Source organism: Choloepus didactylus, chromosome 13 (genome assembly GCF_015220235.1).
Source record: "Choloepus didactylus isolate mChoDid1 chromosome 13, mChoDid1.pri, whole genome shotgun sequence".
In the NCBI taxonomy this organism is placed as follows: Eukaryota; Metazoa; Chordata; class Mammalia; order Pilosa; family Megalonychidae; genus Choloepus; species Choloepus didactylus.
Window position 1 is genome coordinate 63328641 of NC_051319.1, and position 121896 is coordinate 63450536.

The 121896-nt window shown below is 38.4% G+C and overlaps 2 protein-coding genes and 1 pseudogene across 5 annotated transcripts; 2 read left to right on the top strand and 1 right to left on the bottom strand.

Annotated features, from left to right (window-relative positions):
• The first annotated feature begins 3394 nt into the window (after window positions 1-3394).
• On the top strand, window positions 3395-121561 carry LOC119508006 (zinc finger protein 474-like). 4 transcript variants are annotated; one of them, XM_037801419.1, is made up of 4 exons: window positions 3395-3530; window positions 22786-24027; window positions 117752-117818; window positions 121408-121561. In XM_037801419.1, the coding sequence occupies exons 2-4, from the start codon at window positions 22999-23001 to the stop codon at window positions 121524-121526; spliced, it is 1215 nt and encodes a 404-aa protein (XP_037657347.1). In that variant the 5' UTR covers window positions 3395-3530; window positions 22786-22998; the 3' UTR covers window positions 121527-121561. The 4 variants fall into 4 exon arrangements, with proteins under 4 accessions (XP_037657347.1, XP_037657345.1, XP_037657346.1 ...); XM_037801417.1 differs by lacking the exons at window positions 117752-117818; window positions 121408-121561 and adding exons at window positions 53861-54041; window positions 56727-58808; XM_037801418.1 differs by lacking the exons at window positions 117752-117818; window positions 121408-121561 and adding exons at window positions 53861-54041; window positions 56727-58808 and having other exon boundaries at window positions 3439-3546.
• Window positions 37231-38628, top strand: LOC119508007 (Y-box-binding protein 1-like). The gene has a single exon (XM_037801421.1). It carries the CDS (start codon window positions 37254-37256, stop codon window positions 38067-38069), a length of 816 nt encoding a protein of 271 aa, XP_037657349.1. The 5' UTR covers window positions 37231-37253; the 3' UTR covers window positions 38070-38628.
• On the bottom strand, window positions 42859-43443 carry LOC119508008 (annotated as a pseudogene).
• Window positions 121562-121896: the final 335 nt, after the last annotated feature.

Sequence of the window (121896 nt, forward strand, 5' to 3'; positions counted from 1 at the left end):
GGAGAAGGAGTCTTGAGGATTTAAGATCTGCTGGGCAGAGTTCTGATGTATCACGTTCAACATATATTTCCTTTCTTAAGTTTTGAAAGTTTGTATATGAATATTTCCTGTCTCCCGGACTTTCCTTTCTAATCTACCACAGGGCAATTTTTACAATGTTTTAAATCCAGATATTTTCAAATTCAGTGCAATGTATAAAAGTCAATTTATGGAAAGGACATTCTTGTAACAAACAGCATATCTTGAAAAATGCCTCTCTCTTTGGGGTCAGATTGTTATATATGACAAGTCTTGGAGAAAGCAGTGGAAGGAGAGTGTTTGGGCATCGAAAAGGCGTACATTTTTAACCCCAGATTTGTTTTAATTAGCATTGCAATAAGGGATTAGTAGCTTCATGCCCCTGTGTCCCAGGTTCCTCACCTATCAAACAAGGATCCTAATACTTAACCTTCTAGGGTTATTCAAGGACTCTAGATAACAAATGCCAATTGGCTGCACTGCCAGTTTTCTTAGGTGTAATGATGAAGTAAACAATAACTGGGCAGAAAAGAGGAGCTAACCTCCTTTGTCAAATGTCACAATCATCCTTTTTGGGCTTCTGCTGCTGTCATTAAAAAAAAAAAAAGAAATCCTTTCAAACAGAATGTTGCCAGCAGCCAAGCTTAAAAATCTCAAAAGTACTATTATCAGTAGCCTGCAGAGTAACACTCGGGCTTTGCATCAACGAGGCCACTTCAGGGCCATCAGCGATAACGGCGAGAAGCAGCATTTCTCCAGCTCCATAAAATCACTGTGATTTATTCCTTTTGTGAAAAACTCAGGCGCTTGTGCAGGCACAACAGATGTGGTTTTATGAAGGGAAAATAAGTGCGGAATTCCTCATGGTGGGCCTGCTACCACAAGGGAACATATCTGGATTATTGATGGAGGCTGGTATCATCACCTGTTGACACAAACGTGATGGAACATCAAATAGTTTGAAATAACTTGAACTTGTTTTAGGTGAGAAAGGTTGAAGCAACAGCAAACCAGACCAAGACTGTTTAAGCGTTTCAGTGTCCTTGATCTGACATTGAGTTGAATGTCTGGAGTGGAAACAGAAAAAGGAATGCAGTTACCATGAAGCTGGGGTAGTTGATGGTTGCCCACTCCGAACAGATGTGAACAGTTTAGCTGTCACAATGAATCAAGGCCTCCCCCCCACCAATATTGTAAATAGGGATGGGTAAATGTTTTGGATTCATCAGCCTCCAAGTATTCTTCAGATGTTTGGGGTTGAACCAAACACAAAATACACTGTGCTGAGCATATCCTCCCTTGATTTTTTAGGACCATGTGGGATTTATGGGAAACAGAATCCATATGTTTCTGCTTCATTTACACTTAAGTCATCAAAAGTTTGGATGTAAGAGACATTTAATGTCCAAGATGTCTTTTGAATATCATGTCTTTTTTTTTTAATTAAATATAAGTCTTTTAAAAGTTTTGGTCTCTTTAAAAGACCAAACAAACAAACAAACAAACAAACAAAACCCAACAACAACAAAAACTCCAAAACCCTAGGAAGGACTGTGCCAAAATGAAATAAATTTGAACATTGGGAAGTTCAATTTAGGCTGAAACTACAAACCCATGATTTTCAAATGATCCAGAATTTGAGAGAAAACAAAGGCTCCTCCCAAGCCAGTTCCAGAAACAGTGCCAATGAATGCAGAGAGCTATTCCTTGGCAAGGCACCAGGGAGGAGGGAGCTGTGGACACACCATTAGTCACCAGCCAATGTGTGTGCCCACTGCTAGCGGATCTGTTGTTCTCAGGCCTCCGGAGAGTATCACTCCGGTCAGGGTAAAGAACTCTTTGCCTGATTTTAACATGGGAGTGTCTGCTTTCGTGATGCTTTCCTGGGGTTGTCCTCCTGTCCTAGGCCAGCGTTTCCTGTCTATTCTTCTGCCATCTGGCCCAAGTAGCTGGCCACTGGAATGAATATTGTGTGTGCATTTGGGATGGTATCTATTTATTGGGCAATTTTATTATAGAAATAGCTCATTCAGTTCACAATAGGGTCGATAAGGTGTGTAGTTTGTGTAACATGAGAAATAAAAACATCCACGTGTTAACTAGGAACCCACCAGTTAGCAAAGAGCCAAATGAAAAACTAAGTTTGCTGGCACCCCTTTCAGTATTTTAGTCACTGGCATCATAGCAGCTTTTAAGCCATTTTAGATACACATTATCATTTTTATATGGCATCTTACAAAAGGTTTCAGAAGAGAAGCATCCAAATCAGAAATATTTTACATGAATAGTATACTTAAGATATCTTTAAGTCTCTATAAAGACTATATCTATTCATCTTCAGCACATTATAGAATGTTAGGGTGTGGAACTTCATTGTCCAGTGGTCTTCAGACTGTGTGGCCAAAATGTCAACAGAATGAACAGCCCTGGGAATTACCTACACATCCCGTTGCAGTCATCTCGGGGTAAGGAATCTTACTGGCTAGGGTCCCTCCTCCACCTGGAAATAAAAACATTACATAAGATGTTTCTTAATCCCACAACCCACTAACATTTTTATGTATGCCCTTTGAGTAAACCACACATACAAACACACACACTCAAAGTTTAATGAGATCATGCTGTTTATTCTGTTTTGTAACTTTTCTTTTTCATTTAGCAATATATTGTGGACTTTTTCCCATGTCAGTAAATTTTATTTTACATCATGAGTTTTAATGCACAGTATTGTATTTTGGGGCTGTACCACAATTAGCTTAATGTCAGAGTATTTTTGAGTATGGGGTTTAAAAAATTATTTTGTATGCCTTTTTAAATGATGAACTTGGGTTTTAAAAATATACATGTTTTCTATATCTTAGAATGTGGTAGAAATAGAAACTAACCATAGCTTCAACATCTTGCATTTCATTACATTTTGAACCAAAGCATGGACCACCCTTTGAGAGCCAAGGAGAGCATCCATCTCCCTGTTTTAGAGGAGGCCAATTACTCCTATATGATGATAGTTTCTAAAGGCTATAGCATGTCAATAAGACAATCAATAAATGGAGTTTCTTTTTCTTCCTTAAAAATAAAAGTTGCTTCCGCCTCCTTCACACACCAAGAAGAGTCTCGTGACTTAAATTTATCTGCCCGTTTGTTTCATGCTTAGTCCATCAGTAAAGTTCTTGGCGTCAACTTGAAAGAAAGCTGAAGTCCATATCTGTTTTGCTGTATGTGTCTGAGTTCCTTCACCTTTTGTTTTAGATTTTTCCAATCAGTTACTAGAGAACTCAGTCCTGTCCCTTTTGTTGACATGTTGCCAGGATACATCCAGGCGACAAAGGCTGAGGTTCCTGTAACCCAGGCAGCCTCCCATACTCATCCGACTCCTGCCAGAAGGGCTGTGAATCTTGGAGCTCCCAGCTATTCTGCTCCTGCTTTCACCAGCCCCCTTCCTGGATACTCAGAGGGGCTAGCATGCTGTGATAAAAGCTGAAATGAAAAGCTAAAGGACCAAGTGCTACAAGGTGAGGCTCTCAGAAGGTGTGTTGTTTCTCTGTTGTCTGGTAGCTCCTCAACCCCAAACCTTACTTTTCAACTAATAAGGACAGCTTATTTTAAATAATCTTAATCACTTTCACTTCCTTCTCACTGGTAAGTGGTAAATATTCCTTTCTATAGAAAAAGAATCCTAAGAAAAATAGTGAGTCCATATGTTTTTAAAAACCCTCAATTATTTCTAAACAAAATAATTTATATTTTACTTAATTTGATTATGCTGGCAATGAGGTGAACTATGGATGAAATGTTCTGATGAATAAAAGAGAATCAAACTCAATTTGAAGGGAGGAATACTTAAGTCATCTTCTTCAAAGAAAAAACTATTTTTAACATTAATCTAGGATTATACCTTTATGACCCAGATTATCCATGAAAGAAAAAGGATGATAAAGGCTATAGTTCCTCAGATGGCTTGGGATTATTTTTTTATTAACTGATAAAATGAGATAAAATCTACATAGAATGGAATGTAACAAAATAAATGCTACGTTGGGCTGGCACACTAGCATGAATTAATTGGTAAACGAAGACTAGGATAATATTGTTGGTACATTCCCATGACCAAGCAAGAATAAGGAGAGGGATGTGTAGAGGCGGGTGCGTATGTATATGTGTATTTATGTGTGACAGTAGCTGAAAACAGAGTAGTCAGTGAAGTGATTAATAAATATAGGTAGCAAAACTCTAGCTTCTGGCTATGCATATATATATTTTTATTGAAAGAATGGAAATTATCTTTATTTTATGAAAGACTTTATATTGTGGCTCATTTTAGGATCAGCAATGTGTACTAAAAAGTTAATATTTACATAACTTGAGTTAGTTCATGGCAATTACTCTCAAAAATACCAAATGATTATGCAACATTAGAATAAGATAAATCTTGGATTGCTTTATCTGTTCAGTTCCAAGTGAACCATCTTATATATGAAACATATGATATTTTAATCAACAAAAATTAAAACCACATTTTCCTCTTCAGTTAGCCTATTTGTGCTATAAAATGCTGTGTCAAGTGGAATTTAATTATTTTAACTATCAGGGGCAATTATAGGTGATAAGTTTCCAAATAAAGTTTTCAACAGAGACTCCCAGGAGAAGCATATTGGTAAGTAGCACAGGAATGTCGTTCAGCTAAAATGACTTAAATTGGCATTGCCCATTGCTTGCCTAAATAAAATCAGTGTAATGCACTTCCCTAAAATTTAATAATATTTTATGCAACAATTATTTCATTGGTAATTTGTATCTGGAATTTTACAATTAACCAAAAAGGAGCAAGATGTGAAGCCTAAAATTGAGACATTAATTCTCAATAGATTTAAAGAACAAATCCTAAATGTATGCATTTAAAATATTGATTCCATGATGTCTTGAGATGTTTCAGCTTATTCTATATACTTTTTCCAAATGATCATGGTATTTAATAAGGCCCTAGTATTTAAAGAATTAGAAAACTAGGAACATGATGGTGTAAAAAAATAAATGAAAACCAGCTTACAACATTTAAAAGGAAGTTAAAAGAAGACAACAAGGAATAACAGTGACTGAACAAAAGTAAAACATTGAGAAATTGTCAAATCCCAGTGAAAGTAAATGAGGACCAGACTAAGAACAAATCACCTGCACTTTCCCACCCTGTGTTCTGGGGTTAACTAATTATTTTTCAAGATAGAGAAGAAAAAACTTTTTAGACATCTTACAAGTTATTTGCCAACTTTGTCATTTAGTGGAGAGTAGTCTTTGTAGTTAGGACTTCTGGGCATGAATGAACAAGGAAGGATAAAGAAAAGGAGTAAAAGGAAGAAGATATTTATGATGTCTCTTATTGGTGTCCATGAACCTAGGCTGCTGGAATTCTCTAAAGACGCCACCTGGAAGCTTCACCACACACGTGAAGAGCTCCAGTAGATAGGGGACAGGCCCGCTTATTCAGTATGAAGGCAGTAGAATGTACTAATTTAAATAAGGTTTATTATTTAATAATAATTAAGAGTAATTTAAATAATACAGTGTTGCATCCATGATGGAAGGCCAAGACCTCATTGAAGCATTGGTATCACTGAAACATAGCCCACTCTATTTTACCCACAGTAACTTCCTCCTCTGTTCTGTCTTCTGTTTATGCATGATTTGTTTGCCATGATGTTTCATACACTACTCAGCTTCCATACACCATTCCTCTTTGTTTCAGCAACCATTGCTAACTATTATCTTTCCTAAGAGAGGAATCTGATTGCACCAGTTAATCTTTTCATGCCAGACCATGTCATAGATTACTGGTGAGCCTATGGACTGGCTATCTTTTGCCCAGTGCCCAGCTCTCATCCAATCAGCTTGGATTGGGATGGGAGTTGAAAAACATGCCACAAAACATATCCAACTAGGGCCACCTCCCTGGAAGGTGGAAAGGTTTCCTTAGCAGGGGCTATGAATATGGCAAGCAGCATAATTAACATGTTTCATATTGATTTGAATTTTAATTGTGGAAAATGTTTGTTCTGGTTTGCTAATGCTACCGTTATGCAAAATACCAGAAATGGATTCGCTTTTATAAAGGGGGTTTATTTGCTTACAAATTTACAGTCTGAAGGCCATGAAAATGTCCAGATTAAGGCATTACCACAAGTATACCGTCACTGAAGGAAGGCCAACAGCATCGGAAAAACCTCTGTTAGCTGGGAAGGCATGTGGCTGGCATCTGCTGATCCTGGGTTGTGTTCCAGCTCTTCTTTCAGATTCTGTGTGTTCTTGGTTCTTTCTCCCAGGATGTTTCTCTCTAAGTACCTGGAGGTCCTGTCTTAGCATATCCCGGTGCAAACTCTGAGCTTCATCTCTCTTAGCTTCTTTGGAGCAAACTCTGGGCTAGCAAAAGTCTGCTTTTAACAGCTGTCTCCAAAATGTCTCTCTCAGCTGATCTCTGGTCCTTCTGTTTGTGAGCTCTTTTATAGGACTCCAGTGATTAAATCAAGATCCACCCAGAATGGATGGGCTCCATATCTTCATGGAAATAATTCAGTCAAATGTTCTACCCACAGGTGATTGAGACACATCTCCATGGAAACACTCAATCAAAGGATTCCAGCTCAATCAACACTAATACTTCTGCCCCCACAAGATTGCACTAAAGAATATGGCTTTTGACAGGACGTAATATATCCAAACTAACACAATGTTCTCATATTTCTCATGACTTTTAAATAGTTCTTTCTTTTTTGGACATCAGCTTAAAATGTTTTTTAATAAAATGTCAATAGTAAGTACTCATTTGAGTTAGCTAGAGAATGAAAACATTGGAATTCCTCAGAATATTTTAGTAAAAAGGAGAATTTCAAAAATCTAGTTAGTCTCCTAAATACATTTTACAGCCTGTTGGATTATTTATGAAATTACATGGAAGACAGATATTAAAAAATATCATAATTATATCATACTTACCACATACCAGCCAGTGTGCCAAACATTTTGTCTTACTTTTAATCCTTGCATAATTTTGCAAGGTGAGTGTTATTCCACTAAAAATATGCTGAAACTGAGGCACAAAGCTGTCATAGATCTCACTCAAGATTCCCCAATTGATGTGCATTTTAGAGGTGGGGCTTGCAACTGTGTCTGATTTTATAGGGGAAGTATGTAAAAAGTACTTTGAAACGGAGACTGGCAAAGTACATGTTTTGTTCTTTGCTCTTAGCTATATTTTCTGCTATTATTTAGCAAATTAGACTTTGCCAGCATATTTCACAAGTTGCTTGAACTTGTGTTTTTTTCCCTACTTAGTAGTACAATCAGAATTAAGATCTGAGTGACCTGATCCCATGACACCCAGAGAGGGAAATGAGAAACTGTTTTGGCATCTAAAGGGAAGATGTTACGGAAAATAAATTCATTCTTTAGGCTCTGTCTACACACAGCAAAATTCTGCAACAGAAGGTCACTTTCTAGGTGTGTTTACTGAGATTTTTAAGAAAAATAATTGGACATATGTCAGCTAATAGTAACATAAGATGGGACGTAGAGGCAACTGTTTGGAATGAACATTAAACAGAATTTTGTAATTGGAAGGGAACATATAAGTTCGGCTTTGTGTAGTACATATAGTCTCAAGAAAGTTAGTACAAATTACATTTTTGTAAATCAGAGCAATCTATTTACCTACCAAAAGTTTGCTTTTAGAGGAAACTGCAGGGGATCTTTTTAGGAAACTGAGTAACTCCCTTTGCCTAATCCTTAATGTTGAATTGATGTTTTCCAGATCTCATCAGCATGATCATTTTAAATTATGTGATAGATGTTAAAAGAAATCTATAAAGGTTCCCCATTTCCTATAGGTTGAAATAGAAATTTCTGAGTAGCTAATCAAGCCTTTCGTGATTCTTTCCAATTTGCCATCCCAGTTTCTTATATCAATCAATCACCACTCTTTTTCCCTGCCTTGTTTCACCCACATCTCATGACCCATACACACACATACAAACACACACAGACACATACACACACCCACACCCAACCACTCACGTTCATCTACATACATCCACTCACATCCAGATATGCATCTTAATCACTCACATCCATCTATACACATGTTCCCTCACACCCATACTCTTACCCACATCCAACCACTCACACCCATCTACACACTCACCTCACCTAATACACCCACAACCATCCACTTACATCTACCCACACACCCATTTAACACACACATACCTTCACTCACACCCATCGACATACTGACATACGCACATACACTCTCACCCGTCTGTACACATACCCATAACACCACTCATCTACTCACACTCATGCTCTTTCAGGTCCCCTCTGTCCCCCATCTTTGTATATGCTACTCCATGTGATGGAAATATCTTTCCTTCTTCTCTGCTTATCGAACTCCTACTAACCTTTCAAAAACCAGCTCAAATGACTTTTTCCTTTTGCACACAAATGTTCATAGCAGCTTTATTTGTCATAGCCAAACTAGAATCAGCCCAGTTATCCTTCAACAGGTTAAACAAGTTATGTTACATCCATACCCTGAGATAACACCCAGCAATTAAAAGCAAACTATTGATACATGCAACAACTTGGATGGGTCTCCAGGGAATTGTGCTGAGTGAAAAAAAGCCAATCCCAAAAGCTTAAATTGTGTCAAATTCTGTTCATTTAACAATTTAGAAATAACAAAATTTTAATAATGGAAGACAGATTAGTGGTTTCCAGGAGCAAGGGACTGGGAGGTGGGTGTGGTTATAGAAAGGCAACACCAGGATTCCTTGCGATACTGGAACTGTTCAGCATCTTGACTATGATGCTGGACACTTACAAAGGTGGTAAAATTGTAGAAAACTTAATGCACACACACTCACAAATGAGTACAACTAAAACTGGGAAAATATGACTAAAATTGGTAGATCATATCAATATCAATATTATGGCTGAGATATTATGCTACAGTTTTGCCATTAGGGGAAACTAGGAAATGTGTGAAAGGGATGTCTGTATTATTTGTTTCAAATGCATGCAAATCTACAACTATCTTTAAATGTTGTAATTAAAAAGTACAATCATAATTTCATTATCACGCCTAAACAATAACATTCATGGCAGGATACATCCTAAAAGATTGATGGGATAAAACCAAATAGGCTGAAATACACCTAGGGAGGTATAAATTCTACCATGAGGTCCAAACGTTCAATTGCGTTAGAGCAGACAGGGGGAGACATGGCTCACAGCAGATCACACAGTCATATCTGAGGTCTGGGACATGATGATAAGTGCAGTCCAACCACTCATCAAGGCTTTGAGTTGCACACCCTGAGGCTACATTACCTGGTTAGTATTTCTTCATGAGGAGGGAGAACACAGGCAGGAGAACAGCAAGGGATGTCTGATCTTTTGAGCGCTTCATCACATTAATGCAACAATTTGCAGACTTGTGACCTTTTTCTCCTACCTGTGGATGAGCTACAAATTTAACTCAGTTAGGGGCAAAATAGTTTCAACCATGTATTTAAAGTGAAGTCTTTCTGAGCATTACAGTCAGCATTGCCAATGGTCTTAGGCTATTTGTACAGTATATTCCAAATTTCCTATCTGCTTTGCTCATGTTTATATAGCACATACACATTGGGTGTGAGACAGATAAACAATAATATCCAGGAACTACATGCCAGGGAATATTTAATAGGGTTAAACAGAAAGTGTCGAGGCACTGCATGATGGGGATCCATTTTATGCTAACACTCCAAATAAGAAATAACTCTATAGATGAGAAATATGTTTTCAACTGTGACTCTAAATTGGAAGCATCTCTTCCCCCAGAAAGAGCTTAAACCCCACACCACCCCCATCCCCCATGGTTAGAGAAGGCTGATTGTGGTCCTGAGAACTCAGCTAAAGGGAGAGAAAGAAAACTTTGTTATGAACATAGCATTCTCAATAACAGGGGTTAGTCTTGTTGAATGAGGCAGTTAGAAATAGTGTTTAAGTCCCTGAAGAATCCAGTTAATAAAGGCTCTACCTTTCGTAAATGTCCAAATGCAAAACAAATGCAAAAACAAATACAGTCAAAGGGGAAAGGAGAGAGAAGCTCAAAGTGTGGACAGGAAAGACACACTTAGGAGAATGCAAAATATGAAAGGAGCATTCCCTCAGGTGCACTGGTTGAGGATTCTCAACTGAGCTAAAGAGAGATACTGGAACCCCGTGTATAAGCTTATTGTGCTTTGTGAACATTTATGTATTTGTTACTGTATAATAATGTGTATTATCATTCTCACTGTAGAAAGTTTACTTTGTCATCTCAACAAAGCCTATGGGATGGAGCCTCCCTGGTGGTGTTTCCAACAGAGACTTTAAATGGGTGACCGTGACCTGGCCATTAAGTTTCTGGTTCACAATGTGGACAAAACTAGCTAAACAGCATCCTTGTAGAAGGCAGTGCTCATAGCACTGTCTCTTTCCCTTGGGGGTGAATTAATTTTCTCTTACCACTGTAAAAAATCATCACAAAGTTATTGGCTTTTTAAGACATCCCAAATTCATTATCTTACAGTTCTGTAGGTTAGAAGTCTGACATGGGTCTCACTGGGCTAAAATCCGTCTGTCAGCAGGCCTGCACTCCTTTCGGGAGGCCCTAGGGGAGAATCCATTTCCTTGCCATTCTCAGCTTCTAGAGTTTCTGTCCTAATGGTCCCCTTCCTCCACCTTTAAAGCCAGCATTGACAAGTCAAATCCCTTTCACACTTCGTTTTCAACTCCTTCTTCTTCAGTTGTCCCATTTCTTTCTCACAAAATGCAGGAAAGATTCTCCACTTTTGAGGACTCATATGATACGTTTGTATCCATCTGGATAATTCAAAATAATCTCTGCATCTCAGGGTCCTTAACCTGTACGACATCTGCAGTTCCTTTGGCCATGGAGGGTAACATATTCACAGGTTCTAGAGATGAGGGCATGGGCATCTTTGGTGACCCATGATTCTGCCTACCACTATCTGTCCTCTGGTCCCCCAAAATTCACATCCACGCTACATGCAAAATACATTCACCCCATCCCAGGTTCACCAAAAGTCTTAATCCATTGCAGTATCAACTCAAAGTCCAAAATCTCATCTGAATGTCATAGCTCAAAAGCCCTAAATCTCATCATCCAAATCATCTAAATTGGGTATACGTGGCGCTCTGAGGCACAGCTCTTCTCTGTCTGTATGTTACCTGCTTCCAAAGTAAGATAGTGGGACAGGCACACAGTAACAGTTATAGACATTCTGGTTAACCTCATTTCATTTCAAGGGCCACTTTGCTGTTCCAGCTTCTGGGTTCGAGGCTCCACCCTCTGACTCACCCTTATTTTCTCAAGAAAGATAGCACATGCTTGCAGCTGAGAAGCTGTTTCCTGCCTGTAGAATTTTAGGGGTCTGACAGCCTTCTTTCATTTCATACTCTTCATACCTTTTAGTCCAAGCTGGCAATGTTTTTCTTGATATGAACTTCTCAAGATTCTTACGAATGTCCCATGTATTTCATAGGAATTCACTCCCTTAGACCAGAGATTCATCCAATGATCCATTTTAGATTATCTCTGTTTTTGCTTTTGCTGAGATGGTTAAGGGAAAACACACTTTCCACTTCCTAGATGCTTCCTTGTTTGAATGAGGGGGATCTGTGAGTCACACCTTTAATCTTTTCAAAGAGCCTTTTGTGTGACTGAAGGCTCTGCTCTGATCTTTTGAGCTTTCTATGGTATTAGAAAAAGATTAAACAGACCGTCAGCCCTTTCTCTAGAGCATGCTTTCCTGACTGTGAATCTCTTAATTTTAGGTCTTTTGCTGTCTGCGTAAGCTAAGAATTTCCAAAATCAAGAAGTCCTGTTTCTTTTTGGTTTAACAATTATTCCTTCAATTTCCGTATTCCTTCAATGTCTGTTTCTCCTCTCACATTTTACTATAAGTAGCAAGAAGAAACCAGGATGCATCTTCAATTCTTTGCTCTGAAATTTCCTCAGTTAAATACCCAAGTTCATCAAATACAAATCCTGCTTTCCACAAAACTGCAGGACACAATTCAGGTAAGTTTTCTGAAACTATGTAACAAGGATCCCCTTTCTTCTAGTTTCCAATAATATGTTCCATTTGTTTTTGAGCACTCAGTGCCTTTAATGTCTGTATTTCTACTAAGGATCTGTTCAAGGCAATCTAGGCCTTTTCTACTATGCCCCTCAAAATTTAGTACTCACTCCTAGTACCAAAATCTGTATTATCTTTTACTGCTGTAAAAAATTTCTACGAATGTAGCAGCTTAAAACAATACACATTCATTGTCTTACGTTTCTTTAGGTCAGAACTCTAATATGGGTCCCACTAGGCAAACATCAAGGTGTTAGCCAACTGGGTTCCCTTCTGGAGGCTCTTGAGAAGAATCTGTTTCCTGCCATTTTCAGCTTCTAGAAGCCTCCCCTTCTCTATCTTCAAAACCAGCAATAGCTAATCAAGTCCCTTTCACACTTCAATTTTTCCCTGCTTCTTTTTCTTCTGTAGTCCTGTTTCTCTTTCACTCAAATGACAATTTGAGAATTAATCATTCTTTCTCTGTTCTAACTTTAAAGAGCACTTCGAAGTACTTCATTATGTCCATGATTACAATGCATTATTATTATTATTATGTGACTGTCTTACCTCCCAGGGAAAAGAAACATTATAGGGGTTCAATGAATCTTTAGTCTAGGAACAAATGAATGTTTCTAGAATGAAAATAGTTCCTAAACCAAGCAAGAGTAAGAGGTAAACTGAGAAGGAACCAACCTATAAGGGAACGCTTAAAACATCTGTTGAATAAGTTGAAATATGAGGTCCCTAAAATAAAATGAGAATCCTTACATAATTGATGATATGTTTTACTATCCTTACATCCACTCCCTCTGTCACTGCCTCATGACTTTTCCCCCTTACCTCCAATCCTGCTTTCTTCAGAATGTAATGGAGTTAAAATTTAAGCAAGCCGCACTTTGCTAGTGGAGAGATAGTTGGCATCACCTTTATCCCTCCAGCCAAATGGAAAATCCACAGCAAATTACCAGGGAAGTCAACCATGGGATGCCACATTCTTCACTCCTTTCCTAATGGTCCATTGTCCTGATTGTGTTGAATTGTCCTTTTCACCTTAAAGTGTAGACAGACAATGAAAACAATGAAACAAGGTGAACTAGAACACAGAAAATGGGCACAGAGCCTGTTGAAGATACAAAAAGATAGGAAAATTCATGGCTCTGCTCAGCATCCACAGAGCTGATTTTAAATTGAATTCTTCCAATCAAGGATCCCAGGTGTGACTTAAAATTTACACACATTGATCTTCTTTCTGTTTACTAAAGGAAGACAGAACAAGGCAATTGATACTCTCCCTGACTTTCTCGCTGTTAGTTATTGGGCATGGTGTAGAAGCTTTCAGTAAATTTTAAATGACAGAAAAATTTAAGTTACAGGCTAAGGAAGTTTGCAAACAAAGAACTGTCACCACATTTCATATTGTGTTTGGGCTCTGGGGACAAGGAGAATGAGCAAGTTCCTCTTAGACACTAGGAGACTCATTTCAGTGATTGATTTTTTCCAGCAGGAGATATCCTCTGGAAGATTTCCTAGGAAATGTAAGTCTGTAGTATAGATGATTCTGAACCATCAGTGATCTCAAACCATCTGGCTTGTGAAAGAGTGTCTTGTTCACAAGATGCAGAGATGTTAAGTGCAGTGACAATAGTTTTTTGATGACTTATGTGGGAGGGTGAGAGATTTGGGAAGAACAGCAACAAAAAGCCCTATGTTCAGAATGAGCTTTCAGTTGGGGGGTGTATACAAACGATCAGGTCTCCAGAGTGGCCGCCATTGAAGTTATGGGGAGCATATCAGAAAACAGAGGTGCATTCATACACAGAGCCGAGAAAGCATCCTGCCTTCTGGGCTCTGCTCGTTTTTGACTTCTTTCCTGGAGACTTTCCTCAGAAACAGCTTTGGGTGGGGAGAGAGCATTATTAACAAAGGGTGTTGACGTCTTTAATGCATGGTAATGACAATCTATTTAAGAGTTAGCCAGGCTCCAGGAGGCACTGACCTCCTGGAGGGGGATAGAGCTAAGGCACAACTTTGAAACTGTTGTATTGTGAGTGGAAATGGGGCTGTAAAGGTTGCTCCAGGATACAGTGGGGCCCACTGCTCTCATGCCAAGCACTATCCTGGCCAAACACCACCCTTCAAGGGTAGCTGAGTTAGCCATTGTGCTTATTTCCACCTGGACACACTAGTCCAAGGACTACACTTTGATACTGCCACTCTATGGTTTAAAAGCCTGTGCTGAAGGTGTGGCACTGAGTTAGCACACTGAGCTAATAAAGCAGGAATGTGAGGACAGTGGGAACTCTGGGCATGTGTAACACATGATGGGGACTATAAACACATGTATCAATTTGAAATTCTCTTTAAAGTTCAATACTAAAACATAAAGTATTGGTGAGTTTTTCCCAACTTTTAAATCCTAGTACAATTAGTTTTAGACACTTGATGGATCTAGGATATCCCATTCTAGGCTGAGAAAGGATTGCTATACTGATCTTATACATTTTCAGTACAAGCTTATTTATAGTTACTTCTCAGCAAAATGGTCAGCTTGGCAGGAAGAAAAAGCACACTAAATTCTGTAATCCCCACAAGGAAGCATAATTCTCTTATGAAGTATGTGCAGTCCAAATCTTGGAACTCCAACAATATGTTATATTGTTAATAGCTTGTTTATATTTTTTTATTGATTGATTCAGTCTTTAGATTAATAATGTAAGTCATCCAACATTCTTCATCTGGGGAATCATTTCAGGGTGAATCAAGGGCCACTGGGTTAAACTGAAGAGTAGTTCTTATGATGTCAATTGATAACTAAATAATCATGGGATGGCCTCCAAAGGATTCATATGGCCTCTTCGTGTTTTTCTTTTTTCATTTTTTTCCCTACCCTCTCTCCAATGGCTGCTCTATCCACCGCCTGCTTGATTTTTCTCTCTGTAGTTAGAGGCATCATCTCCTGTGACCTTCTGATAATGCATGAAGATATTTTTCAGGTCACTGATTCTTTTCTCCTTGGGTTTTTCCCTCCCTCCTAGAACCAAACAATTCAGCCTCATGTTATTTTCATTAGGAAGCTTGCTTTCTGAATTTTTACTAATAAATATGTCTTGTTTTTAGTAAATATCACCCTTAGAAAAGATTTTGGTTGGATTCCCAGTTTCCTGGGGGAAAATGCTAATTGAAGTGATTTTCAAATATTTAATTGAGGAGAAAAATGGGGGAAAAGGCCACTTTAAAGCAAAGGTCACAAACTCAAATGTTTCTGGAGATCAGGTAAGAACTATAAATTGATGAAGCAGGCTCCTGAGAAATTTTGGTAGAGTGAAAACCAGCAGCTCGATCTATAGGCACAGCCCTGACTTAGCATCAGCTTATATTGGCTATTGCCACATGGGAAAGTGGGCTCTGTGTGGCCAGATCTTCCACTTTTTCAAGAGAATCCCCAAATCCTGATTTTATGTGACATCTGCCAATTTAAAAACAATGACAGCTAATGCAAACATTTTTAGCTCTATGTAGGCCAAAAAGAACTGGTATATTTGGGCCAGATTTGGTCTATGAACCACTGCTATAAAGACTTGAGAGACAGCTACTGAAACAGAGTTACTGTATTGGAATAGAGCTTTCCTAAATATCAGAAGCCATGGTATGTGCAATTCCTTTGTAAGCCTGCCTCCCCCACTTTTCTTTGCCTACCCTTTGAATTTATATACATTACAGGCCTCTAATGTGATTATACTGATGGTTTTCATCACCAGTTTTCCAACACTCCCCATGTCAACGTTACAATTACATAGTCATACCTGTGTGGCATTCATGACTCTTGGGTACTCTGTGATTTGGATGCCCAATATAGAGTGAAAATTACAGGCTTGATCTAACAATAGTCTTCACAGGGTCATATTATGAGCCTCAACAACCTAACATGTCCTTACAGAAGGCTCTACTTTGAAGCACAGAGAGTACTTTTCTCCCGTTTTCTGTTTCCATAACTTTGATAATACCACAGACTATTTTGTCTACATCTAACATTTAGAATGAATAAAAGTAAAAGCACATTGCTTGGTTGAAAGTTCTTCACACCATAAAGAAAAAGTTAGGAAGGGGAAATTTTTCCTTAGATATTCAAAATCAGCCTGAAAATGCCATTTGTCCATATATTTCTTAGAAGTCATGCCTTAAGCTAAATGACTTTTGAGAAAGATCCTCCATTTTTCATGTTTTCAAATACCTTTTCATACCACCACCAGTTCCCATTTGGTCTCATATGGCCTTTTGTCCCCTCACATCAGAATTACTAAGGACTGCAGGTGCCACTGGCCCAGCCGCTACCCAGAGGGGAATGTAGAGAACCAGCCAGAGTGAGCAGCATGGGCTCCCCTCAGCAGATCCTGGTCAGCCTTCATCTATGAGTGTGATCCCTTTACTTTGATCCCTCTGTGATAAGTGATCTTATGGGTAGATACTCAACAAGGGAAGAGTGTCATATAAAATTAAGGAAAACATAAATACGGTTAAAATGGCAGGCTTAGTGCAGTTAGTGGCAAATGGAAGAGCAACACTTTATAGCTCTTAAAGCTTAGCAATCATGTCAAACTTACAAACTAGGTTTTTGACAGTCTGAATGAGTGGAGGATTGAATGTTAAGATTAGCACTTTATTATTTTCTAAGATGGTATAAAAGAATACATTTGAGTTTGTATTTATTGCAATAGTAGCTTGAATATCACAGATTTTTATTATTTACATTCTGAGGTTGATTGTCTCAGCCAGGAGACAAAACCCATACTGGTTATTTAAACAAAATGTTGTATAAATTATTGTTAATTACAAATGTTGTTAATTTGTTAATTTATACAAGAGGTTATAAAGAGAACACAACTGTGTAGTGGAGGTGGCAGCTACAACTCCTAGGGCTGAAGGATCAAAGGAGAAAAGTTTGATTTATTAAAACTTAAAAGCTTAAAATAGGTGTCCTTTGGGGCTGAAAATCTGATTTCTGAGGAGGAGGCAAAGACAGGCTGGTCAGGTTACATCTGGGAGGAGGGGGCTCTGCAAATGTCAGAAAAACTAAAAACAGGATTCAGCTGCTGCTACAGGTAAGAATTGCAGCTGCTGGGATGAGGCATTACTGGGGTGATGCTCACAGGAACCATAAGCAAACAGGAAAGCTTTAGAAATGAGTGAATCCCCTCTTCCTCCTCCAGCCCTGTATTGTCCCTGCAGTCCCACTACTGGCAGACAGCATAACCCAGAGCCAGCTCACAAAGCGGAAATGGGGTGTGCAGAGTCCATGTGCCAGCATCACAAAGCTGACTATAGAATAGAGGGTTGGAAGTAATGAGACAATAGGCTGATAACTGGCACAACAATGATACCACTTAGATCTTTAACAAGTTCATGGAAAATAGTCTTTTCCTGATGCAAAATATGCCATACCAAGCTTCCTGAAAAAAAAAAAAATCTCTGGGAAATGAAGTGCTGTGAATTAACTTCTGAAGAACCATTGGGTCCATATTTATAGTTTTATGTTCCATATTTCTGATTTGCAGACAATGTATATTTAATAAGTCAATTTTGCCCCAAATCTATCCTCTCTAGAAAAAAAAATTATCTCATCATAAAAAAGAAAACCCTGGAATTTGATATATCACTAATAGAATTTATTTTGAGCTAAGTCAATGACCACTATTAAAATACAGATGCACATCAATTAGTACTAGATTTTCATGTGCACAAGAGACCATGGCAAAGGGGCTCAAGTATGAATAGATATTTATTTCTCTTATGTAAATAAAGTCAAAAGAAAGGCACTCCAGAGTTTTTATGATGGCTTTAATGTTATTAAGAACCCAGATCCCTGCTCAGTCATGTCAATTGCCTCTACTCTATTATGACAGGGTTTATATGGATGTAATTTAGTCCAAAATGGCTGCTGGAGCTCCAGCCATCATACCCATGTTTTAAGCATCAGTATAGTAGAAGGAAAGGAAGGGAAGAAAAAGAGGGTTATTCCCCTACTTTTCAAGAAGAGTTCTTACAAGTCTCACACAACACTTCCACTTAGCTCCAGAAGAGTTGGTAGACTTTTAGCTGGGAAACCATGTGCTTAGCTTATAACTAGGGCTCCATTCATTAGAAGGAATTGGGCATAATGGTTACTAATAGGTAACTAGCCATCTCTGCCAAACTTTAGGAGGGATGTTGTCTCATCCAGCATTAAGATTTGGTATGAATGAATACATCGGCTCTTTTTTGAAAGAGAAATTTTGTAGGTAAGGAATAGCAAAGACTGTAGGAAGGTATTAGGCTGGGAGAGTGGAGGTTGCCAAACAGCATAGGTGGAGAGCATTGAATACAAACTTCCTCTATTTTACAATTTCACTGAGAGCCAGAACTCCATCTTTCATATTTATATTTCTGCCCAATTAAAGAATTTGAATTCTGTACCAACAGGAAAGGGGTTATATGCCATTAATATTTATTTTATTTCAAAGGGCTAAATTTTTGAAAAGATTTAATCACTCTTTCAGTTGTATTCTTTCTCCTCACTTTTAGAGAAACACTTAATGCCATCATGGGTTCTGAATTTCCATGTTCATTGCATTTGTGTTTATAAGTTTGTCTCTCCCTTCCAGTGAACCTCAAAGGGCATGGAAAAATGACATCACATTGATAAAATATGGTGCCTTACAAAATATTATTTAAATGTCCTACATGCTAATATGGTCAAACTGAATAATTCAGGCCAGTTGGAGTGAATATTTCCCCAGAGATGCTACGGGTGAAACTGGTTGGCTTATAAACTAGCCACATTGCTTTATGATGTGTCTGGTTGACAGGCCAATTTCTTAAGTGTTTTAAGTATATGCATTTAGTATTTTCCATCACTTTTACTTTTAGAACTAACTTACAGGCTAGGGAAGCTGACTATACTGCACATTGGCACATTGCCTTGGCAGAATCATTGGCAGAAACATCACCATTTACTCCAGTAGACATCTCAATTCCCCAACATTGCACTCCCAGCTACCTCATCTTTCATACATTGCTACGTTTAATCAAAATAAGACAGAAATTTTAGGAGGACATTGGAGGGGGAAAGGGAAAGTACACACCCCACCTACCGAAATAGATTAAGATGTAGTTGGGAATTCTGTGATGCTTCATCTTGTCCAGTGTAGAGAAAATATTTATTGGTAATGCATGAATGCTTGATGTGCAAAGATCCATCCCTATTCAAAATGGTGAAAATGTTGCAGACTGAACACCATCCGGCCTCTCTGGGCAGCCCTTGCTTTCACTCTGTGCCCATTACAAGGGACAGACTCAACACGTCAGTTTTGAACCATGAAACCACCCTGATTCTTCCCCGACTCTTGGCTGGTAATGTAGATTTTTTTTAAGACTGTTGGTGAGAACAGAAAAATGATTCATATTGCATTCCATGCAGGAAAAAAAACTTCATGTATAATACCATAAACAGCAAAATAAAATGATCCCTTTTGCTTAAGGGAAAACATTGTCTTCAGTAGCTGCAAGCTCATACTTCTGCTTTTTCCATCTTAGAGCTTCCTCTTCCTCTGTGCCCTATTTCCCTGCTCCCTTTTGCCCCTTCCTTCTCCTAAAGGGGAACAAAGTCTAGTGAGAGCTTGAATGCTACCTTCCTATGGGGCATATGAATAGTACATTAAAGCAGGGATTAAAAACGAAAAAGAAGAAGCTCTGCTGTTAGGATTTCGGGCAGAATGAATAATGGAAAGAACTTAATTGGAGCCAAAGAGAGCTGGAAATGATTCCCAGTTCTGTCATTTAGAAACTGACTGGTCTTGGGCAAGTTACTTGGCTTTTCTGAGTCACAGATTCTTTGTTTATAAAAGTGGAGTAATAATATCTGTCTTATAATCATTGGAGGATTAATTGAAATGATATATTTTAAAGCATTATGTCAGTATCTGGTGCATAGTAGGCATTCAAAAATATTTGTTCCCAGAAGAAAGAGATATAAGGTGTTGGGGTAAAATTTGCAGGACTTTCTTAGTTCTCTAGTCTTCCAGAAACAAAGCTGACTGTGGTGTGTGTGTGTGTGTGTGTGTGTGTGTGTGTGTGTGTGTGTGTATGAGGGAGAGAGAGATTGAGAAGAGACAGTGTTTAGGTTAAGGTATTTGATTGCATTGATTTTTCCAATCCATCTGCTTAACTACTTTTAGTGTCTGCAAATTTCTGGTATCAAGGAACCTAAGAAACTAAATCAGAAGGTCCTTGATGAACATGAAACCAGAACCAATAAATCAGAGTTCTTTTTTTTGGGGGGAGGGGGGTGGGGGGTGGCAAGCAGTGCAGGGAAGAGAGGAGTACTTTGTCCATATGCTGATAAAAATCTAATGAAGTATTCTTACTCTATTCCTTGCATTACCTAAATCCACTTTCTCTTTTGGGTGTTGCTGATCAAGTGATAAATCTAGCTCCTCTAAACTTTATATTCTGTGCTGGTCACTGTTTGGTGCCAACACATTCTTTTGACACATGTGTTAATATCACCAACTTAGGCTCTGTTGAAATGAAGAATGACTTCCTTCTCTGTGCCAGATCTGGTTTGATACTCTTAATTGCAGAGTCAAGCCTTTCTTGGAATCAAAATACAGGACCTGGACAGAAGTTATTACTTATCCTTTTGTCCTTTATCAGACACAATACCTGCAGCATTTAGATATGACCATCACTGCAGCCCTCACTCTGCCTGAATTAAGTACCAGCCATGGTCTCCAAGATCCAGCCCCAGAACAGGTGCTGCTCCCCCTGTGACTGGGAGTGGATGCTGCCATGTCTCGAGCCCTGACTGGGTCATCCTGCAGCAGATGAAGAAGGTCCTGAGACTTCTCAAATCAGTCTTTCTTTGGGCAAGATTGTAGGCCTATGGTAAAATTTACTCATGATTCTCTCCAAGCTCAAGATTCTTTAGTCCTCTGCCCATAGCAATATCTTACCAAATCTTTTATCCGGTTTGTTTGGAAAATAAGTGGCCATGGTTTTATAGAAAGTATTTGGAAGACATATATATATATATATCAAACAAGAAAGTGAGCACAATGCTTAAAAAAAGAATCCTAAGCCCAGACTTTGCGTATTTCTTAGGGAAGATATGCAGATGTCCCACAAGGAAGGGCAGAGGCTTGTGTTGCATTCTTTACTTGAGAGTAATGGCCAAAATTTATTAATGCCCTGTTCCTGTAAGAAGGAAAGTGGATACACATGGGTTATAAGAGATTTATTTCCCTCTGATAACCCTCCTGATACTCACTATTGGAATGCTTCTGCAGGAGTTCTTAATCTTAGGTCCATGAACAGTGAATAAGTCTGTGATAGTATTATATCACAATTAAAATACCTATCACATGAATCTGGACCCAGCATTGTAGGATTGAGAACATCTTCTTGAACAAAACGGGGATGTGAAATGAAACAAAATAAAACTTCAGTGGCTGAGAGATTTCAAATGGAGTCTAGAGGTCACTCCGTTGGACATTCTTACGCACTATATAGATAACACTTTTTAAGTTTTAATGTATTGGAATAGCTAGAAGTAAATACCTGAAACTACCAAACTCCAACCCAGTAGCCTTGACTCTTGAAGACGATTGTATAACAATGTAGATTACAAGGGGTGACAGTGTGATTGTGAAAACTTTGTGGATCATACTGCCTTTATCCCGTGTGTGGATGGATGAGTAAAAAATGGGGACAAAACCCAAATGAAAAATAGGGTGGGATGGAAGGGGGTGATTTGGGTGTTCTTTTTTTATTTTTATTTTTTATTGCTGTTCTGATTCTTTCTGGTGTAAGGAAAATGTTCAAAAATAGATTGGGGGTGATGAATGCACAACTATATGATGGTACTGTGAACAGTTGATTGTACACCATGGATGATTGTATGGTATGTGTATATATCTCAGTAAAACTGAATTAAAAAAAAATAAATGTTAAAACACAGCCAAAAAAAAAATACGTATCTCAACTAAAAATATTTGAGCAAGTAGTTTAAAAAATTGGTTTCACTTGTAGTAGCAAGATTTTACTTTTTAATTTTAAATTATTATTCTGAGAAGAGGTTCATAACCTTTACAGAACTGCCATAGGACTCCATGGCGCTAAAAAGGCAAGAATCTCTCATGTGGTAGAAGTTTCTGTGGGGTCCAGGAGGTCATTTAGCAAGATGTGCTGGTTTCATTAATTTAATTTTCAGTTCTTGGTTGTCCCTTCTATGGTCTCACCACCATAATCTTGGCCTCTGTTGGTTCATGCTGTATGTTTCTATCATGTGCTATAATTTTCAGTCTTCCTTTGGGCAGATCACTACTAATAATACAGTAACAGTGCAAATCATAGTAGAGAATTTATTTCTTCATATTTATTTCAAACTTTATTGGACAAATCCTGTGTACTAGCGACTATACTAGCCAGAAAGGATACCAGGTCAAATTAAAAACAAACAATAACTGTCTTTCATTGTCTTACAGTCTAAGATCTATGGGTGTGTGTATTATAATTCATATATTCACATGGGTGTGCAATTGATTCATGTTCTTTCCCCCCTCCACCTCTTCCCCTCCAGATCTTGGAAGCGTCTGAGGTTTAATGTGGACTTTCCAACATTCCAGACTGCTGCCCTGCAATGAAGCTCTGAGTCATGGGCTATGGGTCTGAGGCACTGGCAACAATGTGGAACCCCTGGACAGCTAACCTCACTAACCTCCACTCCGTGCAGAAGCCCAAAACGAGCCTGGCCAGAAATCAGAACAAGCACTAGAGAAAGACGTCTTTGTTAATGGAAAGAGGAAAGGAGAAAAGGGTTTCCAACAAATTGCAACAAACTTTTCACCATTCCAAAGAACCCACCTTCCTTATCAAGCAAGTCATCCTATCTAATGACTACCATTCTAGAGTTTTGCCAGAAGTAGAGAGTGTCAATCCCGCTGAAAAAATAAAGGCAAACGCTCAGAGAAATAGACCTGGAACCGTGACACTATCGAAACGGTTAAGTAGGAGAGGCATGTCGGAAAACCAGCTTAGCCCCCCGGTGATCCCACCCCGCAGGCCTGGATTCAGGGTGTGCTATATCTGTGGCCGAGAGTTTGGGTCCCAGTCACTTGCCATTCATGAGCCCCAGTGCTTGGAGAAGTGGCGCGTTGAAAACAACAAGCTGCCCAAGCACATGAGGAGACCAGAGCCCTCCAAACCACAACCTCTCAGCAGCAGTGGGTCCTACAGCCTTCAGGCAGCTAATGAGGCTGCGTTCCAGAGTGCCCAGGCCCAGCTGCTGCCCTGTGAGTGCTGCGGCCGCACGTTCTTACCAGATCGTCTTCTAGTTCACCAGAGAAGTTGCAAGCCAAAGGGTGAGGGTCCCAAAGCACCAAATCCCAAGAGCCCTGACAATCTTATTGGCCTCAAGAAAACCCCTAATGAGATCCCAGCCCGACCAAGGACTCTTTTCTGCTACATTTGTGGTAGGGAATTTGGCACCCTGTCCCTTCCTATTCATGAGCCCAAATGCCTGGAAAAGTGGAAATTAGAAAATGACCAGCTCCCCAGGGAGCTCCGCCGGCCACTCCCACAAAAGCCCCTTCCAACAGGACAGTCCAATCAAGAGGGACCAAGTCAGGCTCGACTCGTGCCCTGCCCAAATTGTAGCCCGACCTTTGCCCCAGACCACCTTCCAGTGCACCAGAGAAGTTGTAAAGCTCAACCTAGTGAGCCAAAAGTTCAGAATTTAACTCTGGGGAGTAAAGGCGGCCTAACTGAGTCCTCTAGTTCCAAGCAACAAAGGAACATGGCAGCATCCTCTGTGTCTGAGAAGGTAATTCATGCCACATAATCGCAGTAGGTAGACCTGGGGATGGGGGGCACATTTTACTTCCAGGAAATTAAAAAAAAATTGTCCCCAGGATCAGCGACCTCCGCCCCCAGGATAGCTTCTTCTAATCCCTTATTTCTGCTTCAATACAGTCTGTCCATGTTGACTTTCTGTTGGGCTCGAGGGGCTATATCTCTCTTAGTTAAGGAGATATATGAACATCTTGCCCAATTGGTTCATATCCCTCTTCAATTCTGCTGCATAAAAGAAAGAGAGATGGATTTCTTTCTTCCCTGATCCCTCATACCAGTAATCCCTGGGAGAGACTGTTATTTGTAAATAAGTCATTAATGCTGTTTCTACATTACAGAGATATAATTCCCATTCCAACAGCCAATATTTATTGCCGGTTTATTTTAGTCATCTACCTTAGGAATTCATTTTTGGCAAAACTGAGTTAGGCTGAGTTTATCTTACTAAAATAGAATCTGTGTCAAAAACCCCAGTTGACTTTAGCAGTAATTAAACACTGGCACATTTTCAGAAATACACATGCTCTGCAAATAGAGCCGGTTTTCTTTTAACACTTACATGATTGCCATAAATGAGGGATTAGCCTCAACAAAGCCATGGAACCAATAAGGGCTATGTTCCTGGTTCTGGGATGCTTGATTCCCCCTTCCACTCTGTACCCTGTGTTTGGGCTAAATATCAGGTCCTGACCTCCTTCTTGGGCTACTCTAGACAAGCATGACTCCAGGTGTCCCCAGCCTATGGCAGGAAGAGTGATTGAGCCTTTACCTGAAGTTTTGCCATCAACTCAAGATTGGGGAAGGATGATTATGAGGGTGGTAACCTGCAAGACAGAACATAGTCCGTGCCCTTTCTCTTGCAATTAAGCTGCCCTGTGTCACATCTTACAGAATATCAAGTCCTGAGAAATAGGAGGTAGTCAAAGTCTTTTCTCCATGGCTTACAACTTGAAATGTCCAGTCTCTGCAGACACCTTTAATGGACTGTTTAAGACAAACAAAAGTTTCACAATCTATTGTAGAAGATAAAACCAGAGGGAAAGAGAGATTTGAGAGGTGGGGCATCTTTTTTATTAAATCCTATTTTTCTTACTTTTTAATTTTATTACTTGGTGGAGACTGTTTAGTCCTTTTTTCTTTTTCCTTCCTAATTTCCATGTTCAAAATGAAATGACTGTGGACTTATTGGTTTACAAGATTCCAAGACAATGATTCTGAAGCTGAATGTTGGGCAAGTTTTCCGATGAACACTGAAGAAAGAACAGTTAATTTCTTTGCCTAACGAAAACCCAAACTCTTAAGTGTGGCATGGACTTCAAGCCGGTCTCATAAACACGATCTGTTTTTCCCATCTTCTGGCTGTTGCTTTTCTTCCAAAATGTGTGGGGTCTGGATTCAGAGAGTAAAAGAATCCATGTCTCAGGGCTACGAATCAGGAACTCCTTTAGCATTGACTTAGCCCTGTTTCTTGACTGTATGCATTTACTTCAAATGTTCTCATTAGAGATCCTCAGATGGGGAAGAGTGTGGTCCGGATTCTTATACTTGTTGTTCTAACACATACTTTGTGCTTCTGAGAGCAAAGCCAACCGGCTGAGCACAGCGTGTTCTCAGTCACGACTGCTAAAAGAGGCTGGGCGGGGCAATGGCTGCACAAGAAGACACCTTCCTGACTCGCCCCATTGCCTGGAGGGGAGAATGTCAGAACGGGAGGTCAGCCATGGCCCCTCCTTGGTCCATGAATTTAGATCAGAGTAGGGAAAATCTGTTGGAACAAGGGCATCTAGCAGACATGACTATGTTAGCACACGCAGCCCTGCTCGGAGACCCGAGAACGGTGTGTCAGTGGGAAACTGGCTCCCACTGCCGTCAGATGTGCGCTGGCTGGTTTGGGGACCACACAGGCTTCAGTAGAGGACATAGAAAGGTCATCCTACATAGAGTCTCTTTTCCTGCCTGATTTAAAACAAACTGGGGTTAATTAAAATGCAGAAAACTCCTAAGCATTTGAGATGCATAAGATTTTTTGAAGCAGGGGACTTTATGTCCTCCCTGAAGACATCTGCCTTTCTACAGTGCTTTCAGCAGAAAAACTTTTCTGGGTAGTGTAGTTTTTATAGTTACAATTTGATCTTGTCTAATGATGTTTTCTTTCTTTGCATCATTTAAAATTTAGATAGTACATTGAATCATGCATTTTTCAGAAAGAGCACTGCCCTATACATTATTAGATTTCATGATTTCATCTGCCTGTGACAGCTGACTTTTGGCTGACTGTGATGCTGGTGCATTCCTTTTTCTCATTCAGATGCCTGCTTCATTTCTTCTCTTCTCAATTAGAACAATTTCTCTCTAGAATCCTTGATCTGACTTCAAATTAGAATCAACTATCTTGCCCTGTGTTCTCAAGGGGTTCGATCTTCTAGTGAATTCAGGTGAGGAAAACATTTTCAGAAATATGATCATAGTACTTGGAAAACAATTCACTCTGGTTTCCCTGGCAGTGCGAATTATCCTCTCCTTGGAATGGTTCTCCAACACAGATTGACTCAGTTCTCTTATGCACAGATGCATCTTTTACCCTCCGATCAAATCTAAACAAAATATAAACATTGCTAAGGTGAGTTCTCCTCCAATACTTGGTGGACATTTTGCTTTGCTTTGCCCTCCAGCCACTGTAGGTGCTTGTATTGTCACAATCCTTCTTATCTGAAACATAAGGCTGGATTCATTCTTTCTGATCTCACGGGAAAGTAGTGAGACACTCAGCAGTATGTAAGGTAATAAAGTCCTCAGTTGAAATTTTTCTTTAAAAGGTATGATTGTCCTGGGATTGTTCTCCCATTATATGACATAGTGAGCAATGTCACATTCTCTTTCTTTACTTTTGCCTTAATGAACAATATGTAATTTAGAAATGTTACAACTGGTGTTCAGACCAGTTGAAATTTGGATTCATAATATGAAAAATCATAGATTATCATTGAAAATTTTAATATTGCATCTATTTAATGAGAACCTTTGCAGTCTATTTTAGTAAGCTGTTTCCCAAGCAATACAGAGGAACACAATGACAGAAATAATTTTTGTTCTTTATTTTATTACAAATAAGTAAATTTTAATATTTCCATTTAATATTTGTCAAAAATATTACTCTTTTCTAGAAGTCAATAGTATTTGATCCTTTGGCTTTAGGCCCTTTCAGGCTAATTGGAATACAGATTAACCGAGTTAATTAAATACAACTATAAACCAAAATGAAGACTTCGCCTGATCAACTTTTATTAGTTGTATAATACTTGGGGACATTTTCTTAAGATTTTGCTTATCACATGGTAAAAAATGTTCCTAAGAATCCAATCCTATATTACAAAATAGGCATTGTTTTTCTTAAGGAGAACTGTCTGTTTAATACAAATGATTGTCAGTCTCTAAATGTAGTTTTAAGCTACCTTTTGACATCCTAGATGCCCAGTTTTGAGCCAAAAGCCCATCAGATTCATCTCTTAACATCTGGTGCTGCCATCTGGTGTTTTCTTTTAAAGTAATTTCTTCTACGTGATCAAAAATACTGCCTTTTTCTTTGTGTTAACTCCTAATACATTCTAGAAGATGTCCTTCTAATACAAACTCCAATTATTTAGGGCCACATTTAAGTATTTGGTTTAGAGCTAATGAATGCTGTTCATGGCTAAGTATATCATTATTTAAAGGCAATGCTTTCTGTGGGAAGGTCAAAGTTAGAAAGGCTGAGAAGGACAGGATGGATGTTTCTCATATTTTCAGATTTTATCCATGAGTCCATATATATCTGTTGAGTAAGAATAATTTGGAGTTTACTGGGAGGCATGGGAGAAAGGAAGCAAACTTTCAAACTTTCATTGAGTACTTTTATGGTTGAGACTCTATGTACATGATTTCATTTTAATCTTCATATTATTACTATGAGATATTATTGTCCCCATTTTCTGGTGAGGAGATTGAGGCTATCAAAGCTTAAGCAAGTTGCCCAAAGTCACACAATGGGTGCAGCAGTTGGCATCACAGCCAGTCTGTTTAAATTCAAAGACACCTTTCTTTTCATGTCACTATGAGAGAGGCATAAGTGTGATACCAAAAATATATATATATATACTTATGGCTACCCTGCCAAGCTGTATGTGCTGGGCAAAGAAGATAGAAGTTGTTCATTCAACAGGTATTTATTGTTAGGCATTAGACTAAGTGCTAAATATACAGTCATGAAAAAAATATGGACATAGTTCTTGATCTCATGGAGTTTATAGTCCTATGCAAGAATCAATCAATATGGTAGAGATAAAAATAAGCATACCATTCTGAACTGTAATATGGCAGTGCATAATGGTGGGAGGTAGACATTTGGGATCTTGGTTGTAGAAAACCTGTGGGAAGAAGTGACCTTTCAGCTGAGACATGAAAGATGTGAAGGCATTGGTTAGAAGAGATGGGGGCTGTGTGCATTCTGACCAAGGATGTCATGTGTGAAGGCCCTGAGGCAACAAAGACCCTTATAATGGAACTAAAAGAAGACCAAGTGTGACCAGAGTCTAATGAGGTTGGGGACAGGCACACAAGATGAGGCAGTAGAGGCAGCATAGTTCCAGCCAGCTGCTCTGTGGGCATAAGGACAGTGGTCGTTTGGCTATAGCAGGAATCCAGGTGAGGGCTGATGATGGCTTGTCCTAGGGTGGTGGCTGCAGAGATGGAGAGATGGTAGAAAGGGCAGACCTTGGTGATAGTGGGGATGTGAAGGAGTGATGTGGGGGTCAAGGATGCCTCCCAGATTTCTATCTTGAGAAACAACATGAATTGTGTCATTTTCTAAGATGGGGAAACTTGAGGAAATGCAGGCATTGAGGGGTAAGATCAATAGTTCAATTTTGGACATAAATTCAAAATGCTTGTGAGACAACTAAGTGGATAAGTTGAGCTGGATATATATATCTGGAACACAGAAGAGAGGACTGGGCTGGCGTTTACACTTGTGCATTATTAAGATATATTCAAAGTCATGGGAAAGGGCATAGCGTCAGAATAAGAGAAAAGCCTGGGCTGAGATCGGAGGCATTAAATTTAGAGGCTACATAGAAGAGAAAGAGCCCGAGAACGAGTGGCTGGAAACATGGCAGAAACACCCAGAGAGTTCAGTGCCAAGGAAACTGAGATCAGAAAAAATGTCAAGAACAAAGGTGTGGGAAACTGTGTGGAAGGCTGAGAGGCTGAGAAGGATGAGGATTAAAAAATATTTATTTGGTTTGGGCAATATGAATTTTCATTTAACAGTCTTGGAAAGAGCACATTTCATGGAGTGGTGGGGGTGGCTGAGTGGATGGGCAGTAAAGACGGATGTGTTTTGAGAGGCTGGGCTTTGAGGACTCAGAGAAAAATAACAGATTGGCTAGAAATAGAGATGTGGGGTTAAAAGAGGTTCCTTCCAGAGGATAAGAGCTTTCTTCTAGGCTATATTGGAATGCTTAAGATATTGATCAGGGGAGAGAGGGAGGTTGAAGAAGAAAGATTGGTGATGAGGGAAAGTGCAAAACCTGGAGGAAAAGAGGCACCAAAGGGTGGGCTCTCCAGTGCTTGTGGAGGGAGGGGCCTTGGATAGGAAGGGATTCTTCTTCCTTTGTTTCAGGAGGGATATTGAATGCAGATGAAAGCAAGTTTGTAGGCTAGTAGTGGGAAGATGGAGCCACAATCTGTTAGTTTATATCATATTTTCTCAATTAAATACCAGGCAAGCTTATCAAGCCTATCAGATGAGTAAGAGTGCAGTATTAAAAGAGAGAAAAAGGATAATTTGAAAAGCCTTCTTCATCTTTTGTCTCTTCATGTCTTCTGTTAAACTTAGCTACTGAAATCAATAGTAAGTCTCCTAAAACTATTAGCCCTATGATCTCCACACACAAATATGATTTGGAACTCTTTCGAAATTGTAGATAAACATTCAGTTGAGTCCTCTTGGGGTTCTTACCCTTATAATCATCTTCGGTGGCCCTCATTCACCTGCTCAGCTGTGCTGATGTCATGAAAACCAGCCACAGCTGCATAAACTGTCCCTTGATGATGCTGAGAGCTGAGCTACTAATGTCTGACTCCATGTGCCATTGCTTCATCTTCCCTTGGTGCCAACCATGTCTGCATAATCAGGGCTGCATTCCAGCATCCTGTGGCTCTCAGGTGCACAGAGTGTAACTTGAAGGTAACGAGACCAGTCCCCTTCTGTGATGTCGGCTCCAGAGGCCAACCCAAAAGAGTCCACGTGTGTACATCGTGTGTGTGTGTGTGTGTTTGTGTGTGTGTGTAATGTATGTGAGTTTGGAGAGAAGGTAATGTTGCAAATTTTTTTTTTATTTTACGCATTTTTTATTGAGAACTTTAACATATATGCAGAACAGTGATAACTTTCAAAGTACGATTTAACAGGTAGTTAGAGGACAAATTTCAAAGAATGTTATGAGTCACAGTTCCACAATTTCAGTTACTTCCTTATTGTAAGAAAGGAATAAGTTTCGTTTTCACATAGAGACAGCATGGAATAAGGGAAATGGAGGCAAAACCAGTTTAAACAAGCCCCAGACAAAGAGAAGAGAGAATCTGCCTGATGTAAAGAGACATGAGGTAATATCAGAGGCGGGAACTCACAGCAAAAAAAATAAAATAAAATAAAATAAAAATTTGGGGGGGGATTGGCTAATCAGTTCAAAATCTCAATAATGAGCTAGTTGGCTCTCTGGGATTGGCTGTACAAATTAAAATCTCAAAAGATGAATTAGTTAGTGTTCTCGGATAGGCTGTAACCTCTGTAGTACCCAGTCAATGGGGAAACAGGGGAGGGACTTGCGAATTAGGAGTAGGAGATTTAAAGATCGCCATTCTCTTCCTCTGGCGCGCCAGCCTTCCGCGTGTTTGGCTGGACGCCCCATCTTGCAAGATCGTAAATAAATTCTTTTCTCCTCCAGAACCGAGAGAGCGTTTATTCCCTTACAGGTACCGCTTTATTTCCAACACTTATTATGAAATATAACATATATACATAAAGGTGTTAACGTTCAAAGTACAGCTCAACAAGCAGTTATATAGGTAATTTCAAAAAATGTTATGGGTTATAGTTCCGTAGTTTCAGTTCTTTTCTTATTTTGAAATATAAGATATATACAGAAGGGCGATAACTTTCGAAGCCCAATTCAATGAATAGCTGTAGAGAAGATTTCAAAGAATGTTATAGGTTGCAGTTCCACCATTTCAGTTATTTCCTTCTAGCTATTTTAATACCCTAGTGAAGGAGGGGCACTTCCCAAATATGGGTCCGTTGCTCAGCACGGCTAACAGAAGTCACACCGAACCCGGCTGAAGAGGAAAAGATGTTTTATTATGCCGGTGGAAAGCAGGGGAAACATTCCCAAATCTGCTTCCCTGAAGTGTTTTTCCAATTCAGTTTTATGCCCAGATTCAGAGACAAAGAGAGATAATTATTTAGCTAACATGCAACAAGAGTGATAGATAAAAGGCTATCTATATCTAGGAGAATTGGGGCAATCTCCCAATGATTCTTTAATTGGCTAAACCCATTAGAGACAAAGGGAATCAATTTCATTATTCCCCATTTCCCTGTTTTCTTCAGGAGCCAGATGGCAATTGCTAAAGGTGCAAACTTTACATTTACATATCATGTAACAGGTTTGGAGTAATTTAGTTATTTCCTGTTGTTTTCCTGTTTTCTTCAGGAGCTTGGACACAAGGTGCAAACTTTACATCTACGTATGTTTGCAGACTTATTTACAAATTGCTCCTTTGTGAGAACAAAAGCCTCTGCTATAGCCCACCTCCAGCTTTGAAGATTACATTTTACAATTTCCTGCCTGTTATAGTTTTTGTTTATATTTTAAAAGTTATTGTTACACTGGCATTTAAATATATATATATATATATTTATATAAAGTTTCAGTATTCATAATCCTTTGTTAAATCCTATTTTGTCTTCCTCATGTTTAATAACTTTCTTGATCTTCAGGGATGTCTAGGCAGTAACCACCCTATCTTGTTCATATTGAAAAGGGGTGTCGACATTATGGAGAAGGGGCTGCATCTAATTATTGTTCTTTAAGAGGCTGTTACCTCTGCATTTTAGGACTTGTCTGGCACAGGGACACTCTGGTGGATATAAGCTTCTGAGAGAGAAGACTTAGTGAGTGAATCTTTTATAGAATCTCAGATAGGAACTGTTGTGGTTTGCTGCCAGAATGCAAAACACCAGAGATGGATTGGCTTTTATAAAAGGGGGTTTATTTGGTTACACAGTTACAGTCTTAAGGCCATAAAGTGTCCAAGGTAACACATCAGCAATCAAGTACCTTCACTGGAGGATGGCCAATGGTGTCCAGAAAACCTCTGTTAGCTGGGAAGGCACGTGGCTGGCGTCTGCTCCAAAGTTCTGGTTTCAAAATGGCTTTCTCCCAGGACATTCCTCTTTAGGCTGCAGTTCCTCAAAAATGTCACTCTTAGTTGCTCTTGGGGTGTTTGTCCTCTCTCAGCTTCTCTGGAGCAAGAGTCTGCTTCCAACAGTTGTCTTCAAACTGTCTCTCATCTGCAGCTCCTCTTCTCAGCTTCTGTGCATTCTTCAAAGTGTCCCTCTTGGCTGTAGCAAGCTCACTCCTTCTGTCTGAGCTTATATAGTGCTCCAGTGAACTAATCAAGGCTCACGATGAATGGGCAGGGCCACACCTCCACGGAAACTATCCAGTCAGAGTCATCACCCACAGTTGGGTGGGTCACATCTCCATGAAAACTCTCAAAGAATTACAACCTAATCAACACTGATATGTCTGCCCATGCAAGATTACATCAAAGATAATGGTGTTTTGGGGGACATAATACATTCAAACTGGCACAGGAACCTAGGTATTTTGGGACTACTGTTGGTAAGGGCATGGCATAGTGTGGCCAGCAAATATGTTTTAGAGCAATGACATCACCTGTGAAACTGATGTATAGCTTCCTAATAAGGGATTTTGAAGAACAAAATTCCCTTGTACAAGATTATAATCTAACATAATTGTTAAAAAATTAATCAGTCTCAAGTTATAATTATATATATCACATGTCGGTGGGAAGAGAGACAATGACAGATAACAGCTACATCTCCCAAAGCCCAAAGGCTGAAGCAAAAGGTAATCTTTGCACTAGAACTCCAATATGTGACCTCCTACTTCTCTTGAAAAAAAAAAATTACTGATTATAACCTCTGTTAGAGGAGAGGATCACACACTGCAAATTCAACAAATATTATTCAGACCTAAAATGACAAAAAGTGCAACATGGTTGTATTCACAGAGTTAATCTAGCTTAAATGATTTCATATGTCTTTATAAGCCTGCCTTCCTTGACCACCTCTGTCTCCCTGCTTCTAGCCCCAAACACACACACAACTACGTTTGTCAGTGCTAGATGCTTAGTAAATCTTTGTAGAATGGCTGATTACATGATTCTTAAACATCCAAATTTCAAGGTCAACAGTTAAAATGTTCCCCGAAGTTCTTAGAATCCACCAAAGCTAGTGCAGCACAATCTCAAAGGAGTCTTTATGGAAATGGAGGTGAACGGAATCTGCCTGCCAAACATGAGAAACAAGTTCAGCTTTATGGATAGCTGGAGTATCTACCTAGGACTGCAGCTCTTGCTTACCTTTTATATGGTGTAATTTTGGTCCTTATTTTCATTGTCTCTGTCAGATATTTTTCTCTAAAATGTTGTCTTACTATGTAAAGAAATGTCCTACAAATTGAAGAAGGGCCTAATTAAGGAAGCCTGTAAGTTTCCTATATTTAGATTCCAGGCACCAACTTTATTGCAGCGTGTGAGAAACAAGCACTATACCTAAAAAGGAATAAACACTTACCCGATTGTGGAGAAGGAAAGAATTTATTCACGGTCTTGCAAGAACGGGCACACAACCACAATGTGGTGGTTGGCCGGCAGAACAATAGAACACAGCACTATTTATTCCTTAAGCCCAACATGCAAGTCCCTTCCCTGTTTCTCCATTGGCTGGATACTCCAGAGGTTACAGCCTATTCAACAGGCCTAACTAACCCGTGCAAATTTAAAACAAGCAACCTGCACAAACAAGAAACATTTGAAACAAGTCTCCACCCCTGACTGTAACTGTTAGCCCATATAAAGCACTGACACCACTCCTATGCTTATGTGGCCTCTTTCCTTTGCTCCTTACCTGCAGAGCCAGTTGGTAACAAATTATGAGGCTATTTTAGGAGCTGTCACCCCCGACTCTCCACCTTGCAAGGACAGTGGGCAGATAAACAGAAGGACCGGCAGCTGACTATGGCTTCACTTCTTGACTCTCTGCCATCCCCCCGAGCTTCCCCCACCCTGTGTGAAAGCTAAACTTAATCTGATTTATTGTCACACAATGGTCCCTGAAAGTCTCCAAGCAGCTGTCACATAACAGGCCACCTTTGTCTAAGCTGAGAAGATAACACAAAAAATACCACTGGTACCAACATAAAGCTGGAAATCAGAGCCAGGGGCTGGGGGAGAGATGTGCAGGGCAGGTTTGGGGAGCAGGGATAGGGTGGGGTGATAATCTGATAAGAAAAGGGAAAAAAAAAATCCCTTAAGGTTAGACTTCTTTCTGGTTTATGCAAGATGAGAGTCTTCTTTTCCTTAATTGGAAAACATCTTTCCTTGGCCTTCCCGTTGAGCTGAGAGTTTTTTACCATGTAATCAATAGACAAATCAGGTACTGTAATTAACCAAATTTCCAGGTTCCAGGTCAGATTGTTTTTATAGAAGCTGGGCAAACTTAACTGATGGTGTGTGCTGTTCCTCTCCCTGAGGACTACAGCTCTGGGGAATGCCTGTCTCAGTTTCTGGGTTTTTCCTCTCTTGCCCATTGCACCTGTGTGACCTGGATGCCGTCTGACTATAAGGCTCAGGGCTGGTGCCAACCTGATGGGCACAGGAACCAAAGACCAGGGACATCCCGCACCCATTTTCTTCAAGGAAAATAATTTCCTGCCATAACAACTTTGGCTAGAGACTCAACCCATGCCTCAAACACCTCACTTTCAATCACTGTCTTCCTTAAGGATCAGCAAAAGTAAACAACTTTATCTCAAATGTGAAAAGGATAAAGGAAACCTCAACTAAGGAATTATAATCCAACAGGAACATAGTTGCTAATTTAGACTCTAATAGTTCTTTGGCCTATATTTTTCAGCCCTGTATCTCAGTCTGAGCAATTAAATAACTTGAATGTCAAGCATATATTCACAATATCGATAGTTCCTTTAAAAAAGAAAAAATCAGGTACATGAAGATAATAATAACAGCATTTCCGAATGAATGGCCCAGTCTTTCTTATTGTTGAAGAGAGCAAAACAAAACTCCAAATCATAAGTAGCAGACTAGTAGCTGGCCAATAGACAGGCCGGATTGGAAAATTCTTTTACGTGGCATCTAGTGATTTCCAAAACCAATTTAATTTCAAACAATGATTCTTCCAGATGTGACATTTCGGTAGAATTGTTTGAAAACACCAGAAGGAAATGTAAAATACCAGTGGTTTCTAGACAATCGAACTCTGCAATTGCTGAGGTTTAAGATTTAACTATGAAGTTGCTCCTATATATTAAAATGCCATTTGTACTTTGTCTGCATGTGTAGGACATGCCTGGGGAAATGGAAACTTAATTGTACACGTTCATTCTCAGTCAAGTTTGTTGAAATCATACTTTAAATGACCATTGGCAAAGTTCTGACTCTGGGAAATTGGTTTTTGGTGACCTGGCCTCATATTGTGATCTCTTTTCATTATCATCACCTTTTGCACACTTTCTACCCCTATCAACCCCTACTCCTTGATATTGTTGGAAGGGGGATGGGAGAACCTGAGAAACTCTTTCAGAGAATAATGTCCCTCATAGGACTATTTGCATTTCAAAAGAGGATCTGGGAGGAGAGCAATGTTTAACTGAGGGAATGAACTTCTGAATAGTGGGAGAGCAAAAGTAGAGCCATTGCTAGTTTCTCTCAAATCCCACCCAATGCCTGACTCTGTGGACACATAAGGCAAAGCTTCATGCCCCACTGACCAATGATTACTTATCCCCCATGTTTCTGGAAGCAGACGGAATTAGACAGACATACATTCAGATCTTGGATGCACAACAAAAGATGTATCTTTGAGCAAGTCACTTAACCCCCTAAGCTTCAGTTCTCCCACTGTGAGAGGGTTGAAATGAGAGAATGCCTGCAAAGAACCCCAAATGGTACCCATCAAATCATCACTTGTTGGCTCTTTCCCATCCCCCTCTCAGTAGCTGTGTGGTGGTGAGAAGCAGATTCTGAAAACCCACTAACACTCTGTGCCTCATTTTCCAGTTATGTAAAATGGGGGTATTGATAGTGTCTTGTCCAGGGAGTTATTATGAGAAAAAAAAACAAGATAATGCATATAAAGTGTTTGTTTAGTTCAAAGCCTCGCACCTAATAGGTGCTTGGTAACTGTTAGCTGCCATTATGCGACATGGTCAGACAGTTGCAATATTGGCTGAGACACAAGGATTTATAAAGAGTTTTTGCTTTTATGGAAAAAATAAATCTTTCCTCTTATTTCTCCCATCCAAACTTTGTGCATTCTATGAGCTGCCTTGTGCACTTACCACAGACATCTCAATCATTTGGCTAATGGAAGGAATCGGGAGTGTGGAAAATTTAAAACAGCAGTGAAAGTTCAAATTCTTTAAGTTAATTTTGTCATGTGGAAAGAGAAACACTCGTCGATGGAATGACGCCCATTTGAATAGCTGCACAATTGCACAGCAATTCCTTTAGACCCTGGTGAAATGCACCCTGTTTTTGACAGTCTGGGGTCCAGCTGGGTGTGGAAAAAGCAAAAATCGTCCAGCAAATACATGACTTGAGGATTACCCATGGTTACTGTGTGCATGAGGTCTTGGAAATCAGTCCCATCCCTTAAGGTAGGAGCTGCTTACGCCTACGGGAAGACTTACGTCTCCTGCCAAGTTGTATAGTAATTGCTTTAATGCTTAAATTCAAATAGAGAGCCCCACCGCCGCCGCCGGCCTAGTTACCATCACACACCGGGAGGAGCCGCAGCTGCCACAGCCGGCCCCAGTCACCATCACCGCAGCCATGAGCAGCGAGGCCGAGACCCAGCAGCCGCCCGCCGCCCCGCCCGCTGCCCCCGCCCTCAGCGCTGCCGACACCAAGCCCGGCACCACGGGCAGCGGCGCAGGGAGCGGCGTCCCGGGCGGCCTCACATCGGCGGCGCCTGCCGGCGGGGACAGCAAGGTCATCGCAACGAAGGTTTTGGGAACAGTAAAATGGTTCAGTGTAAGAAACGGACATGGTTTCATCAACAGGAATGACACCAAGGAAGATGTGTTTGTACACCAGACTGCCATAAAGAAGAATAACCCCAGGAAGTACCTTCGCAGTGTAGGAGATGGAGAGACTGTGGAGTTTGATGTTGTTGAAGGAGAAAAGGGGGCAGAGGCAGCAAACGTCACAGGCCCTGGTGGAGTTCCAGTGCAAGGCAGTAAATATGCAGCAGACCGTAACCATTATAGACGTTATCCGCGTCGTAGGGGTCCTCCACGCAATTACCAGCAAAATTACCAAAATAGTGAGAGTGGGGGAAAAAACGGGGGATCAGAGTGTGCTCCTGAAGGCCAGGCCCAACAACGCCGGCCCTACCGCAGGCGACGATTCCCACCTTACTACATGCGGAGACCCTATGGGCGTCGACCACACTATTCCAACCCTCCTGTGCAAGGAGAAGTGATGGAGGGTGCTGACAACCAGGGTGCAGGAGAACAAGGTAGACCAGTGAGGCAGAATATGTATCGGGGTTATAGACCACGATTCCGCAGGGGCCCTCCTCGCCAAAGACAGCCTAGAGAGGATGGCAATGAAGATGATAAGGAAAATCAAGGAGATGAGACCTAAGGTCAGCAGCCACCTCAACGTCGGTACCGCCGTAACTTCAATTACCGACGCAGACGCCCAGAAAACCCTAAACCACAAGATGGCAAAGAGACAAAAGCAGCCGATCCACCAGCTGAGAATTCGTCCGCTCCCGAGGCTGAGCAGGGCGGGGCTGAGTAAATGCCGGCTTACCATTTCTACCATCATCCGGTTTAGTCATCCAACAAGAAGTGAATATGAAATTCCAGCAATAAGAAATAAACAAAAGATTGGAGCTGAAGACCTTAAGTGCTTGCTTTTTGCCCGTTGACCAGATAACTAGAACTATCTGCATTATCTATGCAGCATGGGGTTTTTATTATTTTTACCTAAAGACGTCTCTTTTTGATAATGATAAACGTGTTTTTTAAAAAGCCTGGTTTTTCTCAATACACCTTTAAAGGTTTTTAAATTGTTTCATATCTGGTCAAGTTGAGATTTTTAAGAACCTCATTTTTAATTTGTAATAAAAGTTTACAACTTGATTTTTTCAAAAAAGTCAACAAACTGCAAGCATCTGTTAATAAAGGTCTTAAATAATTGTAAAAAAAAAAAAAAATTCAAATAGAGCAGGAATTTTCAGTGTGGTATAATCTCTAACATGTCGCTGAGATTTTTTTCTCTAAAATACCTCCCTCCTACCTGGCAAGATTTTTAAAAATTTCGCAGTCAGAAGTTCAGTTCTTTGAATTAAAGCATTAATTGTTAGGAGAAACCAGCCAAAATACAAAGATTCCCTAGATAGGTAACAAACTCTTTTTATCCATTGGCACATTTATGTGAATTAACTGTAAGTTAAACCCATTTCTTAGCTTTGGGACACAGGTAAAATACATTTTATTGGTGAGATGAGTGAAGAGCGATTGGGAAAATTGACTGCTCAGTGTTGCAAGTTCAAATGCTTTCAGGCAGTGGGCAGGCAGGGAGTGGCAGAGCCTGGGGAATCCTAGAGAGTAGGTCCCACTTAAAGATATTCACATTTAAAACTTTAAGAACATTGTTCTGGCCAAATAAAATATGTCTGTTGGCTGAAATGGCCAACATTTGGTCCATTAGTTTGTAATTGGAGCTCCAAAGAGTGAAGGATAGGGAGCGGCAGTTCTAGGGGTAGCCTGGCTCAGATGCTAAAAGAGGGTAGCCTGGTCCATGAGGAGAGAGCTGTGAGATCCGACTGGGTAGCTGTGTACAGGAACCAGGGGCAAGCATACTTCATGTCTTTGAGTACAGGATGACACACCCAGGCTGTCAACCACACTTGATCACCTATGCAAGTTTCCAGAACAATGAGGACCTTCTTACGGGTCAGCTACCCAGGAGCAAACCCTTCTAAGAATTTCAGAGGGTGACAAAAAGATCTGAATCCTGGAGAGGTTCCAAGTAAGAGAGTAACTTTCAGAACAATTCAATCTTAGCCTGAAGTTATCAGCTCTCTTTCTTCCCAGCATAATTGACCTTAAAGGCATTCATTGTAGGCTGGAGTGAGAACACTGACAGCTAAGGAAAATGTCAAGGCAGAGAAGTTAAGGAAAGGTTTCCTCCACTCAGCAGGTCTCCTTCTCACCCTACCCTCATTTCTTCGCCTATTTCCTTTTTTTCCTTCTTCCCTGGTCAGATGGATGGTCTCTGTGCATGCCAAATAGGGATCTGTCAACCTGACTTACTACCTCAGAGAAAGAACCTTGGAAAAAGTGAAAATACTTTCCAAATAAAGGTGGTAAATTGTGTATGGCCATTCCTACTCTTAGGGCCAATTCCTGTTCTGTCCCTGCTTTGTACTTGGCACCTGGCCTGCAATCAGGAAAGACTTCCTGAACACCAGCATCTGGGCTACGGTTGAAGTTCTCTGTGAGAGACAGCCCTTTTCTCCAGATGCATTGCCTTTTGGTGCAGGTCTCACATCCTGAGTCATCCTCAGCTGTGTTTTTAGCTTATGTCTCTTGTTTATTTCTGCTCACAATGCAACTCAATATCAATGCTTGTAATCCCTTTGTTTACTGGTTTTATAAATTTTTTTTAAATATTTGATTACACCCAGATATTTACAGACTGACCATCCCGTACTCATGACCAATTACGCTTTATCTGGAGACAAGGTACACACTGGCATAGGACCAGTTCTGGGCAAAGTCCTGAGACAGGGTGAGGATTGTCACGTGTCACCATTAAAAAAAAATTTTGTGTGACGTGACTTGAATTACTACAGAGTAATGATTACAGTCAGGTGGTGGAAAATGTCTTAAGGTAGGGGTGCTTTTTCCTAATTTATTCAAAGTTATGGTTCAGACTTGCAGGAGCTGTTTCCCATTCAGGATGATCTCTCACTTCTAGGTACCCCGATTTCTCTTTGACTCTTGGGTTGAGGCATATCCCCAAATGAACACAAAGCGTATGGCTGTTTTGTTATGGTACAGCCTTGAAAAAAAAAACAACCATTAAACTTTCTGCATTTTAAAAAATATTTCCAAGTAATGTGCCAAGTATGTAAAGGAAGGAGCCAGGCACTTCATTTGCACACACAGTTTGCAATAAAAAGATATCTTTTACATTTTTATACGGCTGCTTTGGCACAGTCCCATTAAAATGGCCTCATCAAAAAGACCGGGGCAACCGCTTCAATGATAACAAGTCTAGCAAATTACTGTCTTCAATATGCAAATGAGGGTGGCTTCCTCCGCTCCCTGGTAGATGAGGGTAATTGTACCTGTGACCTTCTAGAATCAAAGTTATCAGCTCTCTCTTTCTTCCCGGCATAATTGACCCTAATGTTCCTTGTAGGCTGGAGTGAGAACGCGGGCAAAGCTAAGGAAAATGTAAAGGAACAAATAAGTCAAAGCAGAGGATCCTTTCAGTATTCCTGAAATCAACTGAAGAAAGTGACAGAGTGACTTTCTATGTCTTTTGTAAACACATACACACTCAAATACAAAATGAAATTGAGGCTCCTCAAATGAGGAGATGAAGAACTGGTATCAGGTTTCAAACAGACAAAATACATGCACATGAACACAGAGAGCCCATCTCTGGCTACAGGGCTCAGGTCCTGACACTTTTCTTGATAAAACTGTGTGCAGAATTCAGTTGATTGTTAGTGCACTTTCTCTGGCAAAAAAAAAAAAAGTTAATATTGTCCTGGAAAAAAAAAAAACTCTGTACAATGTTTCCTAATTTTCTCTAGTTTTTTTTCTTTTTTCAATATTCTTTTGTCTGTGTGTGTGTTTGTTTTTTTTTTTTGAACTGGAAAACTTCTTAGGAAACAAACCAAAGGGTTTAGAATCTAGATAATTTAAAAATATTCCCTAGCTCCCATCAAACAGCACTCTAAAATATGTGATTTTTGAATCTCATAAGACAATGTCTGCTGCTGACTTTGAACTGACTGCATTGCATGGGCATGGCAATGCAAAATACTCCGCTAAACTCCGTCTGCATTAGAATTTTTAAACTGGCTTTATTGAGGAATAATTTACACGTAACAAACTGCATCCATCTAACGTGCAATTCAATGAGTTTTTGACAGCTTTATATACCTGTGATACCATCACTGCAACCAAGGTACATTACATATTCAATATCCCCCCAAATTACTTACACCCCTTTGAAGTTTGTCCTTTCTAGCCCCAGCTCTAGGCAACCACTGATTTGATTTGCATCACCACAGATTAGTTTGGATTTTATACAAATGGAATCATACAGCATGCATTCTTTTGTGTCTGATTTCTTTTAGCATAATGATTTTGAGTTTCATTCATGCTGATGTGTATATCAGTAGCCCTTTCTTTAAAAACTAATAAACTTTCTTTTTAGAGCAGTTTTAGGCTCACCCTCCTTCCCCCATAGTTTCCCCTATTATTAACTACTTGCATTAGTATGGCACATTTGTTACAATTGATGAAGCACTATTGATACACTTTTCATAGCTAAAGTCCACAGTTCACATTAGGGTTCACTCTGCATGTGTAGTTCTATGGATTTTGACAGATATATAATGTCATGTATCCAACAATACTATATCATCCAGAATAGTTTCACTGCCCCCAAAATGTCCTATACTCCCCCTATTCATCCCTCCCCACAACCACCTGTCTTTTCCACAATGTCATATAGTTGGAATCATACAGTATATAGCCTTTTCCAACTGGCTTCTTTCACAAGTTCTTTTTTTTTTTTTTTTTTTTAATAGCTGAGTAATATTCATTGAATGGCTATATTACATTGTGTTTATTTTGTCACCTGTTGATGGATATTTGGAATACTTCCAGTTACATTAGTGTTTTTATTATTACTTGAGATTGCTATCTACTTCGCTGTGAGCAAAACCAGTTTGCATTTCACCAATCCATCCAATGATGTTTTATTACATAAAAAATAAATGGCCTCATCTGGACTGTCTTAAAAGTATGAAGTACTCAACCCTGCATTCAGGTACCAATACAACCCCAACACACTTTCCATTGCTTTCTTTCATTGCCCCTTCTGTCTGATTCCCACAACGCCATACAGGAAGCTTCCCTTCCTTAACTTGGTTGATGGAGCTCTGTTGGCATAGAAAGCCCTTCCTCTGGCACTGTCTTCCAAATGCATACCCCACGGCTGAAGCACAGTCAGCTTCTAATGACAAGAGCATGGAGTCTGGAGGGAGATCAAGGCAGGGGGACATGCAAAGAAAACATGCTAACCTTTGACTACCTTCTCAAGGTCTGACTGCACTTGTTTCAATCCTGTTTTTTTTTTTTTTTTAATATTTAACAAATTTAATAAACCAACCAACATCCTGCTTTAATCTGCATTTAATTTATGATGCATTTATTCCCAAACCATAAGTTTTTGTTTCTTCAGTTTCTTCTGGGATATCTTTTTCTTCCGTGCAACCTCCTCTTCTGGTTTAGGAACAATCTGTTCTTTCCCAGTAAGGATCATCTCAATGTGGCAGGGGGAACTCATGTATGGGTTAATCCGACCATGGGCTCTGTAAGTACGGCAGCACATCTTGGTGGCTTTGTTCACCTGGTTGTGCTCAATGACCAGAGAATCTACATGTAAACCCTTAAGTTCAGCATTACTTTCTGCATTTTTAAGCATGTGCAACAAAAATTCAGCACTCTTTTTGGGCCATCGACCCTGTGTCCATCCCCACTGTTTGGCCTGGGCACACCTACCAACACCACCGTTGTAACGACGGAATGGCACACACTGCTTCTGTAAAGTGATATCTTTCAGATACTTGGTGGCTTTCAAATATGCATACCCTTGATGGGCTGAGCAGTTTCTCAGGTGTTTTTGAAGTGAACACGAAGATTCGAACCTCTTGATTTGCATGACTTTTGGGGTTTTCAGGGTCAAGTGAATAGCGAACCATTTTCAGAGATCACTTCGCGCTGCTTACAGGAAGAGCTCAATCCTATTTTGAACAGACTGATCCTCACTTTGATACTTCCTCAAATCAGTCTTTTCATTATGTTCTTTAAGGCTTTCATGCTAACATACAGTAGTACTATTTAACAATTGTTGAGAAGGGCATGTTGTTCAGCAGTTTCCTTGAGGGAGTTTAACTCCCCTCACCAGCACAGTTTTTTCTAACCACTTAGCAATCCAACTTCAAATGTCACCCACTTCACTAGCTTCTGGTCCAAAGTCTTCCCTCCCTATTTCAGGCTCCTATGGCTCTATGTCTCCCTAATGTAGCACTTCTACATTTTGCCTTGTAAGAGTAAGTTAATAGTTTATAAGGGTGTCTCCATCACTAAGGAGAACTAGGGATTGGGATCTCCCACAGCCTCCAGCACAGGGAAGGTGCTGTACGCAATCCAGTGCTTTGAATAAAAGACTGGAGGCAGCAAAGTTGAGGACTGAGACTTCTAGCCTGCAGAGTGGGGTTGGGTTTTGTGTGGTTGGAGGACCGAATGCATGGGGCTAAGGTTGGCCATGACTGTCAACATGAAGTGTTAGATTTTATTTTATAGATCATAGAGAACCATGGAAATTACTAGGATCATATCAGAGAGGCCAAGTTTGCACAAAACAGAGTCAAGTCCAGTGGGGAAGAGGATGGAGGGTGGATTGTGGATGAAAACTATATGGTGATTAGTCAATGCAGCCAGAATAGGCAATGTAGGACCCAAGAGATGGTTTGGTCCATCCACCCCCCACATTATCATCTTTTTGGCAGCCACTTTTCATCATTAAGATGTCTAGTACTATACAGCCCATTTAGTTATTTGTCAGTTCGTATTTTGGCTAATGCCTCCAGGCCAGGGAAATGACCCCCAACAAAATTAATCTGAAAGAGCGATATTTAGATTACCTTATGGTGGAGACACTCATACTAAATCCTGTCCTCAAATTATTTTTCCTGGCCTTTATTACTGCTTTTTAAGTTGTGGAGCAGAACTTTAGGATATTAATTAAGTTGCTTCATGCAAACTTTCAAGTGATGTGTATTCAACTATATACAATTAGCAAAATAAAAAAATATTTTATTTGAATAGTGTAATTTAAAAATACTATAGATATTTTTATTTTGCATTTACTTTTTTATGCAAAGTTGTATTCATTTCTAATACTAATTCTGATTTCAATTACTAATTATGATACCAAATTATATAATATGATCCTAGAATATTGTCTTTCATGAGTTATTTAAGGAATTTCCAGATAGTAATTTGGGCTCTATTTGATTTTTACCTTTAGGATTGATCTTATTACTTAATCCCTGCTTAAGTTTTGACTCTGGTGCTGATGCTCTTTTTTTTGTTTTGTTTATTACTTTATCAGTGTTCTTATAAAAATAATACAAGTTCATGATAGAAATTCAAGCAACATAGGAAGGTATAAAGCTGAGAGGATAAAAAATTGCAAGTGCCCCTTGCTGTGACTTTCATATCATTCCAGATATCTCTCTATGTGCACCAAAATACATAAATAAATAGACATGCAGATTTTTTCATTAAAATGAGATCATCCTGTACAAGTTATTTTTAATACAGATATAATATTTAACTTTACTTGAATTCAACAAGGTGAAAAACCAATGATATTGCTGAACTTCAGAAAGAGCTCTTCACCAAAAGAATATTTGTTTTAAAAATAACCCTCTCAAGCTCAAAAAAAGGATACATTATTAAAGAATTTGAAAAATATTTTTTAACTCCATGTCTTAATTTTACACTGTTTTATTTGACACTCTGCCATGAAAGGGGAAGAATTTAGTATTTTTAACTTTTTTGCATGGCTGCTTCCCCTCCCAATTTTTGATAATTATGGTATTTTTACATGTCAAGCTGTATTCCTTTTATATTCTCTTCTCTAATGATAATTTCTACAGTTATTTTGCTTTGGATTTCTTTCTTCCTGAGCTTTTTGTTATTTCCTTCCTTGATTGTATTTCATTAATTGGTGTTTTTCAAAAAGGACCAGAAGCAAGGTAACTATATAATTTATTGACCAAACAAGGCCACTTTAGAGACTAATAGGAGCTCTTACTACTTAGGTATAAAAAGGGACTGTTCTAGGCAAAGCAGTAATGTTTATGGGGTAATAGATCCCTTTGAAAGTCTAGTGAAGCTATAGGTTATCTCCCCAGAAAGACACACATGCATACCTAACTGTGGATATGATTTTAATTGGTTGGTGGATTCCCTAAAACCCATCCATGAACTCCAAGAAGTAAGCCACAGGATCTTCAGCCAGAGCCAATGTTTTTCTTCAAGTAGATGTCGCTATACTTGGCACCGTTTTAAATGCCTCAAGAAGTACTGAGTTGAAGCAAGCAAGAACTTATGAAATGTATCACCCTTGGCTTGACAGTAATCTTAAATCCTGCTTTACCTGGAATAGAAATAGGTACCCTAATCTGGGTTTTCTAAACTATGTCCATTACTCTTCTATCAATACCTCTCTTAAGGTCCTCCCAAACCTCCCTCTTTTCTTGGTCCTTATTCTCTCCGCCTTGCTTTAATGATGGCATTACAGCAACTTATTTTAACCTGTAAAAATGAATGGGTGCATGACAGTCCGTCTATACAGAGTAGGAGAAAAGTTGTTAAATGTCTACTTCCTTTTGTTGCACAGACCTGGCCTAAGAGATTGAACATGAGGTGCTCCTAACAGAGAAAAGACATTAACAAAATGAAAAAAATGCTGAGTGGAAAATAAAATGGTAATTGCAATAGTGGCCAGCAAAATGATTGAAAACATATGAACAGTTAGTGGGTTCAAGTTAAAAGAAGTACACACATATGAAAGCTTTCCCTCGAGTGTTCAAGTGCCTCTGACTATATCCAGCCTAAATAGACTTTCCCAGGAAACTAAAAGAACAAAAGCAAAAGTGCAGTGCACTCGAATAGACTCCCATGTGTATGGGGCATTTAATTGTCCCTGTGAAACGGTTCACACCTTTAATTCTGGAAATAAAGCTTATGCAGTTTCGCTGATTAACTTTTTTTTTAATAGTCTTTTAGCCCAATGTTAGAAAAGTAATGCCATACCACCTAAATATTATCTGAAATGTTGATGGAAAAGCTGTTGATTCAGCCCTTTGTTCTGCAGAAACTTTACAGACTTATCAACTTCCTCTTTGCTTTCCTTTGATTCCATTTTCTTGGATTTGACTGGCCGTGGCAAGGCCAACACAGACAGAGAGCTCTGCCCTCACATTTCTTCCCAGAACAGTCTTCCGAGCCCACCCTACCCCCACCCCCACCCCCCCCCCCCACCTGCCTTGCTCTGTTCTGCATGTCTTTGAAATCAGGCATATCTTTGAAAATCTCGGAACAGCACATTAGCCAAGGAAGGGCTTTCTGCAGTTACTGGCATGGCTACAGTCTCTTCTTCCTTTCCCCCCATCTGAAAACACTACAGAGAGATGCTGCATGGTAAAACCTTGGCAGTTGGTGTAGTGACAATAACCACAAGTTGGAGATGGCTGAATGTTTCCTGGAAGTTTCAGACTGACAATCATGATATTAAGGAGAAATAAAATAGGTTCTCTTATCTTAGTCCAGACTCATCAGGTTGCATTTTTCTCTTTGGCTGTGGCTGGGTTGCTCACACTTCCCTAGAGCATGGATTAGGCGTAAGATATTTGAAACCTAAGGGTACAGAATATGTTGCAGGTTCAACTGCAGTTCAACCACAAATACAGAGCATACGGCAAGCTTTGGAAAACACAATATAGAACATCTTATTCTTTTTATGGTATTAATTTCCTCTCACATCCCTTTTAGTTGTTCAGTGTGTGTCTTCTAGCCTCTGTGTCTGCCTGCTTTCTTCTAACTTTTCCTACCAAAGGGAACCTGCTGATAATGTGACAAGAATGTCACTTATGACCCGTGTCACTTATTTTGCTTATATGCTCTGTTAAATGCTGGATTTGGTTCATATTTTCTATGTTGAATTTTAATACATTCATTATTCTCTAAGTAAATAAAAAATCTGTCTTTAATCAATCTTTCAAATAAATAAACATGCTAAAATAGTAAGGAAGTTTTGTATGTCTTGTAAATTATTGCCAACAGGAAAAAAAAAAAACCTGTGGTTCCTCTTAGGTCTTGGATATTTTCAGTCACTTTTTAAGTTTTAGAACCTACTTTGTGGCTAATACAAGTTGATTAACTCTTTAGTTATCTTGATCAATATGGACAGTCAATTGGCAAAATTCACTATAGCACAAGTGAGCAAAAATATTCTCCTTTAAATATGTTTAAAAAAAAACTTAGATTATCCAGGGACTGAAAGCATTCTCCATTTCTTCTGGTCTTTATTAAATGTGGATTTTCTCATCTAGAATCTGTTCTTATTTCCACTTAGGTAAACAGAAATTATAAGGGTGTTTCTATCTGATTTGGGTCTTGCTCTGTGCTCTCTCTACTGCAGGTGTGACCCTAACAATCATGGTTAAAAGAAGCGTGGCTCCAAAACATACCCATTTTACCAGGTGTAGCTCCCTAGGGAGACCACACCATCCACTTAATTTGTTTCTGCTTTCATGTCACCCAGTGCTGCTTAACAACATATTGCAAAAAGGTCATTAAATTCCACTGAAATGTCTCGCCGCTCAATTTAACTAGACCTTTTCCATTATTCGGTAAGTATTCTTTCCTAGTCGAATCACTATCACAATCCCCATAGTACCAAATCTCAGCACTGTTTACTATTCTAATTCCCAGAATCTGGATCTCTTCATTCTGTGAGGATCACTTTGCCCCGTACTTAGAGACGAAGTCCATCTTCTGTGAGCAACATCAATTCCTCACTTCTCTCCAACAATCTCTATCTTCGTCTGTTCCATCTTTCTCCCCTTTCCTTGGAGGCTCACGCCTCCAGTTATGCTCTTGATCCCATCTCCTTCTGCCTCCTCTAAAGATCCTTTTCTACTGATTTTCCCTTTTTTCCTGGATCCACAGTCTCTTTCCTCTGCACAAATGGATGAATACTCACATTAAATTTATCCAAGATACCCCTATCCTAAAGACAGCAAAATTGATCTTCAACTCTGCTTACATCTCAAGTTTCCTTCTGATTTTTCCTTTCTGGAAACTTTGTGAATGTGTACCCCTCTTCTCTACCGTCTAATCTTTAATTCCTAACAATTTAGTTTTTTTCCTTATCACCCCATTGAAACTGAACTCTCAAAAGTTACTGATACATAATCTACTGGTTACCAAATCTAATGGTATTTTCTCAATGTATTACTTAGGGTTCTCTAGGGAAACAGAACCAATAGGAATATCTGTAAATATGAGATTTTATGAAAGTGTCTCACGCAACTGTGGGGATACATGAGTCCAAATTCCCCTAGGGCAGGATGCATGAGTCCAAATACTGTAAGGCAGGCGGCAAGCTGGCAACTCCAAGGAAGTTCTTCAATGAACCCAGGAGAGGCTGGCTGGCTGAAGAAGTGAAAGTTCTCTCTCTTCTCCCTTAAAAGTTTTCAACTGATAGGATTAAACCCAGCTGATTGAATTCCCTCATTGTGGAAGGCATGCCCTTTGTTAACGTAATCAGCCACAGATGCAATCAATTGATTGATGATTTAATAAACCAGCCTTCTGGTTTATTAACCAGCCACAAATGTCCTTGCAGTAATGGTTAGGCCAGTGCTTGCTTGACCAGACACCTGGACACCATCACCTGGCCAAGCTGATACATGAACCTAACCATTCCACTAAGCTACTCATTACTCCTTGTAGCATTTGACGGAATTGATAACATCAGTCTTTCCATGTCCTTTTTCTTTAACTGAAAGCTTGAACTTTTCTCTGTCATTTATGGCTGCCATTTTCTTTGTCCAGTCTCCTTGTTATAGATATTTACCCAGAAATTTTTCTCCATATGCCCTCTCTATACTCCCTTTTCTGGAATTTTCATGTTTTTAAATACTTTTCTGTGTCATTAGCTCCCAAACCCATTAATTTTCCTGCATTCCAGGACTATATTTCCTCTTCTGACTGAACTTTTTCACATTTAAATTCTACTGATATGTCAAACTCAACAGGTCCACAACAGAATACATTTTTTTTCTCCTTCCCTAACCAGCTTTTCCTTACCCCCACCTTTCTATAAACATCAACATCTTCCTTGTTGTCCAGAATAAAACACTGAGATTCTCTTGGACCCCTGATTTCCTTTAGATACATGGCTGCCAGGATAACCTTCTTGAAGAATAATTATATATTATTTCCCTGCTTGACAGCTCCCCATCAGTTGCTGAATGAAATGCAGATTTTAGCATGGTATTCATATTCTTCATGGCATGTCCACAGCTCACCTGATTTTAGCTTTCACTGTTACACTGAACATCAGGCAAGCTAAATTATTTGCTATTCCCTACACCTTATGACTCCTGACCCTGAGATTTTTCTCTTGCTCTTTCCCATTCTCTTTTTCTGCCCTTCCCAGTCCTTGCAGTCTAAATCCTATCCATTCTTCAAATGCTGTCTCCTTAATAAAGCTTCCCTGATCTTAACAACTGGAAGAAAACTTTCCAACTTCTGAATTCCAATTACATTTACTAATGGAGCCAAAACAGCTTTCTTGGGCTTAGTGTTTACAAAGTACGTTTCTTGTAAATGACAGAGTTGGGTCTTGCTTTTTAATCTACTCTGACAATCTCTGCCTTTAAATTGTATTGCTTAGTCCATTCATATTTACTGCAATTATTGATATGTTTGGATTTAAGTCTACCCTCTTGCTGTTTAATTCTCTCTCTCTCTCTCATTTATTTATTTGTTTTCATTTATTTATTTGTTTGTTGTTTTGGATCTTCTGGTCCTTTGGGGTGTGGTTAACTCATCAAATGTTTTTAGCATTCTATCTCCATAATTGATGTTTTAGTATGACACTTTGTATTCCTTTGTGTTTTAGTGTTTACTATAGAGAATATAAAAAAAAAATGTATCTTTACTCACTTTCTATATTTTAAAATTACTTCAAGAAAAATCTAAGAATGATATGGTAGTCTATTTCCAATTTTACCCTCCTACCCTTTGTGCTCTTGTTGACTACATGCTACCCCCCCCACACCCTAAAAACCCACATTCTGCTGTTACTATTTTTCTTTAAAGAGCCCATATTCTAAAGAGACATAATGATACTAATGTACAAAAATTGGGAGTATTTTTAAAAGATTTTTTTTATGGACCTATTTGCATTTTATGTTATTCCATTTTCTCTTATAGAACCAGATTTCTAGTGGATATCATTTTACTTCAGCATATAGTATAGCATTTCTTTTAGCATTTCTTGTCTGCCATAGGTGAATTATTTCACCTTTTGCCTGGTCAAAAATGTCTTTATTTAACCTTTATTTTTGAGCTATGCTTTCACTGAATATAGAATTCTGAATTGACCTTGTAGCTTGTTTATTTTTTTTCTTGTTTTAAAGATATGATTCTATTGTTTCTAGTCTTCTTTTCCCACCCCACCCCCCTTTGGATGAGCAATCAGCTAAAATTCTTATCATGGCTTCATTGTTCCTTTGTAGGTATTGTTTCTGTTTTCTCTGGCTATTTTCAAGCTTATCTTTGGTTTTCAGCAGTTTTGCCATGATGTGTCTAGTTATGTTTTTCTTCTTATTTCTCCAACTTATATTTCTGAGTTTCTTGGATATGGTGTTTGTTGTTTCATTGATTTTAGAAAATTTTCAGCTATCATTTCTTCATCTATTTTTTCTACTCCATTTTTTCTACTCCATTTTTTCTTTTCCTTCTGGGCTCTGATTGCATACCTGTTGTATCATTAATCTGTACCATTTTTTTCTTCACTCTTTTTGTTCTCTTGTTAAAGTTTGGATAGTTCCTCTCCCTGTTTTTGATTGTATTGAGTTTTTTTCCTTCTGCTATGTGGGTTTCTGCTGAAAACCCCATCAAATGAATTTCATCTCATCTCTGATTACCACTTTCCATTGGTTTTCCTTTGTAATTTTTCTCTCTCTAGTTTTTATCACTCTGCCAGAATTTCCCATATAGTCACACATGGTGTCCATCTTTTCCTCTAGGTCCTTTAACATATATATCATACTTATTTTTAAATACGTATTTCAAAATATCTATTACAGTAATTTTAAATGATTATTTTAAAGCCCTGATAATGGGCCATCTTTTGGCCTAGTTATATTTAGTATTGTATCTGTTGATGGTGGGTCCTTATTTTCTTCGTGCATGTGCTTTTCAGCATTGATTGAATGCTGGACATTGTGTGTAAGACAACAGTCAATTCTGAGATAAATAATATTTATGCCCAGAAACAGGCATGCCTCTTCTTCTGTCAGGTTGTCAGTATAAGTGGCTGTGTCAATCTAGTCTGTGGTGAAGCAGAGTTTGGAACTTGTTTTTCTTTTAGTTGTTTTCAGTGCAACAGAGACTTCAAATTCCCCCAGGGATAGACTGCCCCTGCCTTTTACTCAGTGCAAGGCCTAGAAAGCCAAAGGGCTTACTTCTTTTGCTGCACTCTCAGACTTCTGTAGACCCTACATGCCTGTACACAGAAGGGGGTCATTCTCAGCACTCCTGTTCCTCCTGTAGCAGTAGACAGCTCTGATCCAGTGCTCCATGCAAGGCCTAATTCTCTAGCTGACCTCAGACTTTGGCAGACCCAATATCCTGAGTCAATGGGGCCTTCTCTCAATGGCGCTGTCTTTCCCCAGGGGTAGACTGTCACCCCTGTTCTAGCTATAAGACCTGGTGGGTATCTTTGGGTGAACAGTCCCTCCATGCCTGTACTTCAGAGGGTTCACACAGTTCTTCTGCCTTTTCCTCTACAGCAGACCACTGCTACCTCATACCCATGGAAGGTCTGCAGTATGAAGGCTTTCCCTTGGTTCTCCCAATTCACCCTTAAACTTAGGTAGGACTTTTAGTTCATCAATTTGCCTTATGATTTTGAATCTCTTGTGGGCTCAAAAACTATGATTCTGTTAGCTATACCATTTTTTTTCTCATTGTTTGGGTGGGAGCAACATTTCTTGGGACTGTCTATATCCTAGACAGGAGCAGTAACTCCTTATTGCATTTTTATCTTTAGCTTTTTCTTAGATTGGGTCCTCCCAGAAACAAGTGCTAAGAAAAGGTTTTGAGTTCCAGGAGTTTATTTGGGAGGTCACCCCAAGATATTCCAGTATAGGAGTGGGGGGAGAGACAGGGAGATGAAGGGAGCCTATGTTGTATGGTAATAAGCAACCACGGCACAATCCCGCTGGGGGCTAATGGAAGATTGCAGGGCACCAGCCTCAGTGTGGAATCCAGGTGCTTATCCCCCCGTTTCCAGCCATAGTGGCTTAGACCTGCTTCCCAGTGTTCCACCTGCCTGCCTGTGGGTGTAGTTTACTCCTTATCAAAAAAGGCAGAAAACCACAAGTGCTTGCAATAGAAAGAAGTTGGCACGAGGGAACATGAGAGGGCACAACAATGTTGCAAACTCTCCACTGACACATTACCTTCCATCCTAGACATCTGGTGTATTAGAGTCTGATGGTACTGAGAGGATTCATGCTTGACATCTTTGTTTTCTTACCAGCATTGTACCTTATATACACAATAGTCAGAAAGCAATCAACCAAATTTATTAGAAGAGAAAATACTTTTTACATAGCAACAATATTGGGAATTCTCTTTAGATTTGCTTTTTTTCATATGTTCATTCCAAACCCACATCCCTGCTCCTCCCAAATCACTCAGATAACACAGTATGGCCTCTTAATTGCCAAAAAGGTTAAATTCACCAGTCATTTCTCAAGTTTTGCTATTTTAGACATGAGTCATTTCTAAGATCTACATTTGTTTTTATCCTTGGTTTAAGATTACCTGTTGCACTTCCAGAAAAGAATTTAACTTTTCTCTTTAACTTTAAAAAAAAATCAACTCCAGTTCTATTGTTTAGATTTAGAAATGTTCATATTTAAAACTTTTCTACAGCAATTTGTTTGAAAGACCCTGTTCTATATTTCTGCCTTTCAACTTAGTATCTTATTCAAGAAGTAGATCTTCAGTCATTCTCTTCTTTTATTTTTTTCCCTTGTATTTTAAAAATAAACTCACAGGTGTTAAATTGTGATTCTGTGTGAAATTTAACTTTTTCAAGTGAATAGGTTCTGAAAGGCCAAGTGACTAAATGAAATCAGAGGAATTGACTCTGGTCCCTACACTTCAATAACACTTTTTCAGATTGGTTGATTTTTTTAAAAAATCGTATTGATTTTCCAACTAATTTGGATGTATAGGAATGTTAAAATTATTTTTAAACCTGAACTTTATCTAATAGATATTTTATATTACTTGCAGCCAACAATAGTAAGACGTCCACCAACAATTGTTTGCTACATTTGTGGTCGTGAATATGGAACAAAATCTATCGGCATCCATGAGCCGCAATGTCTGAAAAAATGGCATAATGAAAATAACTTGTTGCCTAAAGAGTTAAGGAGACAAGAACCTAAAAAACCAGAAGTCAGGACCATTGCAGGTAAATTCATGGAGAAAAGAAGACTTCAGTACATTTTATAAGGGGAGACTTCTCTTTCTCAACTTACAAGAATAAAGATATTCTCTCCTTACTTGTTCATACAACTAAAATTGGCCACATTTAATGTTTTGGCAGAAGCCAAATGGGAAAAACAGTTCTGGAATGCCTGTCCAGTGTTGTCTTCAGACATTGAGACATCCATTATGTCCCAGCAAACTGTGCAAAGAAAGCGACCCACTGGAATTTACTGTATTTCCCAAAGTTACTTTCATATATTATCAAACATAATACCTAAAAACCATGACACTTAAAAAACCTGTGGGGACATTCAGTCATGTTTTCAAATATGAATGTGTTTTAGTGTTCACAGAGCTAGGATACTAAACTCAGATGCTCACAGGGTTCAATAGTCAGGTTACAAAAATGAATAAACTGGTCCAGGTGTGTAAAAAGAGAAGGCAGGGACCATGGTAAGCTGGAGAGCATGGACTGTCTCTAAAGTAGACAACCGATGTTCAGTTCCAGCTAATGTTATCATTAAAAAATTTATCTCAATGGAGTCAGGTCTTTCAATAATACAAAGGAAGCTAGAAATCTAGACATTTATATGGAATGCACTATTTTTTATCCTTGCTATTAATATTTCATAAAGCACTGTGCAAGTAAAATGAAACTGGAAATCAATAGGCTGCCATGTATGATCTTGTCAGAGAGCCTTATGCTTGCTTATTTAGGGTGTGAGAATAAAGTAATTAAGAGAATATTTTTGCTGTGCAGGCTCAGATTATCTTATCATATTTCTACTAATATCATTATCTCAGTTGATCCCCTGATTTCCCTCAAAGAAAAATTATCCTTGGTTTTAAGAGGAACATTATTTAATTCATCCCTTCTCTTCATGTCACCATCATTTTGCAGTGCTGGAAGGCAACCTGGAGGTCATTTAATGCCAAATAGTACAAACACTATCGTTAGAGATGTGACCCCAGGAGAGATTTTATAGCAAGCCACAGAAGTGGACTTTAGAGCATTGTGATAAGGTTCTAGATGCTGCTAGAATCCAACTATTCACAGTCCTTGCCAAGAGGGGGATTTGCATACAGATGGGAAGAGTCCAAGATGAAAGCATCCACCTATTCAAACAAGAGCATTTGTCCACAAATACCCATTCAGTGCCAAAAATATCTTTCTTCCTGTCCAATCTTGGTCACATTCTCTTTTTGAGCATAATAATAACAAGTCTAGAAGAGGTGAAAGAAACAACTCGACTTGAAAGGCCTGTTGGAGTCAGTGCTCTGTTACTGGTTACAGACGGGCTTGGTATCCGCTATTAGTCCCATGCTATTTTTATCCCTGAAGGTGCCATTCTTCTCTAGGCAAAGAGAATTCACATTACCATTTCCCTCACATAGACTCACTAGAAACAAAGAGTTTAAATTACCCTTCCCCCAGCTCCAAAGTCAAACCCCTATGTAAAAAAAAAATTTAAAATGTGATGAATCATCTTCATTGGAGTATTAATGTATACCCCGGAACTTTTGAGTCTGTATTGAAACTCACATGAGTAAGGAGAAAGTCAGTGACATTTTCTGTTCAATAGTCTTCAAAGCACTCAAAATGCACCTTCATAAGCTACATAGAGAGTTATACTTGCTTGATCCAAAGGAGAAATACTAGATTGTGCTGGGGTTTAGTTTCTCACGGAACAACAAAGAACATTAGCAGCAGGCCTGTTAAGGAATCTAAGGCTTACTACAGTCCTGTGAACCATAACATAGAAACGTATGAGAATTGCCTGGGTTTTAATGAAGAAACATGTGGTGTGCCAACAATAAAAACTATGTAATACATTTTTGAGTGACAGGCTACATTTTGCGGGGCCCATTTTGGGTGATTCAAAGAGTCAATTTAATGTACTAAAGTCATTCTATTTGAATAAGGTCTACTAAAGCTAAATCCCAAACTGTTTTTCTAAAATAAGCCATATGCATTTTTTCCTATGCTCTGCCAATGAAAAGTATAGATCTCTTGGCTGTCTTTGTTGTTTTTTTTAAGGACAGTTCTTTTCATTAAATTAACTATTCTGTTTGCATTCCTCAACATAATTACTTAAAGAATCTCTGAGTTTATGGCCATAAAGACATGATAAACTTTTAGGATATAATTAATCTTAAATTCACTCTTAACTGTCAGTTTTGGCTTCCACAAACATTCCACTGAAGGATTACAGAAGAGAAAAATACAAATACATATTCTTTTCCCTTTGTAAGCTTATATTTAGAGTCAACTGAAAGAAAGCCAAAAGTTATATTTGCAAAATAATAATGTGTAAGCAAAGATGTTAGTAATTAGTGAAGAATGCATATCATAACACATAAAACAACGTTGTCTCCTTTTTAAAATCCAGAGTGGAAAGCCTCTGGTTCATAGCTAACTTTACCCAACCCTTGAAAGAGTGAGCAGTGCTTTTTTTTTTTTTTTTTTTTGGCAGCAGTATTATGATCTGTTTAAAAGGCTCAGTCAACATGTACTTCCTGAAAATATTTTCCATAAAAGTAAAACATGGTTCTACAGAAAGAAAACTGATCCATTTTACTTTTCTCTTTTCACTTTTTTCTTTCTTTTTCTTTACTCTTCTTTTCCTTCCTTCCCTTTATTTATTTATTTCTTTTTTTCACTTTTCAGCCAAAGGTTTCTATGATCTCAATGCTTTAAATGAAGCTGCTTGGACAAGTGCCCAGAGCCAGTTGGTTCCTTGTAATATTTGTGGGCGTACCTTCCTGCCGGACAGACTGATTGTTCACCAACGATCCTGTAGACCCAAAGTCTCCAAGTAAAGTTCTCTCTCGTTTCTGAAGTGTTACCAGAAGTAAATCCCCTTTGAAAGAGATCAGGATATTGACAGAAGGGGAAAAAGGAGGTGAGGAGAGGAGACAAGAGAACTTGGAATTGACAAGGGGGTAGTCTAGCTTCAAGCGGTCACTGGCGGCCCAGCACAGTGCTTTGGTGACTTAAGTGGATCCCTGCCTTTACAGGGAGGCTCACACGCTCTGGTTTTAACAGGCAGCTGCATGTGCAAAATAGACACACTGGGGGCCATTTCACACTTTTGTCAGGAAGAATTACGAGTGAGCTGCTTCTCATCAAAGCTGGCATTTTTGACTAAAGGAAATTTCAGTGCCAATTTTTGCAATTTTTCCTCCATTCTATTTTCCTGAACAAGATTTTGATCCTCACAATTAGGTCTATTATTCAGTAAAAGGAGCAACTTCAGGCAAACAACTTAATCCAAGAAAGAATTAGATACCTCTCTATTCTTGTGTTTTCCTAAAATATTATGCCACACCCCACTTCTATTGATCCAGGGAAAGTTTTAAAATTGAGTTATTGACTGGGATGATTCTTTTCTCTACATGATCATCAACAGGAGAGACACTTGAAAAAGGGCTGAGAACTTAAAATCCTGGAACAATGTCTAATTCATACTTCCTTTCTAATAGTGAGAACTGCCATGGAGAAATTTCAGACCCAGTGCCAGCCTCATTTGTCAAGAGACTGCTGCAATACAGTACATCAAAATGGGTGGTGGCTAGCTCCTTCCTGGTACAGGAGAAGTCTAGTGAGAGTTCTCTGTCCCCTCCTAGGGGTTTATAGGTGTTCGACTGTCAAGATCTAAAAGCCTGCCAGGAAGTTTTGTGCCTCCCTGCCCGAGGCCCATGCAGAGTAAGTGGGTTGTGAAACTGCTCTGAGTACTTGAATGTGTACTCATAAAGGTGGGGCTCTCCTGGGGGGAGGCCAAGGCCAGGGAGGTGGCTGTGCCCAGGAAATTCTGCTCCCCCAGGCAGCGCTGCTTCGCCTGGACTCCCAGCAGCTTTGCTTGAGATCTTTGTTCATTTTATGGCTGACTTTCAGGACCATGCTGGATCCACTGGGTCACTGTAAGCCTCACATTCATGACCTTATACAGCACAGTTAGCTCCAAATTATACAAGCAAATTGATTTGACCTAATATTTTGATCATATGTCTCCCTATTACACAGGGTTAGGTTAGGATAAATGTGCTAATAATTCTGACTTTCCTGTCCGTTCCAAAGGAAGTAAGAGATGAGCGTTTAGACATCCTCAAATAAGATTATCATCTTGTGAAAGATATGGTATTTAATGACTTATAGTTGACCATTTTGTTCTTTTATCTTGTTAATAAAAATGACAAAAACTCTAACCCAGTGTGCTCTGGGTCAGCCATTCTGCAAAGTGCTTCATGTACATAATTTTCTTTAAATCTCACATCAATCCTACAAATATATTTCATTATCCTTATTTTACAGATGAAGGAACTGATGTTTAAAGAGACTAACTAGCTAATTCAAGGTCATAGTGGGTTTGACATCAATCCAAGAGTTCTGGACAATTATCAAGGGAAATGCATAGGAAATAGCTCACCTGTTTCTCACCAACTGCCCTCCCCCAAATTAGTTCACATCTGTGCAGATATCTCTACTCTTAAAAGAAAATAATTCCTTTAACAATGCTTGGCACTTCCATGAGCTATGAATTTCCTTGAAATGCCTCCCACAGATAATCTAGATAATGAAGAGCAGACATCAGATGAAGGTACTTGGAACTCTCACTCATCCAGACAGTTATTTGCCTAGGATATAATGTTATTACAGGCATCAAAAACAATGCAATTTCCTCACTACTCTATTAATTGCTGCTGCACAAACTTTAATTGAACGCCCCTTCAGTGGAGGTTATGGGAAGAATTCCAGGATTTCTTGATGATCATTTATTTGCACATTGAATTCACATCAAAGTTGGAGGGTGTGTCCCACCAGAAGGGAACACTGGGTACTGAAAAAGCATGCTCTAGGAATGGGTGTGGAGAGGGGGCGTCTCCTGCTGTGAATAAGCATGCACCTCTCTGTTCGAGCTTCAGCATGAGGGCTCTTCTGGCAGCTTCGCCATAGTATTTATTGTCTGATAGACAAGTGTTTCCAAGGAGCCTCAAGGACGACTCCCTGACAGCACTGCTTCAGTGTGCAGAACTCTGGCCTGGATCCCTTTATTGAGAAAGAAGCTACTGATAAGAGGGACCCTTTGTGAGTAAGGAACAGATAGAGGGCAGATGTCCAAAGTTGTCTACCCCCTTGGAAAGCTGAAAACAGCCCATGGTCTTTCTGTATTTGTCTGCTTCTGACATTAGCAGCATTTCTCTTTTGCATCCCTGTATGAAACCAACTCATATGGCTTTAATTCCATATCAGGTCAGAGCAGGAAGTTCAGCCCTTTCCTTCCCCAATCCCGAGGGGCCCCTTTCCCTCTTCTGGCCAATGGTCCACCTTCCCTTATCACGTCTTAGCTTTGTACTGACTCACTGTCTGGCCACATGAACTGCTGGGCCTGTTTCTGCTGGCCCTGCCCATTCTTTGTGAGCATTCTGGTGAGAAATGAAAAATGATGTTTTCCTACACTTGGAAGAAACAGCACAAATGGGAAGCAGTCAAGTTGCCAGTAGGGGCCAAAATGGGTGGAGTAGAGAAAGTGTAAAACACTGTAAAGTTATCATGGGATGTTCATCCATACACTTAGTTCTTTTTCAATTGCATTATTAAAATATTCAAACAGGTAGTCATGAAGAAGAGTATAACAATTTTTTATGTTCAATTCACCCAGCTAAACTTAGTTCTTTACATACCACCGAGGTTGAATTCGAATGGTTACTATTCCAGCTACTACTATTTTGGGCATAAGAAGAAGGTGGAGGAAGGAAAAGGTGTTAGGAGCACAAGAGTCCACAGTATCTCTGATAAGGACTTTCAATCCTACCTATAGAAACCTGAAATTTAAGCCCGCATGGATATAGGCCAACTACAAGTGGGATAAAAACCAGTGAAACCTGGCCTAGGCAGCGTGGGCTTGGATCCTACCATTGATTCACACTGACCGCCCTGTAGGCTGAGATTTTCCAGATGATTCTTCATCTAGTAGTATGGTAGAATAATGACCCCACAAAGATATTAATGCCCTAGTCCCTGGAACCTGTGAATGTGTTACCTTACACGGCAAATGGAACTTTGCAGGTATGATTAAGATTATGGACCTAGATATTGGGAGATTATTCTGGATTATCCAACTGGGCTCAAGTGAATCACATGAGTCCTTAAAAGTGGAAGAAGGCAGAAGTGTGGGAGACATGGTAGCATGAGGATTCAATGCCCAGTTGCTGTTTCTGAGATGTAAGGGACTATGCAGAAGGACAGGAAAGAGGCCTCCAGGAGCTAAGGGCAGCCCTCAGTTTACAGCCAGCAAGAAAACAGAGGGCTCAGTCCTGCAATCACAAGGAACTCAATTCTGTCAACAACCTGGATGAGCATGGGAACAGATTCTCCAACTAAAAATTCCAGAAAGGAATGCAGCACTGCCAATACCTTAATTTTATCTGATGAGTCTAATGTTGAACTTCTGACCTACAGAATAGTAAGAAAATAAACATGTTGTTTAAGCCGCTAAGTTTGTAGTAATTTGTTATGGCAGCAATAGGAAACTAATACAAGGAGCATTCATGTAACATGATATAATGGACCAATAACATTTCCTATTGATAAGAGAGGTAAATCTCTCAAATCCTGAGAATGCTGGCCACCTCCACACTAGCTTTAGTGAGAGGGTAACATGGACAAAATCCAGTAGGGACAAATATTTCAAGAAAAACTGACTTCAAGATTTGAACACGCAAATATTTTACAGTACAGACAAAATCTGGATGCACATTTTAAATCTTCTGTTAAGGAAAACATTGTCTTTAATATCTTTGACTTCAAAACCAATTATATCATATATTACGTACATGTTTTGATAATAATAAATGGGCTTCCCTGATCAAATGGTGGAATTAGATGCTTCAGGGCTCTGAGCCCCCACAGAAGCTTTGAAAAACCAGCAAGAACTGGCAGAAACATCTTTCTCAAAGTTCCAGGACAGTTAAAGGACTTCAGTAACAGGATGAGTGTCCATTCAAGAAAAGGGCTATATAAAATGGTAGGATCTCATGGAGCTCTGGCTAACCCTTCCCCAACTCCTCACCAGTTCCACATGGAGCTGACTCATGTTCCCAGTGAAGATCCCTGGCCCTGGTTCTGGAAAATGCAGAGTACCCTTGTGCACATATGAGAAGCATGTATGTCTGGCACAAACTGTCTGATGGTAGCCTGAGGGACTCACCATCCCAGAACTTGCCCTGCATGTGGGAGGTGGCTCCCTGAGCTCTCCCAGAGAATGCTGTGGGAGAGCAGTCAGGTCTCACTGCCGGGGCAAGAGAATTCTGGTTATAGGACATATTTTATAGTGCCTAGGACCATGAGGAAACTGTTTCCTAGGGAAAAGGGAACGTTCAGGGCTGTGTAAATGGGGAGATGGGGAATTCCCAGGGCCACATTTGCATGCCCAAGATAAGATGCCTGTGCAGAAAGGATTGGTGAGGCCCCTATGCCTTGAACTGGAGCTATTCATCCTACATCCAAGCCCTGAAGGAAACTAATTGCACAGAACAATCTTCAAAGTTGGGGAAAGACATTTTCTTTTTTTCCTTCTTTTTTTAATCTTTTGTTATCTCCTGGCATTCAAGGAAATCTCTCTCATAATACTAGTTGAATACAAGCTTAAGGAACAGTTGCCTCAGAGTCTAAATTCCAGCAATAACACATTAAAATATCAAAATGTCCAGGTTTCGACAAAGGGTTACAAAACATACCAAGAAACAGGAAGTGATGGCCCAGGCAAAGGAGAAGATTAAAATATTAGAAAACATCAATGAGGATGATAATACTTGAGACATACAAGAAAAGTACTTTCAAAATATAGTCCTATGTATGGTCAAAGAGCTAAAGAGAAACATGGACAAAGAACTAAAGTAAATTAGGAAAATGCTAGATGAACACAGAGACTATCAATAGAGAGACAGAAATTATAAAAAGGAGCCACATAGAGCTGAAGACCACAGAAACAAATTTAAAAATTCCCTACAAGGGCTCAATAGCAGATTGGAGCTGGCAGAAGAAAGAATCAGAGAACTAGAAAATAAGACAATTGACATTAATCAATCTAATAAACAGAAGAAAGAATGAAGAAACGTGAACAGAGCCTAAGAGACGTATGGGACATCATCAAGTGTACCAATATACACATTGTGGAAGTCCCAGAAAGAGAAGAGAAAGGGCAGAGAGTATTCCAAGAAACAATGCTGAAAACTCCCTAAATTTATGAAACACGTGAATATACACATCCAAGATGCTCAATGAACCCCAAACAAAATAAACCCAAAGAGAACTATGCTGTGGCATATTATAATCAAACTTTCAAATACCAAAGGTAGAGAAGTCTTAAAGCCACAAGAAAAAAGCAAGATGCGAAATACAAGGGAATCGCAATAAGATTAATTGCCAAATTCTCGTTGAAAACCATGGACATAAGAAGGCAGTGGGGTGACATAATTATAGAGCTGAAAGCAAAAATTGCCAGCAAGGAATTCTATATCTGGCAAAACTGTCTTTCAAAAGTGAGGGAGACAGAGATTAAGATATCCCTGGATAAGCAAAAGCTGAGGGAGTTCGTCACCACTAGACTGGCCCTTCAAAACATGCTGAAGGGAATTCTGAAGGTTGAAAGGAAAGGACAGTGGACCATAGAATGAAGCTGCATGAAAAAATAAAGATCTCCAGTGAGGGTAATGATATGGGTAAATATAAATGCCAGTAATATTGTGTTTTTGGTTTGCAGCTCCACTTTTTACTTCCTACAGCATCTAAAAGGCAAATTCACAAAATTTAATGGTAAATTAATGATTTAGGGCACATAACAGACAGCCCTCTATCTCCCCCTAACTCCCTTCAACATTTTACTGTCCTGTGTTCCTTCCTCAACTTTTCACTAGGTATTTCAATATAAATTTGAAAAATCCATTCATGCTAAGAGATTTATGGATGATAATGATTAAATGTACTATCTCTTTCAGGTGTTATAATTATTTTAAAAATATTTCTAGAAGTATTATACCTTTATCCAAAGTAATAGAATGCATGGAGATTGAATTTTAGACAAAATGTTACAAAGGAGGTCAAGAGGACATGAGAAGTGTGCCTTTCTTGACCATTATTGTCCCTTATCGCAACACATCTACCTTTGCTTACTTGACCTTTGAGTAGGGGTATCGCTGACTGATAGGACATCAATTTAAAACCTGTACTGAGGTAGACTAATTGCTATAAAAATAGACCCCAAACCATATAATTGCTTAAGTATAACAGAAGGCTATTTCATGTTCTAAAAAGAGTCCTGGGCAATGGAGCAGTTTAGTGAGGTGGTCTTCCTCATGACATCATTCAGGGTCCCAGGCTAATGAAGGCTCTGCCACAATCAACATGTGACTCTTGAAAGTCGCCCTGAGGGCTCCTCTCCTTTCAGCCCAGCCAGAAGAAGAAAAGAGCATGGAGGTGTCCATTCGGTGTGAATGGGCCAGTTGTGCAAGAAATGCTCATCATTCCACTCACATTTATTGGCTGAATCTCAGCTGCATCTAAGCGGAAGGGGGGCTGGAAAGTGTGTTCTCATTGAGGCATCAGGAAGAAGAGGTGAACGTGGATTTGGAGGAAAGATTACCAGTCTTTGTTATGCAGCTCAAATGTAAATTAGATTCCTGGCTTCCAGTTAGGGGACTACTTTCCCTCTTGTGGTCAGTTGGCAGTATTTGGGCACAAACCCAGGAGGGTAAGACATTGTTCTTGCCAGCAAGGCAGACAAAGTAAATTAGGACCAAAAACAGGGAAAACAATTTTAAAATTTACAGCCATTTTCATGTATCAGAAATAGCATCATTCAATTTTTCGATGAAAGATTCTTTTTTCATTTATTTGTTTGAGGAAATGTTTTAAGGGACATTTTTAATATACAAAGTATAGTCTTGAGTTCAGTCTCTTAAAGGTATTTGGGGCAAAGTGGAAAGAAAACATTTTGCAAAAAAAATGTGAATGGACACCTTTATATTAGGCAGAGCTACAACTTTGGGGGAAAATCAAGGAAAAAACTGCTTTTCCATCAACTGACTAGAGAATGAAAAAAAAAAAAAGGAACTGGGATTTTGGACTCAGCACTAGGTCTGGAGAAATTCCCACCTATATGAGGAAGGACTGACACCTAGCAACATGGCAGCAAGACAGACTGACATAAAAGACAAGCTGTCGGACTTAGGAGCAGTGTTCATTGTTACCTAGTTTCAGAAGTTTCTTTCCTGCATTCTAATTCTAATTCTGTATGTTATCTTCAAACCCTCAGTAGTTTCATTATTCACTGTCCTAGTTTCATTACTCTACTATATGGGGTGGAGTTGTGAAACAAGGGAGGAGCCTATGTCTACCCGTGGAAAATTGACAGAGAGAGCAGTTGAATCTGTATGGAGCATGCCAAGCAGAAGCTAGAAGAAACAGATGGCAAGCAACAGCCAAGGCAGGTGTGTACAGCCCAGTAAACCTCAGAATCATCTGAGAGAACTGGTATTCTTGGCATCATCTCATTTGGGCACTTGGATCTTGGTTGTTTGGATAGCAAAAGGGTATGTAATCCTGGAAAACCAGAGAACATTGACACAAGGTTTGATTTGTTCAATAAAACATCATCGAACAACACAAGACTGCATGTAACTGTGCTAAATGGCATTGCACGTGCTCCAACTCCTGCAGCCAATGGTACTGGGAAGACTGAAATCATTAGATAAATCTCAAAGCAGAGGGAGGTTGGAGTTGGTCCTGAAAGGATGAATAGGTAGAGGCAGTGGGGTGGGCAGGGAAGGACCCTAGAAGGCACCTCAGTGAAGAAACCCACAGAAAGTATGTGCTACTCCAGGAATTACAAGGTCCGATATGTTTTATTTCCAATCTAATTGGTCTGTTTTTCTTTGTTACCCCCTGGAATTTGTCCACAGGATTTCCTGATAATTCAATAACACCTGTTACTTTGCCTTAATCTGCATTTTCTAGACCACAGCTTCCTAACCAGTGTTCCAGTTACTAATGTTCAAACACTTTAAACTCTGTAGCCCTCGGGGTCTCTGCCAGAGCCTGTGGTGTTCACCTCTAGTTTGAGGCAGCCTCACTGGTTAACACCAACATTAGCATTTTCCAGTTGTGCTCTAAGATGAAACATGGTAGGAAGCACTATAGACTCTATGTTGGTAAGTAACATTGACCAAGGGGAGGACAAGTACAAAGCCTTTTACATTCTAGCCTGTGGGATCACTTAAAAGAAGGTATCAAAATTAGCATTTTAGTTACTTGCTTTGGATAAAGTTGATATTTCTCTTCCCATCTTTCTTTCTTCCCAACTTCTTTTCCACCTTCTGTCACCAATATGGTGTTTTCCAGAGAGATGAAGCAGCCATATCCAGAGGATAATAAAGCAGTTCCATATACCTTTTAGCAATGTGGGATAGATGGAAAACCCATATATGGCTGCAGTAATCAGGGAAGGTTCCCAGGGAAATTTGAAAGTGGGCATTTTGTGAGTAGAGATTATCTGAGAGAGCAGAACAATGAGTAGAAAGAGGAACAGCTTGAGCAAGGGTGGGGACAAGATTTCTGTACAAGGAAAGTGAGGGGTGATGAAAATCAAGAGACCAAGGCAGTTATGACTTCATTTCTTCCAAGCCCTCACCTTGCAATAGGTGCTAAAGCAAGTGAGAAAAGTTGTAAGACTTGCCTAAACTGTCATTAGGGATGGCATTTGGACAACATGGCCTCTAAAGGAAGAATGTGGGTGAGTGGGCATAAAAGTTTGGAGGGTTATAAATCCATCTTTCTCACTGTGTTCCCATATCTGCTCTTCCCTAATTTTCTTTCTCCCAGTATATCATTGTCTCTATCTCCATCTATTCCATTTCTCTTAATAAACAGGTTCATTTCACACAGCTCTTTGATAAACACTCTCTGACCAGAAGAGGGCAGTATTTGGAAGCAAGGAACACAGAAATCCCCACGGTGCAATCACAGGTGCAACCAGAGACTCTCATTTTTGTTTACTGTAATAGCAAACTATGTAAGGGACACATATTATTTACTTCTGAATCCAAGCAAGTGACGCTGTCATGCTGTCCACCCCTGCCACCTTTTTAAAGGAATAACCATAATTATAAGGATATAGTTATCAACTTGGCTTCATAGTAGACCATGCTTTGGCCAGTTTTCTGACAAAATTTACACAATATAGAAGGCAATCCAGATATTACAGAAAGCAGATAGTGAGTCAGGCAAAGCTGTTGCTTTTCTTAAAGTATGCCTGCTCTTATTACATAGCTGGGCATGTAAAATTTGTATTCTACCCAGTTTTTCCAAAACGTACAAGCCATTCATTGACTTTCTCATCATGTGTTTATTGTGCACCTATTAGGTGCTAAGTTCTGACTAGACATTGGGGAGGTGGGACAATGATGCAATAAGGAAGGGTACTGGATCATATAGAGTGATGGCAGGAGTTAAAGAAGGCTGGATTTTTGAAGGAGGAAGAGAAAGTTATTAAAATAGATCAATGGAGATTAAAGAAGACACCTATCCCACCCAGATACTACAGTATGTAGGGTATGGGAGTCTGACAGTGTCGTCAGGGGACAGCTATATTTTAGTTAGATTAAGAAGAATCATTAAGAACATTTAGAGAAGACATTGAGGATACGGGGGATTTTGCTGATGCCAGACCGTGAGGCTATAAAGAAAGGGTTTTTAGGTAAGAAATAAAGTAGGCTCCATAGGCGTCTGACCTCTGTGGTCACAGAGGACCCCACCCATAGTAGGACACTACACTTGGCTCAATGCTTCACTGTCGCCATCTTGAAATTCTTAATGCTTTTTGGCAAGAGGTCCCACAATTTCATTTTGAACTGGACCCTGAAAATTATGTAGCCAGTACTGGTAGGGAGAAGTCACAGATATGGGGAAGTTTGGGTCAAGTAAGACCAGGAAATTTACAGATCTGTTTGTAGAAAAGAGTCTACATGATGCCCTGAGAAGCTTGAATTCTGGTGGTGTTTATCGTAAACAGGAGTGTAGTGCTCCATAAATCAGTCATGATGGTCTTTTAGGGAACATTGGTTCATCAGTTACAATTAAGGCTCCTTCCAAGGGTTGGTATCTTGGACATTTTTTAAGGGATAAGCCAGGTTGTGTTGGGAGGAGGGTGCCTGGAGACAGGCAGTTTTCAGGAAGCCCTTGTTCTATGGGTCTAAACTTGAGCACATGGAGCTCTGAGGCCTCCTTGAGGTTCAGGGATACTTGGTGCTCAGTCTTTCTTTCTAGATTGGTGGTGGAGTAAAGGGAGCTTTGTGGGCCTCCCTTAGATTTTGCTGTGGCAATATTGTATCTGAAGAGAGGTGGTCTTGCAAGTCTATGTACACAGTCTCATAATGTTCTTCTAACAAATTTAGTTTTTATGTTTAGTTTTATGTTTGATTTACCTGAAATTTGAATATTATATGGTACATAGTAGAGATCTAAGTTTTTTTCCAAATGAAGTCAGTTTCTCCAGCATAATTTATTAATTAGTTTATCTTATATACAAAAGGATCTATTTTGGGATGCTCCATTCTGTTCTATTGATCTATTTTTCTATCTCTGCAACATTATCACACTGTTTACATGACTATATATTTAAAATATATTTTGGTATTATTTGGCAAAAAAAAAAAAAATCTGTGTTCTTCTTTTTCAAAAACTTTCTTGGCTCTTCTTACTCATTACTTCTTCTAAAATAAAGATTGTCAAATAACATAAATAATTTTACTAGGGTATTGATTTTTATTAAATCAAATTGATAAATTAAGTTAGAAAAAAAATCAGCATTTTTACCATATCGGCTCTTTCCATTCAGGAACACACTATGCAATTTATGTTTAAAATTGTAAATTTTCAGTCCTGAATTCCATCTATCCATCCATCCATCCATCCATCCTAAGTTGTGTGTTTATTTTGCCAATAACGCAATCATTTTGCTCATCTACTACTTTTTGTGGAACCCATGGTATCTCCCTTTTCACAGTCATGTGTTTTTAGATAACCCTGAAGGATGGTGAATACATGGGGAATTGCATTTGAGGAAAGAAAAAACTTCACATCCAGAAATTCTCTAATTACTTGGTGCTTCTGTTCATTTTTTAAATCTGTGTTGTTAAATTGAATTGTTCCTTCTCTCAAGGGCTCTAGAAAAGATTTAGAAAGCTTTGCCTTAGACCCTGAAGATGTTCATATCAATTTTGAATTTCTAACTAGATAGTTAAAATATAAAGCCACATGAAATTAAATGCCAAGCATGATTGCAAATCAATATCGAGTTGGTAAAGCCCTCCACATAGCTCACTATATTTTTCAGGAAACCAAGATCTTCAATAATACGCGTCTTGTGAAATGAGGGTATTCACAAAAAAAGAAAATAACCTTTATTCAGCCAATTCACTTATTTCCCTGTCTAAGGCTAATCAAGGCATATGCTTAATAATATACCCTTAAAATTGCATCCTGGAAAGTGTTTTCACTTAGGTTTAATGAAAAACACACTTGGAAGCAACTGAGTGCTCTAAAGAAGTGGTTGGTTGTTATCCTTGTTTATCAATTAGCTTGAGTTTAGAGAGTAGTTGATGCTGAAGGCTAAAGGTTGTTTTTCTTTTCCATCAGCACTGTTCCATCCAAACTGAAACCAAAAGACAGACAAATGTCAGAGGTCATTACCATGTAAAAGAAGACAGAGGCCAGAGATTTAAGAATCAGAGATGGTGGACTGTCTGATGAAAACAGAGAGCCCAGCAGATGGCAATAGAGGCTCTTCTCTTCCCTCCATGCTCTGGCATTTTAAGTGTCCCAGCTTCTAAACCCATCATTAAGTCAAACATAATTTCATTAGCTATGGTCTCCTTGTTCTCATGGAAATAAGGATAGGAGGAGTCAGAGTGGAGTAGGGGGAATGAAAGTTCGGACACAAAGCATCAGCCCTTGAGAAGGTCTTTGCTTTCCCAAGTCACTGAAGACTTCTATTCACTAAAAGTATGTGTGTTTCGATAGCTTCCTTACATGCTACCATTATGCAGATATTTTTTTAGTTAAGGAGAGACCATAAAATTTTAATCATTAGTTCTCAGCTTAAAAGTGAAGCTTTTAGCAGACCATTTGTTATGGTTTATTAGTTCAAAAGGAGTACACTGAAATCCTGGAACTGTTAATGACTGCTATAAAATGCAAAAAAGTTAAAAATCCCAAGTGTTTCCATGCACTAAAAGAGCTGAGATGTCCCAAGGAGAACTTGGAAAAGGGAAGCTTCTAGATTAGGAGGGATTAATATTTCCAGGTCACACAAAAGTAAAACGAAAAGATTATTCTATATCAGGTTTCTCAAAGATCTCTCCTAAAAGGAGACAAGTGTTTCTTTTAGGGTCATTATTTTATTTCATTTTTAAAGTGTAGTTGGTGGAAGCAGCATAGATTCAGGAGTTTAAATCCACCTCCACTCATGGAATTATGAGTACTTACCCTTTTTGTGCCTCTGTTCTTTATCTGTAAAATGACATTAGTATTAGTATTTACCTCAGAGGGTTGTTGTGAGGAATAAATGTAAAGCACTTAGAACAGTACTGTCACATGGAAACACTCAACAAATATTAGCTATTATGGCCAAGGTAGTTGGTGCTCAGTGACTACCTACTTGTTCTTTTACGTTTCCATGCCTCTTAAAGTTAATTTGTGGCTATATCCCTGATTATAGTCAGTGAGTGGGAGTCTAAGGGCTGAGGCAGTTCAGAGCCAGTGGGCCTGCTTGAGCTCCTTCTTTCCTTGATGAGGAGGACTTAGGAGCCAGGTGTTCCAGATGGGGTCGCTCCAAGACGGAGGACAGCAACCCAATCCACATCAGGCTGTGATGAGGGTGAGAAATGAACTTTTGTTCTGTTAAGTCACTGAAATTTCAAAGTTAATTTATTATCACAACGTAGCTCACTATGTAATGGGAGACATACGATTTGAATATTAAGGTTTCATTACAAGTATTTTATTTCTGGATAATGGCCAATAAAATGTCAAGATAAAATAGGTATCAGAGTGACCTCCTGTTCTTCATAATCAGAATGTAATCTCCTTAAAAGTAAGAGCTTTATCTGTCATATTTACCAGTGAAATCTCAGTACCTAGAATAGTGCTTGGCACATAATAAGTGTTAAATAAATATATTTTTGTGAAGGTACTAAGCATTTTTAATATGCACGGCATTCTGCATACATTGTGGAGTACACAAGAAATTAAAACCCTGGTTTCTGCCCCTAGATAAATATACCTGTCTTCCCCATTAACCCCTTCCCTCTCAAGGTCCACAAACTGAACACATTGTTGCTTCAGCTATAAGATACTGTGTCCAGATGCTAAATTTATGTCTCAGACCAAAAGAGTTTAGGTGACACAGGGGAGTGAATCTCCCTGGCAACGTGGAATATGACTCCTGGGGAGGAATGTAGACCTGGCATCGTGGGACGGAGAACATCTTCTGGACCAAAAGGGGGATGTGAAAGGAAATGAAATAAGCTTCAGTGGCAGAGAGATTCCAAAACGAGCCGAGAGGTCACTCTGGTGGGCACTCTTGCGCACAATTTAGACAACCCTTTTTAGGTTCTAAAGAATTGGGGTAGCTGGTGGTGGATGCCTGAAACTATCAAACTACAACCCAGAACCCGTGAATCTCGAAGACGATTGTATAAAAATGTAGCTTATGAGGGGTGACAATGGGATTGGGAAAGCCATAAGGACCACACTCCCCTTTGTCTAGTTTATGGATGGATGAGTAGAAAAATAGGGAAAGGAAACAAACAAACAAACAGACAAAGGTACCCAGTGTTCTTTTTTACTTCAATTGCTCTTTTTCACTTTAATTATTATTCTTGTTATTTTTGTGTGTGTTAATGAAGGTGTCAGGGATTGATTTAGGTGATGAATGTACAACTATGTAATGGTACTGTGAACAATCGAATGTACGATTTGTTTTGTATGACTGCGTGGTATGTGAATATATCTCAATAAAATGAAGATAAAAAAAAAAGACTTTAGGTGACAGAGAGCTCTGAGAGGGCAGCAAACAACTGGGACATGAAGAAGAGATAATATCTCAGTAGGTTAGAGAGAGAGACCAAAGTAGTGAAATAGCTGGAGTAAAGGCCCAGCGTTCTGGATATGAGAACACAACTGTAAATGAGACAGGACCACAGTAGAAGAACAATGTTTTGGAGAGGAAAAAGAGAAAAAAATGGATAATATGGTGGAAGCCAAGCCTGTACTGCTCAGATCCTCTCTTCCGGATTAAGAGCACCCATTCTTCCAGATGCTCTAAGTGTCGATGGGTGAAGACTTTCAACTGAAACTCCTCCAGAAATTACCTTCAGCTGGAGAAAGCCACCTGGACCAAAGTCTTATCGCCTTCCCCGGGGCGATCCACAACCCAGTGATTGACTGACATGAAGAAAGCCTGGGCCTCTTGCCTCAATGGAGGGGTAGTTCTACAGGACCATCCCCTCTCCAGAGCTCCCCATGGGATTGCCAGACGCCTCTGTTGTGACTAGAGTCACTGCCTAATATCTCTTTCTGAACAATCCTGCTGCCATCACTCCGCTGTAGCTGTCGATCCCCAAAGCAGGTCCCAATGCTTCTTGCATACAAACCTCCACCTCAAAATCCATGCTGTGACAGAAAGTAAGTATGAGACAAACTTACGGATGGTCATAAAAGCTAAGAAGAGCTTAGACTTGTTGGAATAGGAAAATTGAGGGTCTCTAAAGACTTCTGAGGTGGGGAATGACAAACTAGGAAGGACTGGGTCCAGGAATAATGGACAATAGAAGGAGGTGAGGATCTTATATCTGAAGGAGAAGAAACTGCTTTCAAGAATTCTGCAAGATTGTCCATGGAACACTTCAGTGGAGTGCCTCTGTCTAGACCCCAGAATGTTTGTCTGGAATGTGTCTACTATTTCCAAGTCCACTTAGGACTCTGAAATATATGTCTAATGAAGTTTAAAAGGGAGTGAAATTCCTTCCTTGGCTCTACTTCAAATAGAATCATTCTAATAGAGATGAGTTTGAGGAGTAGCCAGAGTAAAGGAATGAAATCTAGGTTTCTTGGAGAAAATCTCAGCATTTTGTGACCTTTCACAAAAGAGAATTGGCATTGCAACTGCTTCATTATTACCAGTCAGTTATTAGCATTCAGTGGTTAGCTTTGGCCACAGAATTAAAACCAAGATGACAAGAGTGTTCTGTCAGCAGAGAGATAGACAGAGAAAAAGAAACAGAAGCCAGTACATATGGCCAAGAGTAGCTAAGAAATGAAGAGAAGCTACAGAAAATATTGATCAATGAATTTTGTTGATTGTTTGGTGTGGTAAGTTTCCCAGACACAACTTAAATTTAGGAGCTTTTCTCTAGGCTAATAAGAAGTTCTCTCTCCCAATCTTCTTTAGCTTTTTTTAATCTGTTGTTTCAAAGATGGTTCTAAAGACATGAGGAATACCAAGAATATCATGTCTTACTTGCTGATCCTTATTAGAATGATGCTTATTTGACAAAAATTGTATGCAAATCTAAGAAATGTTGTTAATGGAAAACTATTATTTTGGCTGGAGCAGTCCTAGAAGTGTTGATTGAATATTGAAATAAAAACTTTGGGAAAGAAAAGGTAAGTCTTCCAAATGTTTTTATAATGGGCCATTAGCTTAAGTGAGCTTGGCATGCTCTACTGGTGATTCCAGACTGATGGAGCAGATGTTATAAGGTGTAAATATGGGAATTTATGTATTTAAAGGAAAGAACAAGGGTGTGCCATCCTAAGGCAGGAAGTGTGCAATGAATGATTTTGACACTAATGAGCCCTATAGAATGGGAATTATCTGCCATCTATGCTCATTCAACAAAGATTTGTTGGGCCTTTCCCTTGTGTCAAGGGCTGCAAGGGGGTCACTGTGGCAAATTTATGAAGAATTAGAAATGCTAAGGCTCTCTAAATTCAGAAAGAAGAGGGAAAGAGAAGGAGAGACAAAAGGGGGAAAGAACCAAAATTTGTAACTGGGAAAATCAGAAGACCTGGGTCCGGACTGAGTGGGCCTTGTGAGAAAGGGATGCTCAGGGAAATTCCCCGGTAAATCCCAGGAGTCCCAAGCTGACTCAGGAGATCACATGATTTTGGGGAGCAGAGGCCCAACATGGCATTAAGGAGTGGTTAGAAGAGACTGTCCTGGAGTCAAGGTGCCTGAGTTAACATCCAGATCTATTCCTTACAACTCTGGGACATTGGCTAGGTCCTTGATCTCTCTGTCCCTCAGTTTCCACATCTGCACAATGAGGTTAGTAACAGTACCCTGTAGGACTGTTGCTAGAAATTAATGAAATAATTCATGTTGCGTGCTCAGCATGATGCCTGGCACTCTATGAAAGGCCTTGAATACATGCATGTGCTATATGATGATGGGGATACTGGGGAGGCAGGGGCAGAAATTAAAGGGGTATTTGTCCTTTGGTGTAGTCCTTGCAAAAGCCCTCCCTAAATTCCCTAGGTAATGGGAATGGAAAAATCAGTCAGCGTCAGCAGCATGAAGAACAAAGCTGGGAAGCTCACTCTCTTTGAAGCCATTCATCTCACTGCAGACACATACAGACATGCAATTTCTTTCCTCTTAAGTTTATAGCTTGTAGACTGTCCTAGCTTCTGATAGACTGCAGGTACCTTCTGGTGAGACTTAAGCGATTTTCTTGATTTTTGCTTAATAAGAATAGTTCATTCTAAGTGCCAGGTCTGCATAAATAGCTTCTGACAGATGAAAGTCTATAAATCCTGAGGCGTGTTTTAGTATTCCTTTAAAAACCTTTACACTTACTATCTGTATGACCCAAGGGTTTGTTGTATGGGAAGGGCCCTCTCTCTAAAGAACAAAGGCAGACAATGTTTTGGTTTATAGAAAATAATTTTTTTAAAAACAGACACAATGGTCCTGCATGAGATGCTTTCTAGTATACAAAACTTTGAACTCAGGTTCAGTTTTAGTATATAATGCACTGGCAAAGCAGTAATAAGCAAGATTCACAAGATTTCCATACTACCACTATCACTATTGGGCCATTGCAATGACAGGTGACAAATGACTTTTCTTCTTCTTCTTTTTTTTTTTTTTTTTTCATTCTTGCAACCCCTGACATATCTGAACTCTTGCTCTGGTGTCTTTAGCTAGTCTTTGAGGATAACAAAGCAGGTGCATGTTAAGCAGAGTTCAAATAGCCTTTGAAGGGTTGTTTTGCTTTCATATACTCCAGATAAGAATAAATGAAAATAAAGAGAATGATTTAGCTTGACCCAAATGACAATAGATTCTGACAGGAGAGAGGAATAGCATTTTCAGAATTTTTCTCATCCCTATTTTCTATGTCAATCTTTAATTCCCATCAGGCACACAGTGGTCAGTTGATAGAAGGGGTATTCACCCATTGCCCTCTCTTTCTTAGCTGAACATTTGGCTTTCTAGTCTTCACACATCTTCTGTCATCTCCTGAAGTTAGCATCTGTATGAGCCATGCAGAACATTAGACAATATCTTTGGGTATATTTGTGTGCACATTTTTGTGTATTTTGTGTATTAGTTAACTTAATAAAGGCCCTTGAAAAGCACCATGGGAGACAATTCTCCGGAAGTCTCTTCTGTTTCTGTACATCTTATGAAAAAGATACTGTGTGTTCTTTTTTGGGTCATCTTTTCAAGGATGTTTACATAGTGAACAGCTTTAGAAGATATGTACACCCCTCCAGAGCAATGGGCAGGCATGCTCACTGCCCATTAAAAAAGATTCAGGTTCACTGAGCTCAAGGTTCCTCTGCTGGAACATAACCCACTCTGCATGCTGTGTAGGTGCCACCTGGCTCTCTTCACATTGCACTGAGGAGCCTGAGGCTCAAGACCAACATAAAAATGCTGCAACTGCCGTTGCTGTGATAAATGGTCTTTTGTCTCTGACCCAAGAGTCTCCTGTCTTTTGCCAGCAGCCATGAAACTGTGGCTACTAACTTGTCTGCAGGTAAGTTAAAATCTCAGATACCTCCCAGTTCTTGACACATAATTCCAAATTTAAAATGATCCCCAGAGATACACTAATGTCCAAAGCCCCTGACATACATTCTTAATATTTTGACCACTCTGACACCACATCAAACTGCTGATCATGTCCCATTGTTTTCTCAAATTCTCAGAAACTCATCCTGAGAACATGTATATAATAGCGCCTGCACTCAATCACACTTCTCCTTCAATCCTTATTTCTGGAAACTTCTTAGAAGTTGGCAAAAACAAACAAACAAACAAAATGCATTAAACTCCCAGACCACTTGCTCAATTTTATCAGATCTTTGATCCATGAACTAAAAATTAAGTCCTTATAAACAGTTAGGACAATTTATGTTTAGCAAAAACACAAAATAAATGTCTCTGCTTCCATTGTATAGCTTGGCACAGTGGGACCCAAAATGGATATGTCATTCTAACCCACTCATTTATTCAAATTCATTCATTCATTAATTTTAAAAATATTTTTCACAGAGTTGAACAAGAGAGGCACAGTTCCTGCTTTCCATGGAACTTATAGACCAATGGGATGGAAAATATTAAAAATAATTATATAAAACAAAAATCATAAGACACAGGAAGGAAATAAATGCTATGAGGTAATATGAAGCATAATATGAGAGGATGTAATGGGGAAGTTATTAGTCTCTTAGTTCAGAAGTTGCACAGGTAAGCAAATAACTACACTATAAAATTTTATGGACAATTGAGATCTTTTTTTTCCTTTTCTTTTTTGTCTTGGCTCTATCAGCTATACAAAACATAAGAGATAAAATATATGGTCTTCACAATTTTACTCTAATAAAATAACTTTTTGCCGGAGTAAAGTGTAATTTTGGAAAGCTTCACAAAGATCTCTCTAGAAAAAGAAGACATTGCTTCCATTGACAATCTTTGAGGAGAAGTTGAAGCTTGGTCATTTTGTAGAATTTAGAAGCTGGAGGGAATCTGAAATACAAAACAGTTAGGTATACTTAAGACCTGAAAGAATTTTCTCACCTTTCCCAGCAATGCTTTATAAACTATGCTAAGGTGACTACAGCCTCCAATTGTAAGAACCTAATCTGTTAAATATTAAAATAAGTCCAGTTGAAACAACTGAGAGTGAAGGGAGCTACATATAAAACAATGGTTAGTAAATGAACATTCTAGATAAAAGTTTCAGAAAAGCAGAAACTTGTGAAATTTTCTGGGTAACTCTCAGCCTCATTCAGTTCGCAGGTTTGATTTGAGCAGAAACATTACAAAACAGACCAAATCAGGTGGAATTATGGAGCTGTAGGATATAGTCTGTCTATCATATATGTCTATTTGCCTCTCTCTTTCTGTCCCTGTATGTGTATGAAGTTAGGTACATTTATCTCTACAGTTTTCTAAATAATTCAAACACAAATGTCCGAATTATTCTAAATTACACAGATAATTTACTAAAATTGATACATTTGCCTACTGTTGGCCAGACAGTCATAAAATCCATGAAATAAAGCCTATTCTTAAATGGAAAGGAAGAAAGGATGGGAATAGAAGGATTTTACTGAAGGATGGTTTAAAATAAAGAAGGTATTATTATGTTCATCTAGATTAAAGGACCCTGATCCAATTGAAGCTCTTCTTTTAAGGTGGTGCCAGAAAAAAATTTATTTTCCTTTGTAGTAATGCTAGCACTTGAAATAACTTACCTAGTAATTAGTTGCTTCATGGGAAAGAAAAATCTCATTTATGTTTGCATTACCAAAAATGAAGGCAAAGCAGCCAAGATGTGGTAGAACAGTTTTCTTCTTCTGTCTGCAATGGTAGATGTTTATCTCTGTTTTCTCTCTGAACACTGCACGTATATCTGAAGTTTTCTCCAAGGCACACAGAGTTGATCCTTCCTATCTAGCAAACCACATTGCTCTCAACTACTGCTTCAGGCTTAGTGACCCTCACTGCATAGCTCATTTTGGGGGCAGGGATTATTCAACATGATTGTTCCTTGTCCCCCAAAGCAAATGTGTAAGATTTCTATTTTCTTTACTGAGCTTTATTAGGCAAGTGTGTTTTCTTAACTTTATGAGACCTTCACCCCTACTGTCAAGGTCAAATAAAAGGTCAAAAGTCTACAACCTTTTCTTCCACTTATCAGTCCTTATGAGAAAGGAAACTCTGGGGCAAGGTATGGGTGAGAGTAAAAAGCCTTTTTTTTTTCTGTAAGTAAGAAGCAAGGCTTCACTGATTTTATTACCCGTCTTGGGAACATCTACATGGTGTTCAGTTTCCTCCTTCACATCAAACTGCCAATTCTGACACCTAACAATAAAATCCTGGCACTTCTAGTATTCTAGGTGGCTGCCATCACTTGATCTGAATTACATCTTGCAAAATAATGTAAGCAACTGACTCCTATTATATTAATGAAGGAAGTTCTCCTACAAGGTCCAAGTCAGACTCAAAATGCCTAAACAAAGAACAATTGTACTGGGCTTATTATGACATTCTTAGTCCTTTCTGTTTGTACCAGGGTGGATCAAAGTGACATTAAAACATATCCATTTAACGAATCTGAAAGTAAAACAGTATTTTCTTCTTTAGAATGTTATTCTATGTACACAAAATTTTCCAATGACAATTTAAAGTGCTGTGATTCAATGAGAGATTGTAGATGCCATACTCTGGGATGTATTTCTAAGTGGGATAGAGTAGTGGCCCACACTGGTCTATATATCCCTCCGTGTCTCCTAGAGTCATAAGTAGAGAGAATTTTTCCTTGGGTATTTGTTTTTGGAACAATTGCCTCAGAATCAATTGGGGAACTTTAAACATAATGCAAATTTGAAGACACGAGTCCCAGGGATTCTTATTCAGTCAGTCTGATGCAAAGCTTTAGAATCAGTGTTATTTTAAGTCTCTCATTTGATTTTAAGATATGCCATGTTTGGAAGAGCTTTTAAATCCGTAAGACACTTTATTTAGTTACTTTTCCTGTAATGACTTTCCAGGAAAACATGAATAAATAAAACAATGGCATTGGTTATGCCAAAACAAATGTCCCAGTGCTTTTCAAAATTTGTTTTTTTCAAAAGCAGATACTGTAGCAGCAAAGCACTAGATTGTCAGGGAAGAGCCAGGTCAAGGTAAATTTGTAAAACATGTCACATGTGTTTTAGGTTGTCTCTGGTTCTGCACATGGTTGCCTGGATGTCTCTACCAGTCAGGATAAATTAGGACATTCTATGGAAACAAATAGCCCCCAAATCTTAGTTGCTTAATACAGCAAAGTTTATTTCTTACTCATGCTACAGATCCCTAGGATCCACATGCTCCATAGCATGTTCTTTCTGGGGCCCAGGCTAGCAGAGCAGCCTCTGTGAGATCATTTCTGGTTATTTTGGCAGAGGGGCAAAGACAAGGCAAACCACACACAGGCTCTTAGAGCTTCTGCTTGGAGAGGGTCTCACAGCCGTGCCTGAATTCAATGGACAGGGATGTACAATCTCCCCATTGGGAGGGCTATCAAATATTTGTGATTCAGTTGCACCACATAATTCTCTTTTGAAAATAAATACTGTTGGTCTTAAACCAACAGAATACATGTGTTCATTGAGTACTTACCATGTTCTCAACACTGTCTAGACACTTGGAAATACAGTGGTAAATGGAAAAGACAGAATCCCTGAACTCTTAGGGCTTTCATTGAAGTGAGAGAGGAATAAAATAAATCCTCTTTTTTTTTTTTTTTTTAAGAAAAACAAAGCAGGATAAAGGCCAAGAGTGATAGGAGTGTTGGGAGTTCTGTTTAGATGGGATAGGCAAAGAAATGGCCTGTGAGGAGATGTTCAGCATAGAACTGAATTTGAAGAAGTGAATGGAGGCCCTTCCAAAACCTGGGAGTGGAGGCTGAGATAGGGAGCAGCACTTGCAAAGGCATTAAGACAGGAACTTGTGTGATCTGATTGAGGAATTATCAATAGGCCAGGGTGCCTTTAAAGACTGAGTTAATGGAAGGAAGAAATATGGTAGGAGAGAGAGCTAGAAACCTGATTATGTTTCTTGTTACTTGTAGATAAGGGCTTTGAATTTTCTTGAAATGAGATGGGAAGCCACTGAAAGAATTTGAGCAATAAGGGACATGATCATATTCACATTTTTAAAGAATCTTTCCAGCTGCTGTTTGAATATAGATTATAGAGAAGCAAGAGTGGAAGGAGGATGACTAGTCAGGAGGCTGCTTCAGTAGTTTAGAGAGAGTGTTTGGTGGCCTGGACCAAGGGGATGTTAGTGGAAGTGGTAAGAAGTCAATTTTAAGACATATTATAGAAATAGGGCTGGTAGAATTTGCTGATAGATTGGATGTGAAAGAAAAGACAGGGAGTGAAGGCTAACTCCTAAGATGTTGGCCTGAGCAAATAAATGGGTGAATGGAAAGTCTGTTTACTGAATTAGGAACATCAAGAAGGACTGGAGAGGATCAGAAGTTTGTTTTAGGATGATTAAGTTCAAGATGACTATTAGACATCCAAGGTTGGATACATGAATCTAGAGTACAGGGGAGAGTCTGAGTTGGAGGCATAAATGAGGGAACTACAAAATGGATGAGATCACTATGGAAATAAGAAGAGATAGAAATGAGAAGGGGTCCAGGATTGAGGTCTGTGGTCCTCCAGTTTTGGAGGCTGAAGAAGGGAGAGGATCCTGCAAGGACACCGAGTTGGAGGAGCCAGTGAAATAGGGGGAAAACCTGGTGAGCGTGGTGTGCCGGTTTGAATGTATTATGTCCCCCAGAAAAAGCCATATTCTTTGATGCAATCTTGTGGGGCAGACATAATAGTGGGGATTAAGTTGGAACGTTTGGATTAGGTTGTTTGCATGGAGATGCGCCTCACCCAACTGTAGATTGTAATTGATGGGATATTTCCATGGAGGCGTGGCCCCACCCATTCAGGGTGGGCCTTGATCAGTGGAGCCATATAAACGTGCTGACTCAAAGAGAAAAAACTCAGCGCAGCTGTGAGTGATGTTTTGAAGAGGAGCAAGCTTGCTAGAGAAGAATGTCCTGGGAGAAAGCCATTTTGAAACCAGAACTTTGGAGCAGACGCCAGCCATGTGCCTTCCCAGCTAACAGAGGTTTTCCGGATGCCATTGGCCATCCTCCAGAGAAGGTACCCGATTACTGATGTGTTATCTTGGACACTTTATGGCCTTAAGACTGTAACTGTGTAGCCAAATAAACCCCCTTTTTATAAAAGCCAGTCCATCTCTGGTGTTTTGCATTCCGCAGCATTAGCAAACTAGAACACGTGGTGTCCCAAAAACCTTGTGAAGGAAACATTTCAGGAAGGCGAGAGTGATCCTGTGAGTCAAATGCTGAGAAGCTAAGTAAAATATGGACTGAAAATCAACTACTTGTTTCCTCATTGTGGACGTCATTGGTTTCATTGGCAAGGGATGTTCAAGTGAAGTGATAAGAATTAAAAGCTTGATTAGAGAGGATTCCAGAGAGAATGGAAAGTGAGGATTTAGGATGCAAATTGCAGAATCTTTTAAGAGATTTCACTCTCAAGAGAAACAAAACGTGGCATCACTGCTTAGTAGTGATCTTTTCTACTATGATTGTAACATTTTATAAACCCATCCACAGAGTATGAGAGTTCCACTTGCTCCCATTCTCACCAACACTAGGGACAGTCAGCCTTTGTGAATTTTAGCTATTATGAGTATATAGTGGTATCCCATTGTGGTTTTAAATTTCCCTAATGATTAATGATATTGCACATCATTTCATGTGCTTTCTGGCCATTCATATAACTTCTTTTGTGAAGTATCTATTCAAATTGTTTGCCAATTTTTTATTAGGTTGTTAGTTTTCGTATAATTTGAGTTGTAAGAGTGCTTTATGTGTTCTGGATTTCAGTCCTTTGCCAGATACATATTTTGCCAATATTTTCTTGTTATCCATAGCTTGCTTGTCTTTTCATCTTCTTAATGGTGTCTTTCAACAAGAAAACATTTTCAACTTTGAAGAGACCCAGTTTACCATTTTTATATTTCTTTCATGCTTCATGCTTTTAGTATTCTATCTAAGAAACCTTTCCCTAATCTATGACTGTGAAGATTTTCTCCTATTTTCTTCTAGGAATTTTATAATTCTGGGTATGATATTTATCTCTAGGATGATCATTTTGGATTAAATTTTAGTATGTTGTGACATGAGGGTTTCTGGTCATTTTTTTCCATATGGGTATCCATTTGATCCATCAAAACTTTTAAAAAGACTTTCCTTTCTTCATTGAATTGATGACTTTGTCAAAAATCAATTACCAGTGCATTTGTGAATCTATTTCTAGATTTTCTCTTCTGGTTCTTTGCTTTATGCCTATCATACATATGTTAGTCATATATGTCTGTTGTATCAAATCACCAATAGCTTCCTGTCTTGATTGCTATTGTAAGTCAGCTTAAGTCCTCCTACATTTTGTTTTTATTTTTAAAATCACTTTGTAGTCTATGTGTTTCACATTTACATATAAATTTTAGAATCAGCTTTACAATTTCTCAAAAAAAAAAAGAAAAAAGAAAAGAAAGAAAGAAAGAAAGCCTACTATTATATAGATGGGGATTGTATTGACTCTATAGCTCAATTTGAAGAGAATGTCATCTTAATGATATTGAATCTTAGGGTACATGAGCATTGGTATCTTTTCATTTATTTAGATCTTCTTTAATTTACCACAGAAATGGTTTATTGTTTTTAGTATAGCTATTTTGATGCTTTGTTAGGCTTATTTCGATGTCGTTGATATTTTCTGGCACTACTATACATGGGAGTTTTAAAATTTCATTTCCTAATTGTTTGTTGCTGGTATATAAGTATTTCCTCTTTAAGTTAATTTATTAATTCTAATAATTGTTCTATAGATGCCCTGAGATTTACCACATAAATAATAATAATAATAACATCCACTGATAGAGACAGTTTTAATTTTCATTTTTGCACTCTTTATGCCTTTTATTTCATTTCCTCGTCTGGTTGCAATAGTAAGGACCTCCAGAACAGTGTTGAATAGAAGTGATGAAAGCAAGCATCCTTGCCTTGCTCCTAATCTCAGGGAGAAACGATTCAGCATTTTATGATAATGTATGATATTAGTAGCAGGTATTTCAGAGATTCCCTTTTCCAGTTAGAGGAAGTTCTCTACTATCTTAGTTTAATGAGAGATTTTTTTCTTCTGATTATCATTTTGTGTGTTTTTAAATTTCCAAGTGAATAAATTTTCCTGTCTTGCTCATTTTTGTTTTTCTTGTATTATTTCAGAGTTAATTTTTGTTTTATTGCATTTTGGTTTACTATGTTTTCTGATTTTTGGAGTTTACTGAGATTTCATTTTTAGCCTAATATGTCAGGTAAGATTGGGGTTATTTGTTCCTCCAGTGTTTGACAGAATTCACCAGTGAAACCATCTGGGCCCAGACTTGTTCTTCTTGGGAAGGTTTTGACAACAAAGTCAATTGCTTTAGTAGATGTAGAGCTATTACTATTGTCTGTTTCTTCCTAAGTCAATGTTGGTATTTTTCAAGAAATTTATCATGTCTATTTTCCAATATTTTATCCTGAAGTTCTTCATAGTATTCTCTTACTGGCCTTTATGCCTGAAAGATTTATTCCTCTTTTTCTAGTTTATAAGGTAAACTTTGGGTCATTAGTTCTAGATCTTTTTCTTTCTTATATAACCATTTAAATTTATGTTTTCTCTCTAATCACTGCTTTAGCAGCCTCCCACAAATTTTGATATGTTCTATTTTCATTGTCATTCTTTTAAAAATATTTTCTAATTTCCATTGTTATTTTATTTTTTATCTACAATTTTTTGTTTAGTTTCCATATATTTAGGGTTTTCCTCAATATTTTCTTGTTACTGATTTCTAACTTAGTCCTTTTGTAGCCAGAGAATATGCTTCATTTAATTTTGATCCTTGTAATTTTATCAAGACTTGTTTTATGTCTCAGTATATGGCCTACCTTTGTCAGTGTATTATGAACACTTGGAAAAAAATAGAGTGTTCCATAATTGGATCAAGATGGTTGATAATGTTGCCCAGATCTTCAGTGTCCTTATAGGCTTTTTGTTTAGTTGGTCTATCATTTGCTGAGGGGTGTCAAAATCTCCCATAACCTCAGGGGTGACCCCAAGACTTGTGCAGGTTCATACTGAGATTTAGGGGAGGCTCTTTTGTGGCTCTCTTCACTCTGGGATTCTCTCCATCTCCTCATTCCTCATTTTCCTTATTCCTCTGACTGGAGATATGGGACATCTCTTGGAGTTTTAGCCAAATACAGTACCACTGCCACTGTAGCATTCCAAGACCAGGCTTGACTTTGAGGCAAAGCTACAGGAGAAAAGAGAAAAAAGAGAAGAGCAGTCACTTCTCCAAGTTTTGTCTCACTTCCGCAATCTGCCTTCTTTTGTTTATCTACCAGATTCCTCAAGTAGTTTTTTTTTTATATCTTGTCCAGAGATTTCAGTTTTAAATCCTGGGAGGGATGAGACATAGTGAGCTTATGCAGCTCTGCTGGGACCAGAACTCCCATGAAGTTCTTAATTTTTATTTAAAGATTCTGAATTTTGTGTTTTGTTCAATAGGCCTCCTCCATCCAAGAATATTAATTTATATATATTCTATTTTATTTCTTTTAGCATTTTCAAAGTTTTTATGTTTGTTTTAAGCTTAATTATTAGTCCAGCTGAAGTTCATTTTGAGGTTATGGAGAGGGATAGAGATCTAACATTAGTATTTTTTCATTCTATGAAGATGATTAATTGTCCAGGTACCATTTGTTGTATAGTATTTGAAGTGCCATTTTTTTTAAATATAAACCAAATTTCTATATAAACATGAATCTGTTTCCAGATTATCCCTTCTGTTCCCTTGATTGATTTGAATACTTTCCTTGGGTATGTTTTCTTATTATTTCTCTAGTTTCTTACGTTGAGTATTTTGCTCATTTATATGTAAATTTTTTATTAAATACTTTTAAACCTAGATTTTTTCTTCTGATTATCATTTTTTGGGTTTTTTATTTTCCAAGTGAATAAATTATCCTATCTTGGTTTTTCTGATTTTCTTATATCATTTCAGAGTTAATTTTTATTACTAAATTTGGTTTGAAGAGGTGACACTATGGTTTCTAATTTTTGGACCTTACTGAGATTTCATTTTTAGCTTAATATGTCAGGTCCTACTGCAAATGCATATAATGTGTTTGAAAATATATTCTCTTTACATATATATATCTATTTGTTCAAACTTACTGTTTTGAACAGATCTTCTAATGATCGTACACATATTTTGTCTACTTATTCTATTTTTGAGAAAGGTGTGTTAAAGTCTCCCAAATTAGGATCATCTCTTATTGCTGGACTGGTCCCATAGTATGCACCTCAAAGAACCTATGGATTGCACTTTCCATGGCTTTCCATAACCTCTGGAACCACCTCAGATTTCCAGAGGGAGAGATCTGGGAAGATAGTGCTCAAAGGTCCTTAAATGCAGTGCCTGTTGCATCACCTCTTTGCTTCCCCAGCTAACGTCAATCAGCAGTACACTTGGCAAGCCAGACCTTCTCTCTGCAGGTAACTACATGTAATTAGTTAGCAAAGCAGCCTCTCGCTATAGAGCACTGTTTACAAAATTTACTTGATGTGATAAGGGAAACTGGAAATGCCCTGGTGAAAGTCTGTATACACTCTGAGCAATCATGTACTTCCATAAGATACAAATTTCTAAACTGATAAATGACCAGGCAACATAGATAAAAGTATTCCTTTCAAAGGAAGAAATGTTGTACTTGTAAAAATGTAAAAATGGCAAAAATGCCATGGCTTCAAAGAAACTGTTCCAAAGTAAATTAAAGTTTATTGTAGTTCACAGAGTGTTTTCATACATGCTAGATAATTTTATAGTAGCAACAATCCTATAAAAAAAAAAAAGCAAGAAAGACAGTATTATCATCCTCATTCTGATAGTTACCATTGAGTACCAAGGATCAGAAGTGATGTGTTCAGAGTTATACACTTAGTGATGGTGCCAGTAGTGGGAATTTACATCTCATGATTTCAAAGTTTAAGTTATTTTCATTTTATCATAGCAGTCTCCTACAACTTAAAGATTAAATTTCCATGGGAAAATTTTTCTTGGATTCCAATTCATGTATATGATGACATTTTGAAAATGAGGAGTTCCTTGAATATAGTTGTTGAGTAAATATTGGTTGATTTTAACGGAAATGTGCTAGCTCTCTTCCAGTTTCCTCCTTCACCCTTTCCGCTATGCTCTGTGCAGCCAGAGGCTGACTTAAACTCAGCATCATTGGGTTCCCTTGCCCTCCGACATCTGGTAGGCTTGGCCAACGGCACACCTGTAGGACCCAGGGAAGGAGGGGCGTGGGCCTAGGGTGGGACTCTTTCCTTCTTTACTTACTCTAAGTACTGCTCCATCCCTGTGGTTTCCCTCCACCATGCCCACACACTGTAAATGGTCCCTTTCTTAAAGCATCCTCAGATTATCCAATTGAAATGCACCATCTCTTTCTCACAAAGACCCTGACTGATAAAGGAACCAAATTACTCTTAAGTGAATAGCTTAAGTAAAAAAAGATGGGGAGAAGGGACAAGTTTCCTAGCTAAGTCAAAAGCCATTCATACACCGGTATCTGATTAGTACAGATTTGGAGAGGAATTGGCTCTTTTAATATACTCTTCATTGAGGATTACACATTTTCTGGACCAAAATCATTATCAGATCCAAAAGATTTCTAGTACTCTATATATTGTTAATAAAATTTAACAGTAATAGAAAAAAAAAGAAAAAAACAATCATTCCGTTTCCAAAGCAGAGAGAAACACCAGTGCATTGCTCTTAAATCACTGTTGCCATGCAAATTTCTTTGCCACACAGCCAGAGAAATCCCTTAGAAAAGTTAGATCCTGTTGCTTTGGCTAATTTAAGCTGGCATCGACGTTTCAGGGGCTCACTTTTCAAAATTCAGTGTAAGAAGAGTGGGAATGATGATTACATTTAGCAAAGGGGTTGAAACAACACATTTCAAGCAAGCATCTCTATGTATTTGAGTGCTCACACGCACATGCACACATGCACACACACACACAACCAGGAAAGCAAACCTGCCGAGAAAATGGTATGATTCTTGGAATTCATTCTGGTGCTTGGGGACTAGATGAGAATGGAGACTATTGCTTTCCTTCTGAGCCAGAGCAGGGTGATATGCTGACATGTTTGGTATTTTCTGCCAGTTGGCCACAAATAGGGTGGGTGGGAAAATATGCTTCATTCCCATCCTCCTCCCTTATCCCCCTGCCATGAGTTAATTTTTAATAAAATGCCATAAGGAATATTAAAACTCAAAAAGAAAGGAAGGAGTCAAGCTACATAATTGCTTAATCAATAAAGGATAGGTTTCCACTGTCAAAGTGAAGTGGAGCATCGTCCTCCAGTGAATTTATTTTCCTGTTGTAAGACTGACTACATTTCCCTGTTTTGCATTTTAATGAGAAAAGAGGTTGAAACTAAAATATAATGGCTGAAATGACTGAAGAGTATAAGGTAGAGCAAAAGAAGACTGGGTCTTTTATACGAAAAATTTTCGGTTTTGAAACCAGGTCTCCCTATTCAAGATAATGAGATAAAGTAGTCTACTAAAATACAAGTTTTAAAATTTATGTCCTCAATCAATGTTGGGGATTGCTGGTTTCTTGGTTCCATTTTTAGCAGTGTAAGGAATACCAACAATTTAAGAGCTATTTGAAATAAAAGTTTGTATTTTTGCTAATGTCAAAAACAACAACAACAACAACAAAACCAGATGGCAAGGAAAGGAAACAACAGCACATTAAAAGCAGAAAAGACTAATGGTATGACAAAAGACCAAATACATTGACTTGATGTTACAAGTAAATGACATAATTATATTCTAAATAAAAAAAAAATGGTAGCAGGAAATTTTATACTAATATGAGCCACAGTTTAATTCAAAGTGAAAATCTTAAATCACTTAATATTAATGCAGTTAGAAATCTATGATGAATTTATAATCATTATATTTCCTTATTAACAAAAAATACCATGGATAAAATATAAAATTACAGAAGGTAAAGGATTAACTCACAAAAAAAGCTATAATAGTGGGAGACAACACTTGGTTTTCAATCCTGTACAGCTCAAAAAGACAAAAAAAATTAGCCAAGATTTGAATAATAATGTTTAGGAGTATGGATTAGTAGATAGGCATATATCAAATGTCAAACACTAGAAACAGAGAAATGCATCATTTTTTCTCAAACACTCATTTTTTTCACAGAAATTTATTATATTATTTAATCACATACAAAAAAACTACTAAGTTCCCAAAAGTAGGAGCACTATAGGCCATATTTGCTGACCAAAATGCATTCAATGCTAGAAGCAAACATGAAAATTTGTAACAAAAGAAAAACTTCTTTATAAAACAAGTCTGAGGTTAGAGAGACTATCAAGGCCACAATTAGAGAATATCTAAAAAATAATGCTAAAGAGAAAAATTTTTAATCTTAAACATTTATTTCACTTAAAAAAAGAATTAAAATAAATGAATAAGGTGCCATTAGTTAAGCAAAAAGAATGAATAGTAAAATAAATTTTAGAAAAAAGGAAGGGATTTTTTAAAATATGAAGCAAAAATCCAAAAATAGAAAACTGTTAGAAATTATAAATTAATTCAAGACCTGGTTCTTTGGAAAGAACTCTAACACAATTAAATAGAGAACCCATTCACTACTACAGAAAGTAAGAGTACAAAATAGAGAGAAAGAGAAAACACAAATGTGCAAAATAAACAGTGAAAAGGGGAAATGACTACAGATAAAGAGAAAATCTTTCTAAGAAGATAATTTACACAACTTTATACAAATAATTTTTGAAACTTGGATTGTTTTCAAGATGAAATAATTAGGCTACAAATTGTGGAAGAAAGAAATTTTGGATGTTATTAGAATTCTCCACAAAGCATCAGACCCAGAAGGTGTCTTTAGTAATTTTTTCTTTCTTCTAAGAAACAGATTACTCCAATATGATTTATATTTGTTCCAAGGGAACAGAAAAGAAGGAATTCTCCCCAAAATATTTTATGACACTGGCAAATGTGTGATAGTGACATCTAAGAGATTTAACAGCTCTCTCTGTCTCTCTCTCCTCTCACAAAACTTCTAAAAGATATTTTAGCAAGAAAAAAATTAGCAGTACATTGAAAGAATAGAATTTATCCAATTCTATATTAGAGAAATATTAGGAAACATCAATCAGTCAAATCCAAGTAGATGCTAAAAGGTATTCAATTAAATGTAAGACCTATTCCTTTAAAAAAAAACTCTCCCCCTGTTGCAGTTTGCTAATGCTGCTGGAATGCAAAACACCAGAAATGGATTGGCTTTTATAATAGGGGTTTATTTGGTTATACAATTACAGTCTTAGGGCCATAAAATGTCAACAATTGGGTACCTCCACTGGAGGATGGCCAATGGCATCCGGAAAACCTATGTTAGATGAGAAGTCATGTGGCTGGCATCTGCTCCAAGTTCTGGTTTCAAAATGGCTTTCTCCTGGGACATTCCTCTCTAGGCAGCAGCCCCTCTTCAAAATGTCACTCTTGGTTGCTCTTGGGGCATTTGTCTTCTCTTAGCTTCTCTGGAGCAAGAGTCTGCTTTCAAAGGCCGTCTTTAAATTGTCCCTCATCTGCAGCTACTCTCTCAGCTTCTGTGCTTTCTTCAAAGTGTCCTTCTTAGCTGTAGCAAGCTCACTCCTTCTGTCTGAGCTTATATAGTGCTCCAGTAAACTAACCAAGGCCCATGCTGGATGGGGGGGGCAACCTCCAAGGAAATTATCCAGGGAAATATCTTGCCCTCAATTGAGTGATCACATCTCCACGGAAACATCCAATCAAAAGTTTCCAACCCAATCAACACCAATAGTTTCCTGCCCACACAAGCCTGCATCAAAGATAATGGTGTTTTGTGGGACATAATACATCCAAACCAGCATACCCCCAAAAACAGTAAATAAGAAGATGTTTTTATCTTGATCACCTATATAGTTCAAATTTGGCAGAAATAAAATGAAACAAAAAGCCCTATTCAAAATGTAGTAAAAGCATAAAGTAAAAATAAAATACATAGGCATAAACTTATTAAGAAATGTTCTGGAGGTATATAAATGAACCTAAAACTTTTTTTTTTATAAAGCATTAAATAGAATCTAATAAGTGATAATGTCATGTTATTGTTTATAAAAACTCAATGTTTTAAGGTTATTGATTTATTAATTTTCCTTTAAAAATCCATGCATTTTTATACAAAATCAAAGCAAGGTTTCTTTAGGAACTTGTAAATTATTCGGAAATTTGTTTGGAAAAATAAATAAGTGGAAAAGCCAACAAAGATTAGAAGAATAGGAAAAAAAGTAACTGCTAGTTATTAAAACTTACAAATTATAATATCTCAAACAGAACTGGCATGGAAGACACGGAAACAGTCTGAACTGAAACAGAATTAAGTAGCCAAAAGTAGATCCCAGTGTATGTAATATTTGAGTATATGATAAAAGTGACATTTAAAATTGAGGCAATGATGAATAGAATTTCCAATAAATAACATTGGGATTGCTGGCTACACATTTGAGGGAAAAAGCTGAATCCCTTAAGGGAAAATAACTTTCAGAAGGATCAAAGATTTAATTGCATAGAGAGAAGAAAAAAAAAAAAGAAACCATAAAATCCTGGAAGAAAATATGGGTGAATAATTTTATAATCTTAGAATGGGAAATCTTTCTAAGCATTATAAGAAATTCGGGATCCATAAGGAAAAGTTGATGCTTGATGACATAATAATACAAAATTTCTATACCGTTAATTAAGCTCTTTAAGTTCATCTAAAAACAAATTACAAACTGGGGAAAATATGAGAAAGTTAATTCACTTAATCACAAAGAGCTCCAGCAAATCAATGAGACAAAGCCAACCACTCCAACAATAAAATAGGTGAAGAAACTAATAGTTAACAAAAGGAGAAATGCAAAGGACTGACAAACATGTGGAAAAGACAGTCACTCTTATTATTAGAGCACAGGAAAAGAAATGATACCTCATTTTTTCCCTCACAAATTAGCAGATTTTATGAGTCACATATACCTCTAAGCCTTATTGGTGGAAATGTAATTCTACAGAAAATTTCTTGAGTGTAGTATGGCAGTGTGCATAAAAGTTTAAATTAACATGACTTTTGACCTAACAACCCCACTTTTAGAAATTTATCTCAAGAAGATAACATTAATATACATGGATGAGGATTTTCTTTAGAGTATTTAAACAGTCCATAGATGCCACTCAGTAAGGAACTGATTCAATAAATTATGGTACAAATTATAGAACATCAAATATCCAATAAAATGACAGTACAGATCTGCATACAATTACCCAGAAAGATGTTCATGACATATTTTTGGTTGAGAAAATCAGGTTATAAAATAGTATAAATTGATTATCTTGATAAAAGAGTGTAAATGTATAAACTGGTGAATATGAAATTATACATAAGGTCCATATATGTATATGTACACAAAGAAAAAATGACTTTCCCAGTCATGTTTTAGTTATGTCTCCCTTGAATGTGAGTGACAGAAACTCAATACAAACTGCTTTAAGCAAAAGGAGAATGTATTCTCTCATATAGACGAAAAGTGTAGGATCTGTGTTAGCTTTCAGACACATCTTGTTCCAGGCTTCAAACAGGGTCAGAAGGAGCTGGTTTTGCTCATCTGTTTTTGAGTCTCTTCTCTGCTCTCTCTTTGTTAGCTCTATTATCAGAATGGGTTCTTCCCTCATGGTAGCAAGATGGCTGCCACAGTTCCTGCCTCACTTCTCCTCAGTTCAGCACTATCCATGAAAGAGAAAGTTTTTTGCTGATTACTCAACCAAAAGCTCTTGGTTCATTGGACCTGTTGGCTTAACTTGGGGCTTGTGCGCACACCCCAACCAAATGCTATTCTAGAGGTTGGAAGATGCTGACTGACTTAGACCCACAGGCTGGGTCACGTGTCCCACTCTTGAAGGGCATTACTCTTCTCAGGGCTCATGACCTGAGAGCTGGAAAGAGGAGGGCATATCTCCCTAAAGGAAAATTTATGACATTGTTTTCTGGAGAAAAGTCATATGCTGGGCAGCTAAAAGAACAAAGCTTTATCCATTCATGAAGGTGTTTCTAGACACATTTATATTTTCTCCCTACTTTTATGTATTATTTGGGAATATGCCTTTTTTTAATTAGCAAAAACAATGAACAACTATTAGTGCATATCATTTTTATAGTTAGATGAAAATAAATGCATTTTCAACATAAATAAAATATGTAGTTCCCTGTGTACTGGTTTGAATCTGTTATGTACCCCAGAAAAGCCTACATTCTTTTAATCCATCCCTTTGGGAGCAGACTTATTGTGGGTGGGAACTTTTGATTAGGTTGTTTCCATGGAGATGTGACCCTGCCCATTCAAGGTGGGTCTTAATCCCCTTGCTGGAGTCCTCTTTGAGAGGATAAAAGGCAGAGACAATTTGGAGAGAGCTCAGAGAAGCTAAGAAAGAAAAAGCTCCAGGAGGAAGCCATTTTGGAACCAGAACCCAAAAGAAGAGGGACCGGCAGATGTCGCCATGTGCCTTCCCATGTGACAGAGGAGCCCTAGATGCCATGGACCTTTCCTCAGAGAAGGTACGTACCTCTTGATGCCTTAATGTGGACATTTTCATGGCCTTAGAACTGTAAGTTTGCAACCTAATAAATCCCCCTTGAAAAAGCCATTTCTGGTTTATTGCATTCCAGCAGCTTTAGCAAACCGAAGCACACCATTTTATGCTATTTTTTTGCTCTTTTGTATTTCTTCCTTCTTTCACTTATATATTTTTCTTTCCTACAAAACTCTTAGTAATACTTCTTCCTGTTATTGTTCCCTACTTGTTAGTCAAAATTCCAAGTCACAGGCAAAAGTATTTGCACAAAAAGTGAAGGTATTTACCTTAGGAGGCATTTTAGAGAATGAAGTGTAAAAGTAAAGAAATACGTGGTGGTTCCAGAATGTTTGAACTGGGTATTAGGGAATAGGTCTTGAAGTTGTATTTGCAAAGCAAACATAGTTTTACTTAGGTTGCAAGCTTATATGTGGTTGCTGGGAAAAGGGGGTCTACCAAACCCCACTTGATGATCCCTTTGGTGAACAGGCAAATTAGGTCAGTGTCTTGAAAAATTTAATGTGTATGTGAGTCACCTAGGGATCTTGCAGATTCTAATTCACTGTCCTGGATGGGAACCCAGATTCTTCATTTCTAACAAGCTCCATCCAAGGTGACGCAAATATTGCAAGTCCACGGACCACAATTCGAGAAGCAAGGATTTGGGTGAAATTTTCCTATCTATCTAATAGTGAATTAAACCAGCCATATTCTGCATACTTTTCATTAAAGTTAGAAATATATTAAAATATACTTTTAACTATTCACAGTTATTTTATGCTACTCTTTTTCTATTTAGGTCTAAATAAAAAAAAAAAATCAACCAAATTTGATTCTCTAATACCCCATCTTAGAAGGAAGGTAAATATTTCAGTTCTCTCCCCCATCCTCTAACAAAAAAATCCCAAATCTGTTTTTACATTAATTCCATAAGGAAAAAAATTAAAAACGCTTTCTTGCAGTTTAAGATGCTATTTTTCTCGTTCTGGAACCAAAAATTACTCAGTTCACCCTTGAATTACCCTAGGGTTGTGTGGAAAGTCCTTTATTGTTTAAGATTTCAACAATGTGCTCTGTCCAGGGGCAAACTCAAGACTCGTGGGTTTTTACTTTATTGCTGTCAACCAGTATGATTTGTAGGGCAGAAGGAGCAAGGTGCAAAGAACTTCTCTTGGAGAAAAAGCATTTTAAAAACATAGATTTCAACATGTGCAAAATAGTGGCTCTTCCTCCTCACCCCAGGTCAACTTGACTCGGGAAGCAGACAGTCTAGCTCCAACTTTCAACACCAGTACCAACCAGAGGCTTAAGTTATTTAATCTGTCACTGACCAATTTTTGTGACTGTGTATGAATTCACTTTGGGTTGGAACACTTTAAATGATTTTTAATAATGTTTACATTTTTAAACTTCACATATCCTCCAAACTCCAGGCGTTTTGCCAGTTCCTCTTAGCTCTGTTGAGATGAATGGTGTCTGGGAACCAAGGTGGAAGGCAGGAGTAGGCTTTGTTCAAGAGGCGTGTGTGTGTGTGTCTGTGTGTGTGTGTGTGGGGGGGGGTGCATAAACTAGAAACACCCCCTCCATTGGTTTGGATGCCTTTCATTCAGCTTACCCAAGGAGTCAAAATTGCTTTTTTGGGAATCCAGGAGGCAATTTCAAAATGGTAGCTCTGCTATTATTTTTGCCTGTGTATAATCATGTCCCTTGCCCTTTAATTCCTACCTGTGTTGTAAAAATGGCCTGCCTGTTGGGTGAGGCAAGTGCTGTCTTCCTTGGAACTTTGTTGCTACCTGAGTGCATCACAGGTTACCTTATTCTTTGAGAGCTTAACTGGACTTTCCCAGGGTACTCAGAACCTATGACTACCTCTGTCCTTCTCTGGCTGTTATTGAGGCCCCCTGGTTATTTTTCACATCCTTATTTGCTTGACTATGCCTCTATAAAAGTTACAGGCACTTGCCAAGAAAACAATTATACTGATAATGATTACAGAGATATTAATAAGAATGAAAAAGTATGTTGGTGGAAAAAAAGTATCATCACCACCTATATTTATCTTTGTCCAGAGATACAGAGCTAAGGTAGCCAAAAAGTCCTACTTTTTAAAGTCTTCTACAAAGTAAACAACTTCTTTTTACTGTAAAATGGGACATTTGTTTGCTAATGTACACTGAGCTAACCATTGGTACAGGCAGCTAAACCCCAAAAGTGCAGTTTAGCTTTTGGCCTTGCCATAAGGATGGCAGAAGCAGAAACTCCTACCATGCCCTCCTCTGGCTTAGAAGTTCCCCTCACTTTTCCTGATTTTGTCTCAGACATTTTGGTGCTACATTAGTTCCCCACCAGGATTCTGGGGATCCACCTGGAGTGATGGAGTTAATGTTCCCTAGCCTTGTCTACAGACAGAAAAAAAAAGAGCCCTGCATATACATGAGGCCCTTTTTTAAATGTATAAGAAGAAAATCATATTTTAAGTTCATTGATTTTTGGATTCAAAACTTTAGCTTTGGAAGAAAAAAGGATTCAAATATGTTTTGAATAATCATTTATTCTAGAGCTTCTGGCAAACATAAACTTGGAAGTATGGGAGAATCTCCATGTTAACAATGGCCACTTGCCAAAGAACAGTAAGGGACATACATTAAAAAAAAAAAGGCAAAACCACAATCAACTGCCACAGAAGTAATGACTGCAGGGATCATAAAGGATGGTGATAGTAAGAGGAAGGTTATGCCTTTAAGTTCTGCCAGTGAAATCCAATTTAATGAAATGAGGGTTTAATTATAAAAACAAAGATGGCTTTCGCTTCTATTTTTAATTTCATGGATGAAAAGTAAGCCTTGGAAATCTGAAAGAACCAAATAAAGGCATCAAATAAGAATAACTTAAAGTCTTTTTCTAATGCTGCTTTGTGGGGGGATGGGGATGTGGGGAGCAGAAGATCATTTGGCAGGCAATAGATAAATATAAGCAAACCACAAGTCCTTGACTTTGCCTTAAGTGGCAAAATGCAAGATTAAGACAAGACCAAAACAGTCTGAGTTGCTATACATGGAGGCAATTTTGTTCTTATTTATTGACTTCTAAAGCACATCTTGTTTAATATAAGGTGCTGTGCTGCAACACAGAAAGGCCATAAGACCCCAAAGTAGAGACATTCTGAGAGTTGAAGTATTTTCAATTACCTCAGTAAAGAAAGAAAGAATCACATGTAGATTTCATGAATGAAAGAATTTCACTAAATAGGGATTACAATTCCAAAAGGTATACTGTAGCATGTGCAGGGATGGCAATAATATGTAAACCTGAATAAAGAATTTAGGCTAAAGCATTAAAACATTATTATTATTATATTATTTTTAAATATTTTGCAGGGGTGAGGGATTGAGGGGATGAGATAGGAAAGAAGTTACCAAAAGAGAAGTATCACATGGTTAAGCAAAGATTGGTTAAGTTGATTCAGAGCAACTCAGTGAGGGCTCTGTATCATACTTTTTACATTTTGTAATAAATCCAAAATTATGTTGGGCTTTTGTTTCCTAAATGGGCAACTTTAAGTGGCTATATTCATCTATATCCAGTCTGAGTGGGCATACACAGAAACCAAAAAGCTAAATATATTTTGTAGGTCTCCAGAACATTTTAAAACTAATTTATTTTACTTTACATCATCATTGAGGAAGATTATTTAAACAGAGACACAGTCTATTTTTTTTTTAAATATTCTACCCTGAGACTAAAATTAGTAACTAAACCCTTGAATTTAAACCATTCCAACTTTTGGATTCAATTGTATTAACCTTTCTACCAGTTTTCCTGCTTGGCTTAATCTGATAGTCCCAAGAGGTGGGTTCTGAGGGAGTGCCTGAGCTCTTGGGGAAGGAAGTGGTAAGAAGGAAGGAGCACACTTCTTGTCAGAGTCTGAGATGCAATGACTTTACTCAAAGCTTACTAAATATTGCTATGTCTAAAGGTATGTTAGAGGTGTCAAAAGACTTACCGTCTCTAAAACATCTGATATTCCCAGCATTCATTTTACTCAACAAGGATATGTTTGTAAATTAAACATTTGGGGGTGGGGGTGGGCACCTACCATATGTAGAGTTCTGTGCTTATCATGTAAGTGTGGTTAGAGCAGTGAATGAGACATGGCCCTTGATCTCAAAAAGAGGTTGACCTCACATTTTCCAGCCCTGGCAAGAGTACAAATGGAAGCCCACACACCATATGTCTAAATATTTAAAAGCCATCAATTAACTTTTTAAGTCAAAATTATTTAAGGAAAGCTGAAATTGAATTTTGAAAACTTAATGAAATGTTATTAAATATTCTGATAAAAGTAACTGTTTGCAATTGAGCATCTCTCTCATTGCCAATCTAACCCTCTCCATGCATATCATGTCTAGCTAGACCCACAAATATGAATTAACATTTGCAAGATGTTTCTCAACTGCCAGGAGCAACATTTGTGAATATCATACTTCCAGAGCCACAAATCAGAACACCAAGAGAAGCAGGGAGAGACTCTGCTATGCAAGCATCAATTACATTCATACTATGTAAAAGGAAGGGTTTGACAGTTACTAACCTCGTCTTTCCTCTTCCCTAAGCACCTCTCTGTCTCTCAAATTTTCCCCTGACTTCAGAGCAGCATTTGTTTCTGACAAGGGCAGCGGCACAGCTAAGAAACCTTCACAACACTCAAATGTAATCGTCTTTGTTTTGAGGGTGAATGGCAAGAAATGTGGGCAAGAGTTTCCCTGGACCTGAACAGTTTAGTCACAAGAGCTGGTGTTTTAAGGTGACAGGGTACAGGGCTGAATCTCAAGTGACCAAGCAATCATCTATTCTTTAATACATTTACCACTTTTGGTGTTTGTAATGACAGAGCTCACCAAAGTATGGATCCTGGGGCATGGTTTCCTCTTGCCCAGGTCAGGGATGGTACCATCATCAAGCTGATCATTTAGCAAAGGAAATAGACAAATAAGCCATGAATTCCAGTAGGAGATGAGATTTAGGAGTGTTGTGATAGAGGCAGAACAATGATACCCAACTTTTATCTGCTCACTGTGTGCCAGATACTTTTCCAAGTGCTTTACATACATCATCTCATTGGAACCTCTGAAAACAATGATAAATGAGGATTACAAAATACAGAAGAGAAGCACAGAAACATTGACAGCTCTCACAAACTTGTGAGTGACAGTCAGCACAACTATCTTTGAAATAGAAGAGGAGTAATGGCCCAAAGTGGGTATTAGGGGGCCTCTAGGATTTTGGCAATGATCTACTTCTGGATCTGGCTGGAGGTAACATGGGTGTGCTCACTTTGTAGAAACCTAACAAGCTGAAGAATTATGATTTATGTACTTTTCTTTTTTTTGATAAAAAATTTTGATAAAAATTTTTCAATGCTGTGAAGAAAATAAACAGTAATGGAATAGAGAATAGATAGAGGAGGGAGTCAGGGAGGGGCTTTCTGAGGAGGTGACACGTGAGGTGAGTCCTGGAGATAGAAGGTACTTCACCTCGCCTTCACACTGACAGAGGGTGGTTTTTGATCAATTAGTAACTGCTTTTGTCCTCTTTCCAAGAGCAAGACTCTATAACATAAAAATAGATGCATTTTGATGGCCTACAGGGCTAAGGAAGATTCAGAAGTATGAGATGCTGCCCAGTTTTCACCAGGGTATACATGGCTGGGAAGAGAAAGCTTTCAGGTACACCAGGTGCACTGATGAAAAGAGGGGAGGGGAAGATGGAAAAAATGATGAAGAAAGAAAGATGGACATTGAACACATCCTAGCCTCCTTCACAACTTTGCTTAGCCTGATCTGAGCCATCATATGATAGAATTATCACACTCACAAAACTGACAAGAAAAGAAGAAAGCATCTGAAACTAGTTGTAAAGTCTTTAGTTATGTGTGTGTACACACATACATGTGTGTACTTATTTATGGGTTTACATGAGCAAACCTACATAAGGGAACTGAGTAGGCAGGACATACATAAATAGGGGGTTAGAAAGGAAGGACAGAGGAGGAGGACTCCATCAATAAAGATAATATGAAAATCAGATATACAAGTTTATTCTTTGACATCATCTGGAAAAAATGGCTGTTTTACAGACATTTATCACCTTTCAAAAAAATTATTATATGCATAAAATTTCAGAATAAATGGGCCAAGAATGGGATACAAATTAAAACCAGACTGCTGAATGCTTTCCTATTGCCTCAATTAATGTTATCAAGGAATGAATTAGAATCACATTCAGGTACCATGACAATACAAGGGAAAAAAAAGAAAAAAAATCCATGTTATCCTGACCTTCAGTAATCTTTTGCATTATTCAAAAAGCATTAGCTTTTCTACATAAATAGGTTTTACATATGGGTGTGTTCATGTTCTTAGGCTAAAGATTTTAAAGGTAAAGAGGAGGGAGATTACAAGCTTGCTGAGCTTCACAATAACACAAACACTTTCATATTCACACAGGTAACTGTGGCCAATATTTGAGAGACAATGCTATTGTGTAATATAATTAGGACTTCTTTCTCTGCAACTTTTTACTTCAGGTCTTTAGCTGTGTACAAAAAGGTTTAAAACAGTCAAAACTAGTTTTGGACATGGAAAGTCTGAAATAAGAAAATATAAAATCCAAGGAAAGATGACATTAGATTTCTAAAATTATTGCAGTGTTAAAATATAAAATTTACTTTTCCAGGTGTGAGCCAGATGCTACAAGATTATTTTAAGGTACTTTCTCTTCTGCAAAGACTTTCCTTTAACATATTCCCAAGGATTGCATGCCAATGATTCACACTTGTGTTGAATCCATTCCAAATTGCCTATGTAGGAGTTCCTTCTAACAAAAATCAAACAAAGGCTTTTGAGGATTTGTTTAGCTGGTAATTTATTGGGAATCGTTTATTTTCTAGTATTACAGGAGAATATCCTGAAAACAAAATGTAATGGAATATTGTAACTATTAAAAAATAATCAGTAAAAGAGTAATCAGTGATATTAACTTACAGTTTGTAAAGCAGTAAAAAAAAAAAAGAAAAATTAATAAGGCATATTTTTATTTATAGGCTATTTAATCCTTATTAATGGGTAGTAGTCAGCTCATTTGAATAAAAGACTTTCTCTTGGGGTAAAAAGGCATGAAATTTCTGGCGAAAGAAATCTGATAATATCATTTACTACAAACCATGTTGTCTTCAGTTAGCCTATAGCCCAAACATAACAAAAAGATTAATAAATATACGATATGAACTTTATGGTCGGGTTGAACAGAAATAAATTCGATTTTATGGCACCATAGGTAAAACAAAGAAAATATTTGGACTTCTTTCCCCAAATTTCCCTCTAGCCCTATATCCTAAAAATAAATATTTTAAAAAGACAGTTTGCATTCATCATACAGAAAACATAAAGCTGAAAGCAAGGCTGTGACAGATAACTCCATGTCACAATGGAGAGACTCATGGAAATCCTAAACAAGAGAAGGACCTAGATGTGCTTCAGCACATCCCGCAGTGACCAAAAATCTATGACGGTAAGAGTAATGGGGAAAATAATTATAAAGAGGCTGAGGCATTTTTTCAGGCTAATTAGGATATGATAATACTGTAGCAGAACCCTCCCTGCTGACTGTACTTACTAGTTTCCAATGACTACAGAAGAGGAATTTCACCTTGAGACTTTCCCTGCTCCAGGAAAACAATGTATCTCAGGAGCCTAGCCCTGGCTCTCAGCTAATTTCATCCATGCTAGTGATGCATATGCCACATAAATACTGGGGAGAGGCTCCTGTAGTGTGTCCACTGTACAATTATCATAACCTCATGAGGACTCTTCCAAGGTAAACAGGCCCCCTCCCCAGCCCTCTCCTTTCTTTTTGCCCAACACTGCCACCTGCCCATCTTCGTTCTTCCTCAGTGCCTGTCTCCCACTGTTCAATCCCTTTTAATCTTTTCTCATCTCACCTTCTCCTCCCCATCTTGTTTTCTTCCTCTTTTTCTCCACTTCTTTCTCCATCTTCTCCCTTTCCTGCTCCTCTGGCCCATCTCCTTTTATCATACCCTCCTTTCTCTCTCTTCCCTTATCTCTCTTTCATCAGCTTGGGGTATTCTTCGGGGATGGACGCGCCTCTCTAAGCACATTCTCTGCAGAGCTTATTTCACCATCTTACTTTCTATTAACCGAGTTTTCCTTTGACTCACATCCTTCCCCTACATACACCTCATCTAACCCTGTGTAACTCAAACACCTCATTCCCTTTAGGGGGTACGAATCTTATAGGATATCAAAATCCTATTGATTCATTGCCATCAGCAACACATTTAGGACAGATTTTCAAGGGCCCTCCCTTCTCAGAACCTCCTATTTTTAAGTCTGTTTGATTTACACTTAAAGCTAATATGGTGTTTTCTGCAAAATAAGAGGCAAAAAGCCAAAGTGCTCTCACAACATGGAGGCTGTTCCTTGAAAGTCTGGGCAGAAATGTTTGTGGAATTGCTCTGCTCATCAAGGCTCAAAAGACCAAGAGAATGAAAATCTTCAAGTGAAAAAATGACAGAGCTGCAACTACTAGCTGGTAGTATAGATAGAAAAATTGCATTAGCAACATGAGGGGTTACCAGGGTTTATATAAGAGAAACAAAATGATTAAAGTAAATTACTTTTAAAGCATGCAAATGTATAATCTACCCACCACCATTTTATTATACGTAGCAAATAGTCAGTCAGACTCCAAGAAAAAAGCCCCTTGAGCTCTGTCAGTGGGTACTCTGCTCAGAGAGTGAGTGCATCCAAAACCTTGGAATGTAGAGTCCCCCCGCCACACACACACACATAATATTAGCAGCAGTCTGACCATGAAAATTGAACTACTAGATTACGTGCCCACTCTTTCCCCCTTTCAAAATGCTGATTGTTTGATTCTTGCACTGTGAATTCTCCTACGATGAAAGTGTGGGGTATAAATAGTGCTCGTCTGTGTTGTTCCTGACAGAATTTCAAATGAAGCCAAATTCTCTCATGCTGCTCCAACCAGTCAGGAAGTTATCACATTCATGTTTCCACAGTGAATCCTATCAGCTATTTAATGATTCACAACTTGGTAAATGATTATGAAATTCTTATTTCTGATGTAGCCAAATCAAAGTCAGCTTTGATTTATTTTCTTATTAGATGAGAGAAACATATTTAGCACTCAGTGGGAACTATGATTAAGAAAATGACCCTAGCCAGCCATCCTGGCACTAAAAATGTGTGGTTTGCTAATTATAAAAGAAAAATAAGAAAGCTACTGTGTCAAATAAAAATCTCATCTCTTCATGGGCAGCAAGCTCAGTTTCTTTGTCTGACAAATGTCTTCAAATCAATTGTTTCCTTTGTATCAGAGTCTGAAGAGGCTTCTTTTATTTCTTAAAAATTCAGTTGAAGTATCTAGCAATGTAAGGCAAATTTTTAAAGAGGTAAGGGCACTATTTGAGAGTGAAATGAATGCCAAATATATAAAGTGCAAAGGATTCGGTTTCAAGGAAAAAAAAATCAAGATCTCGTGATATTTAAATCTTTCCTAATGATTCCAGAATGTTCAAGTTGAAGAGAACTTTAAAGATCATTCAATGGTTCTCAAATTTAGCTCACATCAGAAACACCTGCAGTTCTTGTCCACAGATATGAGAACACCCCCACGGTTTCTAATTCAGTAGAATTTGCATTTCCAACAAAATCCCACGTGATGCTGATGCCACTGGCTCAGAGTTCACACAGTGAGAACCACTAACTAGTCTTGATTTACAGAGTTGAAACCTACAGTGAAAATGCATTGGCCAATGCCATATAGGTGAGTGGCTGAGGTAAGACAAAAACCCAGTTCTTGCTCCCAGTTTAATTCTTGATCTTCTACTATAGTGCTTCTCAAACTCTAATGTGCTGACAAATGACCTGGGAATCTTGTTAAAATACATGTTCTGATTCAGTGGGTACCCAGTGGGACCTGGGCTTCTGCATTCCTAACAAGCTTGCGGGTGCTGTCCTTGCAGCTGGTCCACAGACACACTCTGATGTCTTTTTCTTTTTAATTACTTGCAGTCAAAACTGTAGGGTAGATATTCATTTTTGAAGGTAAAAGGTATCATGGTCTTCTCCTTCGTGCTTAAAATAAAAATGAAGTCTCACTCTACTATATTCCTTCTTCTCACCTAAAATAAAAATAAAAAAATAAAAAATAACTTGTTTATGTTTTATTCTGTGACAAAGTTAAGTTTTACTAATTAGCACTGAACCTGTCATTAAAGTGTGTGAATTATCAAAAATATTTTTAAACTACTTTTTTATTAGTGCAGAGGAAGAAGAATACCTTCAATATACAGAGTATTTTCATGGATATATTAAAACTATTATAATGAATAGCTATTGCTTGTATAAAAGTATCCATCCATTCAACGTTTATTATCAAGAGCATTCCCTTTGCTAGAAACGCAGAATAGCAGAATCATAAGACCCAATTTCTGCCATAAAGCTATGTAAAATAAAGAACAATACCGTGTTAGCACAAGCAGTATGCACAGGAATGGAAAGAGTATTAGAGGAAAGGGGTATTTAGGGATGACTTTCCAGAGGAGGTGACTCCTGAGCTGTGTTTGAAAGGATGCGTGGAATTTGACAGAATTTGGTGGTGGTGCTGGGGAAGGAAGAGGGAAGGATGGTGGATGGAGGAGTTAGCAGACATTCCAATGGAGATAAGCAGAATTTAGAACTAGAAGAGGAAAGTCCTGGGGGACAAAACATTGAGGAAGGTTTACACTTAGGGAGCCAAAGAAAGAAGAGTAATCAACATAGACATAGACAGGGCATCTTCAGAAGGGTAGGAGAAAGTAATGCCCAGACCTAACTTTTAAAATGGAATAAAATCACCTATTTATTGTTCTTGAACTCCAGCAGACACATGAGCACCAAGCTTTTGATCAGTCTTGTAGTCCATAGAAAACCCAACACCTTGTAGCACAATGGCACTAATAATAGTCAAGGCAGACACACTGCCTAAAATGCAGGGATGCATATAAAATTTAAAGATCTAATAAACAAAATCACTATCTCTCTTCAGCAATTAAAATTTAACTGATATATGAGCAGAGATTTTAAGTATGGTATACTTTAAAGCAATCCAATAAAAAAGAGTCAATTGGCTATATTATAAGTTTAGGAAGGCAGAGAATTAAGAAATTCCTAAAGATTAATTAAATCATGTTTTTATTTCTAATCTTGCCCTTTAATTCTTTAAAAATTTATATATATGTAATTTTTTAAAGAATGGTCTTCTTCTCTTTCTACATTTATTTTCAACTTAGCTCAGTCAGCTCCTTTTGGCAGTTTACTCTCTTTAGGGAACGATCTTTCTCTGAATCAGACATTTCTGCCTTTTCCCCTCTCTCGTGTAAGACCTCTACCTAAATTTTCCAGCTATATTTCAGCTAAAAAAAAAAAAAAAAAATCCCTTCTTTCCTGTGTAATTCGTTTCTCTCCAGTTTATTTTCTACTCTGCAGATTCCCCACCCCTCCTTGGAAGAAAGACTTCTTATACAACTTTCTTAGCTCTCAACATAGCTGAGAACAGTGATTTAGTATTGTGTTGCAAATTTTCCTCAGATATGACATCTTGGATAGAAAGAGAATACTTGTAAACACCAAGAATCTCTTCAAATGGAAGTCTAAGTAGGACTTAACTTGCTACATACCAATTAACTGATTTTCCTGTTTTGTATCTAAACTTTGTTGCCATTTATGTTTAAATATTAATTAAACTTTGTTACTAATTTAGGGATTAGTCAGTAATTAACACATTTAAATGGAAAACATTTATGGGCTACCATGTCAATTCAGAAATCACTAATTTGTAAAATGATAATATAAATATAGAAACAAACTTTTGACTATCAAGCAAAAGGAAGGACACAATAAAGATGAGGACCTTAATCAATGAAATTGTAAACAGGAAAATAGTAAAGAAAATCAATGAAACCAAAAGCTGGGTCTTTGAAAAAAATCAATAAAACTGATAATCCTGTAGCAACACTGACAAAGATAAAAAGAGAGAGAAGACACAAATAATCAATATCAGGAATGAAAGAATGAATATCACTATAGATCCTGCAGAATCAAAAGGATAGTAAGTGAATACTACAAACAACTTCATGCTCATTAATTTGATGACTTAGAAGAAACAGACTTGAAAATGATAAAATATCAAAATTCAAACAAGATGAAATAGTCAATCTGAATAAACCTACAAATACTAAAGAAATTGATTTAGTAATTTAAAATTTCTGGAAAAAAAAAATCTCCAGAAACGAATGATTTTGCTAGAGAATTCTATCAAACATTTAAAAATTAACGCCAATTTTACACAATCTCTTCCAGAAATCAAAAAGGAGGGAATATTTTCCAACTCACTTTATGAGCTAATACTACCCTGATATCAAAACTGGACAATGAAAATACAGAAAAATCAAACTATAGATCAATATCTTTATTGAACTTAGATGCAAAATTCCTCAACAAAATATTAGCAAATCAAATCCAGCAATGTTTAAAAAAAAAAAAAAGTAACCACACATCACAACCAAGTGGGATTTATTCTAGGCTAGTTCAATATTCGCAAACAATTCAATGTAATACACCATAACAACATGCTAAGGAAGAAAAATCATATGATTATATCAAGTAATACAGAAAATTTATTTGACCTAAAAACAAAACAAAACAAAACAAAACAAAAAAACACCTATTCATGATAAAAACTATCAACAAACTAGGGAAAGAATGAGAACTTTTTCAACTTGATAAAGTACATCTACAAACACCCACAGCTAATATCATCCTTAACATAATCCTGGAAGTTCTAAACACTGCAATAAGATAAGAAAAACAAATTAAACACATCCATATAGGAAAAGAAGAAATATGTGGAAAATTCTAAGGAATACACAAAAAACTCCTAGAACTAAGTGATTTCAGAAAGGCCATATTTCTGTAAAATAACAAGGAATATACTGAAACCAAAATTAAAATCATAATACCATTCACAATCTTTCTGAAGAAAATGAAACACTTGGGTATAAACAAAGCAAAACATATGCATTATCTATATGCTGAAAATTACAAAATGCTGATAAAAGAAATTCAAAGAAGACCTAAATAAATGGATAGTCTTACCGCATTCATGGATTGGAAGTCTCAACATAATAAAGATGTCAATTCTCTCCAGATTTATTTATAAATTAAACAAAATTCCTATCTAAATTCCAGCAAGACTAGTTGTAGACATAAGCAAACTTATTCTAAAATTTACATGGAAAGGAATAGGTCCTGGAATATTTAAAATAAGTCTTGAAAATGAAGAATAAGGTGGGTGGAATCATTCTACTCAATATTGAGGACTATTGTTTAGATATAGTAATTAAGACAGTATGATATTGGTGGATCCATGAAACAGTGTAGTGAACCTGGAATAGACCCATACAAAATGTGCTCAACTGATTTTTGATGAAGGTGCAAACGTAATTCCATAGAGGAAGGATAACTCTTTCAACATATGGTGCTGGAGCACCATAGGAAAAACAAAAATGTGACTCTCAACCTGTATCTCACACTTTTTAAAATACTTAAACTGGGTCACAGATGTACATGTATGACATAAAACTATAAAACTTTTAGAAAAGAAAACAAAGGAGAAAATCTTTGGGATCTAGGTTTAGGCAAGAGTCCTCAGATTTGACATGAAAATCATAATCCATGAAAGGAAAAACTGATAAATTGGGACTTCATCAAAATTAAAAAAAAAAAACTTTTGCTTAGTGAAAGTCTCCATTAAAAGGATAAAAATACAAGCTACAGACCAGGAGAAAATATTTTCCAACCATGTATCCGAGAAAAGACTATTATCTAGTTTTATCTAGAGTATATAAGGAACACTAAAAATTCAACAGTAAAAAAAAAACAACCCAAATCATCTGAACAGAAAATTAGATAAAAATATGAACAGATACTTCACCAAATAGGATATACAAATGACAACACATGAAAAAGATGTTCAATGTCATTAGCCTTAGGCAAATTCAAATTTAGCCACAGGAGTTATCACTCTGAACCTATCAGAATGACTAAAATGAAAAATAGTGACAACACCAAATGTTGACAAGGGTGCAGAGAAACTGAATTACTCATACATTGCTGTGGGAATGTAAAATGGAAATGCCACTCTGGAAAACAGTTTGACAGTTTCTTATAAAACTAAATTTGCAACTACAATACAATCCAGCAGTTACACTTCAACAAGTGAATCGTTAAACAAACCGTGGTACTGCTTTGCCATAGAATACTACTTAGCAATAAAAAGGAATGAACTATTGATATATGTGACAACTTGAATGAGTCTCCAGGGAATTATGCTGAGTGAAAAGTCAATCCTCAAAGGTTACATTATATACCCATTACTGCATGATTTCATCTATGTAACATTCTTAAAATGACAAAACTACAGAAACGGAGAACTGATTATTGTTTGATGGGTTTAGGTGGGTGTGACTATAAAAAGCCAACAAGAAAGATCTTTGTGGTGATGGGGATGATGTGTATCTTGGCTGTGATATTGTACTATAGTTTTGCAAGATGTTACCATTGGGAGACACCGAGCAAAGGGCAAATGGGATTTCTCTGTATTATATATTATAACTGCATGTAAACTTACAATTATCTCAAAATAAAAGTTTAATTTAAAAATTCATCACTCTAATCTTTTCCTGTTTTCTAATTATTTAATAAAATTTTTATCAGAAGTCAATTATAGTATAATTCAATGAAGAAGTAGTGGGGAATTATTAATCTATCTTATAGAAAACTGATAAATACTTTCAGTATTACAAATTTGTATTGGAAGTGTGAAGCCACATATGGGATATTGCAAGACAAACAGAATATGGCATTGCCTCCTCAAATCTTATTATGGAACAAGATGGTGTATGACATACCAAAAGTATACTGGTCATGAGTAGAATTCTAGGTTTTCCATACAGAATGATTAATAAAATGGCAATTCTGTCTTTAAAGTCATGCAAATTATGGCTTGAAACAGCATTCTATTATCACTACTCAGGTTTATTGATAAGTTTTAATCTCTGATGATGGATATTTATTAACATTAAGACAGTTAACATGTATCATTTGTTAACTGAAGTCATTCTATAACGCAAAGTGAAAAATCTCATACCCATGCAAAGAAAATTGTAGTAAAAGTACAATTTAGAAATCAAAATCCTAGGATTGGAGGCTGAGGCCATAATGCCTTCTTTATTGTTTGCTCCATTGTGTATGGACCTTTACACTATAGATAACATGCCATTTGTATATTCTTTTACCCATTAACTAATTCATTTATATCTGTATTCAATAAATTTATTGAGGACATAATATGTGCATAAAATTATGCTAGGCACTGACATAGAGCAGAAAGATACATAAGCCCCTTCCCTGAAGTAGCTTTCAAAGTAACACATCCACAGACATCAATACTATAAAATGGAAAGTCTTTAGTGCCCTAAGATACAGTCCATGTGAACAAAGGGCAGTCAGTGTGCAGAAGTGTGTCTTTCCAACCAAGGAAAACTGGGGAGGATTCTCTGGAGAGAGCAGTGACTTGTGAGATTTTTAAGGAGAGGAGGCCAGATCTAGACAGCCTGAGATAGCAGACAGAGCAGGAGCAAACCCTCTCAAACAGAGGACATCTGAGGCCATGTGGGCTGGTGAAGAGGAGTCTGCTACTCCTTCTCTGACTCTGGCCATTCAGGCTTGCTTGGACATTCCCAATGACAGATCAGCAAACCATTTGGCTAAGAAGTTTCTTCAGCCATTCGGTAAGTTTCTTATTGTTATCTATTTCCTTATTTATAAAAGGAATTTTACAGAAAAGAAGGAACCACAAATATCTGAAGTACCTCAGTAAATACCTATATTTATTATTTTCATTCTGTATATGTTTGTCTATCATTAATCCTCTAAGGAGCTTAAGGGAGGCCTGGGATTTTTCCATTTGTGTATAAATTAATTTGGGACATCCTTTTTGATGATCAACCATACACTTTCATATTAGACACTGAGTAGTGCCTTATCATCAAAGAGGCCCCTTACAAATATGAATGCTGTCTTCCTCTGCTCCTCCAGCATTTCTCCTGCCTGCCTGGTTTCCATCATATCTAATGGCCCACCCTGGAAGTGGAGAGGCAGAGGGGTCCCTAGTCTGCTTGTTCAGGGGGAGTGAAGATGGTGTGACCCGAACGTGGTGGGGGACAGGTACTCTAGGCTTGGGGTGTGACCCGAACGTGGTGGGGGACAGGTACTCTAGGCTTGGGGCATGTCCCATGAGCCCAAGGTCGCCAAGGACTGCTCGGTGTAGCTCAGATTCTCTGAAGGGAGAGGATAGAATAGCCCACTGCTCTACTGCCAGCTCCCTGCTCTACTGCCTGCCCTACGCTATTCAGAGCAGCTGATGGGGGTAGGGGGTTTGACGGGAGACAGGGCCACACCGATGTTCTCATCATAGGCAGCCACGTATGTTTTATAATTTGAAAACAATCATAAAGCCCTTCTAACCGTAAGGAATCTTTATGGACCTTTCCTGGGAATTGGTGGCCCTTAGTAAAATGCAAACAGGTTACTTGAGAGAAATAATCCACAAACAGCCCATAGTCCATTTTCCTGCCAAAGGACAAATATGTTCCTTCTTCATTCTGTCAAAATGTAGCCCCATAAGCTAAGGCCTCTAAAGTTTCATACACTCTATGGAAATCGGGCACCCTAGGGTGTGTGTATGTGTGTGTGTATGTTTGTTGGGTGGGGAGGAAGAAAGGAGTAAATAAAGGAGAGTGATCATGTCACATATGAACTATTGGAAAACTGACATTAAATCTTGAAACTCGAAGAACCACTTCCATAACTAGAACAGGAATTTCATCCCAGTACAAATTAAATTTAATGAGCTCAATGATTGTAAAAACAATGTTTGGTTCAACTGTGAATGCTGATAAAGTCTAAACCATAATTGAGTTGTCAATTCCTTTAGATAACTTTTAAAACCTCAAGTTTTGATCTTGAAAATTTTTAAACATGGCAAATACGCGGATGTTAGACACCTTCTCCCCAATTTTACTGACTAATGGGAGATGTGATAAAAACAACAGATACGTAAGTTCTTGAAATGTGAACACAAAGCCCCTTCACATCCAGTCCTGCTCCTCTGACTCTCTAATTCCACAGAGGTATTGTGAATTTATGTAACAGACCTGTTTCCCCCAGCACATTTTTTAAAAAATAACATTTAGATCAACAAAGAGTGTTTTTAATTTAGCCTGATGAGCTATATTTCAAACAACCTTGTAGATAGGAGACTTAAAAGTTATTTGCTTATACACACACACCCCTACTCATTTGATGATCACAAAGCAAACTCTTATAATCACAAGATTGTAGGACTGAACTTCTTGGGAGGCATGCCATCCAAGAACCCACAACATCGCAGGGAAGTTTAATTACTACATGGCCCCATGGAGCTTACTCTCAACTCTGATGAGTAGATTTCATGTTAACTTTATATACACAAAAGCTCTAAACTCTTTCTGCTCCAAATAAAAAATGGCTGTACACTTTCTTGAGTAATCAGTCCCAAGGTGAAGAACCCCAAAAGAAAACAATAATTTATAAGTGATACGGTAATGCTGAATACCAGATACCATGCAAAACTGTCCAGTATGTGTTTTCTTCTTCATATGAAGACCTAGTTCACTCAGCTGAATAAACTGGCCTCTGATACACATTACTCCATGAGTATGAGATTAGATTATTCTTCTTTGGACAATTTGTAACACAGAAACACACGAAGTCAGTGTTTCTTTGCATAGCTGTAGTTACAATTATTTTACAGCATACAGAGCTATTTGTGTATGATTGAGTGCAAAATATTAAAGCTTTGGTTCCAAATTATGAATTGCTTCTCATTGGACAAATCACTCCACACTAAGATGCCTGGCAATTGCTCTCAGGGACAATATTAGTAACTCTTTATCCTGATACTTATGTTTTCTCTTAAAATCTGCAATTTCCTTGCTGTCCAAGTGGGAATTGAGAGGTAGTTGAAATCAATAGTAAAGGTAACATAGGAGACTAAAGAATCCAAGGAAAACCGATTGTTCTGTGCACATCTCTATCTTTTGTAAGTGTTAACAGATTGGAATTGTGGGTTTGTGGTTTTTGGCAGGCTTCTTTATTTTGTACTAATGGAAATATTTGGCTTTGCAAAATGTGTTTTGGTCAGGTAGGCTCATAACCCAGGCCATCCATCACTGGGGGGATGTCAGGACCAGGACAGTTTGGCAGGTCTCGGGGAACATGAATCCCCCCGGGAATATGCAGCAAAGAGCAGTCTCTGAATGAGCAGGCGTCTGAGGTGGTGGCACACGGGCCAAGTGCTGAGAGCAGCTGCAGATCCTGAGCTCCTTCTCCACCCCGCTGGGGATATCCACACATTGCAGTGTGACTCGGACCCTCCTGACCTATGGAAGAAGATTGTACAGGAAGACAACCACCCTGAAAAGTGGGAAGAGGTCCACTGCGGGTCTGAGCTGGCCATGAGCATTTAGGTTTGCCCTGTGCAGTGGGCTATTCTAACCTCTCTCTTCAGAGAATCTAAGCTACACCGAGCAGTCCTTGGCAACCTTAGGACTCATGGGACATGCCCCAAGCCTAGAGTACCTGTCCCCCACCACGGTCGGATCACACCATCTTTACTCCCCCTGAATGAGCAGTCTATAGGGTCCATCCCTTTCTGCTATAGAGGACAGTTTGGTGCTCTGGGTTTGGGCATGTGTTGGCTGTGATGGGGAGTGACTCCTGTCATGAAACAGTGAGACATAAACTTACCTCTGGGAGTCATTCCCACCCCACCAGTGTAAACAGCCAAGTTCTCCAGTTGTTCTTTGAGTCTGCCTACAATAATTCACATAAATGAAGACTATGTCTACATACTCAGGATACTAAAATCATCCTGTGAGAGGGTTCATGGATCAGAAGGAGCATGGTATGAAGTCTGAAGACAGAGACAATTTGCCATCACTATGTTATAATGTTGCTACTTCTGTGCAACAGCAAATGGGGGATAAAATGCACTCTGTTTGAACTATGTCTTGAGCACCCGATCCCAAGGCCTCTGTACCTCTGCACTGACTTCCATTCAAACACTAGACAATATGGGAGGTTGGCAATGAGCTGATACGTTTGTGCTGTAACGGATAATATTAATAGTTAGGGTTGAATGAAGCAACATCTAGAAGACCTTCCCATTTTCTCAGATCTGGCTACTTTCCTTGTGCTTAAAATATGATTGGGCTTTCATTTATATCCTGGTATTACTGGGGACAAGCTCCTGATATAATTTTCCAGGGCTTTTGGCTTGTGGTAAAATCCCTTCCCCAGGTGTGTTACCTGTTTTAAAGGTGTTTATTTTTGAATGTGCCTAGTTTCTTATCCAATATTATGGCAGATTTGTTTTTCACAGCTTATAGAGTTATACTTCTGCATGTTGATTCTATGCACATCCCAGCACCTAGTCACCAAAGCACAAGAGAAAAAGGATTTCCACTATTCCTTCCATTACTGAGACTTAGGTCCCTTTTTTGTGTTTATGGGTTGGGGGTAGGAGGGGAGCACTCCTATTAATAGATGAAAGGTGAATTTAGCAGCAACAGTATTTAAAGCTAAGCTCTTGGAGCATACCCATAAAGCTGGTGCTTCAGTTCTCAGCTTTGTAGTGTCCGGGATGAGGGGGGATGCCGGAGCCCCAGCTGCTTCTTATTCGGCTTCCCATTGAAAATTCTCCCCTCTGCTCCCCAACCACCCCGCTTCTTAGGTGTCACATAGTTCTTTCAGCTAAACCAGTCTTTTTCTAACTTAGCTGTTTCACATGTACAATATTTTAAATCAGATACACAGCTTAGAATTCTTTAATTTCAATTTTTAGGTTAAAATTTTAGAAGGCTTGTTTTATTTAAATAGGAAGAGCTCACTTCAGGGAAAAAGAGATCAAAATATTAAAACTGGGCTTGATACCATGTCTGTAACCTTTATTGTTCAATGATTTTCTTTATAAGAAACAAAGAACTGAGCTGGCTTTGAAGAACTAGTTAGAAAGAAAGAAAGAACATTTGCCTTCACAAACTCAAAACCCAAATATCTTAAACTGATTTTCCACATAGTTCCCCAATGCTTTCCTATGGGCATAAATATTTAACTAAAATTTGTTACAGACATATTTAAATTCACTCTGTTCAGTATTCAGTTCCCTTGGATGGGAGGACCAACCTGCTAGCTTTTCATGCTGAGATAATGAAAGGGAGGAAAGAACTTAGAAAAGAAGATTCATCAGTGACTGCTCTTGGAGAGCCTCTTGATTTCCCTTGCTGAACTCCAATAGGCTGAGTCCCTTTCATTTTGGATATGCCCTTCTAAGGGTAGGCTTTCTGAGAATTTCAGATCTGTGACACAGTTTTGACAAGAAATGCAAAAAGGATGTGCATGTGTGGAGATAGATTTGAAATGTCTGTCCTGGGGTAATCCTCAAGTTTCCAGCGTTCTGGAGCCACCCTTTTCTTTACTATCCAAATAAACTGGACCAATAGCCCAATCCCTGTGCTCCTCCCCATACTTTCACAGATTTTCCATGGGGCTTTTATTTTCCAGTTCATCTTTTTCTCTGAATTCCTGTTCCTCAGTGGCTGCCTATCTCCTTCCACACTCCCTTGCCCCTCTGCACAGCACCGAGGGCTATCTCACTGCACAACACTAGGGGGCACCACTCACTTTGCAGTGTCTGTGGATGACCTCTTCCGGAGCACATGTACCAAGCAAATGGTATCCCTAGAGCTGGTCAACAGGGCAGCTGCGAATAAACTTTTTTTTTCACTTGCCAAAGTACTATTAACTCAAGGCTGATAGGAGCGATAGACATCTACTGAAGGTATTGTGGCAAATAGGGAATAAATACATCACAGGGCAGGGAACTCTCAGGCCAGGTTGGGGTAGGATGGGAGAGAGGCTCAATTTTCACAGCCAGACAGACCCAGACCATTAGGATATTTTTGGAGAGGAATTCCGCTTTCTTCCTAAGCCTTTCCCTCAAAATGCAGTTGACTGCTAAAATGACAGATCTTTTTATTGCCTTTACACATGGTTTGAGGAGAAAGGAGGGAAAGATGAATCTGAGACCATATGGATGATTTAGGACTAAGGCAAAGCCACAAGCTAAAAGCCTGAAATCCCTGGATTCACCCCCTATTTGCCATTTCACATCACAGACTCAGAGTTTCAGAGACTGAGAGCAAGGGGAAAACAGCTTTCAGATGGTTATGCAGAACCAAATTTCTCTTATCTATGCAATGTCGGCCAGTTGTTTACTCTATTGATTTGAAATCTCCCTTCTGCCCTAGGTCTTTCTTACATTGCCAGTTAGTTTGCTGCTAATGTCCTGTCACCAACATTAAGATCCCCTGATAAGGGATTTATAACTACAATCTCACTTTTATTGTTTTTCTAGGGATGTGAGGCTTTCCCCTACTGTGTAATTCTGTTCTTGGATAAGATTAGTAAATACATATTTAATTAATTGAGTGAAAAGTAAATAAATTTTCCTTTTATAATTGACTTATGAGAGCTCAATGCAGTTCAAATAAAAATCTCTAATTATTCTTTACTCCTTCAAATACTTACTTCACTGAATATGAAATTAAGTAATGTTGTACCTATACATTTTCATCATGTTGTAATAAAGCTAAATAAATTGAACAAAGATCTTCACCTCTGAAAAAATTAGAAAGCAAGGTATTCAGATACAACCATGTCCAAAATAGTCAAATAGCCAGGAAAATCTACTCCTTGTAATTGGAAATTAGTTGGCTATTCTAGACTACCATATGAAAAGCCACAAATGAAACTAGAGGCTTTGGCCAGCATGTTGGTTTGGATGTATTATGTCCCCCAAAATGCCATTATCTTTGATGCAATCTTGTGTGGACAGAAAAGGTATTGGTGTTGATTGGGTTGGAGACTTTTGATTGCATGTTTCCATGGAGATGTGATCACTCAACTGTGGGTGAGATCTTTCACTGGATAATTTCCATGGAGGTGTGGTCCCTGCATATTCTGCATGGGCCTTGATTAGTTTATTGGAGCACTAAACAAGTTCAGAATGAAGGAGGAAACTTGCTATAGCCAAGAGGAACACTCTGAAGAATGCCCAAGAGCTGAGAGAGGAGCTGCAGATGAGAAACAGTTTGAAGATGACCGTTGAAAGCAGACTCTTGCTCCGAAGAAGCTAAGAGAGGACAAGTGCCCCAAGAGCAACTGAGAGTGACATTTTTGAGGAACTGCAGCCTAGAGAGGAACATCCTGGAAGAAAGCCATTTTGAAACGCAGCCTGGGAGCAAGCAGACGCCAGCCACGTGCCTTCCCAGCTAAGAGAGGTTTTCCAGATGCCATTGGCCATCCTCCAGTGAAGGTACCCGATTGCCAATGTGTTACCCTGGACACTTTATGGCCTTAAGACTGCAACTGTGTAACCAAATAAACCCCCCTTATAAAAGCCAATCCATTTCTGGTGTTTTGCAAAAAGGTAGCATTAGCAAACTAGAACAGCCAGAGAACTAATTATCAATTAAATTTAGGGAATTATTTAGAGGAAGCATTGCAGTGTTTAAAATAAAGTTTTCCTTGTATTTGTTTAAGAAATATAGAGAAATAGACAGTCTTCTTCATTAAAATCTTACAATAACTTCTCTTCCCTATTGTCATAATAAAAAAATCACTTAGATCACATCCCTGCCATTTTAGAAACTGCTTGAGATACACAATGGAAATACAATGTGGAATCTTTGCTTAAAGAAAAAAAATCATAATATGAAATAGGGAATTTGAAAGTACCAAAATAATATGGATCTAAGTTGGAAAGAAAAGATACAAAAGTAATAATTGAATGCTTTAATACATTCAATTACTATTGGAATCATGCTACCTTCTTTATCACAATTTGACCCAGCATGTTGTCTCTTTTGAGCTTCTTAGTTGAATATAGCAACATGGTAGGCATTCAAATGAGGCTCCACAGAAGCAGCACACCTAGTTCATCATGTTCCCTGTAACAGACAAGGTGGATTAGCCATGGAGGTGATGAAATATAAGTGTGAGAAAGATAATCACTGGAACTGATATATTTCAAACAACAAGGTCTTTCCCTACTCCCTTGTGGAGCATCAAGAGCTGGCTCATATTGGAGAATGTTCCCTGGCAGGACTCCCTTCCCCGGCTGCGAGGAGGAGACCTGATGACTGTTAAGTTTAAGTTACAGATGCTGTTCTGTTGGGCCATCACATGACGTTTCCTGTCAAAATGGCAGAAGGCCAGGCCTACGACGGTGCGGTAGGAAGCTGCCTTATAATTCCTTTCTAAAAATGACTCTACCACCAAAAACTGCCCATAAGAATGTGCCTGAAAGTCCTACCATAATATTCACTCCATTTGCATAAAGGGAACTCTTGCAGGACTCAGGAGAAGCCTCTTAATTGCACATATTTTATCCAAGAGATGTACCCACTAGTGACCGGAACTTGGGTAGGTTTATCAGCTTGGTTCCAGATACTGTTAGGATCCAGAGGGTGTGGGGCACAGGACAAGTGGCAAGTAGTGGGTGGGGACAGTAAAAGTCTGAGATGTGGTGCACAGTCCCCACCTAAGAAATATGGCTCCTGAACAGCACAGCCCAGGGTAAGGGTAATGAGTTTCTAGGAGGTAGGGCCTATTTGGAGAGGTAGAGAGCAGTAGAAAAGTGAAGTGAGATAGTTGGTAACAACATCAGCTTCAGGTATGCCACAGTTTTGCTAAGTCAAGTCTTGGTCTTGAGTAAGGAAGGGACCCTGCTCTGGTGAAAGCCATTTGTGACTTGCAGATTGTCAGACAGAATAAAACAGGAGAAGTCACAGAGACCCAGCCAGCTTGGGATTCAGACCATCTCCTGCATTTTAAAGTTGAGTAGGAATCTGCCATTAGACACTCATTTTCCCTGGCCACAAAGAGGCAGGGTTTGCTGTTTTAATTGGCCAGTATTTTTTGGCCAAATACCTGCTGCAATTGGAAATTTCATTACAGAATTGTTTCATGTTATTTTTTTAGTTTCAATAGAACTGAGGAAACAATAAAACAGAAGTGGAAGTGGTTCCTGCTGCATCCCTGTGGTCACAGGCAAGTCACCTGCACATCCTGTACCACTCAGGTTATCTGGACAAATGAGGGGAGGGAACAAATGCTACACACCATTCAGCACATTTTATCTCAGTGCTTTCAGGCATAGAAACACCAGTGTAAAGAAAATTAAGCTAGATGATTAATCACCACAAGGAAGGATCATGGTTTTCAAGTTTTCTTGGTGGAGAAGAAGGAGAAAACACTAAATGGAATTGTTTCAGGCTTCAGTAACCTCAAGTATACTCACCACACAAGAAGGGTTGGTACCATCTGCAGGATTAATAATGAAAAAAAAAAAAAGGCCAAACGGTTTCAAAACTCTAGAAGATTCCTTGAAAAGGAATTCAAGGCAGAAGGTAAAATAAATGAATCTTGTCCATCAGGTGATTAAAGAGCAGCAATCGTATTGTCAGTCCTTTCAGGACTCAAATACTCCCAAAGAATTCAGGCTTAGAGCCTTTTGATCTAGACAAATTGACAAAAGACATCAGCCTGAAGGTGAAGAACCATTTTACTGTCTTGTGTGGTAATTGATGGCATCTGATGATGAAAATGGCAGAGATGTAGGTTAAGAGGTCGGTCAGCTGCCAAGACCTGTGAGCCTAGAGCATGATTTGAATGTTATACATGAACGTTAGGGAAGACAACTGTCATGTGTGCCCATGGGTGTCGACAACACTGATCCTGAGTCAGATAATTTATATTGATGCATCTTCTCATGTCACGCTTCAGATCATGCCTCGCTGGCTGCTGCCTATTTCATCAGGCCCAGAGTGTGTGCACATAAGGATGTGTGCAAGATGAAAGTTTCATTTGCCACGTCTTGATCATTAGCTCGTAGTTTGTAATTAGGAAACTGCTGCAATTATAAAACTAGTCTTGATTTTAAAAAGTAGGAGGGTGTAAGAATATATTGAAGTCTGCTTGTTATACTATTGATTTTAACAGTAAAAACGAAAAAAAAGTAGAGACAAAGTATCCATCGATAAGGGTCAGCCTCGAAATTAAATGAAGTGGATCTGTTTTTTTTTTTGCATGAAAGGTTGTCCAAAATATGCTGTTAATTGCGAAAAAATATTTAAATTTGGAACAAGATGTATACTTTGATTTCATTTTTAAAAAGAAAAATATTTTTGATGTATGCAAGGAAAAGAATCTTGGAAGAGTATAGCCAAGGATACACTTAGGGCATAGGTTTGTGAAGAGTCAAGTTTGGACTTTAATTTTTTTATTGAATCAATGTCTTTGCTACTTACATTTAAAAACTGAATATATGTTAATAAAACAATTTTTTTTTAAAAAAGGAAAATAGTGATGAAATAGAACGAAATAATATGGAAAAAGCTGAGAGATGTGTTTCAAAGATTTGTTTTTTTGCCTGCAGACTACCTCCTTTGCCAGGGAGCAGCTGATTTTATTGCAGTTACTTAAATTGTGTTGGATTCTACTGGGTAAGTTAATTCCACCCCCCACCATGTGTGTGTGTGTGTGTGTGTGTGTGTGTGTGTGTGTGTGTGTATGTGTGTGTGTGCATGTGTGATTTCTGCTAAAACAATGAGAGAAAGGAAAAGAAAATATCAAATTATTTCCACTTTTTTTTCTTTCTTCTTCCCATTTTGGGAGGCTTTCATTATTCTCTTAACCTTTTCCCTTCCATCCTTCCTTCCTTTCTCTTTTATTACATAGCTTTTATTTGATCTCAAACATCATATATTAGTCGTGAATCTTTTTATTACAAGACACAGCAACCCAGCTCAAACTAGCTAATGCCAAAAACAAGCTGGATGGGAATTTTGTGATAATGTAAGTAAGAAATCCAGGGTCTTAAAATTTTTCATAGAGATTTTGTTTTTAACCTCTCAGTGCTACGTTTCTCTATGTTGGCTTCATTCTCAATCAGGCTGTCCCCTCAGGGTAGCAGAAATGGCAACCACAGCTGCCCTAGACTTATATCACCCCCAGAACTAACGACTCTAGGAAAACGAAAAATAAGGCCTTCTTTTAAATAGCTGGAACCAGTGTCCCATCAGTGTGCAATTGCTGTGGCCAAGAGGATGAGAGACTGATTAACCGGCTTTCTCCATGGGCTCATCTCTGTGGTGACAGAAGCTCTGTCAAGTGATAAAATCTACCAACTAGGGAAGGGAGAGCTCCTAGAAGAAAAAAAGAATCACTACTACAAGAAGAGGGAAGGTTTGCTAAGTAGGCAAATCCAAAAGATGTACACTAAGCATGAGATGAAAAATGTGACACCTTCCATACAAAGAGGTGATGGTCACCTTCCTTTTCATGGTCTTCCTGAAATCCTTGAAATGTTCCCTTCCTTAGGTTTCTATGATTTCTTTAAAAATATCTCACTGACTTGGAAATGTTACTTGTTTTCTTGCCTTGTGCATCCTGTTATAAGCAAAAGTCTCTCTCTTTCTCTGTTTTGCCCAACTGTCCTGTAACTTGCTTTTCAATGATTTATCTCAAAAGGAAATTCTGGTAAAATGAAAAATTCTGATTTTAAGGTACTTTTTCAGATGATGGGGGAAGAAAATACATTATTTCAGATAGGATTTTTAAAAGTCTTGAGCTGGCAAGTTATTGCATAAAAATAACTTACGTTCTTTTTCCTGAGCCAGCAGTCCTTTAAAAAGCAGGTGTTCCGGATACTAGAGATGACAAACAGCTTTATAACTAACACAAGGAAGAGCAGAGGAGAGTGAACTCCCCTGCCAAGTGTTAAAGCCAAAGGGAAATATTCCAAAATGAACTTCTCTGTAACCATCTCAAAACAGGGGAAGGCAGAGGATTAGTAGAACTGTGCACTACTGTGTACAGTTGGGTCACTTTGAAGTCTGACATATTAACTAGTTTGCTAAGGGCATACAATTACCCAGATCTTTTAAAGACAGGACACATATTTTTTTATACTTCATCCAAGTATGAAGATACAAAAGTTTTTCTCTGTCTTCTGCTCATATTAGCACCAGAAACATCTGTTGCATAGTCCTCATGGAGTGGGGTGATTATCATGAAGTTTTCAGAATACAGACTGAAGGACTTAACCCACTGTAAAGGCTGATTTTCTGCTTTGTTGGTGTTTTGGAGGAGGAGGAAGGAGGTTAGGGTTTGGAGTTTTGGAGGAGGAGGAGGGAGGTTAGGGATTGGTTTGGAAAATCTTGCATGCTCTTCTTCTGTTCATAAAAGCACAAAAGATCTGAAGAACAATATATTCTGTAGCTGCTCAGCCACTGACCATAAGCATAAAATAGTATTTTTGTTTTGGTCTGGTTTGTTTTTAATGTTCCCAGTTTCCTTTTTGGGAACATCTACAGAGCACATAAGTAATCGCCTTCTGACTTTTATTGATGAGTTTTCCTTCAAACATTGATGTTCATTATACTGTGTAACTGTCACATCCATCTGTTACCTTCCATGTAAACCTTTAGTTGGTTAGCTACCTGTTTTTCCTCCTTTGAAGACACTGCCCATCCGGTTTGACAAAATGGTTTTGGATGGATGTTTCAGGACCAGGTATGATGAGGGTGATTTTTCACATTCCCTAGAACAGAGATGTCCAACAGAAATATAATGTGAACAAAATATGTGATTTTAACATTTTTAGTAGCTACGTAAAAATTTAAGTAACATGTGGAATTAATTTTTAATATTTTATTTAATCTAATATTTCCAAACATTATACTATTATTCATGAGATATTTTACATTTGTTTTTATATATTAAGTCTTTGCTATCTTGTGTGTACATTACACTTTTAACACATCTCAATTTGATCTAGCCAAATTTCCAGTGCTCCATAGCTACATATGGCCAGTGGCTATTTTATTGAGTGGTGCAGCCCTGGAAGGCCCTTCTCCATTATACTTTAAGAATTTGCTGTGAACTTGCTGGTACTTTTAAATAATACTACATAGTACTGAGTAGTTTAGGATACTGTGAGCAATAGAATTGTTTTTTCAAAAATCCTAATTTCCTCGTATTTGTACCAAGATTCTGAGTTCTTTTCCTGCAGCCGCTCTAGCTCCTACAAGCCATTTCCAAGATCATGACAGATTTTAGAAAATGTGGAAAGTTAGCGGAGGGGAGAAGCCCTCCAAATTTCCAGGTCATAATTCTTAAGTTAAATTTCATATGAGATAAAATTATGAAAAATGATGTACCTGATTATTTATGATTCACATAGACTTTTTCATCACTTGGATGAATTTCCGCTACCTGATCACTTCCAAATTATTTTGTCTTCTAGTGTCAGTTCCCCAGGCATTTGAAACTATTCATCTCCTAACCACCTCCACTACAAGTTTCTAGTAAAAAACTGCCTGATCCTCACACCAGAGAAGGATGCCATAGGAATTTCTGCTTTCTCTAAAGAATCGCTTTCTAGAGATGGGCAACATGTAGGGACGTTGTTCTCAGATGCTTTGTCTCAAAGGAGTCGACACTTCCCCTCGTGTTTCCTGCATCTATGGTTAATGTTGTCTTGGTGATGATTGTTTTTGTTTTGTTTTGTATTTACGTATTTGGTGATGATTGTTTTTGTTTTGTATTTATGTGTGCCAGTCCAAGAGGTGGATTGCATGTGACCCTCCTGAAATCAGTTATTTAAGGACTCTGTAAGCCCTCTTATGGTTTCTGAGAGGTTGGCGGATGGACAAACAGCGGTGTGAGCACCTCCCGTTCTCCTAATGTGCATCAGCTCACCTCCTTTCACTGTTCTCGGAGGTGGCTTCTTCCGTTTCTCCAATGTGGATTGTTGATCCCCTCTGTTTCCTACTATACGATCTATGTTTTTACCTTCGTATGTACTTGTTTATTGACTATCCCTAAGGGAAGGCTTCTGACTGTTTTGTTCACCCCTGTAGATGCTAAACAACTAGCACAGTGCCCGGCACATAGCTGAACAAATACATCGCGAGAGTACTTTCTCACATTGCTAATAATGCCGTATCACATTAATGGAAAATATATCAAAACCATCTTAAATTCCACCATAAAGTTAAAAATGCTGATGATACTCTCCTCTCATTCCAGATGTTTCGTTTTTGAAAATTCTTCATGTTCATCTGTTCCTGAATTGCAGTCAAGTTATCAGTGGGAGTCTGGATAGAACGTTAAATGCTGCTTATAAACCAAAGTTAAATATCAAATAAGAGGACCTGAAACAACTACAATAATTCTAAATTGCTGTAGAGCCGATGCCAATACTTAATAATGAACTAAAATAGTTTCTAAATAACATTTCACATAATCTAGTAGCAATTAAAATAAAAGTAGGGTTTTGGACAACTGTACACATACCATGTAGTACATACTATGTAGTATTATTGTGGTTTAAAGAGCGAAGAATTCCAGCTCTCCTTATTACATGACACTAGTAAAGAAATTGAGGCATCTAGCACCAGCTAACCAGCACTCAGCTCTAGAATCCCTTTTTCCAGTGGATTTACCCCACTGCCATAGGCTTTATACAGCTTTTTTTTTGAACAAATACTTATTAATAATCTTGATGTGCTCAATTAA

Bases quoted from the DNA above. Each gene is read 5' to 3' on its own strand.
- LOC119508006 (XM_037801417.1), top strand. From the start codon at position 22,999: ATGGAAAGAGGAAAGGAGAAAAGGGTTTCCAACAAATTGCAACAAACT. The intron at 24,028-53,860 runs GTAATTCATGCC...TATTACTTGCAG, and splicing joins CATCCTCTGTGTCTGAGAAG to CCAACAATAGTAAGACGTCC. The intron at 54,042-56,726 runs GTAAATTCATGG...TTCACTTTTCAG, and splicing joins AGAAGTCAGGACCATTGCAG to CCAAAGGTTTCTATGATCTC.
- LOC119508007 (XM_037801421.1), top strand. From the start codon at position 37,254: ATGAGCAGCGAGGCCGAGACCCAGCAGCCGCCCGCCGCCCCGCCCGCT.